This window comes from Clarias gariepinus, chromosome 3 (assembly GCF_024256425.1).
Source record: "Clarias gariepinus isolate MV-2021 ecotype Netherlands chromosome 3, CGAR_prim_01v2, whole genome shotgun sequence".
Classification (NCBI taxonomy): domain Eukaryota; kingdom Metazoa; phylum Chordata; class Actinopteri; order Siluriformes; family Clariidae; genus Clarias; species Clarias gariepinus.
In genome coordinates this window covers 39,791,722-39,927,387 of record NC_071102.1, presented here as the reverse complement: position 1 = coordinate 39,927,387, position 135,666 = coordinate 39,791,722, and the positions used below count along the sequence as shown (strand labels likewise).

General features: G+C 38.8%; 3 protein-coding genes and 1 long non-coding RNA gene across 5 annotated transcripts; all 4 read left to right on the top strand.

Moving 5' to 3' along the window:
- Nucleotides 1–54,365: 54,365 nt before the first annotated feature.
- pdpk1a (3-phosphoinositide dependent protein kinase 1a) lies at nucleotides 54,366–76,434 on the top strand. Its single transcript, XM_053492478.1, has 14 exons — nucleotides 54,366–54,456; nucleotides 62,762–62,960; nucleotides 63,096–63,138; nucleotides 63,274–63,411; nucleotides 63,550–63,694; nucleotides 64,144–64,241; nucleotides 64,619–64,694; nucleotides 65,757–65,825; nucleotides 66,516–66,612; nucleotides 66,742–66,915; nucleotides 70,564–70,781; nucleotides 71,744–71,801; nucleotides 71,935–72,087; nucleotides 72,194–76,434. Exons 2-14 carry the CDS (start codon nucleotides 62,832–62,834, stop codon nucleotides 72,305–72,307), a joined length of 1,512 nt encoding a protein of 503 aa, XP_053348453.1. The 5' UTR covers nucleotides 54,366–54,456; nucleotides 62,762–62,831; the 3' UTR covers nucleotides 72,308–76,434.
- A 4,766-nt stretch (nucleotides 76,435–81,200) lies between these two features.
- On the top strand, nucleotides 81,201–99,709 carry kctd5a (potassium channel tetramerization domain containing 5a). Its single transcript, XM_053493120.1, has 6 exons — nucleotides 81,201–81,463; nucleotides 84,647–84,755; nucleotides 84,915–85,006; nucleotides 86,002–86,097; nucleotides 92,868–92,993; nucleotides 95,709–99,709. The coding sequence occupies exons 1-6, from the start codon at nucleotides 81,242–81,244 to the stop codon at nucleotides 95,736–95,738; spliced, it is 675 nt and encodes a 224-aa protein (XP_053349095.1). The 5' UTR covers nucleotides 81,201–81,241; the 3' UTR covers nucleotides 95,739–99,709.
- Nucleotides 99,710–100,614: 905 nt separating this feature from the next.
- On the top strand, nucleotides 100,615–105,855 carry LOC128518277 (uncharacterized). The gene is made up of 4 exons (XR_008357703.1): nucleotides 100,615–100,747; nucleotides 101,861–101,909; nucleotides 102,030–102,217; nucleotides 105,808–105,855. It is a non-coding gene; the product is annotated as an uncharacterized LOC128518277 (long non-coding RNA).
- Nucleotides 105,856–108,159: 2,304 nt separating this feature from the next.
- Nucleotides 108,160–134,231, top strand: usp31 (ubiquitin specific peptidase 31). 2 transcript variants are annotated; one of them, XM_053492440.1, is made up of 16 exons: nucleotides 108,160–109,561; nucleotides 112,018–112,149; nucleotides 115,844–115,938; nucleotides 116,023–116,115; nucleotides 120,595–120,730; nucleotides 122,755–122,902; nucleotides 122,998–123,172; nucleotides 123,723–123,834; nucleotides 123,992–124,086; nucleotides 125,106–125,183; nucleotides 125,493–125,622; nucleotides 126,143–126,262; nucleotides 127,778–128,003; nucleotides 128,150–128,308; nucleotides 128,529–128,681; nucleotides 129,256–134,231. In XM_053492440.1, exons 1-16 carry the CDS (start codon nucleotides 109,043–109,045, stop codon nucleotides 130,713–130,715), a joined length of 3,831 nt encoding a protein of 1,276 aa, XP_053348415.1. In that variant the 5' UTR covers nucleotides 108,160–109,042; the 3' UTR covers nucleotides 130,716–134,231. The 2 variants fall into 2 exon arrangements, with proteins under 2 accessions (XP_053348415.1, XP_053348414.1); XM_053492439.1 differs by having other exon boundaries at nucleotides 129,253–134,231.
- The last annotated feature ends 1,435 nt before the right edge of the window (nucleotides 134,232–135,666 follow it).

The window sequence follows — 135,666 nt, the reverse complement described above, 5'->3', positions numbered from 1 at the left end:
GGAGGCAGTTCAGCTATAATAGCTGATGTTAATTGATGTTAATATGGAGTCCAGGTAGTTATTGAAGACCCAGGTAGACTTGTAAGAAGTTCCAGTCCTGAACTATCGAACTGTCAAGTCCCCAGAGAAACAGTTGCCAACACCAGTCAAGGCCAGAACCATTTTCTAGGTGGAGAGAATCATTCCCAGACACCAGACGCATCCCAGAGAGACACACGGGGCATCCATGTGACGAGATCTTCAGCCAGAAGCGGGGCACCAGGATGGGTCAGACAGGTCCGGAGGGCAGAGGGAGTCTGGATCACTGGCAGCTCAGGAACGACATGTGTAGCTCGACAGAGAGAGAGAGAAAGAGTAAAAGGGGGGGACAGGAGGAGAGAGGAAAAAGAAAGAGGGGGGGAAAGAGAAGAAGAGGAGAGATGGCAGTTAGGTATGGTCACAGTCACACAATGTATAATGTGAATGTATATTAACTGTAGAGTGCAAGCAGAGACTCCGGCAGGACTAACTATGACAGCATAACTAAAAGAGAGAGCCAGAAGGAAACACAAACATGAGGGCTTCCTGACATGTAAAGCAAGCAATCACCTCACCATCAGCAAACCTGTGTGATCAATGAGAGTGAGGAAGACAGCATCCAAACATACCAGTTCACCATAATACTCTACGTCCATGAGTCCCCCAGATCTGCTCCTTTACCTATGGCAAATCTATTTATAAAAATGCTTGGCTAAATAAATAGGTTTTTAGCCTGGACTTAAACACTGAGACTGTGTCTGAGTCCCGAACACTATTTGGAAGACTATTCCATAACTTCGGGGCTTTGTAAGAAAAATCTCTGCCCCCAGCTGTATTTTTCATAATACGCGGTACTGACAAGCAGCCTGCATCCTTTGATCGAAGTAGGCGTGGCGGATCGTAAGACACTAGCATTTCGCTCAGGTACTGCGGCGCGAGACCATTTAATGCTTTATATGTCAAGAGTAGTATTTTAAAATCAATGCGAAATTTCACAGGGAGCCAATGGAGTGAAGATAAGATAGGGGTGATGTGCTCATATCTTCTGGTTCTGGTGAGGACTCTCGCTGCTGCATTCTGGACTAGCTGAAGCTTATTTATGCATCTAGCTGAACAACCAGACAGTAAGGCATTACAATAGTCCAACCTAGAGGTGATAAAAGCATGAACTAGTTTTTCTGCGCCGTTTGGCGACAATAAATTTCTTATTCTGGCAATATTTCTGAGGTGAAAGAATGCTATTCTGGTAATATTATCTACATGTGCTTCAAATGAAAGGCTGGAATCAATAATCACACCAAGGTCTTTCACTGTTGCATTTGATGGAACAGAAAGGCCATCTAAAGTTACGGTGTGATCTAAAATTTTACTCCTAGCTGTATGCGGTCCTATGACTAGAACTTCTGTCTTATCCGGATTTAGCAGAAGGAAGTTAATTAGCATCCAATTTCTTATGTCCTGCACACATTGCTCAATTTTAGTAAGCTGTTTTTTCTCATCAGGTTTTGCTGAGACATATAACTGTGTATCGTCATATTATATATTAATATTATTGAATATTAATGTAGCTACAAAAAAGAAGGTTGTTTTTGAATTAAAAACTAAGTCAAGGTGGGTGAAAGATTTTTTCTTTACATTAACGTTACCATTATCCTTAAATTGCGCCTGCTTTTGCCAGTAACAGATGTGCAATGTTCCTGATGTATGATTTTTAATGTATTAAAATACCTTTTTAAACTTTCAATCTTCCATCTCCTTAGTGCCACTCTGGTTTAACTAATGCATATTAGCTGAAGAGCTAGAGTACTCCTGTGTTTTGAGCCCTCTTGCAAGCAAGAGCAAAGTTTTTGGTCACTTAAAATTAACCTTTTTATCTTTAAATACTCACTTTTTTTCTGTTTCTGTTGTGACAGCACAAACCTGTGGCACTCGTTGCAGTTTTGTTGATCAGGTTGTTACTTTGAGGGCTGATAACTTTTCATTTCCTTATCATTTCATTATCATAACATGTTTGTCATTTAAGGTGGCTATATTTTTCATAATTGCATTGTGTACTGTAATTATACTTGTGTGGAGGCCTCTGATTAAAAAAAAGTCATTTTGATAAGACCTGTAAGTGTGGCATTAAACAGTAATTCCAACTTATCTACAGGCCAACATATGATTTCTATATCTAGTTGTGACCCTGACGAAAAAAACAAAATAGTGACAGAGTTGCATTTATCTATTTTTACTCAATATGCATGATTATAATGTTATAATGTTTATAATAACTATGCAGACAGTAAATCTCTCTTTCTCTCTCTTTCATATATATATATATATATATATATTTTTTTTTTTTTTTTTTTTTTTTTTTTTTTTTTTTTTTTTTTTTTAAATGCATGCTCTCATATATGAAAAATGAAAATCAACCTGGAGGAAACTTTTAAACTTTTTAAATCTGCCAAAAACTGTGATTCCCATTTCAGCCTTACTTAGGTTTCTGATTTCTGATGTGGTGGCACGTTGGTGTAGTGGTTAGCACTGTCGCCTTTCACCTTCAGGGTCCGGGTTCAATTCTCGGCCAGGTCTCTCGATTTCCGTCTAGGTGTGCATGGAGTTTGTATGTTCTCCCCATGCTTGGTGAGTTTCCTTCCACAGTAGGTTAGGTTAATTGGTGTTCTCAAATTGCCTGTAGTATGAGAGTGTGTGTACAGTATGTCTGTGTGCCCTGCGATGGATTGGCCCCCTGTCCAGGGCGTACCTCGCCTCGTGCCTAAAGTCTCCTGAGACAGGCTCCAGGCCTCCCGCGACCCTGAATACAGGAGTAAGCGGTAATGATGATGATTGAGAGTGTTTCTTTAGGTTTTGTTTGTTTTGGCTGTTTTTGCATCGGCTGGCCAAGTCCTTAAAATGGACTGAGTACACACGGGAAACCCACCACGCTAACCTCTAAACCCATTACTTAAAATATACTAATATCATGATTTTTTTTTTTTTTTTTACCAATTTTTGAAATTAAACTTAAAAATAATTGCGTTAGAGTACACTTTTATTAAATGTTATAGGACGTTAAACCTTAAAAGTAAAAAAAAAATCAGTGTAATTTCTACAGCATACCTATTTATTCTTTATTTTGGTGTTTTTCATATAGACTGTCATCATGTAGGAGAAACATTCTGGATTGGTTGTTCACTTTCCCCACAGGTGGCCTTCAATGTTACCAGGAAGTTTCACAGAATTTGTTGAAATTAATGAAACAGTTAAAATGTCAACAACAGTAGCAGCAGAATGACCTTTTTTTCATGTGCATTCTTTATCCATTTTTTATATTCATCAGCTGTTCTCAGGGACTATCTGACCATTGGGATTCATACACATTCACATTTCATACAGACTTAAATAATTCGTTTAAATGTGTAAAGCTGCTTTGCGACAATGACAATTGTTAAAAGCGCTATACTAATAAAATTGAATTGTCAAGTAATAATTATTTCTATCACCTTTTTATTTATTTATTTATTTATACATAATCTGCAAGCTGGTCATGTAAAAATACTTTTCTGGATGAAAACTATTCACACAACACTGGAAGCACATGTTGAAACCCAGTTCTCTACAGCATGGTGTCCAAAACAAGAATCAGGGTTGATGCAAGATATCACGATGAGACTCAAGTAAGCTTTATTAATAATTCTGTGATCTTATATTGTGTTGTTATTTGACTCAAGCCTTATTGACTCCCGTAACTGGACATCAAGAAATTCTTCAACTTGTAACAGACATTGCAGACAAAAAAGAAAAAAAAATACAAAAAGTATGATTTGAGTAACATGGTCCTATGCCCCAAAAGAGCTTTATGTCTACTAATGCCCCATGCACAGGTACGAACAGTCATTTTCAATACGTTTACTTTTTAATTGTGTTGATTTTAATATATAAGTCAGATATTGCGGAGAAAACAAAGGGGTGCTTAAAGAGGGCTCTTTAAAAATTTTTGAAAGGAGGTAATTTGAGATTTTTGGTGTGCTTTTTCTGGCCAAAGAAGAAAATGGGCGACTAGAGAATTACATATGGTCTCATTTTTGTTTCACACAGACCTCATAGTTGTCTAGGAGACATATTTGAGAGCTTTGGGAACATAAATTTAAATTAAGGCCAGGATTTTAGTTCATGTCAAAAATGCAAGTTGAGCAAAATGAAATCTGTAAATATAAATAATAGTGTTATCTTAACTAACCACATTGTAATTATGTACTGTACATTTATGAACTTAATGTATTGAAGTAAAATTAAATCGATTTGTAAAAGCTACCTGAGGCCATATTCACGTGGAGTTAGAAGAAAATGCATCTGAAAGATCTAAAATATTTGAGCCTTGAACCATGGAAGATCTTTTTCTGTATTATTCTAACCATGTTTAGCTTGTTTATGTTTTTATGTTACTATTAGTCCCTTAATGTTATAATTAGTTATTAGTAAATATTAGTGTATTAGTACACATTATGATTATTACTCATAGCTGTAGATGATTCATGCATTTTAATGCTTTTTTATATATTTTTTTGTGCTCACAGGAAACTGTTTTGTTCATCGGTAAAGTGATTCATGTTTACCAGGGACAAATCAATTGCACCACCAATTACATGGGTCTTGTTATTCTTGGGCAAATCTGTTGCATGCTCGTTTCATTGTTGGAGTTCGAACCGGGCCACGAGCAAGAAAAGGATTTGGAACAAAAACACTCTTCAGGACTTGGATTTAAAAACTACAGCCTTCCAAATTTATTAAAACATCAACATTAATAATTTATTATTTTCCATGTTTCTGCGTTTTTGCATTCTTGCCGCATGCGTTATTCTGAGACGCCGCCCCAACCAGAGAGTTAGAGGATGTTTAGAGTCAGAGAAAACATGAGCGTGTGCGAATCAAATAATACTTTTTTATTTCAAACACATTCACATGAGGCTGTTATGGATTGTTGTGTGGCTTTAATATAATTATGAGAATGCAAAGAGGCCAGTATTGAGCTGGGTCAAAAGAAAGAATTTAACTGCAAAAAAAAATCTTTTTTTTAAGAAAGCATATTGAATATAGCCGCATATATTTAATAAGTAGATGTGCCCGCGACTTTGTTGGCATGGAATTTAATTGCACATTCATAAGCGTGTTTTAAAAAATTTACATCATCTGTTTAATTTTGAGATGAACTAAAGATTTATTTCAAGGCCGATTTTAAAAAAATGCTATAACAGTGTTTTTCATTTAAATTTCCAAGTAGCAAATCTTCTCTTACATAAAGTTTGTTTCATCGCTGATTGCAATGAAACAAATCTGATACAGTATGTTACCTCAAGCTCGATCAAATACACCTGTGAAAACTCGTTACTCACTTACTCATCTTCTGTACCGCTTTATCCTGTATTCAGGGTCGCAGGGACCTGGAGCCTATCCCAGGAGACTTAGGGCACGAGGCAGGGTACAACCTGGACAGGGTGCCAATCCATCACAGGGCACACACACACATACTGTACACACACTTATTCACACACTACAGGCAAATTGGGAATGCCAATTAGCCTGCATGTCTTTGGACTGTGGGAGGAAACCGGAGTACCCTGAGGAAACCCACCAAGCACGGAGAGAACATGTAAACTCCATGCACACAGAGACAGGAATCGAGCTTAGCAGGGGATCGAACCCGGCTAGGTGCAAGGCCACAGTGCTTACCACTACACCACCGTGGCTCCCTGAAAACTCGTTAAACTTTTAAAGTTCACTAGTTTTCACATTGATGCGTGCGCAAACAAACAGACAGACAGACAAAAACTCCCAAAATCATCTTGATGTGTTCTATTACTCATCTCACGTCCCTCCCCTAATAATTTTTTCACAAATATCTTCAAAATGTACACACACACCAACTTTACAGTTTTATTATATGTATAGAATACTATTATAAGATTACAGTAAACTAAATTTATCGTTGTTGTTACTATTTCAGCAGCTCCTGTTATTCAATTCAATTTTATTTGTATAGCACTTTTGCCATTGACATTGTCGCAAAGTAGTTTTACACAAACAAAAGAATTATTTAACTTTGTATGAGATGTAAAAGTGTATGAATCAAAATGATAAGACTGCCCTTGATGAGCAAGCCAAGGACGACGGCAACAGTGGCAAAGAAAAACTCCCTGAGATGGTAATAGAAAGAAACCTTGAGAGGAACCAGACTCAACAGGGAACCCATCCTCATCTGGGTGAAACAGAAAGCAGGGATTGATCTGCACTCATACTGTGTGAGACTGGAAGTTCAGTATAACAGGAGATGTGTTAAAGTTCAAATAGAGTCCGGTTTGTTCTTGGAGGCTCAGGTAGACTGTAGAAAACTCCAGTCCTGAACAAGCGACTGAAGTCACAAGTCCTCGAAGAACCCGTTACAGGGTTACCACAGCAGACCGTCTGATCCGCAGACAACTTGACACAGGTTTCATGTCAAATGCCCTATCCGGTAAATCCCTCTCATTTTATTTAGGCTTTGGACCAGCACTGCATCCAGTGGCTTGGATTTGGAAGTTGTATGGAGATTAAACCTAGGCCTTCTGCATGGCAGGTGAGAGACCTACAACTGAGCCATGAGTGCCCGAACCAAAAATGTGATTAATAAACATATTTCTAGACATATTTAATTTTTCTACTAATTTCAGTTTTAAATATTTTCTTTACGAAAGACATAACAGTGCTGAACTGCAGATGAGAAAGAGAAAAGTTCCCAAAAATATTTGAAATGATGTCACAGCCCACTTGCAGCTCGTTTACAGTCCACCAGTTTCCACCTACACTTCATGCAAGACTGTTTTAGCACATTATCGTTTCTACATTATCCTTACGGTGGTTAGGTGGGGGGATAGCTCAGGGGTTCAGGTGTTGGTTGGTATACTGATCAGAAAGCCTTGGATTCAAATTACAGAATTTTATTAAATTGAAGTAATTTAAATGAGCATTTGAACAATGCTCATGTGTGAGGAACTATGTTGAACAAGCCAAGGGCGACGGTGCTGAGGGAAAAACTCCCTGAGTCCCCAAAGAACAGCCGTCTGCATCAGCCAAGGTCAAGACCGTCTTCATGGTGAAGATCACCACGCGGCCTCCATGCGACGAGATCTTCAGCCAGAAGTGGGGCACAAGGATGAGTCAGACAGGTCCAGAGGGCCTTCTGCATTCTGTAAGGAATGTAAATATTCAGGCAGAACTTTATACATACTGTCTATTGTGTTTGCAATATTTACAGATGACACCTACTGTAGGCTCCATCGCGATTCCACCTGGGACAATGTGACCAGTCAGTCATGTTCATAAGTGTTTCTGTGATCGGTAGTTCATTATCTGGTTCTGCCCCTTTGAGAGATCAAACAATCTTCAAAAGGAGGAGACAAGAGATGTGAAGGTGGGGTTTCACAGAGATTTTGACACAGGATACAAAGAAGAACAAAAAACATTTGTGTCTACTTTTTCTGACAATAAATAAAAAAAAAATCTCATTTAGATTTTATTTTAAAACTTTTTTTTTTTGTTCCTGACGAAAAATTAAAAAAACACAGAACAACATTTTTTTCAGATGCTTTTTTTTTAGTTTGGCCATCAAGATTCTGATTTGGTTGATTTAGTAATTTAAGTGGGGACTAGTCTAACTGGACTTTGTGCAAATTCATTCATTCCAATTTATTACGACATAATTGAACCCAGTTTCTCCATTTAAACAGAACATTATTTTCTAAATTTAACTTTACTTGTCCAGGAAAAAGTGGCTCTTTGCGAAGATGCTATTTTAAACTGAAACACAGGCATGGTCAGCCATATGTCAGTAAAACAGAAAGCCTTAAAAATAATTATTAAAATACGATTGGATTTTTGTGGAATACTTTTAGATGAGCAGATTGATTCCGATCACACACTGTTATTTTTAACTATATAAAAAGCAAATAAAGCATTTTGCTATTCCTTTAAAACTGTGAGCATCTGCACACCAGCATGAGAATCTCCAAATTTAGATTTTTTCATTAATCATATAAATTTTAATTTACAACCAGAAAAAAACTATTATCTATAAAAATATATTAAGTATTTGAAATGACGGCAATGTGTCAGATTAGGATGTCCGGGGAAAAGAAATGCTTGTGGACTAAAAGCTACAACTGACCAGTTAAGCATTTACTGTCTCTCATAAAGACCTTCCCAGGAAAGCAAGAACAAAACTGACCTCATTTAGAGTCACTAAATGACTGACTTTATCAAAATACCCAAATAATAAAATAAATGTATACATTTCTGGCATTTGGCAGACTCCTTTATCCAGAACGAGTTACATTTTATCTATACCTCTGAGCAGTTGAGGGTTAAGGGCCTTGATCAAGGGCCCAACAGAGGTTTGAACCTGGGCCCTTCCGATCAGTTATCTAACCACTGAGATATTTAAAGCATAAAACAATATTAGAGACAAGCTGATAAATTTATAACTGTATAAATTTTACATCTCTCTAGTTAATGCTTATGGATTGATGAGGGACATAACAGAGAATGTGTTTACTGTATAAGAGAGCAGGTATTCTAATATTAAGGTAAATGCACATTTCTGTCTTTACTCCTTCTTTTTTGTGTGTTTCGCTATTATGCTGGAAAGTTTGATTCTTTATGACCTTTTTGCTCTTTAAATAATAGACTATTTTTTGTATCAGCCACAAGACTCATCTTGTGGAATTCATCAGTGAATTTACTCAAACTTCAGTTTTTTTTTTTTTCCCCAAAAAAAATTATGCTCAGTACCAACAACAATGATTGGGATGCCACGACTGCCAATTAGTCTAGTCCTTCTTATTAAATCCTTTTAAAATACACTTTACACAGGCAGGGGATTATTAAAGAAAGTCAGAAATTTGACCTTGCTGTGACCTTGTTTCTGTTTGGATCGATTTTAAAATCTAATTCCTTTATGTCTAGCTACAATGATTATTTCTTATGAATACTAAAAGACAGTCACTCCGTCCTGGTACATTGAACAAACAAGAACAAGATGGATGGATGGATGGATGGATGGATGGATGGATGGATTGATGGATGGATGGATTGATGAATGGATGTGGATGGATTGATGGATGGATGGATGGAAATCGACAGCTAGTGAATGTTCCTGGGCTTTCTGGGCCTGTACCAGCAAATAATATATCTGTAGGATAAACAGGTAGGCAGTTATTGATGAAAAACTCTTTCTGACCTTGTTGATCCTATTTGGCTCAATTGCGAAATCTAAGCAGATCCCCTGGTGGTACATTAATAATTTATATACATTCTATAAGCATTTAACTTGTTGTTCCTGAGATATCACACTGGAAGGATCTTGAAAGAATGCACAGACAGCCAACCTGAAAGCATAAAGTCTTCGCTGTCTGGTGAAAAAATAAATAAATAAATAAATAAATAAATGCTGCGAGGATGTAGCCACAGTAACGTGGTTGATAAAGGCTTTAAGTGCAGGAAGTGGGAAATTTCTTAAACCATAATCATAATGTTAATTAGACTTGTATTGTGCAACATTTCAAGAGTTTCCTTGTAGCAGGACTGTGAGTGATCAAAGACTTCCAAGGTCTTCAAAGATCCGTGTTCATTCAGGTCTAGATACATAGAGGGTTTAGTTGTTGTCGTCGTCCTCGTTGTTGTTGTTGTTCATGGTACTAGAGGATGTTAGGAGAATGAAATCTCTCACGGTGCTCTACTGAAGGTAATGATGCACAGCTTTGACCCCATGTAGCCCACATCGCGATGAAATTGCCCATGTGTCACACTGCAAGTCAGTTTGAAGCGAAATGCCAAACGCACTTTTACCTTTTGACTCCTCTTTGCCCTCTTTTCTCCGTCAATATAATGTCAGTGGAAAGAGCAAAAAAAAAAAAAAAAAACATTAGCTTAGAAATAATAAGGGCATCATATGGGAATGTGCAAGTCTACAGTACCTCCACTTACTGTACTGCGCCACTCACTGAACAATCAGAATGAGAGAGAGAAATTATAAAGCAGCAACAGGTTAGTGACAGAAATTATACATATTCTTCGATTAATCAAAGATTTGCTCTATAATTAATCAAAACAGCGTATATAAGGCCTTTAACAGGACTATAATATTACTGCAGAGATTTGTCAGCTTTTATGCTCTTTCACCTGCCTCCACTGAGTAATCTTGACATTTTCGTTCCCCGTAGTGATTGCAGTCTTGTTGGGTCCCTGCCATCAAGTGGAATGGTATTTTTAGCTTCTGACTGACGCAAAATCAAACACAGCTGACCATCTAACTACCCTGACACCCCACACAGACACGCAGATGCACGCTGCACATACTAACGAACCCGTGCACATACAAACCCACACGATGTAAATGTGAGGAGTGTGTAGCGCAGAGACACAGTGTGAGTTCACTTGGTGGTTGGCAGTGTAAGCTCCTCGCACGCTTGCTCTCGATGCAGTCTGTTCGGTCCATGCTGGCAGCCAGTGTACTTAGCCATGTAAACCATGATGCGAGGCTTTTTTTTTTTTTTTTTTTTTTTTAATGCGCTAGCTGTGTGACGTACTCTGTTAACGGTGATTCAAAGAGATAAGATAATATTAGGATTTCATGGCCTCCCACGGACATGAATGCTATTTTCAGTTGGACGTGGTGGCGTGGATGAACAGACTGACAAAACACGTAAGCGTATAGGTGTAGCGTGCAATTAAATAGGTGGAACTTGGACAAAAAAGGTCAGCTTTGTTACAATGTTACACCTATTCTTAAATAAGAGTGTAGAAAACCAAGCTATTCAATTCAAAGTCATATCTCACAGGCTTATAAAGAAAGATGATCACAATGTTGCATTATTATTTGAGTTATTTCACACTGTACTGTTGGAGACTCTCTTTTGACCTGTCCGGTGAACAGGTTAATATAAAATGATTGACAAAGATTTCTATTGTGTGTGTGTGTGTGTGTATTATACACTGGCTGGCTGTTTAAATTAATTTAATAACCATTGGATAATTACGGCAGTGATTAATGTTGTATGTTTCCGCTTCAGCAGTTTTTTTAGCACTAATTGAGCACAGTGTTGCGTTTCTAAAACAATCACGTTAGACAAGATGATACTGTGTTTCATAGAAGTCATATAACTTGGCTGCATCCTGCAAAGAAAACAACTAAGGATTTTGCTAAAATTACTGAAAATGTCAACTTCGCAGAAAAAAAATGGGGTTGGAAACAAAATCTTGAATAAGCATCTTCAGAAATCACTTAGGCCAGGGGTAGCTCAGTGGTTAAGGCATTGGACTACGGTTCGGAAGATCCCAGGTTCAAACACCACAACCACCAAGTTGCCACTGTTGGGCCCTTGAGCAAGGCCCTTAATCCTCAACTGCTCAGATGTGTAATGAGATAAAAATGTAAGTCGCTCTGGATAAGAGCGTCTGCCAAATGCCTAAATGTAAATGTACTTAAACCCTCAGTGAAGTTGCATCATAGAAATGGACAGAAGAGATCACATCTACTGTATGGTGTGAATGTAAAGAGGACGGACAGGATTAGGACTTACCAGCTCTGTGTCCATAAGAACCACTTGTTAGTGCGAAGAAAATGGCATCAGTTTGCTAGAAAGCATAAAGATTGGACTTTGGAGCCATGGAAAAAGGTCAGATTGATCCTATTCCAGAGCGATTGGCGTGTCAGGGTAAAAAGGGAAGTTATGCACCCATCATTCATAGTGTCCACTGTACAAGCCTCTGGAGACAGTGTTATGATCTGGGGTTGATCAGTCGTTCAGGTCTAGGCTCAGCAACGTTATGTGGAAATAAAATGAAGTCCACCTGAATGTACTGAACGAGCAGGAAATTGGCAATCATTGTAATGGAAATGTGCTGAAGAAGACTATATAGAGTGGTTTGTAGTTATAAATACAAAAAAATTAATGCAACTCCAGTCAGAAATAAATGTTATGACAATGCATGAAGTTGTCAAAACAATGGCATTATGGGTGCATCCGCTTAATGCGCTTCCATTTTTACCCTGACACGCATAGCGCAATCTGGACTCATCAGATCACATGACCTTTTTTCATCGCTCTTAAGTCCAATCTTTACGTGAATCTGGTGTAAACAAGTATTCGTGGAGAAAATATTTTTTCTTTCAACATTTCCCACTTGAATATGGTGTGAAAGCCAGGGTAGAGCAAAAATCTGTCACACCCAGATGATACAGAAAGCTTTTCAATAGCAAAGCAATGGACAGGAATCAAATTCTGAATCTGTCATCACTTTGGGGAACATGCTACCATTTCTGCAATTCACTATACTGTAACACACCTACATGTGGATACCATGCAATAGAAGAAAACATTATTTAACAACAACTATTCGTATCATATGAATAACAATAACTGGCCGAGTAACTACTGTAAAACACCTCTATGAAATTTCACCTAATAAATTATTTAAATAACACGTGAGTAATGCATCAGATATTACTTCCTGCCTTATAAAGCTGTGCAGGATGTCCATTGTTTAATCTCTTTTCCAACCATGGGCAAGAAAATGTAATTAAATGTTGCTAGGAGAGAATCTGTGGAACAAGTTCCTACCACCACGACCACTGAGGACTACAACCCTGAATATGCTCACACCATGTCACGTCCTGACTCTATCTGTCACAGGGGTGCAAAGTAATGTTTAGCATGCTCCTGTCTGACTTTAGCTTTCTTAAGTTTCAGAATTTTTTATTGTGGTTTTATTCATTTATTTATTTTGGTTTTGTTTTTCGGAGATATTCTGCTTGTTTACGGATTCAGATTTTTGTCTTGACCCTGCTACTGTTGTTTGCACATCGCCGGACTTGTTTTTGACCTTGCCTCAGGACTATTGTATTGGACTTGTCTGAGTTTTATGTATAATGTCTGAGCAGTGTTCATGAGTCCAGCTGGACTCAAACTCTAAAGTTTTAAATCAACACTGGAGATTTTACTGTGGCCTAATACAGTATCTTTAACATAATAATTCTTTTTCTTAGACTGGAAAAAAATCCTGGAGATTTTCTTTTAATAATTCGTGACCTTCAGTCTGCATTTTAGCAGAATAGTTCCATTGTACAAATTCTGGCTGCATCACACTGGGTTAAATATGACTTCTGGAGTCATTAACCTGCCTCAACTTATAATTAAACATTATGAATGAGATGAATCGATTTCCATTTTCTTAGAGGAGAGTTTCATTGGCGAGACGCCCAATCCTCTTACAGCGTCGTAAAAGAAAATCTGGCCACCTTACATTAGGATAGACTTGATGAAATAAGAGAATATCAATAAAAAAGACAAATCAAAACCTGAACATGGCAGAAAATGTTGAATATTTTTAAGAACAATATCAATATAACTGCCCAGCGATGGATTGACACCCTGTCCCGGGTGTCCCATGGGATAGGCTCCAGGCTCCCGCGACCCTGTATACAGAATAAAGCAGTATAGATGATGAGTGAGATGAACAGACATGGAGTTATGAGAAAACCATATGCAGTCAGAAACAGGAGTATTGGAACTCCAAGGCCAGTTTTTAAATTTTTGGATCTAGCTATTCAGATATGTGGATCTAAGATAAAAAATTGGAATATGAAACTATAGATTAGAAATTTAATATAAAGATATGTTCTGCAAGTTAGAAAGTGGCACATTTGGTGGCAAACCAAATTTTTCAGTTAGCAAAAGTTTTTAAAAAGAATTAACATTAAAGTTAAACTCTTTAACGTTTTAGTTAGAAACATTTTAGTTTAAAAAGTTTGGTTGCATGCGTCTTTCAAAAAGGGGATTAAGCTAGTGACATACTGACATCATAAAACTGCTCCATCTTTATTTTAATGATGCTTTTTTTTCCAGGCTTGTAATGCAATGTCTTTTACTTGTTGTGCATTTTGGAGGGATACAGTCTACTGATTGACTTGGTCATTAGACTGGATCTTTGTAAACTGTCAAACCGAGACTTTAAAATTCATTATGTGCCTATGCAAGCCCAAGGCATTGCACTACCACAATCTGGTTCTCCTTTTTTTTTTTTTTTTTTTTTTGCAACAAATGCAATATGCACAGGTGAAACCCAGGACTCGGACCAAGAGTAGATGTTCAGAGTTATTAATTGCTTAAATGATCACTTTAACAGGGCAGGCCTGGGCAGCAAGAAACACCTGGTAGTTGCGTTCCAATATTTATGACCCAAATATTTATTTCAATCCACCTAACACGTCTAAATAATAAAAAAAAACTGAAATCACGATCCATCATCTCAGATTCAACTTTTGAACTCAAACCCTCTAAAGTAAAAAGAGTTGGCCCTACCATTACAATACTCTACAGAAGACTTTCTACCTAATGTATCTCTTCTAATACACACGCTCTTCCTGAGCGTTAGCGTAGAAAGATCAAAGGTTATTTGATGTGCTGTTTCGCTTCTGTGCGTCAACGCTGCCGAGCAGGATGTTCTGTGAAGTAAAAAGTCAACTGAGACTTTTGTTTCCGGGAATCTATTGTTGTAGTAATCATATGCTGCATTTTATTGCGCTGTGGTGATCATTTTGATTGAAAGCAGTGTAATAACAACCTAGTCTCTCTCGGAGACATTGAGTGATGCATCAGGCTTTCTATCACAGTTACATTCTGCATCTATATTCATAGTAACATACCCTCTCACATTTTCCAAGTCCACATCTTCATAGTTTTCTTGGCAGAACGTAACCTATGCATTCATTACCACCAGTAGTGCTAAGAACATGCTAAAATATACGTGCACATTAGTGTTTAAGACGTTTGAATTTCGTGCCACTGTGACAAAAAAAAAGATATAAGTGATCTGTAGTGCTTCATGTTTATATGGATGTTTTATGATAAGTGTATTTAAGCTGATTTAGTTACGGCTTTAATTGGAAAAGCACAGCTTTATGCCAACATGCATGTTTAAAAGCAGATTAGCAGATCCCTTGGTAATGAGTGCTCCTACACAAGTTGGCTGAAGAATATTAAAGCTTTCATTCAGGCGGCATTCTGCATGTAACTGTAGTCAGCTGTGTCTGTGGGCTATAAACAACCTTGGGAAATATTTAAGAATGAAGTGTATCTGGTGAAATTTAGATCTTTTTTCATCATCTTCAAGGCACTATTAGACTAAAGGATATGAGGAATCCTCTGAGGGAAGGCTTTCATGGGCTGTGCTTTGATCACAGGAGAAAAGAGCTTTCTAATAGTAAAGACCCAAAGAACAGACCATTGTTACTGGCATGCTAATTAGTAGGGAGAAGGAATTTACACGTTACCTAAACCTGTGCTTTATCTTCACACCAGCAGAGTGTAAGGATTTACAATTTTATAAAAGGCCTTGGTGAACTTGACAACCAGATGATGGCGTTCATAGAATATACACAATTAGAGTGAAGAATTAATTCATATGTAAGAGCGACACAGTGGCCTATTAGTACTCACGCCTTGCACCTCCAGGGCATGGGTTCGCTTCATGTGCATGTTCAGCCCTGTGCTTGGTGGGTTTCCTCAAGGTTCTCTGGATTCCTCCCACAATCCAAACACATGCAGAAGTGGCGTTCCCAAATTGCCAATAGTGTGTTAGTGTGTATGTGTGATAGGTTGGCATTCCATCCAGGCTTGTACCTCGCGTCATGCCCTAGGTCTCCTGGGATAGGCTCCAGGCCCCCGTGACCTTATATACATGATATAGCAGAATAAACGATAAATGAGTGAGTAAGTAAAATTCTAAATCTTTATTGTAATGTAAGATTATAAGACGTAATTTAGGTGGAAAAGCATACTGAGTTGACTGAGCTACTAAAATATTTAGGATAAGTGGCTGGAACCCCAGTTATCCACAGTACAAAAGGTTTCTCAAACCTTCAGTTAGATTTTCCGTTTTTTGCTTAATCGGTTATATTTGAGTTGATTTTATCCAGCACTGGATTAAACTAAAGAATCATTGGCAAATTCCAACGACACAATGTCTTGGGAGATGATGTCTTCTTTCACTCCATTTGGGTTACACCAATTTGTCAGGCTTCCTTTTTTTTGTTTTGTGAAACCCCAGCTGATTATGTACCAGGCTGCAGGCTTGTTGGCTTCCTAGCCACTCGTTCTAGCCTCAGGTGACAGGGGAAACATGGTCTAGCATGGGCTGCAGATGCACTACTTATGTGATGTGCTGCAATCAAAGTGTAATTGATGCTTGACCTTGAACTGGAGAAAAGCTACAAGCCAGTGATCACCTTTTTCAGTTGTTTTGTTTTTTTGGGTTGAGATTTTAAAAGCAATAAAGGACTGCAATCCCAGAGCTCTCCTGTCTCATGCACCAGGAGAGCATCTGGTGTTAATATGTGAACAACAGGTTTTATGTCATCATCTAAGGGGAAAAATTAGAGATCATCAGCTGACCTCCCTGGCCCCGACTACAGAGAGGGCACAAATCAACAACATGGGTCGTGATTGTTATTCATGTCATGCTGTAGATTTATTCCACTGACTTTTATTTAATTACATACAAGTACCTTGGAGAGCGCCCATTCTCAGGCATTAATTCAATTGACTGCAGAGGTCTTGTGAACAGATGCTATCTCTAAAAAGGCAGTGCAAGCCTTTGTCTCAATTTCGTACTCCAGGAATTAGTATTATCTGTTTCATTCTCTTTTAAAGTCTCCTTGTGTTTTTGCACTGACAGGGTGGTTATGAACAATGTAAGCAATGATCCCTCTGCTGACTTTCTGATAAAATACCATACCTAACACACTATGCAGCTGCCATCACAGCTTCTTTGATATTTTTGAAGAACTCAGAAGGACTTTCCCCACATTCCTGAACTTGATCATGAATCTGTCAATCTTGAGATTATATAAAATTAAATGCCTTCATCAGAAAGTTCAAGCACACTCAAAAAAATCTGAATTGTATTCACAGACTGATGTACATTACATTACAGTAGCACTAAATGTATTGCATCACTAACCCACGGTCCTTAGGGAATCCCCTGACTAGATACGTATCCTGAAGTTCCACACTGCCGTCGGGTAGATTAACCATCTTCAGTTGCACATGGATAGCTATAGCATCACCTGCATTGTGTACAATGAGAAGGTCACTGCAGATGAAGAATTGGTACAACCCTTGATAGTGTTTTCTGCACTGATGAACTTGATTGGATGCCAAACAAAAATGCTAATAAAATGTGCAGGATTAACTGCACTGGTTAACTATCTGACACCTGTGTATCGCATGTGGCTGGAAGAGAGAAGAAGAGATCTTTGTGAAGAGCACTTTTTACTCATCTGCACAACATCAGACAAAATCTTTCTTTATTTATATAGAATCTGTAAGGGTTAACTCCTAGAGGGCGCCAAAGCGCCCAAAGACTCTGTTTGTTTGTTGTGTTTTGTAGTTTGTGTGAAAAGGACTTCATTTCCCATAGGGCACCTGGGTCAGGTGATGGAATCATGCACCTGATCCAGGTCAGTCATTAGTTAAGTTATAAATAGCCTGACTAAAGCTTAGTCAGGCGTGTAACATTTGTTATGGTTGTTTTGTGTTGGTTTTTTGTCCGTAAGACGTTCTATTAAAGATTTCTAAGTGCTCTTGGAAAAGAGCTTTTGTTTGGTTTGAATATATAAATAAAAGAGTTTATCTGGAAGGTCTTGTCTCAGCCTCTGCAACTATGCCACAACACCGACACAGACAGCCTACACGTGACAGAATGTTACACCATAAAAGTGGCATAGCAGAGGTGTCTCCCCTAAATGTTTTTTGGGGGGGAGCAATAACGATGGAGCCGGAGCGAGCGGACTGGCTGGGCGATATCGTGGAGCACAGAAAGGACCGAGAGCAAAGTGAGCAAAGGGCGCTGCAGAGCTGGGAAGGCTGCAGGCTTGCCATCCGGCGAACACCGTTTAAGAGCGACGCAGCTCGAGGTGACAGACTTCCCCGCACCGACCAGGAGGTACGGACCAAGCAGGTCAGGTACGGCGGTGGCGAGAGGGAAGAAGAACCTCAAACGGTGCGGCAATGGAGAGAGAGAGGAACAAGAAATCTCTGCATGTTTTGGGCGGAGCAGAATCAGGAGCGGATACTGAACCTGCGGGAGCAGGTAGAACAGCTCCAAAACCTGCTCGTCCAAATTCACGAGAGCCGCGGAACGGGCTCTGATTTTTACGGGAGCCACGCAGAGGGCTCCGATCTTCTTCCTCCTCCTTCTTCCGACAGTGAGGACGTCGCGCAGCCTCCGCTGGACAGCGAGGACTTCGCGCTTCTTCCTCCTCCGCCGCCGCTCCTCGACAGTGAGGACGTCGCGCAGCCTCCGCTGGACAGCGAGGACTTCGCGCTTCTTCCTCCTCCGCCGCCGCTCCTCGACAGTGAGGACGTCGCGCAGCCTCCGCTGGACAGCGAGGACTTCGCGCTTCTCCCTCCGCCGCCTCTCCTCGACAATGAGGACGTCGCGCATCCTCTGCTGGACAGCGAGGACTTCACACTTCTTCTTCCTCCGCCGCCAGGCTTTGAGGACGTCATGCCCAAGCCTCAGTCCAGTGCAGCGGACGTCGCTCCAGCTCCTCAGCCGCCGGACGCAGCGAGCGTCGCTCCAGCTCCTCAGCCGCCGGACGCAGCGAGCGTCGCTCCAGCTCCTCAGCCGCCGGACGCAGCGAGCGTCGCTCCAGCTCCTCAGCCGCCGGACGCAGCGAGCGTCGCTCCAGCTCCTCAGCCGCCGGACGCAGCGAGCGTCGCTCCAGCTCCTCAGCCGCCGGACGCAGCGAGCGTCGCTCCAGCTCCTCAGCCGCCGGACGCAGCGAGCGTCGCTCCAGCTCCTCAGCCGCCGGACGCAGCGAGCGTCGCTCCAGCTCCTCAGCCGCCGGACGCAGCGAGCGTCGCTCCAGCTCCTCAGCCGCCGGACGCAGCGAGCGTCTCTCCAGCTCAGCAGCCGCCGAGTCTCAAGTACGTCGCTTCAGCTCTGGAGCCGCCGAGTCTCACGTACGTCGCTTCAGCTCCGGAGCCGCCGAGTCTCACGTACGTCGCGCCCGAGTCTCAGTCCAGTATCGCGGATGTCGCTTCAGCTCCACTGCCTCCAAGTGCCTCCAAGATCGGCATGCCCGCTTTGCAGCCCGGCTCTGGGAAACCTGTCCTGCTGGCCATGCAGCCCGGCCCAAGGGACAAGGGCTACAGCCTCCGGGGCAGAAGGTCAGACTTTGAACATTGGGGAGGGAGTCCCGGGCCTCCGTTAGCGCTCCGGAGGAGCGTTTTTGAAGGGGGGGTACTGTAAGGGTTAACTCCTAGAGGGCGCCAAAGCGCCCAAAGACTCTGTTTGTTTGTTGTGTTTTGTAGTTTGTGTGAAAAGGACTTCATTTCCCATAGGGCACCTGGGTCAGGTGATGGAATCATGCACCTGATCCAGGTCAGTCATTAGTTAAGTTATAAATAGCCTGACTAAAGCTTAGTCAGGCGTGTAACATTTGTTATGGTTGTTTTGTGTTGGTTTTTTGTCCGTAAGACGTTCTATTAAAGATTTCTAAGTGCTCTTGGAAAAGAGCTTTTGTTTGGTTTGAATATATAAATAAAAGAGTTTATCTGGAAGGTCTTGTCTCAGCCTCTGCAACTATGCCACAACACCGACACAGACAGCCTACACGTGACAGAATCCTTCCTGTTACATTTCATATACAGTATTTTATGGGAAATCACAATTTGATAATAAATAAAGCTATGGTAGTTCATTATATGATATTATTGGAAAGTGAGCTATTTGTTTTTTAACACATTTTACTGCAAATTAAAACCATAGTTTGATCATAACAACATGAAACAAAATGTAAAAGATTTAAACCACCAACATCATTTACAGCATAACCTGTTGCATCATAGCAGCTCATATTCATACAGCCTGAAACCTTTTTCACTCCAGCCTTGGTCTCCAGGGCTGCTGTTTGGGAGTACTGTATATTTTTGCTATTTTAATCCATCCATTTATTAAACATAATCATAAAACATTTTCTGCACGTAATCGATAATAAACCCACCCGAGTAATGTTAGAAAATGTTAAAGAATAAAAATATTGCAATATAACGCAATTTAATAATTATACCACCGTTAGGTCCAACTGAGTAATCGAATGAGAAATTTAATACAAAACTGTGGGTCAGAAAAGGTGGTTACAATTCTACTGATACTGTTTCAGAGCAAAGTACCAGTCAAAAGTTTGGACACACCTACTAATTCAGTGTTATTTGTTTTGTGATCTATTTTCTACATTTTAGAACAATACTGGAGACTTTAAAGCTGTGAAATAACACACATGGATTTATATAATTAGGTAAAAAACAAGAACAACAAAAGTTGTTATTTTAAGACATGAAGGTCAGCTGTTCTGGAACAGGAAAGCAAGACTAAAACGTATCTCTTACAAGGAGCTCTGCCATAATCTCCAGTATGTGCACTTATAAATTTGTATCTAATACTACTCATAATTTACAGGAGTTTACACAAATACTGACTGTGTGTATTGTATTATTCTTTATTGCTCTTTATAGAAGTTTCTTTAATGTAGAAATATTTAATCACTCACTCAATCAATCAACATTTATTTATATGGCACCTTACAGCAAATGCTTCACAGCATTAAAAATGTGTCAATAAAACAGCAATAAGATAGCAAATAAAAATAACACACAAACTTAAAACATAAAGTTAAACTTAAAACGAACAAAATAAAACATAAAATTATATATAAAAAAAAAAAACATAAAATAAAAATAAAAAAGCCATGCTAAATAAGTGCATCTTAAGTTTTGCTTTAATTAGAAAAATAACCAACAGGTGTATCCAGTGGCCTGTGAGCGTATATATTCATATAAAACAGCAAAAAACAAAACAAAAAAAATGAAAATGCACAAAAGATAAAAAAAAAAAAATGTATGTAGCCATCGGATGCAGCTTTACCTGAAATTAAGAAAGAATGAAACTTGAATTAGTTTTACTTACTAATAATAGTAATTACTTTTACAATTTTTCCCAATGTTTGTGGGCATGATGGAAGGAATTATAAGAACATACATAATTAATTAATTGATTGATTGACTGATGCATTGATTGATCGATTGATTGATTGATTAATTGATTGATTCAGGTTTAGGTCACTTTAGTTTCAGATCTTATGCCGTTGTGTTACACTCTCACTATGTATTTAATACTCACATCAGTGGTTCAGCGCAATAATACAACAATTTCTTGCCGATTAAAACTTTTTTGAACACAAACCCAGTGCTACGGCAAAGTTGCATTAAAAAAAACCCTGAGTGGATCTGTCTATCTGGTGTGTACTTGAATACATGATATATTATGTAATTCCTACAATCAACAATGCCAGCTCCCATTAGTCTTATTTTGGTGATAATACATTTGGAACTAGCAGGTTGGAGAACCATCAAGACCCCTGTCATGTAAAACCCTGCTCTTATTCATTAGCAAAATGTGACATTATTTTGTTCTCTGTCATTTTTTTTACTTTTTTTCAATGCTATCCACCCTTTATATTAGCCTACCGCTGTTTTCTCCTTCTGGTATGCCAGCACTTCCTACCCTGAACATTATTATTGAGCTTTTTATAGGGCTGCATCTATGTGCTCTTAATTAACATTGTGAGTGTGATTTAGACTCCATGTCAGTCTCAGTGTCAGAGATGACTTACAACTATAAGAATACAACTTAAAATAACAATAATAATAATAATAATAATAATAATAATAATTTAAAAAAATGTGTGTGTTAGTGTCTGCATGTGTATATGTGAGACTGTATTTATGTATGTATGTATATATGTATGTATGTATGTATGATTAAACATATGTGGGTGTGTGTATATATGTACATGTGGTATTGCACATAATCAACATATTTTACATTAAATTCCACATAATGTACATTTAAATTCTATTGCACAATGCAGAGTATATTTTAGGTGTCCTTGTGCAGCAATTTCTTTAAAACAAGGTTGTAAGTGTCCAAAGGCAGCAAACATGATGTGTATTGTATTATATCTCTCAGCCTATCCATTGTAAGTTATGAATACCTATAGCCTGTTGTATAAACTGTCTTTCAGTCTTCTAGTGCCTGCAGACAGACTCCTGCACCACCTGCCAGATAGTAGCAGGAAGAAAAGCCTGCATGCAGCATGGTTGTTGTCCTGGATGGTACTGCGTGCCTTCCGCAGAAATTGTCTGTAATATATACTGTACTGTATCACGGATGGACGGGAGCGACCAAGAATGGTCATATCGTCAGCAAAAGTGTGGAGCAAATATGAACCTTGACTAGCCGCTCGAAGCACTTTATGATATCTGATGTTAGTGCCGTTGGTTGAGAATCATTGAGACAAGGGACGTTGATTTTTAGTGATAGGAACAACAGCAGATGGTATTGATTAAAACAGGTTTGTGATTTAATTGTATCAGAACAGCGGTAAGCCTTATTTTAATGTCATAAAGGCTAAATTTAATGTTGCTTGGAAATGTGGCATAGCCACAGGAAGGCGTGAATTATTTATTTATTTATTTATTTTCTGTAAATACACATAAAGACTTACAGCATTGTTGCAACCCGGAGATGACAATAATTAATGACTGTTACCCTCGTCTACTGATAAAATTAGGTCCACATCTGTCTGTCTTAATTGTAATGTGAGGTTCATGTACACTTTCCATTTAATAAAACCTTCTTTTGATGTTAATCGTGGGCTCAAACATATAAAAAAAAAATATTTTCAGTATCTGTTTTTTTTTCAGGTCTTTTGTCCACTTGTTTTACCATTTTTGCTGAGATCCTAAAAACCTATTTGTTTTGTTTTCAGAGAGAAAGAGAGAGAGAAAAAGTGCTGGAATTTCATCGAGTGATTGCTTTCTGTCTTATTCGGATTAAGACACATTATGCTGCCTGGATAATTATGTTTAGCCGCCACACGAATAAATCACACTCTACTCATTGTGTGTTCTAATTCCGAGCTAAACCCCAAAGCAGAACTGTAATGAAACACCAATGGGTCAGTCCGCAGCTTTGTAATACAGAGTTATGCAGGATTTCCAGGGTCAGTCGAGTAATCACTGCTCCTTCCACCTCCTTGTATTGTTAGTGTTTGATGACTAAACACTGTAATTCATTATCAGCCAGTCAGTTAGAAGTTTCATAATTCTGTAGTCTTTCGACATTTAAACAGAGAATAAGCTAATGATTCAAATAATAAATGTTATACATAATAAAATGTATTTATTTTATAAAAAATAAAAAAAATGGTCACACTCTTTAATATTTAATTCCCAAACCTTTAGCTTTGATTACTGCACATGAATTTCTGTCTGTTTCATGTGTTAAAATGCTCAAAGAAGAAAAACTCCATAGACGTGATAACCTGGTGAACCTTTTCTCCCTTTTTTGTAAACAGTTTACTATTAAACATTTCACGGTTTATGGCAGGAGTTTGCAGATGATCTGGCCATAACAGATGAGAGTGAATATTTGTATTTAGATGAGACGGGTTTACCTAGAGCGAAATATCTGAGTCTGAACATCTGATAATAAAAGTGTCTGTGGTTGGATGAGTGGATGTAATAGATATCTTGGTGTGACTTTTAATAAGAGTCTAATCTGGAGTCGATTACATGATCTTGTTACACGATTCCCTCCTTTATTGCTAGAGGAAGTTCGATTTATTCAAGGTTAATTCTGATATGCTGGAGATGTTTTATATGTTTTTCTGTCTACAGTGGTGGCAATAAGGACAAAAGTGAAATGTAATGTTTTAATGACCTTCTCATTTTTTTTTTAAATAATGACAATCAAGATAATTAGAAGTATTTGTTATTTTATGCGGTGAAAGTTCAATACAGCAACAAATAACAAAGAAGTCATTATTTATTCAAAAAGACTTTTTTGGCGATCAGGTGTCACTCGTTCAATCCATAACTGCTTAATTGCTTCCTGAATATCGTTTTTGTGCAAAAGGTAAAAGTCCTGCCAAATATTTGTTCCGTCCATTAACTAAACCAGCTGATTCTAATTATCACAATTAGAGATGTCAGTAACTAGAACAGCCTGATAGGCTCGAACTAATGAGTGACATCACCTGTTTTTGTGCACAGGGAGAGCTACTAATACATGGCATATGTTGTCTTAATAGTTTTGTCCACCACTTTTTGTGCAGTGTGAGAACTATTTCATCTTAGGCTGGTAAAGTACCAGTGTGTCAGACATAGCGATGGGTTTGGGATTATGGTTGAATATCTGATATGTCTAAAGGTTCAGGGCTTAAAGAACAAACATGAAATATTTTATTATGATATCACAAAAGAGTGCTTTGATATGTAGAAGCAGACGAATACCTTAAATTTATAAAACATGTAAAACATTATTTCCTTTGTTTTGTGGCTCATGTAATTAGACAATATCAGTTTAATATCAGTTAAACAGGAGGAATGTAATGATTTATCATTTACCATCCACGCAGAACTATAATTACCTTAGTAAGAAAGTGCATGTGGAAGATTTTTTTAAAAAGTTTTAAAATGTAAACCTCAAGTTGAGTCATGTCATTTCCATTCATTTGAATTAATAAAGTCTACCTCTGCCTCTAGTTTGTGCAAATTGACCATTTCCAAAGCATAATGCGAGCTCGAAGGATGCTGGATGTCCTGCCATCTGCCTGCAGCTGCCACTTTCATCACTTAGGTTTCAGTGCCAGAACATGAGGCAATGGTTCTGAAAGACTCAAGCACTAATCCAGCCTCATCCTGGGGCAGTGTATCCAGGTGTCAATCAGGGACTAAGCTTTTCGTTTTAGTTTCTCCCTTTCTGTCACTCTTCAGGGTGATGGTAGAAAACTATTGGCACTACGGAAACCATTCCAAAAATTTACAGAGTGGGAAACGAACAGAGATAAATGCATGTGCCATAATCACCATATTACGGTAGAGTAATTTGGGAGTTACTGTGAGATGCACCTCAGAGTGCATCTCGTTTCTGGATGGAAGAAAATAAAACAGGGGTGACGTTACAGTGCTGTGTGCAGAAAGGGACCAAGGACATGGTCGGACGTTGTGCGAATGGATGTTAATTGGCTTAAATGCTCCAAATGTTGTTGTTAGTCTTTCAGCTGCTCCAGTTGAGGGCAGGGAATTGAACCCAGACCTTCCACATGGCAGGAGAGAAGCCCAGTATGTTGTGTTTGTTTCATTCATTCAACCTTATCTCAAAGTCATTTTATTAAAGTCAGTCTAGCTTTTAAAAACAACATTGTCCCGACAGCGGACGTCATCACAATTTTATTACAACTGTATTACATTGCTCATGCTACGGGCAAGATTTTTTTTTTTTTTTATTGTTTGCTTGTTTGTTTGTTTGTTTGTTACTAATTGTAAGTTTGAATTTGTTTTTGTTGTGGCTTTTTTTTTTCTATTTTTTAAGAACATCCAGCTTATGTTTCGCAAGAATAACCATCTACTAAGAATCTTTTTTCCGATTTACAGTTTTTTTTGTTTGTGTTGTTGGTTTGTTGTGTTACATTGCAGGAAGATCAGAAAGTTAACGGCAGAAGATCAGAACGTTTTAAAGCACATGAGAACAGAACTCACTGTAAAGTTAGGACACACTCATTGGGAATAACGGGACCTTTAAGCTGAAATTTATTATAATTCTTATATAATGAATTGTATAATTCTTGTAAGACATTTTTTAAAGACGTGCACAAAAAAAAAAACACACACAAGATTCAGAATGTTGTTTAAAGGTAAATTATTATTTTTGGGAGACACCTACAGGGATATTCTCTCCTGTGCACAGCAGACAAATCTCGAGTATATGGAGTGATCACTCAGAAAAGCATGTTTCTTTTGTTTGTACAGATATTTTTATTTGGATCTCAGTAAGGCAGGGGGTAGGGAGGATTGAAACCTTACAGTACGTCTCCTGTGAGTATCAATTGGACTATCACAAAGTTCTATACCAAGTGATCAGGGTGCCCAGGTTCCCTGCCTGATGTCTACATACTGCGGGTATTGAACAGTTTGATTGCAAAACAAGAAAAACGTGGACTTTCACTTATTGTGGCAAATTCTTTCACTGAGGCGCACATGGTTGTCTAATAATTTTCAATATTTTTCTTGAAAATTGGTATGTTTTCTATTTTTTTTTTAAACCTTTGAACTTTTACAAACACTGGTTTTGCTCTTGTTTTTAGTATCTTGGTGTTAGTATCTCCCACAGTCCAAAGACATGCTGATAAAGCAAACTGGTGTTCCCAAATTGCTCATAATGTGTGAAAGAGTGGCTTGATTTTTGTAAAATAAATAATGTCATGGGCACAGTGGGAAAAAAAAGTCATATGTTGTTGTTTGTCTGAGGTTGTATTTGCCTAACGCTACAATCAGAAGATTTTTATAATGTTTTTACACCAAAAAAATTACATTTAATTCAAAATTGATATATCTTATAATATATAGCAATTAATTATATTTTATAAGATATAAAATTATAAATAAATAATAATTAAAACAGGGGTACTAATTTTTTAAATCGACTATTTACACTACTTGTCAAGAGTTTGTAACGGGTTTCACAAATGCACTTGACACTATTCCAGATTTAAGTAACTATTGTTGCTACTTAATACTACCATGCATGTTATTTCATAGTTTTAACAAAAATTTCAGTATTGCTTTAGAAGGTAAAAAATAGGACCAAAACAATTTTGACTTATTTTTTGCCTTTTCTGTTTTTTAACACAATTTCCGAGTAAATGATCTCATTTTGCTGTGAAACTCTTCATATATACTTTATATATACTACACATTAAAAGTGCTCAGGCTGATTTGGACAAAGCAGGAGACATTGTGACGATCATGTTTTTCATATCATGTAGCCCACGCTCTTTCGTGGGAAGATAATGAGGATATAGATGAACATTAATACAATCTCGTGGATCACTGAAGACGTCATATTCAGACCCCACTTTGTGCGCTAGTGACACTCTGGAAATGGAGTTGTCGTGATATCTTCTCCAAATATCTCAAACACACTCCCTGTCTGTGTAGTCACAGCATTTTCACGTCAGAACATATCCATCATATCCATTGTTTGAGCCCACACATTCACATTTATTTACACTTCTTTCTTTCTTTCTTTCTTTCTTTCTTTCTTTCTTTTCTTTATTTCGTTATTGTTTATTCACCTTCTTTGGCTGAAATGTTCCCTCTTAAAACGTCTCCTTGTAAGCAGTTTTTTTGTGTCCTCATCATTTTGATGTCATTTTGGCTGCTGTGATAAAAATGTCCCTCTTGGATGAATCACTTACACCAGAAGATAGAGCAAGGTGTATGGCTCAAACACAGCTGGGTCTAACAGGCATCTGTGAACTAATGAGGCACGGCTGCCGGATAATTAAGCCATTAGTTGTCCTTTCGGATTGTGGTAAGGTGTTAGTGACCCAAACCAAACACATTCTCACATTTCAATCTGTGGTCTGAACATTGAAATTAGAGAAATGGAGCTCTGGCCAGCGTTACTGGCACCCGTTTTCAAGTGACCTGGAGACTTGACTGCTTTAAAAGATCTTGAGCCCTTTTTTCTTGTTTTTGTTTTGGCCATACTGTACGACCTCATATGAGAAGACAGGCACCTCAGCCCATATTTTTGCTTAGGTCTGCTGTCCTGCAGGTGGTGTGTCTCATCAGTAGTTTATTTCACATAGACACTGAAATGGTGCATTTGGAAGAGAAGTGAAACAGGAAGGCAACTAGGAAACATGAGATATAAAAAATGCAATATCTGAGGAGTATTTCTCTCTGAGATCTGTTCTCATTAAAAAAAAAAAAATAGTACAACATGGGGCCTTTTAAAATTGACCTGGAGAGATACAGACTGACACCTTAAACTCTTACTGTAAGCCAATAATACACTGAGCAGGACTTCATGTTTGAAGACAAAGCACCCCACTGTTGAAAAAGAAGCCATGAAATGGCACGACTAATTTTTGTCCAAAAATATATCAAGAAAACCTGCAGCCCTCCTGGGGACTGATGAAATCAAAATATGGTTCTTTGGCAATCCAAATCAGTGACTTCTTTATATAAGAAAAAGAAAGCCTTGCCTACAGCTGAATATCATGGAGGTTTAATAATGTTGTTGGGCTGCTTTGCTGGCTTTAGTCCTGAAGTCAGTAAAAATATTATTTTTTATTATTATTAAGCTTATAGACAGGCATCACTAAATGGCGGACCGCAGTCTGGATCCAGACCCATGTGAAGGTTCTAACATCAGGACCCTGATGTTATTCTGATGCGATGAGAATAATGAATATAAATAAATTACCAGTAATCTAGATCTTTTCCCTCTAGGTGGTTGTGGGTAAACACCTCCCTCAACAAAGCCAATTAGCGAGATATTTTACTGTGTATAGACAGAGTGTGCAGAAGAAACAGAAATGAAAGTGTCTCAAAGCAGAAAGACTATGAAAAAAAAGTAGACTTTGAAAACTTAAACTTTAAAGATAATCGGACAGATCAATGTATGTTTACTTTTCCTGCAGGAAGTTTAAAACCAGTTTATTTGTTCTGAAAATGAATAAAGTTAATAAAATTAAGTTCATAAAAAGCAGGAATGTGAAGCGCAACTATGAGATAAAACACGAGTTGTTAGAGCAAACATACAGTATCTACAGCAGTTTGAGGTGAAATATATATAAAATACTCAAACTGGGATCCCAGTATGACAGATCAACCAAAGTCATTTTACATTTACTTACAGCCAGCAGGTTGAAAATAAAGATTCTCTGAAGACTGATTAAATATCGTTGTTTGTGTTCTAAACAAATACTAGGAAATACTTTATATACAGGCAATTTAAACTAAAATTTTAATTTATTAAAATTTAAACTATCCAGATGTTCGATGTGGTTGATAAAAATTGTCAGTAAATATTATATATAGTCACAGTGGTGTGAAAAACTATTTGCCCCCTTCCTGATTTCTTATTCTTTTGCATGTCACACAAAATGTTTCTAATCATCAAACACATTTAACTATTAGTCAAAGATAACACAAGTAAACACAAAATGCAGTTTTTATTATTTAGGGAGAAAAAAATCCAAACCTACATGGCTCTGTGTGAAAAAGTAATTGCCCCTTGAACCTAATAACTGGTTGGGCCACCCAATAACTGCAATCAAACGTTTGCGATAACTTGCAACGATGTCTTTTACAGCGCTCTGGAGGAATTTTGGCCCACTCATCTTTGCAGAATTGTTGTAATTCAGCTTTATTTGAGGGTTTTCTAGCATGAACCGCCTTTTTAAGGTCATGCCATAACATCTCAATAGGATTCAGGTCAGGACTTTGACTAGGCCACTCCAAAGTCTTCATTTTGTTTTTCTTCAGCCATTCAGAGGTGGATTTGCTGGTGTGTTTTGGGTCATTGTCCTGCTGCAGCACCCAAGATTGCTTCAGCTTGAGTTGACGAACAGATGGCCGGACATTCTCCTTTAGGATTTTTTGGTAGACAGTAGAATTCATGGTTCCATCTTTTACAGCAAGCCTTCCAGGTCCTAAAGCAGCAAAACAACCCCAGACCATCACACTACCACCACCATATTTTACTGTTGGTATGATGTTCTTTTTCTGAAATGCTGTGTTACTTTTACGCCAGATGGACATGCACCTTCCAAAAAGTTCAACTTTTGTCTTGTCGGTCCACAAGGTATTTTCCTAAAAGTCTTGGCAATCACTGAGATGTTTTTTAGCAAAATTGAGACGAGCCTTAATGTTCTTTTTGCTTAAAAGTGGTTTGCGCCTTGGAAATCTGCCATGCAGGCCGTTTTTGCCCAGTTTCTTTCTTATGGTGGAGTCGTGAACACTGACCTTAATTGAGGCAAGTAAGGCCTGCAGTTCTTTAGATGTTGTCCTGGGGTCTTTTGTGGCCTCTCGGATGAGTTGTCTCTGCGCTCTTGGGGTAATTTTGGTCGGCCGGCCACTCCTGGGAAGGTTCACCACTGTTCCATGTTTTTGCCATTTGTAGATAATGGCTCTCACTGTAGTTCGCTGGAGTCCCAAAGCTTTAGAAATTGCTTTTTAACCTTTACCAGACTTATAGATCTCAATTGCTTTTGTTCTCATTTGTTCCTGAATTTCTTTGGATCTCGCTGATACTCTTTTATCGCACAACACACCTGACACTTTTCTCCACCCATTCCAACCTGCCTGTACCCGCCTCTTCACCTCCTTTCCACACTTTCCGTTGCTCTGGACCGTTGACCCCAACCCCATCAGTAATCAATTAATTATGGCATAAAAGTGTCAGGTGTGTTGTGCGATAAAAGAGTATCAGCGAGAATGAAAGGAAAGGTGTACAGGACAGTGGTGAGACCAGCGATGCTCTACGGCTTAGAGACAGTGGCGCTGAAGAAAAGACAGGAGGCAGAGTTGGAGGTAGCAGAGTTGAAGATGTTGAGGTTCTCTGTGGGAGTGACAAGGATGGATAAGATTAAGAATGAGTTTATCAGAGGGACAACCCATGTTAGATGTTTTGGAGATAAAGTCAGAGAGGCCAGATTGAGGTGGTTTGGACATGTTCAGAGGAGAGATTGTGAATATATCGGTAGAAGGATGCTGAGGTTGGAACTGCCAGGCAGGAGGTCTAGAGGAAGACCAAAGAGGAGATTTATGGATGCAGTGAGAGAGGCCATGAAGTTAGTTGGTGTGAGAGAAGAGGATGCAGAGGATAGGGTTAGATGGAGGCAGATGATTCGCTGTGGCGACCCCTGAAAGGGAACAGCCGAAAGACAAAGAAGAATTAATTGATTACTGATGTGCACTTAGCTTTCATAATCTATTAAGATTGCTGAAACACAAATTTTGCACCATACTATTAAGACCATTTCAGGTAAATGAACATTTATCCCAAGCCACAGTGATTTTTAGAGGTTTAAATAAGATTGTATTTTTAAATAAATGTTACAAATGTTAAAATATGCTATTTTTTAGATTTTTTATTTTTATTTGAATGTGCCAGTTTTTTTTTTTTTTTTAGACTACTGTAAGAGGTTAAGAATATTAGGACTAAGTTAAAAGCTCATATAAACTCATATAGGTTCATATGCAAAGTTCATAAAAACTGATGGTAAATACCTATACGGACCATAGGGTCCAGAATGCCAAAATGCTTAAACAACATGAAAACTAGTAGTTTTTAAGTAGAAGAGAAAACATTAATGGCAAAGGAAAACACATGACTACAGTAAGATATACAGCAGAACCTCGGTAAACAAATTGAATCTGTTCCAGAGTTCTTAAGCCAAAATTTCTTATTGTGAAATGCATTTTCCCATAGGAAATAACGTAAATGCATAATCTGTTCCAGCCAGCCAAAAATATTACCAATATTACCATTTTTCAACATAATAATCATATTTAATCGGACATTTTAATTTGAAAATAAATTCTGTAAAAATCCTACAGTGTGATTTTCTGCTGCTCTCAATTTTCTGTCCCTTACTGTCTCTGTGCCAAAGGCTTTAAACAAAGTACACAGCAGTGAAAAAGACAAAGGCAGCACTGTCTCTGTTGATCTTTTTCTTGTCAGTGGTATATTCACTTTACCTAAAATTACCTCTGCACAGTGACAAATCTCGGTTCTATTACTTCACCATCCTTCAGCCTTCAATGAAAGCCCCTTGCATTAGCTGACCTTTCTGGCTTCTTCAACTCAAACAATGAATCTTGTCTGTTTTGTTGCATGAGATGGACTGAGTGGTGACACCTCCTATTCAGCACACTGCTTCCTGAGTCTATCAGTGGATCCCTGCTTTGTGACAGCTTATATTAACGTCAGGAGGCAGAGACAGATGTGTTGTCTAGCCAGGGTTAGGCACTTCCTCTCCTCAAACTGAAATGCATATCAATCAGGAAAATTCCCAAAGGAAACACCTCCTACTTTTTCTTTAACCTAAAAGTATTATTTGTTGCTAAGGCAAAGATGCGATTGGAAGTAGCCCACTGAGCCAAATCTCTCTCTGTAATAGGAGCCTAAGATTTAATTTAGCATTATGAGATCTTCTCTTCTGACAGGCATGGTGGAATTTATGTAATCCAGTTGTGGGAGGCTTTTCCTCGCTTAAATCAAAGCTTGGAGGCAGCCACATCTGAGCTCTTACCAGCGGTTTTAATTGCAAGGGATGATGAGGGTTATGGATTTTTCTTTTCTATTTGCAATCTCTTAGTGCCTATTCCAGGTTTTTTCATGTGAATTTCTTGTGTTTTTCTTTTTCTCTTTTGGTATTTAACTTGAGGTAAGGTCATGATCTGCTTTATAATGACTATAAACAAGCAATGCTGCTTTAATGGATTCCTTAGAGAACAAAAAAAACTCAGCATTTGAGAGAGTTAAAGATAAATTTGACGGTCTTCAGGGTTCTCCTTCACACAAGGTTCTGAATGCCAGAAGGAGGTACCAGACATCGCCATGGAAAGCTCCTCGCTCTGCGAGAAAATGTATTCCTTTGCCAGCCTCGACCACCAGACACAACACCAACTCATCTTCCATCTGTAGTGAAATCAGATTCGCAGTCCCAGTTTCCACTGTCTGTATCCTCCTATCCTTCTTCTTCTTCCTCTCCACTGTCTCATCCCGACTTCATACAGACATGCCCACTAGGACCCGGTGCAGCAGGAAGCTGTGCATTTCAAGGACCAATGTTCCTTTACAGAAAAGGTAACATGCCTAAGACCGCCCTTGACTGAAGTAGTACATATCATCCTTTGGTGGACTCAGGGTGTAATCAGACCCCATCCACCAGAGCTTCGTTTGATGTAGAGCACTGGCATATGCATTATTGATGAAGGTGAGGTGTGTACACTGGGAGGCTTACCAATATCTGATTTAAAGTTAAAGTAATGATTCATTCCTGGCTCATACTGTACATCCACACATTGTAGGGGGGAACTGGCTGGAGTTTGGAAAATATCATAAATGATGATAAAGGATGGGTCATGCCACAGTGCAGCAAGGTGTGCGGTGTGTGCAGCTCTGACTGGTGCAAGGAGGTGATGCAGGACCCATCAGTATCTGATGCTACATGTCTGTGTGGCTTGACGGAGATGACCTGTATCTGTAAGGTTTTCCCAGGTCCAATTGGACACGCCTTTGACCAACTAAAAGTCACTGGTGCTAAAAATAAATAAAAAATAAAAGTGTTGGATGGCATACCTTCAAATTCCCCAGGAACCCAAAATAACATAAAACTTTTTTAAGGTCTCCTTAAAAAAATCAAAGGAATAGACTTAGTGTCATTATATAAGAGTGCTCAAGGGTTAAACAGTGTTAAGCTCTGAGTGATTTGTAAGTTCATTCATGATGCTCTATGTAACTGTGATAAGTGATTTGAGCTCGTTATAAGAGGCCCCGGAAACCTCCAACTGTGCCTACATGAGTCACTGTAAAGGCAGAAACTACAGTATATGGTGTTTTTATTTGATACTAGATTCGATCAGGTGGTACTGGCAGATTCCCTTTACTCACTGTACGGGGTACATCAATTCTTCAACGGATATTTGGCTTTCCATCCTGTTTCAAGAAACTTTTAGGTGTTCCACCTTTAGTCTAAATTTCCTTGAGACAAAATGAACATCCTAAGATGTGTGCATTAGGACAGCTGGGAACACAGTAGCTGGGCCTGACATGGGACAATCGACAGGTGTGTTGGCGAATGATTGATTCTTAAAGCGGACCTGCTATTAGTGTGGGTTTTTAGCTTCAATATTATTTAATAGTTGATATAACATTATTAGGTCATCATTAGTCTATTGACTGTCCTCACTAAACAGGGCTCAGTGGATGGAGCTGAGCGAACACACTCTCTGCCAGGTAAAAGTGGTCCTGTGTTGCCCTACAGTATGTTTCATTTATATGACTTTTCTTAAAGTTACAAACAGAATCTTTCGAGTCCATAACATACCATACTCAGTGGATTTATGCAATGTTTAGGCCAGTGGTTCTCAAACATTTTCTGTCATTCCCCACTTAAGGGGGTGGGCTTAAGCCTCACTTGTCAACAAAAAAATCGTCCAAGTGTACTATTTATTGAAATATCAATTTCTAAACCAATAAGATCAAATAACACCAAGTTCAAAACAGATTAATATACACGTGTAATCGTTATGACAGGCTTAGGTCGTCACTTATCTAGAGCTTACTTTCAAAGAAGTCGAGTGGCTAATTAACGCGACTGGGGTGTGTTGTCGATAAGTGTCTTCCTACTTTGTTGGGTCTCATGCTGTCTGCTGCCAGCGGTTTAAGACACAAAACACACACGTGTCTCTCCTCTGCCCTCATCATCACCACCATGAATCCAAGCGCAACATAAGCTTCATCATAGGCTTTTTGGTTGATTGGGCTGATAGTGCTGAATCACCTGCTTTTTTGTGGTCCATGTAACAAATTTATCCATTGACGTTATTATGCTCACTACATACAGTACGCTACTGACCCGGTTTGTGTTCGCGGTAAAGTTAGTTTGATATTCGCATCTCCGAATTCAATAGCTGCGTAAATAAACCCGCAAATAAGATACCCAGATATATTTCCTCTCTACATTGTGTTCAAACTAAATCCGCCTTAAATTATACATGTTTAAAAGCATAAACACCGTTATTCTCTACGGCGCAACGAATGATTTAGGGATCATCGCAAAATGCCGCACACCAACAAAAAGCGTAGAACGATATTGATCTTCCCTTCTGTTCAGCGCCTGAAGGATCAAAAAGCAACTTTGTTGCCGCACTGGAAACTAGAAATGCCAGACTAGTACTGCCTAATAATATATTAATTTTTAACAAAAATACAGAAACATCAGCATACACATTGGAATAAATGAAACTACATATATAGTGTAATAACGAATGTTTCCTTATATATCGTTCCTCTGCAATTAACATGCCGACGTTAAACCGTTATTGTTGCACTATGGTTCCACTTTTCCTCTGATGTTATTTTAATTTACTTGTATTAATGATTCATTTTTTTTGCGTGTGATTGTTTAGTTTCGAGTGTCCTATCTTTATTGTCAATAAAGAAAAGCATAAATTAGAATAGGTACTTTCCTATTATTTTCCACTAATTCCCTCCCGTTCATTGCGCCCCACCTGTCATGTCTGTATTCCCCACTAGTGGGGCGCGCCCCACACTTTGAGAACCACGGGGTTAGGCTATGAGTGTGGGCCATCCTCAGCAGCAACAGCAATTGATTTTCAAGTGAATAAAGCTCCAGGTAGAATTACAGCCTCAGGATGAGCCAGTCAGGGCAGAAGGAGGCAAGGTCACTGGCAACTCATTGGCATCGGGAGTAATTGAGAGAAAGAGAGAGAGAGAGAGAGAATATTCCTGAGATATCTACTGGGACTTGGACAAGTGTCTCTGGTTTGATTAGATAGCAGTGATTGTGGCTTGTCTGAGACTCGGGACCAAAAAGAAGGTGAGGATGCGTCCGGCGCTGACTGGTGTTTAACACAGGTTTGTAGTTATTTATTCCAGCATGCAGAGCACCTCAATGCCTCTGTGTGTAGAGTTTGTGTGCTCTCCCCATGCTTAGTGGGTTTCCTCCAGATACCCAACGTCCAAACTGATAGTAGTTGTGTAGGTTGATCAATTTCAAAACTGCCCATAGTGTGTGATTGTTTTGGCACCCTATCCGGGCTGTAATCAGCCTTGTGCCCTGAGCTCCCTGGGATAGGCTCCAGGCCATGTGCAACCCTATACAGGATAAGAATAATAGATGGCTGGAACAGGATACAGGATAATATATACAGGATAACAGATGGCTGGAACAGGAAAATCCACAGGGACAGATTACTACAAAACTATTTCCATCAGATCTGTAATTAAAATTAATTTCATATTAAATTCAACCTCTTGGCCTTCACATTATGGTTGGATGTACATGTGCACTCCATGGGCAAAAGTATTTGGCCAAACCTGCAATGGCATTGTATCCAAATACATATACGTCAATATGGATTGCTTTTGCAGCTGTAACAGCTTCCACTCTTCTTGGAAGGCCGTCCACAAGATTTCCGAGTGTTTCTGTGGGAATTCGAGCATTGATGAGGTCAGCCGCTGATGCTGGACAAGACGGCCTGGCTCATAATCTCTGTTCGAGTTCATCCCAAAAGTGCTTTATAGTCCTTACTTTATAAGGTCCCTAGTTTACAGTCGTGTTGGAATAGAAAAGGGCCTTCTCCAAACTGTTGCTGCAAAGTTGGAAGCATAGATGTCTTGGTATGCTGAAGCATTAAGATTATTAACAGGTTTGGCCGAATACTTTTGTCCATATGGTGTATCTGAGCTATCTTCTCTCCATTGTTCTCATGGATGTGGCTCTGTTTCATTGTTCTCTCCATTCAGCAGCTCCGACATTAAGCTAGTTATTAAAACCTTGTTATGCCTCAGCGTGTAGTACAAAAGCCTGTGTTAAATGGTGATAAGCTTCTTTGCCTTATTAACATTCTGTGCTCCCAAAGTGTATGTTAATTGTGATATTTGATCCAAGAAGACTCTTGATTCTTTAACTCGAGTAGTGGCCACGTTTTAGCGTGATAGAGAGGAAGGAGACTTGCAATATCGGCAAGATATAGTTAATAAACAATACTCCTGAGCCAGTATTGATGATTAGCATTGTTACTGTTTTTTCTGTTATATTTGTTGAATAATAGCAGCGCTGTATGAAGGGGTTTGTAAAATTCATCATGCTGTGTAAATCAGTGATGATTGAGGTGAGGTCTGCTGAGAGATTAGTAGTCAACATGCATGACACGTCCCGAATATGAGTGGGTGTTTGGGACGTGTAACACCCTAGTGAGTGGACATCTTACCTTTAATGAGTCACACAGATACAGGCATTATTATGAAGACAAAATCATGTGTTGTCTTTAAAGCATTTAAAGTGTTTTTAAAATTAAAAATTATGATCAGAAACTCCTAATTCACACGAAACCTGCTACAGTACCATTAAGACTAGGTGCAGGGAGGGGTTGTCATGGTGACAGTGAAAACCAGTATGATCGCAGGGATGGAGGCCGTGTCAGGGAAGTCTATTGTGAAATGCATTTCATGACCTACATTTATAAATATAAAAAGGTTCATCTGGACCATTGGGATGAGTTTTTAATATCAATTAAATAAAAAAAATAAATAGCTATGAAATCTTGCTTTTGATTGCACTTCTCAAGTGAAGATTTCACCTAAAAAAGTGAAAGGAATTAAACCAAGCAATAGACACATTTATACGAGGCCAAATAAGGACACGGCCTGAGATATGGATTCACTTGCCTCTGGTGCTCAGTACAGTTAAATATCATGAAAAAGGTTACAGAACATTTATTTGAAAAAAAAACTATGAGAGTTAACTCTTCATTCTTCAAGTGGAGAAAACATCTTCTAGCTGTTGATTGGGATTGTCTCAGATATACTGACAATTCAACATATTTTGTTTCTTTTACACAAAGTACACACAAGCTGCCTCTAAGCATTAGGAGTGAAATACAGTCCCCTACATATGAACAAGGTTTGGTCCGAGAGCTCATTTATGAGTCGATCAAATGTTGTCTATACTAATACATTTTCTTACAGACTGCATTTGCGGAGGATGCAAGCTGCACACACGTGACAGTGTACACCGAACGTGTGACCTAACTTCAACAACTGAACATGCATGAACGCATGTTTGCATCCTTAAAAGTTCATAACTCAAATGTAGGAGACTTAGTGTAGACAGAATTGCAGAAACAGAAATGGTCATAGCCAACACTAAATTTAGGGAATAGACCTTATTGGAGTTAAAAGACAGTCTTTAGCATGTAAAAAGATTTTGTATTTGTCTACTCACGTGCATTAAAATATTGTCTTGAACGATTTGGGGCAAGTCCATTCATTGCAGGAGTGCAACATGGTGAAACAGAACATATATAAAGAGAATGAGTGTGAGATCCTCCTATTGAGTATCATATAAACTCCTGAAGTTGCAGGCTACAACTCCCACCATCTACATTTTATCCGTATCATCTGTCTGCACATTGAGAACAAACAAATCATATTAGTAACTGCTCTGTCAGTTATGAAGCATGTGTGCAGGCAGACAAGCTGAACACTGTTTAAGCTCGCGTTAAGGCTGCAGCTAACAGGGCTAACAGTGCTAGTCATGCCAACGCGCTACTCCATCATCAATTTTGCTGGACAATGAGAAGGTCTACATAGAGGAGATTAGAAGCCTAGGGAACTGGTGCCTGAGAACAACCTTCTCCTGAACATCAGCAAGACAAAAAAGCTAATAGTGACCTCAAGGCAGGTCCTCAGAGCCGCTAGTGACCAGCTAGCATGGTTGTTCATCAAGAAATTCAGTGGAAAGAGCAGACAGTTTCTAGTACCTTGGCAGTCCTGTTAGTGTTTTTATCACTTTAGTTGTTAAACTGTTCTGTGAAGTGCTTAGGAACTTTTACACCTGCACCATAAAGGAACATGTGGACCGAAAGCATCACAGCCTGGATTGGGAACAGCACCATGTAGAACAGGTGGCTCTACAGAGGGGGATTCAATCAGCTGAGCAAACCATCTCCAATGAGGTGCTTGAGCAAGGTCAGGAAGATGATGAAGGACCTCAGCCATCTGAGCAAGCGACTCTTTCCCCTGTTGTGCTCAGGGAAGCACTTATGATCCCAAAAGACCAACACAAAGAGATTGAGGAGGAGCTTCTTCTCACAGGCCCTCAACCAGATCAACTTTCATTTTCATTTTCATTCCCCTTGTTTACATTTTGGCATAAGACTGACCCTTTTATCCAGAGTGACTTGCCCATATCAGCAGTGGAAAGTTAAGGGCCTTGCTCAAGGGCCCAACAATGGTGGTGCTGGGATTTAAACCTGCAATCTTTGGAGCAGAAGCCCAATGCTTAAACCACTGAGCTCCCCCTGACCTATAATGATTGGGCAATCATACATTTCTGATATACAGTATATTTCCACTTCATGTTGTTAGTGTGTATTATAAGTAATTAAGCATTTCATTAGGTGCTTTGTATGGTGGTGCATGTGACAAAGTTTTATTTGAAAAAAAAGTAAAAATCTATTCTCTAAATTAAAACTGCTTTATGGATTCTAATTAAATAAAAATATTTAAAACACAAGAGCTGGCCTGAAAGCTGGCTTGACTGTGGTGATATGCTCAAGTGTAGCTGGAATTGTTTATGAAAAATAAGTCAAGTGGGTACTTATCTGTTACACTGACAGCTACTGTAAATAAACACCTAACACTGGCATTTATGGGACTCAGGAGTGGTGCAATGTAAACGAGTTCGCCCACTTCTCCGAGCCCTGGGTGATGCTACTGTACAGCCCTCTGAAGCCAGGAGTCTGGGGAGCAGATCGGCTGTGCTCTGGAGGAGGGGATGGGCTGCATACCTATAGCATATAGCGCTTTTTATCCTGGAGTGTTACACGGCCTGTTAACAATGTGTGAGTGGCAGTTTGAAAAGATTGGATCAGTTCTGGTGGCCTGTCCTCTCAGGGAAAGCACATGGCAGACTTGATCATCACTGGTTGGGTTCTGTCACCTTAATGGATGAGTTTTCTAAAGAGTGGTCGGGACAATGTCTAAATCAGTTAGAATAATAATAATAATAATAATAATAATAATAATAAATTTCAGGGAAAGGTAAGACTAGCAAAATTATATTTAAGGACGCTCTACTGCCAGGTTCCTCAGCAATGAGGCTGCACTCCTGATAGTCGGGACAATAATTTCATACTTTTTGGATTTTCACTACATTTTTATGTGAAAAATGTAAATAAACAAGTTTTTACAACCATTACAAAATTTTCAGATTCCATTGATTCTGATTTCATTCCATTACATGCACCCATGTGACCCACTATCACTTGGCCATGACACCTGCTAATAGGCTTCAAAGGAATACCAGTGACCCAAAACAGGTGGATTTCAATAATGAGAAAAATCCAAATGAGTCAAATTTTAAGTAAAGAATTAACGCTTGTTGCTGAAGAATTCTGTAATAGATGATTTATTCTGGTATTAGTTTATATTTCATCAGCATATAAAATGGCTAGAGTCAGATTGGTGTGCAAACATTGCGGAGAGGAAAGTGTGAGGTCTCATCTTCCTAACCTTTTTTTTTCCTCTGCAATTTTAATGTTTTTTTTTCCTTAGAAACAGAATTTCTGCACAGAACCTGGAAACGTGATTAGTTATTAAATATGCAGTGTATGACTTTGTCAATGTTGTAAGCCTACATTATTCTTTTCACATCATGATTTTGTGGATGATGACTCTGACCCTCCCTCACTCTTAACAATATAGAGGGACAAAGCTATCTGCGTTTGATCAGCACTTCAGCACTTCAAAATATGCAAATCGATCCTGGTTGTTTTGGATTTTTTTTGTTTGTTTTTTTAAAGAAACATTGCTTCATTGTCTGTCTGGCTTTTGATCTCTCTCTCCCTCTCTCTCTCTCTCTCTCTCCCTCTCTCTCTCTCCTGCTCTTGTACAGCTATAACCACTTAAATGATAATCACAATAAATTGCTTGATTTGAATAAAAATACTGCATAGATTTAAATCAACAGAAAGCATTGTTTTTATTAACAGCCACATTATTAAGATGATATATTATTATTAAAACAGGGCTCTAGTCATGTGCATTGATTTTATTATTAGTTGTATCATTCCAGGTTTTCATAATGTGTAGAAGGGTTCTTATCCCAGTTCCAGTCATTAACATTTTCCTTAGTTGTTTTCTTTGCTTGACGAAGCCCAATAACTTAACCCTTCAGAAATGGCTTTTTTTTTTTTGGCCAGTTAGTGTCTAGCGTCTAACATCGTGTCTCACATCTAGCCTCAATTGTCTAGTGTGGTCTTATACGTTATAACACCTTTATTCACCCCAACATGGGGAAATTGCTTAAAGCTGTGTACCAGGAATGGGGTTCGAACCCACAAGGACATGCATCCATTGGATCTTAAGTCCAACACCATAATGAGGACCTTTACAAGAAATAAAGGAAAGTTAAAAAAAAAAAAAAAAAAGTTAGAGTTTTTTTTGTATCATTAGGTTTAAAATATTAAATATTCTATATTTAATATTATTAAATATTTCTGATAAAGTATTTACATTTTAAAAGTAACCAAAACTAATGAAGAAAAGCCATGGGATTTAAATAACCTGACATTTATCTTAGTCTTATGTGTTTTGATCAGAGGATTTTCACATTGGGCTACAGCCTTGTTATGTTTAGGAAAGGTTGACCTAGTGACATTGTCTAATGAATCTGATATCACCATGGATATAAAAAAGAAAAAGAAACTGACCTCTCCATAATCAGCCAACTAGTTACCTGTTGCTAAGCTACAGTAATTAATCCCAGAAGTCTAAATATTCATTACTGTATACATATTTTTAAATGAACAGTTATCAAGCTCACATTTATGCACTTAAAATTGTTTGATAAAAGATCAGGACAGAAAAACTGTTTCTGTCTGATGAAGCTGGCCTAGTAGCCTAGTTCTCTTCTGTCTAAAATTATTAGATTATTGGCTCTTAATAAAGCAATACAGTCATGTGATTTCATTATGTCTTGAAACCCATAGATAGGGTCTGAGCAGTCTTTTGGATATTAATGAAGCCAGCAGCATTGAGTTAGGTCGTGTAACAATAGAAATGTTTTAATAAAGGCAGCGATCCTTAAACCTGATAGCATTTCTCAGGTTCTGTGGGACTTCACCTTATTAAAAAGCTTTTCAAAAAGCTTTGGGAACACTTTTTTTTTTTGGGACATCAAAAGTGGAGCAGGTCTGTCTTATTATTGAATACTGTCTTACGTCTGATTTAAATGGATTCATGAATCGTTTATAAGTTTCATCTCAGACATCATTTGAGAAGTAATATTCACAGCAATGACTTTTCACTGTCAGCAGGTAACTTTGCTTAAATGAATAGAACCTGCAGGTGCTTACCTGGTTCTGTCAATCATACCTGACCGTAAATTAGGAAAGGGGAAGAAATCTCCCCGGTGGCATCACATCTACATTACAGGTGAGAAATGAAAGATTGAAGAGAGATTGGGAGCGAGAAAGGGGAACCGTGGAGAAGAATCGGGAGGGCTGGATGACACGCAGGACAGGGTGCTGTCCCAAATCCCAGGCAAATATGACACAGAGGCGTCTTCGAAGTGGTGTGAAACAACCAGCTGGGTTTAGACAGTCAGAAAAGTAGAAAGGCGAATGATTATGGTGAGAAAGTACAGCACCATGTTTAACAGCATTAATACATCTGAAATATGAATTTCAATAGAAAGTTTAATATTAGGCTTTCTTTAGTGCCGTCCCTCTTAAAAGGTTAATGTATAAGGGGCATTCAGTTCGAACCGCTACTTTAAATTGTGTAGAATAGGTCTTTAATGGAAAAAACAGCCTGGTTTGATGTTCTGTATTTGTAGGACAATGCATGACCTCATACTGCACCCCAACACCAGGGGTAGCTCAGTGGTTAAGGCATTGGACTACGGTTCAGAAGATCCCAGGTTCAAACCCCACAACCACCAAGTTGCCGCTGTTGGGCCCTTGAGCACGGCCCTTAACCCTCAACTGCTCAGATGTATAATGAGATAAAATTGTAAGTCGCTCTGGATAAGAGTGTCAGCCAAATGCCTAAATGTAAATGCAATGTTACTGGGAGTCATTGACACATCTCCTGTACAGTCCTGATCTCGCTCCAAGTCATTTCCATATGTTTAAGCTATTTAAGGAGTTCCTGTGAGGCATAAATCAGCCCAGCAGTCTGATCATGGCTCTGGTGCTTTGAGAAAACTTTCTACCTTGATGCACTACCGAACACTATTATAAAGGAAGTTTTTGCTTTCATAACCCTCATGTAACAGAAATATAATGGAATAGTTGCTCTAGTTTAGCCCAACACACTCATGCTTACATCCTCATAATTTTTCATAGAATAAAAAAGCCTTAAAAAACGTTTCTGCGTCAATTTTTTTTTAAGCTCATCTGATTTGCACTCAAATGTTTCAAGGCTATGGCTCAGCTCGATCCAGAATCTTCCGTAACTGCACCTTTGTCTTTTTTTTCCAAAACAAAACGAAAACGATTATTAGATTGTAAGCCTTTCAGGTGTGTCTCCAGAGAGAGTGCTCTCCGATATCCGAGCCGAGTCACCGGCCGACCTCAGAGGGCATCTCTGGGTCACTCTGGTGTGCCAAGAAGACTCGCGCCTGGTTTGTTTTGTAATACAAATCACACCAAGAACACTGCAGCTCCCATGCACATCTATTTAGGGCTTTAAAGGGAAAAAGAAAGTTCCAGTAGAGGTTGTCTGTGATAGCATGTCATTACTGCATTTTTAGAAAAAGATTCTATCTTGTAGAACCAGAAACCAGAGTTTTACAGGTTTGTTCCTCTAAAGTTTTACACAGGATACAACTAGAAAAGCACTCTCACTGAACATGCAAACTCCACACACACCTCGAAGTGGGACTCAAACCCAGACCCTGGAGCTGCAAGGCGACAGTACCAACCACCACACCACAGCGCCGCTGCAGGGGAAACATACATCCCTTTAATTTAAACCCCGATCTTCTCCGCCTTCATCATCAGTCACACATTGTTTCTGTTTACTTTGATTTTCCAAACACCATAAAACCTTTTTTTTTCCCATTCTTGGATATTTCACTTTAGTTATAATGAGGTGGCTGCTCTTCGATCGTATTTCAAACCTCTGTGCTCCTGTCACCACCTGACAGCAGACACACACACATTCCCCATCTCTCTCCAGCATCTCCATTTATATTTCAAGTGATTTCTTGGCCCCCTTTTTTTTCCCCCTTCCAAACAGAGTTCCCCTCTGTTCAGCGTTTCACCTCACCCAGGATGTCTATTTGTTTTTCCTCCCTTTTCTACTCTGTGTAAATTTACTTTTCTCAGTCATACATCTCCTGTCTGCGGGCAATATTCCTCTGGATATTGCTCTGGTCTGGCAAGCTTGTTATACTTGCAGAAACAGCTGCCTGGATCACGGTCATAAATTCTCCTTGTGACGCAAAAAGTGCCCTTGTTTTCGCACAGTCTGTTTAAGGTCAACTCATTTCCTTTTCAGTTTAACGTCTTGGTATGCAACTACAGGTTTTGTTCGTGTGATCATTAACGAAACCCTTGAAAAGGGATGGGAGGGTATGTAAATTGCAATCGTTTCAGATTAACGAGCAAACGGTTTGTTACGGAGGTGTTTTCCCGACTCATGTGTTTTAGAGATAACTCCAGGAGAAGATGATTGAGCATGTTCCAGAGAACATTTATGGGTCCATAAAAAACATGAATTTAATGAATCCCTGAAAAACTTACTTTTCCCTGCTCCATCTATTGTTTCCATAGACGGTATAAAATAAAAAAAACTGGACAAACCATCTGCGGTGTCACTGAACGTTTTTCCAAAAAGGAGTTTTGAAGCTCAACTCAACAAGCTAGCTAGCTTAGTGGATTGACACCGGCTATACATTTGTTACTCTAATCATAGTGTCCAAACCATATCCAAAATTATGCATAATTTCCTCACTTAATGTAAGAGCATAAAAAGTTGTGATTCATCCATTCTCATTCAAGTCACATGAAACAGTATGTATGTGATCTAGGACTACGTACAAAAGTGACTCAGATACGATTAAAAAAAACAACCTGGTCGTGTTATCATGTAGCCTTTAACATGGGGGTTAGCACACTTTCGGGAAGAGCTCCCTGGGATCTTTTAAGGAATTTGGCACTTCTGTTTTGGACACATTTTTCAGAACCGGAGGTTGCCCTTGAGTTAGTGGTGGTATGGCACAAACCATACATGAATTTCAAAGCAGAGAAAAAAAGAAGTGAAAAATGAAAATTGGCTCATCGATTCAATTAATTAAATACAGCGGTACCGTAGCATACGAACACTTAACGGGAAAATCCCCCATGGATTTTCACCTTAAAAACTGCAATTATGCAAGAAATTTGCCTCGGCATACAAAGCATTTTCAGCACAAAAGCAGCCAAACCGAGCTGAACTAAACACTGGCTAAGTCGCGTGTACGTCCAGGAGCCGTTCAAAACTTGTTCGCATCAGTGGAAAGCGAAGCGAGTTTGCATTTTAGAGCTTTTTTTGTTTTGTTTTTTTGCATTTTGTGCAAGATTTAGTGAAGACATAGCACCAACGATGTTTTCAAGGACATTAGCAAGAAGAAAAGAGAGCCACTTTCAGTTTGTTTTTTAAAGCCTCCGGTGCCAAGAGGAATCATAAATTAAGGTTAACTGAGGGTTAATGTCTGTTTATTTCACATTTTAATTTATTTATATGTCCTTTCTAAATGTCTTTATATGCAAAAATATGATTTTAGTGTTGAAAATTGGTAAAATTGGTAATATTTTTGGGTGGCTGGAACACATTATTTGCATTTACATTATTTCCTATGTGAGGTGGTGTTTCACAATACGAAATTTCACCCTAAGAGCTCGCCTCCGGAACAGATTTTATTCATATGCTGAGGTACCAATATAGATCATTTAAAGAATGATTAAATGCATATTCGATTAAATGACACAGCTCCAGTCATAAGACATAAAGCAAAACACAGGCGCTGGAGTTACAGTACAGTAAAGTAGAAACACCGTAACTGATCGCTTACCAAGGAAGAATAAGAATCTCATCAACTAAACACTCTGTGGCAGCTCACACACAACACATGGTAACCAACATTGAAAATCTTCTACTGAGCGCTATGTGCTCTTTTATTCTCTTCCCCACAGCTCATAAATAAATCAGGCTTGGGAAGCTAAACCAGGGATCTCTGTTCACGTCGGAGTTCGCACCATTCCTTATTCCACTGGAGTTTAAAACATACTACACATCAGCATTTTCTTTCTTTATTTGTGGGGGAGGCTTTAAAAATACATCAAAGAGGTTCCGATCCAGTGAGACAACTCAGACAGGGTCAAAAACAGAGGGTCGAACTAGGAAAAAATAATAAACAAAGCCAGGGAAAAAAACACGGGGAATGATGTTTCTCAGCTCGGCCATGCAGCTTTTACATGTGCGTTATTTTAACACAAAAACAGACAAATCAAATCAAAGTGTCCCGAAGTATGCTGTGATGCAGCAGCTGTTTCCTTCTAAGTGCATGTTTTGAAGAGACATTTCACAGCCGTGTCCTTGTGTCATCACCAGTGCCAGAGGTCTGCCATGAAGCTGTCTGTCAAGGATTAGCTGACAAATCACTGCGTCCAGTGGAGCTCTGGAAAACTGACATGTTCGTATTGCAGCATCACACACACTGGTTTCACGTCACCGTATAGACATTTCGACACCATACAGTATAGACATGTTGCATACTATTAAGTGCTATGTTTACAGTGTGGCCATAAAAGATGGAATCCTAAGATGAGATGTATTTGAGTATGACTAAATTAAGGCGTTATTTGTGTGGAAAGAAGTCGTTTGAGAGGGTTTGGGCATCTGGTAAGGATGAGAGCAGGACGGCCTTCCAAGGGAGATGTTGTCTTTTCACTGAGGACTAGGTGGAGAGGTTATATCTCCACACTGGCCTGGGAACAGAATCGCCCAGTCAGATTTGGGTGAGGTGACTGGGGAACGGGAAGGTTTGGGGTTCCCTGCTGGAACTGCTACCCCTACAACCGGATTTTGGATAGGCGGTTAAAGATGGAGGGATAAATTACAAAAGATTCTGGGGGAAGTCTTCAGAAAATCACTATTATATTATACCATTATTATTATTATTATTATATAAAAATAAACATACGTCTCTCTGTTTGGATAATTCTGACAATAACCAGGGAAATGCCACCCCTCTCTCTCTCTCTCTCTCTCTCTATCTCTCTTTGTGTGTGTGAGTTGTTATGAATGTAATGGACCAAAAACAGGATCTAAGTGGACATTTCCTAGAAAATGCTCTATTGCTTGTAGATGAGTCAGGAATAAATGTTATACTGCCCCCTGCTGGACTTGTACCACAATGAATAAAACTATACAAATCATTCTATTCTATTATAATATTCTATTATTCTATTCTATTAATTCTATTATAAGTTGCACCAAACCAGAAAAGCATTTTTTTCTTACTCTATTACTCGTGCAATGATGATTCGCACAGTATAGGTACAGGGGTAAGGTACAGGGGTAGCTCAGTGGTTAAGGCATTGGACTACAGTTCGGAAGATCCCAGGTTCAAACCCCACAACCACCAAGTTGCCACTGTTGGGCCCTTGAGCAAGGCCCTTAACCCCCAACTGCTCAGATGTGTAATAAGATAAAAATGTAAGTCACTCTGGATAAGAGCGTCTGCCAAATGCTTAAATGTAAAATGTAATAAGATCTGTTACTAGTTATAATTTGGCAAATGCTGTAATGTAAAGAATTTAGATTATTCATTGGTGCAGCTTCCCTGACGAGACTGTACTACTGTAGTGATTCAGTCAGGGCTGTTTCAGGGGGAAATCTTTCAGTCTTTTCGTCACACACCAGTTCAGATACAACAAACATCATCATGTTATACACTCAAGACCACAAGAACCTCAGCTAGACAAGAGCAAGAGCAGACAACTAATCAGAGAACATAGGGAGTTCATGAGAGTGGAAACAAACCAACATTCTAATATTATATTTTACAATAAACGTAAATTGGATTCATATGTTATGAAACATTGTTGGTATTGTTACCCATGTATAAAGCGGCACGGTGGCTTAGTAGTTAGCAGGAGGGGGAAAAGGAAGAGAAGGTGGAGGAGAGAGAAAAGAGGGAACAGAAGATGAGAAAGTGTGAAAGTGAAAATTGAAAAGAGTGAGAAAGAGGTGTAAAGGGAAGAGTGGGATAAGTGTGTAGATGTGTTCGCCTTGTGCTTGGTGGGTTTCCTCATGGTACTCCGGTTTCCTCCCAGATTTTAAAGAAAATTCAAGATAAGATTAGGCTAACTGGCGTTTCCAAATTGTCCAAACTGGTGTTGACCGGAGGTCCTACCACAGTTGTACAAATGGGATTAAATCGAATGGTCACCACTGACCTCCACAGTCCATAGATGGACTACAGAGGTTCCTAGATGGATGGATGGACCCATGTATGAGTTTTCTTTTTATTTAAAGAATGATCACCAGCTAGTGACTTACTTTTCTAGTGTTTCTCTGTATAAATGTTAAACTCTGTTATACTGGGTGAGAGTGAGTCACGCAGGCCTTCTGCTCACCCTTGGCGTATATTTATTACTCCGTGTTTTGACTAGCATGCTAGAACTTTCTGGCTCCTGCGCAGTGTGGATGATAGGCTGGAGAACATGATGCACAGATTGCGGATAGGTCCATTAATATTGGAGCGAAGATAGTTTATTTTGTTATTTCTGTACACCACACATTGGATTTGAAATAAAACACTTGAGATGTGAGGAAAGTCAAGATTTGCAGGATTTTGACAAAAGTTTGGTGTTGGATATTCATTTCAGAAATAACATCTATTTTCATACACACCATTTGGGAGGCTCATAAATAATGAAACAAATGAACATAATTACAACCATAAGGATTACCTTTTACAGCCAATGTCCTCCTGGTGGCTGGAACACATGGACATGACTGAATGCTTAATGCAGGATTTGCCTGGCCTTTACCGCAGCTGCCTACACCATGTTTGATGGATATTGTGGTATGCTTTGGATCATGAGGGGTTTGACAAAAATGTGTCATAAAACATTTAGGAATTACAACCATTTACATTCACACACCATTTTGTGGACTTATAAATAAAGGAACAACAAGCTGACAAGCAGTTGCATAGCCAGGTCTGGCGTGTAACCTTCTCACTCCATAGCTAACTAAACAGATAAAAGGCCTGAAGGTGGCTCTGAGTGTTATATTACTGTTCATTGTGAAATTCATCCATGGAACCTCTTTCCATGGAGTCCAAAGAGGAGTCTCTGGAAGTTAATGTAACCATCATTCTTAGAATTTTAATAATTACTGGGTGAGCTCAAAACAGGAAAAGGCCTGGAAGACCACACAATTCTGTCCATGGAGAAGAACATCTAGCTTACACTCTTGAGGAGGAAGGCGTGTCATTGGCAAAGACTACAGTCAAGAGATGGTTTTATGGAGTAAATACAGATGCCTTACAACACGATGCAAACCGCTTTGAAAGCTCATAAATAGAAAAGGGCAGATTTGACTCCGCCAGAAAGCTTTGGACTGATGAAACCAAAATTAACTTATACCAGAATGATGGAATAAAAGCTGTGTGGAGAAAGAAAGGAACAGCTCATGATCCAAATCACCACATCATTTGTCAAACATGCTAAAGGCAGCTGCAGTAAAGGCCTGGCAAAGTGGCATCTCAAAGTGATGGTGTACAAAGGCCAAAGGCCAAAAACCTATCTTTGTTCTAAAATTTATGTACCCGACTGTAGATCAGATGAATGAAAGAAGTGAAAAGGAAGAGGAGGATGAGTGGGAAGATGTGAAGTAAGAAGGAGAGGAGGAGCGAGAAATAGAGAGGGGGGTTAGATGAAAAAGAAAAAAATGAAAGAAAGAAGAAAAAGAGATTCAAAGGAAGAGGGGAAAGGGTAAAGGAGGAGGAGGTGAGGATGAGGAGAAGAAACAGGGGGATGAGAGAGCAGAGAGGAAGAGGAGGAAAAGTGAGAAAATAAGATGAGGAAAAAGTGATGAAGATGAAAAAATAGGAACAGAGGAAACAAGGGGAATAGAAAGAGGGATAGGTTTGTAAAGAATGAAAAGAAGAAGCAAAAAGAGAGAGAAGGAGAAATATGGACAAGATCAGGAGCGGAAAGTGAGATGGGAAAATAAAAGGAGAAGGAGGAAGAAGAGGAGGAGGAGGAAGAGGAGGAGGAGGAGAAGGAAAATGGGATGGGAAGACAAAAAAGACAAAGAAGGGAAGGAGAAGGAATTGAGAAGAAAGTGAAGAAGAAGTAAGGGAAGATTGGACAAGGTTCTCCAGGGGCCGAGAAAGATTGAGTACTGAATGCTGTTCATCAGTTCCTCCTGAATATTCTGGGCTTCAATTACTGGGGGGATTTTCTGTCTCTTTTCCCAAGCGCAGATTTAACCGGTTGACTGTTTGTTTTCTGTGATTTTTTTTTCAATTGCTGGGACTTGTGAATACTCTTTAAAAAGTTGTTTAACTACTGAGCACTTGAAAACTGTTTAAGGAAAATTAGTTTAAATTTTATTCAATGTCTAAAAACTGAATGTGAGTCACATTTCAAGTGAGACGTACTGTAAGACCTGGGTTTTAAAAGGTGTCTAATTAAACTAAGTGCTAAAGTCGAAGTTTGTAAGGAAAAACAAAAATGTAAGGCCATGTTTGAATGTGACTAGATTGCGTTACATCTGCGCAGTGTGCATGTCTACATCCAACATAACGATGTAATATTTAAGCAATATGTGTAATCATGCATAATTGTTATAGTCTCAAGGACATCTCCAAAATTTGTTCATTTAATCGATATTTTGTACATACGAAGTAGTATCAGAAAGTTTCAAGATTAGTTTTGCAACAAGCCAACAGGTGGCAGCACAAGGCCGCACGCACACGTGTTTTATCATGTCTGCTATTAAATCATGGACAGCAAGTTAGAATAAAGAGCAAATGTAAAATTCTGTGTGAAACTGGGCAAATCTATAGCTACAGTATAGCTACAGAGACATTTGACATGGTTAGACAAGTTAGGAGATGCTGCAATGGATTGTTCGAGGTGTTTTAAGTGATATGCATGCTTTAAGAGCGGAAGAACTTCACTGGAAGACCAGGAAAGGTCAGGAAGACCTTTAACGAGCTCAACCACTGAAAATGTTGAATACAAATCACAACCTTGCTGCAATTGTCGGTGTCTCATGTTTAACAACCCAGACGATCCTCACGTGTGCTTTAAACTTGCACCATGTCAGTCAAGAACTCCATCAGCGCGTCGAGGATGATCCAAGGATCATTACCGGTGAAGAAACATTGGGTGAATGAGTATGACCCTGAGACGAAGCAAAAGTTTTCACAGTGGAAGATCCCATCATCTCCACCACCAAAAAAGGCAAGGCAGGTCCAGGGCGACCAAGTCATGCTCATGGTCTCCGTGCATTAAGAATTTTATCCCCAGCAAAATCACTGGCAGGTTTTAAGTCATCTGAAGGAGAACGTACGGCAAAGGCAACTGGAAAAGGTGGCCATGAATCTCGAAACTTTTTAAAACACACTTGTATACCCATGGTTTCTTCTGACTTTTAAATTAGACAGATGCAGTGTACTTACATCTACCCGACTTTGTGCTTTGTCCTGATCAGATTTTTAGACCTTTGATTTTGTGCTTATATGGATTCGTACAGTACTGTAAGTCTCTGAGAGCAGTATTACAATTTGCTTGTTAATATCGTATCCCATCTTCATGTACAGTAGTCATATAAAATAATGATTCATTAATCCAAGGAAACATGCTGTATTTACTGATTCTTCAGGGATTTGTTGTGACTGTGACACTGAAAATTCGGAAAATAATGGGTTACAAATAAGCTCGACCTTTTTTTTTCAGTTTTTTAGGACAGAACGTGCCTGTTAACACTAATAGGATGTACATTATTACTGCAAATGACTTCCTATGAGTTGTAGCAGCACTAGCGGTGTCGCTCCTATGACATCAGAGTGGCAGAAAACCATTACTCCTGGTGGGAATAAGGAGCATGCGGCACCGACCGACGAATTACCACCAGAACCACCACAAACGGTTCAGTACTAACATATTTAATGTGTTTCAGGAAGGAGGTTTCCTTTAAGATGAGCGTTTGACTGCATCTACTTTTGAAGCATCTTTCTCAAAGTCCTTGGCCATGTCTCTCTCTCCATCTGTACATAAGAAGCGACTGAGAATGTGTGTGGAGATGATTCAGTTCACACATTACTGCGTTCCGAGATCGAGCTGGCAACCAGCTTTGAGTCTCCCTTCTCCAATCCACCGTTTGAAATCACACATTGTTCTGGGCTGTAATTAGGACTCTCACCTCCAACAGCAACGGTGGCTTCTTTAGCAGGATTTTCACATGAGAACTCGACCGTGTTGCTTTGGCCATAGCGTAGAAAGAGACAAAGACAGACGGCAAAAATGAGCAGCTCTATTAATGACTCACATGTTTTACAGTCCTCCTATTAAATACAAGCTTTTACTTGCTTTAAAGGGGAAAAAAAATCCAACACTTGTTTTATGGAGGTGTGATGTGCCTTCACTGGCAATTAGCAAAGCCATGGGGTAATTAATTGGCGAGAAGAAAAATCTGCCCTATTTTAAGGGTGAGGGGGCGGTTTTGTTTTGTCATTTTGTTTTGTTGGTGAAAATTGGCAGAACCAAACTCCTAAAGCATAACGTGATGAATGTTTCATTCTCTGGCCTGTGGAAAGATAACTTAATCATTTTTCATTTGATGCAAAAATATAAGGATTTAACCATGTGAATGTGCACAAACGTATATCCAAGAAAAATTACAGTACTGCAAGCTTCCAGTTTCAAATTCAAATTGGTGTCATTTTGTTTAAACCATTTGTTTGATGTTTTCCTCCATGTTTCCAGGGACATGCAGATTATCAGAGCTCAAGCACTGTGACATCACCATGATGATGTCATTTTTATGATGGTGCTGATGTCATATAGTTCTGATGTCATTGTATGAGAGGGGTCCTCTTGTTGTTTAAAGGATTATTAGGGCCCAAGCACTATGACATAATATGACTATGACATAATAGATATAATTGTCATCATCATCATCGCTATGAAAATGCAGATGTCATATAGTTCTGATTCCTAAAAGTGCTGATATCTCTTGGATAGAGGGCCGAAGGGCTTTCTTGTTTTTCTAAGGATACTTTTTTCAGCATTTTCAGGGCTTTTGTTAAGTTTTTTTTTATGGCTTTCACAAGAAATTTTGCTGCATAGCTCATACACACTTGCACGTATGCACATGAAACACAGTACACATTTAGAGCTCATTAAGCCGAACAACTTTCACATTGCATGTCATGGGCTCCACTCAACAGGAAGTCAGTTATTAGGGGCAATAACACGGGGTGCTCATTGTTGTTTGCCACTATATTGTTAATTGTTTTTCCCGAAATGCTGTGCGTGAATGCTAACCGGAGGTCCTACCATGGTCGTAAAATGGGAATAAATACAATGTCACCATCCCTAGTTGCACTACAGAGGTATAAAGGAAAAACTTGTTAGAGCTGTGAGAACTGTTTAAATTGCTGTCAAAGGCAATAGTAATAAATAAGTCAAATATTGTAGTATAGTGACGTACAAGATAAGGTGCAAGAATAATGTGCGGTACTGAGTATAGTATTGCACAAGTCTAAGTCTAAGACACAGCTAAGTTTGTGCATTTCTTCAAGTTTTATCCACAGTATTTGGTCAAAAACCCAACTTTATTTTATAAATAGAACAGAATAGATTTTTAAAAGATGGTTGGAACGTGGGGAGAAGAGCAGCAGGAGTGACAGAAAGGTATCTGTAAAAATGAAAGTATGGTTTGGACAATAGACGTCACCGCGGACCAACACACAGGAAACCAGAGATATGCGAGCTGAAGATGCTGCGATTTGCTTTGGGAGTGACAAGAATGGACAGGAGTAGGAATGAGTATAATAGAGGGCGGTTTGGGGACAAATTTCCAGAGGCCAGACTGAGATGGTTTGGACATGTGCGGAGGAGGGATGAGGAGTGTATTGTGAGGAGATTGTTAAGAGACGGAGCTACAGGGCAGGAAGAGAAGAGGAAGGCCCAGAAGAGGGTTTATGGGTGTGGTGAAGGACAAGCCTGACTAAGGGAAGATGTGGAAGTCGTCACTGCTCTTATCCTCTGTACTCAGTATACAGTATACAGTAGCCTCTTAAATCTGGGAGCTGCACTTCATGCTTTTGACCACCAGATGCCACTAGAGCTCACAGTATTGATGACATTTAGCAGGAAGTTTTAGTTATATCACCGGTTTAAAAAGAAATAATAATTAACTCCTAAAACTGAAACGGAGCAGAATTTTATCTTGCACCTCTATTTTAATTCTAAGAGCCAGACCCTGGGTTGTCTGCGGGGAGTCTATGGATCTAACGCGGTTTGGGTGGACGGCGCGTGCGTGACGTCAGAGACGGAAGCCTGGGGGCGGGGCTTGGGAGAGGCGACGCAGCGCGCGCGCGCTCTCTCTATAAACATTACTAACACGCGCTGAGAGAGCGAGCGTGGAGGAGACACGCGTGGGGAGATAGTGAGTACACTGTGTGTGTGAGAGAGTGTGTGTGTGTGAGAGAACTGTTAACGTGTGAGCTGTTTCAACCCGGCTCCACGGGGAGTGGCGCTGGGGTGTTTTGGTTGTGTTTTTCGTCGCTTTAAACACGTTTCCGGTGGTGAAGTGTTAAGACGACACCGCTGAGGCACGTCTGAGGTAAACCGGGGGTTGGTATTCCAGAATAATCCAGAAAAAAACGCGTTTCTTAATGGAGTTCAGGGTTACCGTAAGTTCCATTGGTTTCTGCGCATGCGCAGTTCACTCACGCACGGCCATCAATGTTTGTTTAGAATCGTGTTAAACCCTGGAGGCGTTTTTTTTTAATGTTGTATAGTTTATACGGGAAGGTAAAATAGTTCTGTATTTTATAACTGTTGTAAGAGGATGAACATTCTATTCTAATAATGTTCACAGAGCGGCTTCATCAAAGGATTCGGTGTTTGTAAACAAAGCGCGCGCGAAGTGACGTCACCTGTTTGTCTCCAGTGTAAACACATCAGGTCATCTCATTAAAGGTTCAGTAGTGTGTGTGTTTAATCCTTATTATGTATGTAATCAGCTCATTTTTAGCTTTAACCTTATGACTATTTCTGCAAACTTTATAAAGTTTAAACAAATAGTCATAAGTTTAAACCTATACACAAACACAGTGCAGGGTGCATTTTTATATATATATATATATATATATATATATATATAGTACTAGTGCAATTACCGGTCATTGACGGTTAAAATGTTTGCAGAAATAATTAAATAATTAAAAAGTTAAATCTAAAAATGATCTGCTGATCTTTAATGTAATCAGTAATATCATTATTATTATTATTATTATTATTATTATTCCAGGTTGAAGCCCACGTACATGTCTGTCTGTTTGTACAGCAGAACTGTCTGTCTAACTTATTAATACAAAAAATCACATTCTGTAAGGTTGAGTATCTTACGCCTTGTTTACACTAAGTTGTCCTTCTTTGGTGGTCAGACAAATACACTCCCTGTTCGGTAATCAGAGAGTAAATCACAGATGAGAAATGGAAAAAGTAGATCGGATAAAGATGAAGTTTTGTCTTAAAACGACTCCAGCGTGTTAAAATTCACTTATACCAATTCAGCGCTGTCATTTCAGTCAAAGTGAAAATATGAACTAATCCCAGTAAAAATAAAAATTCAGTTTATCTTTTCTAATTAATTTTTATTGGTACAGGTGTTTGTATTGAGACAGTGGCGCATTAGTTGATTATTGTAAAGTGAATTATTAAAGCCGACACAACTGTTTATCAGATGTTCATCAACATCGCTTTTACTCACCATATTGATTTAACGTATGGTGCAGGTTAAACTTCAGGCAGATGTCTAAGTGCTGCAAACGATTCATCAAATTTTGTCCAGCCTATATTGGATATCACCAAAAGATGGACTTCTGACGAATGTACACACAAACCTTTCTTTTATATAAAATTGTTGTCATGGTAAAAGTTTTATAGACTCTCTGTATTTTTGTGTTTGTTTTCTGTGTGAACATAAGAGAGGGTGAAGGATCACAATAAGGGGATTTTTTCATTTTATGTAACTCTATAATATTGCATTCTGTCCTTATTCATCATTCTAATGTAAGTCTGGTGAATTTGGGGAATTCCTGGTTTGTTGAAGGTTAAACAAACAGTCCAGACAGCTCTGAGATGGGTGGAGAGCAGTACATATGCATGGAATGATGTTTGTGCATCACAGACAATATTTTTAAGAACTGCATTTTGTTTTTGTATTCGAATTGGTAATGATGAAACAGTCATGTACAAACTGAAGAGTGTAAGCTGAAATTAAATGAACAGCTCTGTTATTTTTTTTCACTGCTGATTACTGAAGCTGTGCACATGCTTTTTGAACAGCTTTATGGTTAGTCCCAGTCCCGCGTTACAGGATCCATTGTGTTTTTTTTTTCTTGAACTTAACAAGTAACTTGTTAAATTGAGTTACTTTAGTAAATTAAGTTGAGTATTTAATTATAACTATATTGTGAATGTTTGGGATGGAGGAGGAGGAGAAGAAAGGCCTAAGAGGAGGTCTATGGATGTTGCTAGGGAGGAGGAGGTTAGAGTGATGAGGTAGATGTGTTTAAACAGTTTGATGGAGACAAATGGTCCACTGTGGCGTCTCCTAACAAGAGCAGCCGAAATAATAAGATGATAAAAAAAAATTAAGCCTTTTGATTAGGGATGCACCGAAATTTCGGCCGCTGAAAATTTTCGGCCGAAATAGCATTATCGGTTTCGGCCGAAACGTAAGAAAGCGCCGAAAATAAAAGCCGAAATTGTCGCCACGCCTCTCCCATCCTCCCGTCTCGTTCGCGCTGTCATTAAGCATCAAACACGGAGTATGTCGGCGGTTTGCAAGCACTTCAAAGTTTCAGATGAAGACAGCAAAGTTGCAATAATTTTAATTAATTTGTAGTTTTTTTTAATACAAACAAAAAGAAAATATTTTAAACATGTTTTTTAATGAAGCCATTTTCGGTTTCGGTATCGGTTTTCGGCCAAGTGCATCCAAAAATTTCGGTTTCGTTTTCGGCCCAGAATTTTCATTTCGGTGCATCCCTACTTTTGATAAGTAATTATTTACCACATATAATGTAGGCAAATCTCTGTTAGGATCAGCATCATGTTCTGATTAGATGCAAAGATACAAGTCTTGTGTGTCACCCAGAAGCAGTATTGGAACTACCTCTGCCTTACTAAATGTCACTTATATTAAAGTTCAGTTTGGCCCGCTGCCGTAGTGGGGACGTCTCTCACCGTCCGACTGACTGCAGTGTCATCGAATGTAACAGAGATGGCATCGTCATCACGTTTTATATCATACTGTGAGGTAATAATATACCTGCTGACTCACAGGAGCAGCGTGAGGAGTGGCAGTGAGTTGACCGCACACTCTGTTTGCAGGTAATGGTTTAAGCACAGGGGCGTGTACGCAGGAGGAGCTCTCGGTTATCTCTAGTTAATTAAGTGAAAAATAATGCTTTTGCAACTTTTGTTAGCTTCTCTCTGGCCTGCTGGTGTTGCGCGTTTGGAAAAAAATTGGTTAGGAATACAGCGGTACCCCAGCATATGAACAGCCCCGACCCACAGATTTTCACCTGAAGAACTAAAAACATACGAGCGACACACCGAGCTAAATGCCGTCTAAGTCCATGCACTTCCGGGGGGCGCTCAGAACTGCGTTTGGATCTGTGGAAAGCCAAGTGAAGCGAGTTTACTAGCAAGTGTGTTTTCTTGTGGAATCATTTAGTGAAAACATAGCAACATGGTTAGTGAGAAGTTATGAAACACCTTACCGAGAAAAAAAAGAGATAGACGCTTTCAGTTTAGTTTTTAAGGCAACTGGTGCCAAGAGGAATCAGACCCAAATGTCCTCATATGGGGACGAGACATTTTCTCCCAAATTGTCTCTCTAAAACCAGTTCTTTTTACAAAGGTTGAGTGGGGGTTAATTTATTTTTGTTTGTTTTATATTTTGTGTTAATTATTTTTATATGAATATTTTTGGGTTGTTGGAGTTTTCATTATTTCTTATGAGGGGAAATGTTTTGATATACGAGTGTTTTGATATACAAGCACGCTTCCTGAACGAATTATGCTCGCAGTACAAGGTTCCACTGTGTTCTTGTACCATTCTTAAATGAGGACTGTTGGATGTAATACTTTACGAAACTTCTTTCTGGTTGAAGACATTGATTAAATTCATAGTTATCAGCTTTGAATTACTAAAAACTGTGTGTAGAATTTACGATGTCTTTACATGTCTTTTCTAAATGTTTGATAGTTTTTATATGCAAAGATATGATTGTAGTGTTGGAAATTGTAACATTGGCAATATTTTTGGGTGTCTGGAGTAGATTATCTGCATGTATAATATTTCCTAGGGAAAAATGTGTTTTGCAATACGAAATTTCACCTTAATATACACCTAATTTGTACGTCAAGGTACCGCTGTATTGTGGTTACAGAATCTAGTAAGAATAGCGTCTGCTATAGTGTAACTCATAATGTTATTTATTTAATTATTTATTTTTAAAGAAAAAAACAGCTTTCAAAAAGCTCAAAAGCAGCTTGCTGTAATTGTTAAGACTAATTGATCTTGATTTTATGTGCAGTATGTCTCTGGTGTGGAGGTGTGCAGGCCATTCATGCTTGACCACGCCCCCCTGTCACTTGACCACGCCCCTTAAACGCCACATACTTAATCTATAACTCATTGTGTGACATCATAGTGTGTCCTTTTAAGAGTGTCCTTCATAAACATCAGCACCCAGGTTGGAATGTGCTAATATTGGGACGTCTAAACGGCTAGTCCCTGGTCCACATTCGGATCTTTTTAAGCTGGACACCTTTCGTTATGTGATCACCACCAAACCGGGGCCAAGATTTTTTTTTTAAATTGCGAAGGGATTTTTGTTATATATAATTATATACTTGTGTATTATGTGATAAGAGTATTGATATTTCTTCTTTAGATGCATCTGTCTTCCTTGTGCTCCCGGGTGGCGATAGTGCAGGTGCTTGGGCCCAAGCATTGTTGTTTTGCAGCTAACAGTTACTTATACAAATTACTTAATAAATAAAAAAAACAGTTTTTGTTTATTCCTACTTTTCTTTTCTTGTTTTTTTTAGAAAGGTTGTTAAAAGACTTTTTTTAATGACATAACTATTTTATTAATAACATTAACATATAATAATAAAAAAAATGTTAGTTGCCACATGCACAAAACAATCTCAAGCTAAATTTAACAACTAATAAAGCTTTTAAAGCTTAATAAGAGCTATTAAATAACTGTGCAATTCGTAATTTGATTATTAGCAGCCCTACAGTTATTACTCAGTTTAACATGTAATCAAACATCATCGATAATCTTTATTAAGATGCATACGCTATACAAACGACAACAAATATTCCATTCATGCAGTATTTCAGCACATCATTGTTTTAGATATAATGTAAATAAGATAACTTTTAATCTTTGTCGAATCTTACATAGTTGTCCAGGTCATACACTTTTTACACGCTTCCTAACTGACTTCTATAACACATTGATTCAACTGGTTTTAATGGGAGAAACTGGCAAATTATATTCACTTGTACTTGTTTTTCTGTCCGTCCCAGTGTAAGAAAATTAAACATCTGTGTTAGAATAAAAGGGAGAATCTCAAATATGTAGTGAAAGTATTAATATAAAACCAAACAACTTCACCATGTGATGACCAAAGTGAAATATACAGATTTTTCGGTTAAGTCTAACATCTGAATAAAACTAAAAAAGTAATCTGTGCTTTCTGTTGTTGTTGTTGTTCGTGATTCTTTTAAAGCTTCCTGTGGCTCATATTACAACCTCGTCAGGTTTTTTCCCGTCACATCACGCAGACATAAACATCTTACCTTCAAATGAGTTACGCTGTATATAGAGGTATGAGTTTTATCACATAATCAACATAGGAGTATTCACCTGTAAAATCTAAAACAGACTGACTCTACACTTGGACGTCTTGTGATGAGGATAACTCGGGAAGATCAGAAATTATTTAATTCTCATCTCCAACTTTGCCGTCCCGAGTGCAACATAAAACTCAGAGCTTTGTTTCAGTTCTCAAACCTAACCCGCGAGTCCCGTCCTAACGTGGCAGCTTCAAGGAGAGAGAGTGTGTGTGTACTGAGAGTGTATCGCACTGGAATCTTGCTGCTAGCTACATGGAATCTTGCCATCTTGACATTCATTTATATTTCAGTGACTCAACTGTTGTAAAAGAGAGCGTTACTGATCATGTGAGTGTACTCATACAGCTTCTTCTGAAACAGCGCAGGCAGTTGTTTTGTTTTTGCTGTGCTGAAGACGATGGTTTTTGAGATCAGAATCCGACATAATCTGTTCCAGCCGCCCAAAAATATTACCAATATCACCGATTTCCAACTCTGTAGTCATAATTTTGAATATAAAAAGAATCAAAACATTTAGAAAAGATTTATAAATTAATTAATATTTCACTTAATTTACGATTTTTTAAAATTGTGTTTCCTCTCGGCACCGGATGCTTTAAAAACCTAACTGGAAATTATTTACTTACAAACAAGGTTTGAACGGCCACCGAGCGCACGCCAGCGTATACAGAAAATACTTTGCGTGCTGAGGTAAATTTCTTGCGAAATTTTAGTTTCTAAGGTGAAAATTCACAAGGTTGGGACGGGGTGCTCATATGCCCAGGTGCTGCTGTATTTAAGCGAGCAAAATTATTGGAACAAACAGTCTTAACGGATGTAGTGTGTATTGTTTGGTTGCGCGTGGGGGGTTCAATGATTATCGATTTTAGACCCGTTGTTCAGTCGTTCCTTAGACTGTTTTTCGCTCCCTGTGGCTTGAAATCACACTTAACACTTAACTGAACACCCCGTGTAGTGTACTTCGCAGGGTACTTCGGGCCAATCGGAACGCGCACACACACACACTGTTGTGCTGTCCCCTTTTTTCAGCTTACAGCAGCACAGCACGCTTTCACTGACACACACAAATTACTCATATTTTTCTCAGGTGTGTGTGTGAACGTTCTTTTCTCACCTAGCTCACTCTCAGGCCCTTCACACTTCACTTTGCTTGACCCCGCCCTTCACCACAGACTTAATCTCGGTTTTCTTTACATTTTAACTTAACGCTCACATCCGACAACTTTAAGCTTTAAATCAATGGTTATGTTTTAGTCCTGTTTGTTGCTTTGCTTTTCATTGGTTTTAGATTTTTTTTTTAAATCTGGAAAGTTATTTACAGGACAAATATTTTAGGGTCTTATTTTTTTTCTTTTTTGTTTGGGTGATTTTTTTTTTCTTTTTCTTTTTTTTTACAGAGTGTGTGTATTGCAGCAGTTTGTGGACACGACATTGCCACATGTTTCTGCTTGGTTGAAGCCACTTCCTCACCTCTTAACTTTGCCTAATACCAATTTACATTTCTGTACGCCCGTAGTAGCGCGAACGGCGGTGCGTAGACAAGCGACTTGCCTGTTTTTTTTTTTTTTATTGTTATCATTATTTTATTTCTGTGGGGTTTTTATTTTGTGCTACGCTAGTCGGATTGTTTACGCTCCTTTTTCACATAACATAAAAGTCAACCTGATTTAGAAACAACTCCCACCGCGTTCTCGATGTTATTGTGCATGAGTAATCGTTATCAGCTGAAGTGAACATATCTTACCATCTGTACTTTTTCTTCGAATCATTTCGAGCTCGTCAAAGTCATTCTGTACTTTCAGAGTCCTGATAGTGAATCGAATAAACAAAAATAAAATAAAATAAATAAATCATTAAATTGAAGTTGAATCCACTCAGCTCCCGCTGTTCAGTGAGAAGCTGTGGGTGTGTGTGTGTTTGTGTGTGTGTGTGTGTTTTGGTTGGGAGTTGCAGGCAAAGAAGGGGGCACAGGCCTCTCTCTCTCATATCTGTGGTTAAGTGTGTTTGGCGGGTTATTGTTGTAAAGTGGTGCTTTCTGTGGCAGGTGTCTGGAAAGTACCAGCATGTCACACCAATAACAGAACCGTGCGTTTGTGTGTGTGTGTGTGTGTGTGTGTGTGAGAGAGAGAGTTGTTTTGCTATACTAACAAACAAATGAGGACTAGTCGATCAAGTCAAATCGAGTAGGCTTTGTTGTCATCACTCTCTTATTTTAATGATTAAAAACTCTTCATGATATTTAAAGAATAAACTTTTGATAGCAATATTTGTGTGTGTGTGAGGATTTGGTGAATATAAACACAACGTTAACGTAGAGAAATTGCTTCGTCTGTATTCAGCAGGTCAGACTTAAAAAAAATTACTTTATTAAAAATCAGAAATCGGATTGATGAAGAAAATTTTGCTTTGTGTCTCTTTAATTTTTATAATTTATTGTAGCACATGCTGTGCAAAAAAAACACACACACACGGCTTGTTCCTTTTTTCCTCTTTTTCCATTCTCTGAATGACTGCAGGTCTGTTCCCGGGTCTTAGTAAACAAATAAGTTGTATAAAAGTGAGCAGAAATATGGAAAAGTGTTTGTTTGATCAGCTCGTCTCTCCTTGCTCCTTGCAGAAGAGTGTAACACCTGTAACCACACAAACACACACACACACACACACACACACACAAACCCAGCCCCTGTGCGTTCATAAGCTGCTGCTTCACTGTTCAGGACTGATTGTAAAGTTCCTGTTTGTAAGTGAGACGGCTCTCTCTTCTTTGCTCCGTCTCTCTCTGTCTGTCTCCGTCTCCCAGCGTGATGCTGCCCTCGTCCAGACCTCGACGCACCCCCGAGCTTGTCTCTCCATGATATCTAAGCGGTTAGATGAAGAAGCTCGAGGAGGTCAACGGTATGGAGGCACCTGTTTCTCAGACGCACCCTCCACAGCAGCTCAAGAAGAAACCCGAGGACTTCAAGTTTGGGAGAATCCTTGGAGAAGGCTCTTTCTCAACCGTGAGTCGAGTCCCAACTCTGCGTTTCAGCTAGAAATGGAAATGCACCAAGATATTATTAGCAAATATCCTGCTGCATGCTTGCTTTTTATTTATTTATTTTTATTTACTTTTGTTTTTCTTCTTATTATTATAGGTGGTTCTTGCAAAAGAGCAGTCTACAGGAAAGGAATATGCAAGTAATGCCTGCTTCATGTGCTCTACTTTCACACACCATCTGTGACACGTTTGCTTCTGCAATCATTTTAGTTTTTTTTCATGCTTAAACCGAAGCATGTTTTCTGTTATCTGGTTTGTTTTGTTTTTTTCTTCAGTCAAGATTCTGGAGAAGCTTCACATCAGGAAGGAAAACAAAACACACTATGTAAAAAGGGAGAGGGACATCATGTCAAACATCGATCATCCCTTTTTTGTAAAGCTCTACTTCACCTTTCAGGATGCTGAAAAATTATGTATCCTTTTTTTTTTTTAATGATTATTATTATTATTTTAAACATTGGTGTTGGGGAAATGTTTAACCACTTTCATTGTTCCCGGAACTAATCTTAATCTCATCCTATTTTAAATTTCCTGAACTTAATGACCGCCAGATTTCGGACTTAGTTACGCAAAGAACGGCGAGCTGCTCCGCTACATCCGCAAAATAGGCTCCTTCGACGAGACCTGCACACGCTTTTACGCTGCAGAGATAGTCTGCGCTCTCGAGTATCTCCATTCCATAGGAATTATTCACAGGTAACTCCTCGCCTTGCGATTTTATGTGCATTTGCAAAATCCGTCAAGCACCATAATGAAACTGGCTCTCATGAAGGCCGTCCCAGGAGGGCGAGACCAAAACCTACCTCTGCCGCAGACGAGAAGTTCATTTAGAGTTATCAGCCTGACAAATGACCAATTAACAGCACCTCAGATTAGAGGCGTTATGAAGTCTTTACAGAGCAAAAGTAGCAGAAACATCTCACCATTAACTGTTTAAAGGAGATTAATGCATTTTTTGGACGCCTTCAGCATTCCTTTACAATGTAGAAAGAAATACAAATTAGGAACGAGTTTGAAGTGACCCCAAACTTTTGAATATATATACTGTACATGTGTGCTGTATATGTGATGTTTAATTTTTTTTTTCCACGAGTAAATCTTAGACGTTGTGCTTGTTTGTTTGTTTCTTTCTTTCTTTCTTTAAGGGACCTGAAACCAGAGAACATTTTGCTCAACGAACAGATGCACATTCAAATAACAGATTTTGGGACGGCAAAGCAGTTTTCTTCAGATAGCACTCAAAGTAACCCCTTTCTCGTTTTCTTCCCTTGCATGTGTTTACGCCACTCTGTTGTGGTTAGAACTTGCCCTAACCTTTCTCTAGGTCAGCACTCTGCCTTGTGTTATGTATAGATACATTACTGTATCGCCCGCCCCTCTCTCTCCCTCTCTCTCCCTCTCTCTCTCTCTCTCTCTCTCTGAGACGAATAAGTGTAAATATGGGATTTGGGGTATTCCAGCTTTCATCAAAAAAAAAAAAAAGGGCGGTTTTGTTTTGAACTCATTTATTGTAATGCCTGCTTTTCTTTCTCTCTCTAGTGGGTTTCTCATGCATGTGGTTAGTGACTCACGAGGGGTGTGTGTTTGTGTGTGTGTGTGTTTGTGTTTTATCCTTCACAGCCAGAGCGAACTCATTTGTCGGGACCGCGCAATATGTTTCTCCAGAACTGCTGACTGAAAAATCAGCATGTAAAAGGTACTAAGCATGAATCTGAAAGGGACTTGACTCCGTTTGGCCGTTTGAACGTGTATATTATATTTTTACTTTTATATCCGTACTAGATTATTTTAACTGTGTAACGACCTGCTCAACTTTTTGGTAGAGCACATTTCCAGTCACTTTGTGTTATTGAAAAAGAACCTAAATCCATCTCTACCATTTGGTTGAGGTACGCTATGCTAAAAATATCTAGATAATGCTACGTCTTTATATATTTACTTAATAGTTAATAGTATAGTTTATACATTACATATCTTTATATAGTTTATCTTTTAAGTTGCTTTGTAGCATACCATTAGAAATACATTGAGCTTAAAGGAAAAAAATAATAATAATAATAAGATTTGTGCTGTTGCAAAAATTTTTTATTTTATTTTTCTGGTTTTTGTAAAATATCTCAAGATTTTTACCATGTAGTGACATCTCAACCGTTTGGAAGAGGCCTATACTGAGATCTTTTAAAATGATATATATAGATTTTTTTTTTATTATTATTATTATTATTGCCCCATGGATATAAAGAAACTGCAAATATTTTTTTCCTGAGTAATTAAAATATTTATTTAGTAAAAATTCTTATTTGTCGTCTTTTCAACCTTGTTCGTTTTGTTTCCAAAAGCCACAGTTAGTGACTAGGGTTTATTATTGTATTTGAGGATGAAACATGGCTGAGACTGAGCTGAAAAGAAAGCGATTCAAGCAAACTGTAACAGAAGAAACGTAAAGCAGCGCAGAATGCCTTTTTTTTTTTTTTTAAATCGAAGTATAGTTTATTTGGGACGGCGGTTTAAAAGATGCACATCACATGATTTTCGAGCTTTTTGCAGAAATTTGCAGAAATTAACCTTCAGCACTATTTCAAGTCATGAACACAAAAACTTGTGACTATTTCTGAGTTGTATTTGTATCGTACCATAACACTCTCCAAAAATTTTATGTATCTTACATCATGTGGAACCCAAAAACCTTTTTGTTATAATAATAATAAAATTCCTTAAGAACCTGAAGAGGGTTAACACTTTGTTTATATGCTTTTAGTTCTGACCTCTGGGCTCTAGGCTGTATAGTTTACCAACTGGTGGCTGGACTGCCCCCCTTCAGAGCTGCGTAAGTCCTAACCAACACCTCTTTCTACTTTTTTCTTATTCATAACAATGCTATCTTAAACTTTTTTTTTTTGCATTCAGAGTCTACCTTTTCTATAAGAAGAAAAAAATTTATATCCATGGACAGAGTTCTTTTTTGACCTTCTTAAATATTGAATGAAATGTGTACAGTATTTATTATTGACAGAACACATAAGATCTTTAGTGATTGAAGGTTGTGATTTCCAAAGATTTACCAAGGACGTGATAAACTGTACTAGACTCTGCGTGCTGACTGCAGTGTACAGAAAGGACCTTTGTTGTAATAGTTTTTAGTTAGTTTTTTTTTTTTTTAATAAAAACAAAACAAAAAAAAGCATGGTGTGAAATAACAGGAAGTAATGGCTTTGGTGTTTATGACTTGTTTGTCTAGAGAGTCTACACGCTCAATGAAAAGCCCCAACCGCTCTGTCACATGGTCCGTTTGCCTCCTGGTTAGATTTACAAATTATTTTAGATGCTCGTACAAACTTTATCACTCAGACTGTCATGGCTTGTTCCAGCTCATTAAAGTGCTTTAAAAATATCTTTTTTTTAAATCTACCTACTGATTTCTGTTCTGACTGGAGTCACGGTTTTAATTTTTGTTTGTTTGTCTGTTTTTGAACAGCTCACACTAAGTGTGTTGTTGTTCTGTCTTGTCTTTAATTAGGAATGAATACTTGATATTCCAGAAGATAATAAAACTGGAGTATGACTTTCCAGAGAAATTCTTCCCCAAAGCTAAGGATCTGGTGGAGAGGCTATTAGTGAGTTTGCTTTAACGTTATTGCTATTTATTTTTTTTAAACGTCCATGTATAGCGTCGGATGCGTTCGTGTTCTTGATCAAAAGCTTTAATATTCAGTCTTTGATTTGGTGTCGTTATGCGTTTTCAGGTTTCGGAGCCCTCCAAGCGTCTAGGTTGTGAGGAGATGGGAGGCTACAATCCCCTGAGAGCCCATGTGTTTTTTGAGAGCATCTCCTGGGAAAACCTGCACCTGCAGACTCCTCCAAAACTCAACGCGTACCTGCCGGCCATGGCCGAGGATGAGGAGGAGTTCTATGGCAATGTGAGCATCTTTTAATCCCCTGGTGTGATGATACAGTGATTCCATTACGGCATTTAGCTCTTATTTCTTAAATATTTCATTGAAGTTGTGCGTAAATGTTTGTGGAAGCCTAAACAAACTTACAGGTTGTACTTAAAGAGAGTGTATACTTGCATGCATGCAGAAATCACATTCCTGATGCAGCTGGAAGCTTGAAATGAACGATAAGGGAGAAAAAAGCTTGAAATGTAAAATAGGAAAAGGAAGTTATTTTGAGATGATGTCTACACCAAAAAAGATGTTTAATAATATATAATGTTAATTATAATAAGTGAGCTCTGTATCTTGCATCGGATGAAGAGTTTGTTTTTATGCTTTTGTCTTAATTTTATAGTGTTTGATAACTTTCTTTATTTAACATTAATAATATAAATTACTGTTTTCACGACAACCATTTTCCTCATCGGGTCCCTGTTATAGTTTACTATTATGCAGATGTTTTTCTGTTCTGTAAGTCACTCTGGATAATGGCGCTGCAAATCTATCGATGCAAAGTCGCAGTCTAGACTGAACAGTATATTGCAGCAATCCGTGCAAAATTAAGGTTTTTGTTAATTAGGCTTATATATATATATATATATATATATATACACACACATATATTAGTGCTGCACAATTAATCGCATCGCATTCGCAATCACCATTTAAACCATTTGAAATTATCTAATTAAAAAAAAAAAGAAAGAAGTCTCAGAGTCTCTAAAGTCCTAAAACTGTCCAATCAAACACCTTATTCATCGCTGCATTGTTTGTTTTAAACTAGTTCTGTGTGTGTGTGGTGCCCAGGAAAGGTTAATCTGGTGCTTTTTGTATATTGATATAAAACTAAAAAGGTACATTTTCTGAAGAATATATGAGTGGTGCTTGCTGGGGCGAAATAAGCCCGCCCTTATGTCTCTATGACGACAGTGGTTCAGTTTCAAAGTTCCTAGAGCACTTCCTGTTTCAATGAGGAGTACTTTTACCATTATATATCAATGGGGCGAATTTAAGCACCTCTTGCTGCCCAGGGGTACAACGTAAACCCTCTTGCGGGGTGTCTTCTGACACAACTTGCAAGCCTCTTCAAAGGTGATAAATTTGATTCTTGCCCTGCGCGGAATCCGTCAAAGTTGGTCTTAATGTTGAGTCTATGGGATTTTTTTGGGGCAGTTAATTTTTGGGGGCAGCAATTAACCTCCCCACCCCTTAGAAAAGTTATAGCACCCCATTCCTGAATAAGCTGCATGATTTGACACCTCTTTCATGGGTCTACGACAAAGGGTACGGGACTAATTGTATGTCTTTGGGGAATGTTAAGCCTGGGGGATTTTCTGGACTAGTTATTTCTCTTGTACAGAAGTGGGAAAAAGAAAAATTACAAGTCTGTGAGGAGATGATGATGATGATAGTAGTGGGACTTATACTAATAATTAATAAATATGATGCACTTGCAGGCATCATGCAGAATGAGAAAACATCAATAACACAAGAAAACCACAGACGCTGTCACGTGATACTTAGCGACGGCTGTGTTGTGAAAGAGGGATTTCAGAAACTAATAAACATTAGACCAGAAATATAAGCTTCCTTCATGCAACTACTTCTGGTGTCATTATTTGCCTTCCATCTATATAAATGATTTTGAGTAATAAATGGTATATTTAATAGTTAAATATCGCAGTTTAAATTACAATCGAATTTTTATTATTATTTTATTTTAATTGTGCGGTCCTTATAAATTCACGCACGCTTAGGAGTGCAAGTAAAAAGTTAACCAAACTGTCAGTCATATAAACACTTTACTAATAAATCTGTTCATTTTTTGTTTAATTTGCGTCTATAGAAATCAAAGGCTAGTGTGATATTAACTTGCTTTTTATCATAATCTATTAAAACATAAAAACTGCTATTTTTTTACTTACATTAAATTATTAAACAGCGCTGTATTTGTCCTTTATGCCGCAGTGTTTGAGAAACAGGGTGACCCAGATTAACTTTTCTCTCTAAGTATAAAACTATTACACAAACTATGACTTTTAAGTTTCTGAGTGCTATTTCTGAGTAACTAATGTGGTAACTTATCTTCTTCTCTCATCTTTTAATCATCTTTTTTTCTAGTTTAAACATCGAGCGGTCCGATGTATTCTGCAAAGTAAACCATCATAAGCAGTGTTACTCGACCTTTAGCCATAAATTCAGTTTGGTTTGATTCGGTGTCGTGGTACACACAATTCTGAACCACAAAAAAAACAAAAAACAAAAGAACACCACTGATCAAAAGGTTGGATAAGAAGACATAGTGCTGAAAATTTATTTTTAAAGCTGTCAGTAAACTCATCATATATAAAAATGTCGACTTGTGGAAATTAAATGAGCATTTGAAAAACGATCAAGTCGTGACTTTACATATAGTTAATATCTGGATACGTACTCTAGCTCAGTCTGAAGCTGAGCAGCTCTACACAGGTGCAGAGGCAAAAACGTCTCTCCGATTCCGATTTGACCGTTCTCAGGTCACATGACCGCGTTTTAGATACGTATCCGATCTACGACTGCAAACATAAGAACTAAGAAATAAAAGAATTAGCTCGGATTCCAGTCGCTTTAGGCCGGTAACATGAACACATGACCACCATGTCAGTTTTCCCTTAAACTTGTCACCCGTCAGTGTATAGAAGAGGACGTCATTTGGAATTCAGTCCTGTACTCTGTGAAAACGTCACGACATGTGGGGATAGTGGGTGTTCACATCCAAGTGATGTAGGATCTGTGTAAAAATCGCAGCAGCTGTGGTATGCGGTCTTCTCCTTCTTCTTTTTAAAGGAAGTAAAAGTGGATAATCTATTTATAGAGTGGAACCTCAGATTGTAAGTAATCCATTTTGCAAGCGTTCTGCAAGTTTAAAAAAAAATTTGACTTTATAAAATAGTGAGTCTTGATATACGAGTACCGAGTATCACGCAGCACGCATGCGCTTCTTGTTTTGACGGCGTGCGTCACATGATCACAACCGAGCCAATGGTTTTTCTCTCTTTCGCGCTGCGGAATTGTTTGTAATCGTGTCCTATGCTCTGTCTCAGTGCACATGCAGGACTCGTATAGTCGACATCCGAGCGTGCGTGTACTGTTTACTATAACACTGTGAGCACGTGTGTGTGAGTGCACGTGTAAAGATTTTATTTATTTTGTGTGAGAGAAAGTTGTCCTAAACCACTTTTGTATAAATTATTTGTATTTTTTATTTTTTTCTAATTTTGGACTTATTAGGATTTTAACACTCTCAATTTTAGATTTTAATTTTTTCCCGTAGAATTATTTTTTTTTTCCTGAAGAAGCTTTCAGTTGTCCACAATATTGATATATTTTGTTAAACAAATGTATTTTCATTAGAAAATGTACTAAACTTTTTGGTGTTCCTGATTTTCCCAGTGTGTGCTTTCTTTTTTTTAAATGATAAACCTAATAGTTGATGTGACCAAACCAAATGTTTTTACTCTAACTCTGAAGTTTATTATTATTACGATTATTTAGACTTCTGGAAATCATACACACACCCTACAGTGATCCTTGTGGTGATGTAACTTTGACTTCATGTTTATGATCTGTGTGCGTTTCCTTGTCGCGCAGTACGATGACCTCCTGAGCCAGTTCAGCAGCATGGAGGTGGTTCACTCCAGTTCCTCGCAGGCTCTCTCGGTGTCGACCACGTTGCTGCCCCAGAGATCCACCAGCAACATCGAGCAGTATATCCATGACCTGGATAACAACTCCTTCGAGCTGGACTTGCAGTTCTCTAGTGAGGAGAAACGGCTGCTGCTGCAGAAGCAGACCAACAGGAACCCCTGGTAGGTCGCACCCATCGTCAGTTTTCAGAAAACTGGTTGAATTACGTAGCATGCTACATCTGAAGTGAAGGTTACGTTTGGGAAGTTTGACTCACTGGCTTTCGCGGCACGATCTCGAGAACTTGAGGGGTTCCTAGGGGGATCATCAGGAATTTTGTCAGAGCTCAGTACGGCTTGATGGTTCAGAAAAACTCTATTTTGAGTGTGTGTAATGAGAGGGTTTGAGAAAAATTTAAATCAGAGGATTTTAACGCACAATTTTAGATTTCAATTATTTTACCTCTCAGTTGTCCACAATATTGATATATTTTGTTAAAAAAAAAGAAGAAGAAAAAAAGTTAAAAATAATTAATAGTGCTGATGGAAATACATTTGTTTATGATTATTATTTCTTACCTTTTTTAGCTTGTGCTTTTAGCATTGTTAAACTGTTTACTTTTTTCGTATTGTACGTACGAAATTGTTTCATTTGTTCAGGGTACTTAAAAAATACATTATAATATAAAAATACGAATATACCAATTTAAATGTGTTAAACGTTTAGTTTTTTAAATCACACTTGTTGCTTCTGAATTAATTTCTTTTACAGTTACTTTTGTGTTTAAACGTGTTACTCTGCGATTAATGTGACATTTTTAATAACCATACTAACCCCGTGCAGTTATAAAAGAACAAAACAACATATTGATAAATTCCAGGTTTTACACCAGATGATATAAACATGACATTAAGCATGACCTCGCTGCGTTCAGTACACACTGGTGTTAATCAGCGTTGCCTTTCTTTCTTCAGTAAGCTTTATTTATATCTTTTGCTCAGGTGAGAGTAAAAACTCCTCCTGTGTTTGTATCTTACGGTTGACATCAGTTATACATTGTCAGATTCATCAAACTGAAGCTCAGCTTATGGACTGTGTGTCCTTAACCAGTCTTTTCTCTTTCTTTGTTTCTTTCCGTTTGAAGGCACCAGTTTGTTGAAAACAATTTAATACTAAAAATGGGACCAGTCGACAAAAGAAAGGTGAGATATTTTTATCTGTAATAGAAATATCTCCAGTGATAAGAGTGTGAAATACAGTTTCAGCCTCACAGCGCCCCCTGTAGTCAGGGATTTGGAGCTGCATTAAATCCTCTCTCTCTCTCACACCACACAGGGCTTGTTTGCTCGTCGAAGGCAGCTCCTGCTGACGGAGGGGCCACATCTCTACTACGTCGATCCAGTGAATAAAGTCCTGAAAGGAGAGATCCCGTGGTCTCCTGAACTGCGACCGGAAGCCAAGAACTTCAAGACTTTCTTTGTGCACACGGTAAAACGATTCGCCTTCTGCATTCATAACACAAAGTGAAATAACGGGTGTAGATACTGCGCTTCACATGTGGAAGGTTCTGACCTCTGATTCTTTCCCCGTGTAGCCACACAGGACGTATTACCTAATGGACCCTAACGGCAATGCGGACAAGTGGTGTAAGAAGATCCAAGAAGTCTGGGGAAAGATTTACCACAATCATCAGACTACAGACATATAGAGAGAGAGAGAGAGAGAGTCTTCTCCTCAAGTCAAGGCTTGTCCTCATGAACTGAGCCTGTTATTAGCTAAAAGCACTAAAGACAAGAACAGCAGTTTAGGATTAAATAAAATGTACATTCTGTGGTAGGCTTGTGCGATATCCGATTTTCCCTGATCAGGATTTCCCACTTGAAATTTGCCCATAAACGATTTAAAGAAGAGGAGGAACGAACACTCAGCTAGGTGAAGTGATTCAATCAGCCATAACATTACAACGCAAAATATTTAACCCAGAATTGTGTAGGTTCCCCTTAAGGACGTGGCTCTGCACGGCTTCTGGGATCCCGTGTGTGCTGTGGGTTGTCCGGTGGCATGGGGTGTCTGCGGATCGGACTTGTTTGGTGTATGGTGCTAGATTGGATTGGGTTTGGATGGTTGTGACTCTTTTTCCACTGGCCCTTGGGTGTGACAGAGTGTCCTGGTGCCTTTCTATCATGGCCAGCACTGATTTTATTTTTTTATTATTTCTTTTAATTTTTTTTGTGCTGCATTCATTTTTCCAGGTGACTGGACAGGCTTTTGGTCCCGCGGGTATGCGTGAGCCTTTGGTGCCCATGATCCGGTCACCAGTTTACTAATATATAATTAATAATCAATGATAGTGTGTTAATGTTATGGCTGATCGGTGTATTATATACAGACATGCAAGAAGTAAATAGGCATCCACAGTTTTGTAATGAAATGAACATCACCATTATGTGTCACGTGAACATGTGACGATTAGCTGTTAAACCATCTCTAATGCTTTGTTGACTTTCCTCAAGCATCTTTAATCCTATAATTCTATTCCTAGACGTGTTGTTGCTCTTAATGATGGAAAGATGGATAGAAATGACACCTAGGAATGGAAAGAGAGGATTGTTCTCAACAGATCACGAGGCCCAGGTTGACCAGGTCATGCCTCTGTTTTACTCTGATTTATATTTTAAATCGAATTATAATTTTGTTAACACTAGAAAGAGGGATTTGAAGATCCTCTGGGACAATCCATCCTCAGATTGACCAGCAGTCCTGTGTGCCTCTGTGAAAATCAGACATTCGGTTTTGAACGCAGGCTTAAATACGGGTTTATTTCAATATGCAAAGAAGGAACCAAATAGTAGCTTTGGTAACAGTAATTTTGGGTGTATGTACAGTTTATCATAAAACTATAGTTGTCTGCTTCTTGCATGTTTGTACGTATAAACATCACATTTACATGTTGTTTACAAAGTGTTTGATTCTATGCGTTATTTTTATTCACAAATTTACTTTTTATTTAAATTTTTTTTAATGACACCCCTTATATCCTAAATATACTCCAGTGATGTGATCATTGTTATACAGCGGTACCTCGGCAAATGGAATTAAATTCTTGCCAGAGGCGAGTTCTTAAGGTGGAATTTCGTATTGCAAAATGCATTTTCTCATAGAAAATAATCCGTTCCAGCCACCCAAAAATATTATCAATGTTACCGATTTCCAACACTATAATCATACCTTTTGTATAAAAAAAGTCAATATAAGAAATAAATAGTCATTAAACATCACTTAACCTTAATTTATGATTCCTCTTGGCACTGGCTGGTTTAAAAATCAAGCTAAAAGCGTCTCCCTTTTTTTCTTGCTATCATTTTTGTTACCCGTGGTGCTATCGCTTTACTAAAGCTCACACAAAATGCAACAAAAAAAATATGTAAACTCGCTTTGCTTGACTTTTTCCTTTCGTCCAAGTTTTGAACAGCAAAATTTCAGTTCTAAAGGCCAAAATTTGCAAGGCGGGACGTTCATATGCCGAGGTACCTCTGTATACTTTTGTAATATAGTCCTATAAAGCCCTAGTTGGACAGGATTATATTTACATGGGTTTTGGGATACTTTCCTATTTTACAGCTCCTTTGTGATTTTATCCCTATGCTAATTGCCCATGTTTTTTTTTTTTTTTGTTTTTGTTTTTTTTTGTTTTTTTTTGTCCAAGCTCTTTTGAGGAAATTACAGACGTCCAGTTTTTCACCAAACCTCTCGCATCACATCTAAAGAAACTTTTGATCTTTGACTACATCACTAAATTGAAGCGTTTTGATATAAATATATATATTTTTTTCAAATTTGGTTTGTCCTAAAGTGAAATAAGGGACGCAGATCTTCTGTACGGCAGTAACTCTTTTACTGTTTTGAGCCAGGCGTGATCATGTGACTGCGTGACATGAACATCCAGGTTTGTAGAAAATCCAACTGGTTTGAGACTTGATCACATGGCCATTGGTGTTCGGACGTGAGCTTTTTATCTAAAAGACATTAATATCTTTCTGATAAACTAATCCAGTTCCAGTAAGGCTTTTTTTTAATAGTTCATATTAGCAAACTCAAAATATTCTCCGTTTAACGTGACGTGTATGAGATGGAGGAAGTGGGCAGGGCTTTTCGAACACTTGAGCAGAACAGTTCTGAGTCTGATATCAGTTGTCGCATCAATCTATCTCTTGATGAGTGGTAATACATAACATCAGGTCTGATAATAAAATGTAATATTCTTCAATTAAATTTATTCAATTTAATTGGCTGGATTAAATGGCAAATTCATATCACATACGGATTGCACAAGCCTGAAAAATCCACAGATGTTCTTCTCAGTCTCTGTGCTCATGAGTGTGCCGTAGCACTTTGCTCTGTCGTGTTATAGATTCATAATCTAACTTTAATTTAATAAGAATAAGCCCTGGTGTACTGCTAGTTATACATCTGCATATAGCTAAAAGCTCCACCGGCCTCGGCGTGTGTTCCCTTTAAAGGCGGCAATCAAGTTTAAGCCGGCCGTCTGGCTGTCGTTTACTAGAATACAAGTAGACAGGTACTCGAATCGCTTTAAGAGTCCGTGGAGGAAGAGAGGCTCCAGACGATTGCATTTTGCACTGAACTGTACATAAAAGCAGTATGAGCGTATTTATGAATTTATGAGCGCTGTAGACGTTTCTGTTGCACCTTCCTCAAAGTTCGAGGACTTTTTCAGCAGGAAATCCAGTGCCTGTTTTTTTTTTTTTATTTTGTTTGTGTTTAATTTATTCAAGTTTGAGTATACAGGGAGTATACTTTACAACCTGTGCCTCTCTGGTGTATGTCGTTGTTTATAAGTTTAGGACAGTGTTTAAGTCGGAGTGTGCGATCAGGAGAGACTACAAAATGAGACGCGTGGGTTTCCATGCCACAAAAATGAGAAAAAAAAATGACTACTGTTTGCAATGAAAAAATAAGTTGCAGAAATAATTGCATGCTGTTTATGCGGAATGGTATCGTTCCTGCATTTTAGTGGCATTTTATCCATACTTTTGTGGTTGATGGGGGTTTTTTGTTTGTTTATTTGTTAGTTTGTTTGTTTTTTGGTTTACAAATCAAATTCAGATTTGTACTCATTCTTAAAATTCAGATAAAGGTACACTTTATTTGCTCCACATTCCTTTTTTTCATAGACTTTGATGGATTTTTAAACAAACATTTTTTTGTGAAAGTTTTCCTGGCTTTAATGGAATGCTCTTTAGCTGTAAATAAAATCTCTAAATGCAATCCTAAACACACATTGAACTGCTGTATCTGTCGAAATGAACACGTGGACCCGGATGTGGATTTCTCCTGATGGATTTTCTTTGTACGTTTGAGATTCTACCTGCTCTGTGGCCGAATACAACTGTGATGTAAAGATATTCAGGAAGTAACTTAATGTTACAGAGATACTGCTTTTATATTTTTATTCTTCTATAAGATTATTTGCTGACCGTGGTTCAGCTCGCTGTTGTTTATGCTTTATTTAAAGTCTAATATATGAACCGTGCTGTCGGAGATCACCTTCAGGGGCTGTGATATGTGTCCTGAGATGTAAAAAAATTAATGTGGAGAAGAAAAAAAAAATACTTGTAAGCTATTATCTTTTGCTACCTTTTCATTTCATTGTACAACTTTCTGTTTGGTTATTAAATTAATGATGTCGAATTTAAATGCTTTCTTTTTCTGGGGTTTGTGTGTTTATTTAAAGATATTTTAACTATTTCTCCATAGAATGCCTCGTGTGATCACATGACGGCGCCTGTAATAAAAGCATGTATGTTTTTATTATTTCTGTTTCTTTGTTATTTAACCTTATTTAAAGCAAGGATTTTCCTAGAAAGTTCTTTCGTGATTATTGTCTTGAACATTTCCTTAAAAACTTTACTTTTTACTGATCGTCCTTAGTGCCAGGGCTTGAACCCACAACCTTCTCATCAGTAACTTAAAACCTTTTAAGCTAGCACTTCCTCAAGTAAATTAAGCTCTGCTTTTGAGGTGTGCAATTATAGTACTTTAAAATATCTTAATTAGTGAGTGAAACCTGTTAAGGGGTAATTCAACACTAAACACCACATTTTAATAGAATATGGCAAAAGTCAAAACGAAACAAAACGAGGACAAGTTTGATAGGAACTTTTTTTTCCAGATACACGTGTGGGCGGGCTACACGGTCCAAAAAAAACATTTTTGTGATGTATACCAGTGAATAAGGAGAAGAAAAAAAAATCTTCGCTTTACACCTTATTTTTCATAGGATATTATTATTCTCGTAGGTGGGGAAACAAATTAAAAAGGTGACGACGAGTCATTTTGCAATTGATCCAAAAAGAGTCACGTTTTGGATTTGTATTCAAGTAATACCTATTGGACAAGTCTCGCGGTTTCCTTTGTGGTCAATATTTTATTCGTCATGTACACGACCATATACAATATGATATGCAATGAAACACTTATGAGACTGTTCATGACCTAAAAATGGAAAGATAACACCGTAGGATTTTACTGCAGTAAAAAAAAAAATTGTAAAACAAGAGCAATGTAAAATGAAAACAAAATTTTAAAATAATGTACAATCTACAAATCTACATCCTTACAAATTTACAATATAATTCAAATATTATACAGAATGTGCAATGTTCAAGGGTATAAATGGGTAAAGATATGGTGTACTGGTTTAACAGCAGCAGTACAAGTGAAACATGAAGTATGAACTGAAATGACGTGTACAGTTTATCAGCAGCAGTGTTATTGCCCGTTTTTTGCAGAGCCAGTCAGTGCAGTAAAGCTTGTGCATGTGATTTGTGTTGCTATGGATATCATGCCGGCCATTCGCGCATCTACAGTAGGGCCGCCAGCTCGCTTATTCCTTTGTGCTGGGTGCCAATATTTCTGCTTTATCCCGAAGGGAATCCACACGACACGGCCAGAACACAAACAGGCTTTATGGTATTCTTAGATCCTAAAATGTCTGTAATCGCACCAGCGTAGGAGTTTGTGAAGCAAAACCAGGGAGTGGGCGAGTTTCTAATTTTTCCTATCGCACGTAAAAACCCGATCGCAATCTATAAATAAAGTCAACTAGAATCTGATGACCAGCATGAGCAGAAATCTGCAATAAGATAGATAGAGATAGATACTTTATTCATCCTCATGGGACAATTCACAAGATCCAGCAGTCCACAGATAGTTACATCTAGAAAATAAGAAAAATAAGGTAAAAACAATCCTATAAACAAACAAAAACAAAAAAGGTAAAAGCTCCTGTGCAAATTATTGTGAAAGTCAGATAATTGTTTAGCTAAAGCATTACTTTTATAACAGTTTTTTTTTTTTTTAGATCCCCAGTCTGTATAAAAGGTCCCTGTTTGCTGATTGCTACACGTCCTCCTGTAGACACGTCCTCCTGAAACAGTAAAACAGTGTACTAAGTGAACTTCCTGCAGTTAACAATGCAGGAGCGTTTGTGTTGATGCTTGATGAAGGTTTGATTTTGCGAGGCCGATTGCGTCCCGTTATCTTGGATCACGGTGGGACGTTCAGAGACTGAGGAGCTGCTGCGCCATTTCAAAGTAAGTATTGTTGTTCTTTTTGTTAATGGAATTGTATTTGGATCAGTTACGGATCCACTCTTCCGCAGAAATCTCAGATTTGAGACTTGAGACGACTTAATAGATTCAACATCTAGTGGATTGGGCCTTTGTTAATTCAATTTTGAAATATCTGTAAATAAATTTAAATGTTAAAGCTGTCTCGAGAGCCGTTTCTAATTCAATTCAATTCAATTTTATTTGTATAGCGCTTTTAACAATTGGCATTGTCCCAAAGCAGCTTTACACAATCAAAAGAATTATTTAAGTTTGTATGGAATTTGAATGTGTATGAATTAAAAATTCAGTTACACAGTCACACAGTCATTGAATAACTTGGAGTAAACTGGGGACGGGATCGGGGGCACACACGGGTCATCTATCCCTGTGGGAACCAAAGGTCGGGTCCGTCTGGTCCGATCTCACAGAAAGGTCAATGCTGGTTACGATAGAAAGGTATCAGAGCACTCAGCCATGGGACAAACAAGTCGGAAACCTGGAGGCACAAGGGGAACCCAAAACCTAGGCCCTGTGAACGTTATTGCTAATAGGTGTGTGTGTGTGTGTGTGTGTGTTTTTTTCTCAAAATTACCATGCAGGTTTCATCTTTAACTGGGTAAATAAATAAATTATATTATTAATAAATTAATAAATAGCTTAAAGAGGGGGTGGATTTTCTGTTTTAAAACTCAAAATTTAAAACTCAAATTTAAAATTGAGAAAAGTCCCAAAAAGCGAGTACTGGCTGCTGTATCTTTGCTTTTGTTGCCTATGGCTGCTGCAGAGCCACAATTAGGTGACAATCTCATTAATTATCCAATGCTGCCACCTAGTATCGAATAAGTGTCACTGTAGAAGATTTAGGGTGGGTTTTCTCAGTCATGATCGAACACACATTTAAAAAGAATTTGAGAACAACACAGCATCCAGCACCCAAACCCCAGCCATTGGATGCAGTGCCAGTCCCACGCCCAGATAAAATGGGAGGGTTGGGTCAGGAAACGCATACGGCGTAGATCCTGTGACACGTTGGGTGTGGATCAGATGTTCAGCCGTGGCGATCCCTCGATGGACGGAGCCACAAACAAGGCAGCTGCAGTAAACGTCTGGAAAATTATCCTGAAGAGAGGAAACTCAGCATTTGGTCATGGGTTCAATTGTTTTCATCCAAATATTAAAGTCAATCCTTATGTTTGCAATTATGTTTGTTTGTTCCATTATTTACGTGATTGTGTGTCTCAACTAATATAATATTCATATAATATTAAATTATGTGAATAAGGACAAAGGGGGAAGTTCTGTTCCTTAAAGGTAAATTGTTAATGCAATAAAATCAATGTTACCTTTTAATAGTGTTTAAATAAACACGGTTTCCAAAATTAAGGCAAATGAATATTTGAAAATTATTAAATGTCATTAAAATGTGTTTTGGTCAGTCTGAATATAAAAAAAAAGAAATTTCCCAACATGATGAATAAAGGTTAAATGTTAAACATTGATATTGTTTGATGTAACTATGGATCAATTAAATTTATTAGCAAATATTAACGTAATCTTGTGATAAAGTATCTTGTGGCCACAACATAGTAAGTATCCCGTTCCCATAATTCGTGGACACAACATAGTCTTGGGATTAGCCATGAGATACTATGTTATGACCAGGAGATAGTATGTTATGACCAGGAATTACTAAATCGTGGGAATGAGACACTATGTTTTGGCTACGACTTACTAAAACATGGGAACAAGATACTAATGTGTGAGAATGAGATAATATGTTATGACCACGAGATAGTAAGTTGTGACCATAATTTACGAAGGTGTGGGAACGAGATATTATGTCATGGCAAGTACATAGTATCCCTTGGCCACAACATAGTATCTCACGGTTACAACATATTATCTTGTTTCCATGCATTAATAATTATTAGCATTAAAATATGGGGTCCCACAAGGGTCAGTTTTAGGACATCTGCTGTTCTCAATATACATGCTTCCCTTGGGTAACATCATTAGAAGACATGGGATTAGTTTCCATTGTTATGCTGATGATACCCAATTATATATCTCAACAAAACCAGACAAAATACCTAAATTGTCTAGATTAACCGAGTGTGTCCAGGACATAAAAAATTGGATGACCAATAACTTTCTTTTACTAAACTCAGACAAGATATTGTCGATATCTACGATATTACTCATCGGCCCAAAAAATAAGCACACAACAGCTTTATCAATTCAGCCTGCGTTTAGAAGGATGTACTGTTTCTACTAGCTCAACAGTAAAAGACCTGGGCGTAATATTAGACAGTAACTTGTCTTTTGACAATCATATTTCCAATATCACAAAAAAAAATTGTGATATTGGAAGGATATTGGATATTTTTTCATGGAGTTTTTCCTTGCCACTGTCGCCGTCACCCTTCGGTTGCTCACCGATCAGAGAAATTTCATTCATTCATCTCATTATTATCTAGACACATTTTTCTCACACATACACAATTTATTATTATTATTATTATTATTTTATTTTTATTATTTATTATTATTATTATTATTTTTTAATTATTTTTAAATTATTTCTTTCATTTTTGTGAAGCTGCTTTGAGACAATGACCATTGTGAAAAAAAGCTATATAAACAAAATTTAATTGAATTTAACAATTGAATAATTCATCAGAGGGACTCTGGTGTAAGTAAAGTTCTCCGTTCCCAGAATTGCGTTAGTAAAACCAATAAAATAAAAATAAATCGTGTTGAATTATGTGAGGAAGTTGTTTATTAAACTCTTTACAGATCATTTCCTCAGCAGCAGCAGCAGCACTGCACTGCGCTACCACAACGTGGCACGTGGCGAGTTCTCAAAACCTGGCAACTCTGCTCTGTTTGGTGGGCGTGGCGTTTGGCTGGATCGAGGCGGGTCATTTCCGGTTTTGTTTGAGCTCAGTTCCTGTGGAGCCGAGCAGAGCAGAGCGGAGAGGAGAGAAGAGAAGAGAAGCAGAGGCGGCATGGCGGAGAAGAGCCCTGACCCGAGCGGCTCTGTGGCCCGGAGGTGTCCCGCCCTGTCTGCGTCTGACCGAATACACTCAGCCACAAGTGCTTCGTCCAAGTGGGTTCGCCTTAACGTCGGCGGCACGTACTTCCTGACCACCAGGCAGACCCTGTGCAGGGACCCCAAGTCGTTCCTGTACCGCTTGTGCCAGGCCGACCCCGACCTCGACTCCGACAAGGCGAGTTAGCGGCTAGCGCTCCGGACTTCCACCGCCCGTGCGAGGGAGAGAGAACAAATACACTCTTTATCGGGGTTTAACCGCCAGCCAACAGTAGCCGCGCGTTATAGGAAATATAATCCGGCATAAATAATAAAAGTCAAAGCCTCCTGTCTGGTGTGTGTTAGCGGTGTTAGCTAGCGGCTAAACTCCATCACTAACCGCTGAGCTAAAGAGCTGTTTAGTTTAATAACAACACTTCCTCATTAAACTAATTACACACACACACACTCACACACAGACTTTATGTTCCTAAACTCTGGTGTTAAAGTGACAAAACAGAGATACAGACAACGTAATAAATAAATAAACAGGTAAACAAACACAATAGATAAACAAACAAACTCCAGGAGTTAGTATTAAACTTAATAACATTTAAATATGTTAAACCTGGTGTATTTAAAATCTGGACTTGAATTAAAACTCGAAAAAAAGTCAGTATTGTTTATATATACTTTGATTATATATACATTCACCTGTAAGGTGTCATTAGTTTTGTTTTTATCTACATTGTTTACTTAAAAAATAAAGAAAAAAGAGAGAAATTTTGGATGGAATAAAATAGACCAGGTTTCATCTGTGATCTGAGAGAAAAGTCTTAATTGTAGCGCTGAGAGAGAAACTGTCTGTTAAACGACTTCCGGTCAGTTCCGGAATAAATGTTTGTGTCTGGATGAGTCTCCTGTCAATCATTTTATAGGGGCTGTCCTCTGATGGAATATGGGTGGAGATTAATCCAATGTAAATTCTGCTTAAGTAGATAATTTAATGGAAATAATAAGCATAATAATGTATACTTGTTTGTACATTTTTTTATGTCTGTTTTAAAAAAATTCAGTCGTCTCGCCTTAGGGTTATAGAGGATTAAAGAGGAACTGGCACAAATTATCACGACAAATGAAAACGTGTGTGTGTATATATATATATATATATATATATATACACGCACACACACACAAGTTAAAAATGTTATTTTAAAACATGTATTTCAGGGTCAGTACGATAAAATGTAAACTGCCAAAAGAATCATCAAACAGATTTTTTTTCCCCTTCTGATGTCTGCAAATCTATCTCTGCTTTTGAACATCGTTCCAGCTCGTGTGTACATTGGAGACAGGAACAATGCGGATACTGAACAGACGTGAATGACGCCTTGTAGGAGCAGGTCTTTACTTAACTAAAGAAAGCTGTGACGTGATTAGAAATTTTAAACCCCAGTGCAGACTTCATGTCTAATCTATACACGACACTTACTACTACTTTTATCGCCGCGGCACCTCGGCATACAAATCTTGTGAAGTTTCGGCTTAAGAACTGAAGTTTTGTAAGAATTTTTCCTCGAAAACAAACCATACACCGACTGCATCCGGGGGCCGTTCAAAACTTGTTTGCGTCAGTGGAAGGCCAAGAAAGTTTATTTTTTGTAAGATTTAGTGAAGACCTTGCACCATGAGTAACAAGAATGTTATCAAGGACGGTAGCAGGATGAAAAGGGAGTCGCTTTCAGTTTGGTTTTTAAAGCAGCTGGTGCCAAGAGGAATCCTAAATTAAGGTTAAGAAAGGTTTAATGTCTATTCATTTCATATTTTACTTCAGGATTGTTTTTATTTTTTTTTTAGGTATGGTTTAAAATTATACGTTTAATATTTCTTCTTTGTTTTATATGCAAAGATATAATTATAGTGTTAGAAATTGGTAATATCAAGTTTTTTTTGCGATTTAAAGTTTTTGTTTATCGACAGTTGATGTTTTGCCACACAATATTTTAAATCATTAAATCATCAATATTTTAAATTATAAATGTTTGCATATGACATTTTCATTTGTTGCAGTTCCTCTATTATCCTGTAGTGCTCTCAAAACTGTTGACTAAGTTTGTTTAGAATTGTAACTAAAAAAAAAACAAAAACAATTCGGAACACGGAATTGCAGTACAGATTGAATCGTCACGAAAGTATCGGGTAATATCGAATCTGGACTTCCATAGAGAGACCCTTCCCTGGAGTCTAGTAAAGCTCGAGACAAGGAACAGATGTGACTGAACAAATTTGCATTGTAAGCATTATTATTATTAGCTTAAAATTTAAAAGTAATTACATTTTTCTAAAAAAAAATTACATTATTGTTTTGCATAAATCAATAAACCTCCAGACAAAGGATTTGACAGAAAAAACGTCTGAAAAGCTGGACAGAACGTCTCTTTTAAATAGATGGATTATTTCCTGAACGCTTGCTAATCCAAGACAGACTAACGTGTAGAAGGATTCCTCACGCATTACACACTTTTTCAGATCGGGTGCTGACTGAAACGGCTCAGCGTAGGAAACGATTGACCTTTTAATCAATTTCCTGTTACCGTCCTTTGCTTTGGCATTTTGCATAACTTGACAACAGGTGCTTGTACAGAGTTGGTTTAGTTGCCAGGAAAGAAGCACGTTGACTGGAACGAACGGTTTGAGAGACGATGAAGTGTTAGTGTTTGTGACGCGTATAGCTTTGTCTCACCAATCTGTACCTGATTAAGTTGTAGCGATAATAGTACAGAATCTTTATTTTGACTGTTACTTTATTTTGTACTATTATCGCTACAACTTAATCATATACACAGGGTTTAATTCCTGAATCCCTCTCTTACTTGTCCCTCAGGTCTATGAGGAAGTGTTGGTGGAAAGTAATGTGATTTGAAGTTCAGTACGCGGCACGTCAGAAAGGAAAACAAGTCATACTCTTAAAAACATAGATCTCTCTCTTTTTTTAGTTAGAAAACTCAACTCAGACCTTACACTCAAAAGTATTTTTAAATCCAGGAAATGCAAAGGCTGGAACGTGTAACGGAGAGACGACTCAGACGCCGTCTGTAATTGGAAACCTAGTTGCTGTTTGTGCTGAGTAACGGTCCGGACTCGTGCGATCTAAGACACACAGCCCTCGTTTTTTTTTATCGGACGGAGATGGACATAGCGTATTACTGCAACAAAATGTCTCACACACTCCATCCTTTATATTTCTAATATTTAATATCAAAATAAATGTATGAAACGAAAGTTCTTGTAAAAAGCCCTGAGGTAAACCTCGGAGCTTCATACCGTCTTAGCATCTCCGATCGTTATAACGTCTCCTGATCCTCTTCGTCTTGTCTTTCAGGATGAAACGGGTGCGTACCTGATCGACCGAGACCCAACGTACTTCGGTCCAGTCCTCAATTATCTGAGACACGGAAAGCTGGTGCTCAACCGAGGCCTCGCAGAAGAAGGTATGCCGGGAATGCGCTCGTGCTTGGACACGCCAGTGTATTGTTTATTTATTTTTTATTTTCCAGTTCTTAGTAATGGCTTTCTGTGTAATTCTTGATTCAGAGTTTATTGGTTACTATAATTATTTATATTATTTATAATTTTTTTGTGCTGACCAGGTGTTCTGGAAGAGGCCGAGTTTTATAACATCACCTCGCTGATAAAACTAGTGAAAGACAAAATCAGGGAGCGCGACTGCAAAACGTCTCAGGTGAGTATCCTGGTGTACATTTCTCCTGTTTAGGGCAGTTACCTCACCTTCAGTCCATTCCAGATGTATCTCTTCAGATATTTATTATGAAAAATTTTCTTTATAGGTTGCGGTGAGTTAAATTATGTGTTTAATTTGACTCGGAAATAGGAACTTGGAATTACGCAGGTCCGAGCGTAACTAGTCCCGTACCGTTTGTTGTAGACCCATGAAGGAGGTGGCAAATCATGCGGTTTAATTGTGAATGGGGTGCTATTACTTTTCTAAAGGATTGGGGGTAAATTGGGGGCAATTTCCCTCCAAAATCTCATAGACTTAACATTTAAATTTTAATATACAATTTACCACATTTGAAGAGGCTTTGAACACACGGGGTATAAGTTGTACTCCTGATTGATATAATGGTGAAGGTACTCCCCGCTGAAACAGCTGCATTCTTTGCTTCAATAGAAGCTTTAAAATTGAACCTAACTGGATCCCGTTGTCATAGAGATGTGGAGGCGGGCTCATTTACTCAGGCAACCAATCAGTCTCTGAGGATCATTGTGAAGTTGGATTTTTTTTTTTTTTTTTATCGTGTAATTTTTTTATTAAAGACTTCTGTGTTATTTTTATGGATAGAGTCTCCAGTGTCAGTGTATATTTATATACAGACATGAAAGTTGTTTCATAGTTTCGCAGTTACACACAGGAACAATCTCATTCCTCAGTCCCCCCTGGACTGCGCTCAGTCTAGTTATCTGCCAGCGGTTCAGATCTTATCGGTCACTTGGCGGCGGCGCTCATGCCGCTCTGTTGAGGTCAGCGGTCATCATGGGCCGGCCACCAAATTTAGCTTCCTGTAGAAGCAGCGCTGGAATGCTAACGCGCCTACTGGACCGGAGGGAACGGTTTTAGCACGGTCTGTCCGCCAAACACCACGGCTGTGATTTTGGCCTGGATGTGCCATCGATTTGTTTTGTAGAGACTAACGCCGCCTCTGTTTTCTTTCCCAGCTTCCTGTTAAGCACGTTTACAGAGTCCTGCAGTGCCAGGAGGAGGAGCTCACGCAGATGGTCTCCACCATGTCTGACGGCTGGAAGTTTGAACAGGCAAGTGTAGGCAGAGCAATAATAACATTTAAACAATGTTATTATTATTAATAATAGTAATAATAATAATAATAATGTCAGTCACAAGAAATATTCAACTTAAAATTCTAAATCATACATTTAATTAAAAGAAGAAAAAAGAATCCTGAGCCTAAAGTAAGTAGATCTAGTTTTTAAAAAAGTATTTAATGAAGTCTGGCATAAAAATATCAAAAGGTAATTTATTTTGATGTCATTAGATTAAATTTTTTGTGCTGTTTAAAGCTCATGGCTTTGTTTTATTAGTTTTTAATATTTGATGACACAAAAAGATGAGAATATTTAATCACAAAATTTTAAGGTAATTTAAAACTTAACAAAAAGCACTTAAGAACTTTTTATAAAGTCACTGTACGGCCTTTTGCAGTGAACCTGCAGGACCTCCACGCTGGCTTAAACCCTGAGAAACACTAGTTTAAACAGAAGTTTAAGTTAAATCACAGGCAGTGCTTTGTTGTGTATGTTTCTGAAAAACAGTAAATTAAGTGTTTACTCAGTTATTCACTGTGCGATTGTGTGTTAGAAAAGGAAAAAATTAAGTTTACGTCACACAGTGAAGTAATAGCAGGTACAAAAGGAAGGAAACAATATTAAAGGGTCAAATTATTGTCCTGGAAGAAGTAACAAACAACATTGAGAGTTTGGATATGGGTTAAGAGCCGTCTCAACACGTTATTAAAACCTGTAAGTGTTATGATCTGGGGTTAATCAGTTGCTCAGGTCTAAACTCGTTATGGGGCAATAAAATGAGTTCAGCTGACCACCTGAATGTACTAAACAACCAGGTTTTCACATCTATTGAGGACCCAGTTTTCACCCTGCGCCGTCATCAAAGCTAAATGTAGTCGATGAAAACGTGAACTTTTTTATATAGTGTATATAGTGCACAGATCAAATAACGGAGGTGCAAACAAATGTTAACGAAGACTAAAGCACAAAAACAAGCTCAGATATAGGACAGTTTTTGATCCTGGCACAGATACACACAAAAAGAACAATGGATGTTTTTTTTTTGTTTGTTTGTTTTCTTTTACTACTTCTTTCGGAGAAAGTTAAATTGGGCCCAGGTATGTGATGGCAGTCGATGTTGGCGTCTCGTCTCTTGTGTGAGTTTCTAAACTGCCCCGTCTCTTAGGGTGTGGTATTTCTTTAGGCAGTGTGAAGTAAAGGAGAGCGAGACAGCAGGCCAAGAGAAAGGAAGACATGGAAGCAGCCCTTTGCAGTGGAATCCTCCGGCATCAGTGTTTTTTGTACGTTATGTTAAATCGTTTATTTTTTTGTTGGGCGGGTGTGTCTCAGATCAACAGTACAGTCACGTGTCTGCTTTTTTTCCTCGGCTTTAGACGAGGAGTTTTGTTAGAGAAAGGCCAGACTGTGTTTCAGCAAAGGAGCAGCACAGCGGTACAAAGCAGTACAGTCCAGGATGAATAGAAATATATTAGATCAGATCAGATCAGACTCCTAAAACACAGTGTCGGTGCAGGTTTAAAAATAAATATATATATATAAATATATATATATATATATATATATATATATATATATATATATATATATATTATACATATAATGCAGAAAATGTGTGTGGGCCAAAGACGCTACTTTAGAAGTTTATACAAAATTAAAGTGACCAGTCTCGCTTCCCTAAAAATGTCAAATTGCTAATTTCAGCTGTACTGGAGAGATGATTTTATATGTGGGCCCCAAAAGTGGCCATTTTTCAGCGTTATACTGACTCGCTTTAAACAATAATCATTTAAAACGCAATTTATTAACGCAATTATTTTTTCCTCCAAAAAATCTGTATTGTCCGTAATCATGTCAAATTCATATCTTAACAATTTTACATTTTAGAATAATACACTTTTTCAGTTTTCTGTCTCTTCATGTGAAATCTAAATAGGCCAAGTTTCATCTGAATCACGGTTAAGATTGTTTAAATTAAAAAAAAAAGTTACGGACACCTCACCTAGGTGAGACGTTGAAGGATACGAGAGTACATTATAAAGGCAGCGAAATGTAGTAAATGTTTAGCTCTTTGTTAAACAGTAAGGGTTATAATTACTGTTATAGTTACAGTAAGTGTTAGTGCAGGATGGCTGATAGTTAAACAGTAAAACAATAAATGATCCATCAACAAAAAATTTTTTTTTTTTTGGATTCATGATCCCAACAATCAGCTTTGCTAGACAAATTAATGACATCATGAAATCTGTGAATAGTTAATGAAGTTTACCCATCGCAGGGTGACTTCGGGCTCCATGTGAGAACTCTAATCTCTACCTAGATGGTTTTTGCTGCGTCAGGTTAAGATGTTAGCAGTGCGTCCTTCTAAGCTTATGGTTCTTAGGTTCCTGAATGATACAGGATCGTTTTTAACTCCGGATATGTATATCCTCCTGGATTACGCTATTTCTCTTAAGACAGGAAGAACACGACCCATACGAACATCCTCGTGTATCACTTTTCTCACCAGGGCTTCACTTGAGGTTTTCAGATTAGCTTCCCGATCGGACGATATCATAAGAGCGGCCGAATGTCTGTGGCATATTTATAGCCTTATCCTCAAAACCAGCTGATGAGCCGATCAAACAAGGTCAAAGCAAGGTCAAACGTCTGAAACGGAGCCCTTTCTGTCATGTGACTTACAATCAAAAAATTCACTGAGCTGTCACCCGCCATGGATACCGCCAGTGTTCTTTTGTGCGGTGATTCTCGCATCACCACAATGACTCCAAATTCAATAATAATAAAAAAAAATATTTCTACATTTATAATAGAGATAAACCGGTCAATCAGACAGTGAGCAGAATTACCTGGTTTTCAGTTTGATTGGCCATAAACCGGTGTGTTAAACTTCCGATCTGCCTTTTTCTCCAAACTCCGTGAGCCAATTAGTCTCAAACCCGCTCATTACACACACTTAGGCCTTGTTCACACGGGCGTTAAAATCGAGCGTTTTTTTTGCGTTTGTAGCGTCCGGTGAGCGCAGATCAAGCGGCGAGTGTTTTCTACACATAGGAGTCAATGAGAGTGTTCACACGGGCTTTGGTGACGTGCGTTTGTCCGGCTGCACGTTTATACGGCATTAAAAAAACGTTGCATGCAGCTTTTTCTTGGCGTTCAAAACCCAACGAACGCAAGAAAACCGCTTCTAGTTCGTTTTCTGCGCGTTCATTTTACGCTTCGGAGGACCGGATATATCCCATGATCCTACATGCTATACATAGGGAAATGCGGAAAAGTGCAAAATAAAAAAAATTCATTGTTAAAAAACTTACGCGGAGATTTTCATTTCTTCATAAACCACAAAAAAGACTTCCTTAAATCCGGCGTTGTGCAGTCAGAGAGTGAACCCGGTAGCGGCGGACTTTCATATCCAGTTCCCGACACGCTGCCCCCACAGGTTAACACACAAACTACAATTTGGGCTGCAGGCTGACGTTAGACAGAGACAAACGAACGCCAGTGTAGAAGTCAATCAAGCGTCACTACAAAATGCAACATAAACGTCTAGGACGTTCAGAGCACGTTCGTTTATCCAAAAACTTAACGTCCGTGTGAACAAGGCCTTACACCAGTCTAAAAACACTGTGGGTGCTTTTTAGTCGCTCACAGCCACACAATGAGACTTTAGAGGCCGTAAAACGTCATCATTTCTTTATGATCCTACAGGAAAACTATTTGCAAGTTTTCATTAGATGTGGTAGGAGTGGATTATTGGCTAAGTTTGAATTATTATTATTGGAAATAATAATTATGGTGGATGACGGAGATACGCGCTTCTCAGTTAAATGTTAAATTCTTTTATTTAAAGTTAGTTTGTGTTTTTTAATTATAATAGTAATAATGCATTGTATTTTTAAAGGCGCCATTCTGGTCAACCAAGGTCACTTTCCAGATCAAACCAAGGATGAATTAAAAGATAAAACAAGATATTAACAACAGAGATAACGTTTAGTATGGAGTGAACAAAACAATATAAAATGCAACATGAGACAGTGTCGTATTTTAGTACAAAAAAAAAAAAAATTAAGTCGCTCTGGATAAGAGCGTCTGCCAAATGTCTAAATGTAAATTTAGAAAATAAAGATTTAAATGGAAAATTGAGTGTAGCTTTACCTCGTATAGGATAAACACTTCTAAATAAACTGGTCTTAAGTTGAGATTTGTAGTGTTTAAATGCTGTGCTTGGTTTAAAACTAATGTTATAAGGAACGTTACCACTAACTGCTCATTAAACTTTGTGTAAAGGTTTAAAATTGTAATAAAGTCGGATGAAGAGGTCATATCGGATCAGGATATTTATAAAATCATAATTTTAATCGAATCAGCACCCAAGAATCAGGAGGTAAATAATGAGTGCAGGCACAGCAGGGATGTGTATCATGAGTGTGTTTAGACGTTTTTTAAATTAAAAACAATTTAAATCATAACATTTGGGGGGAAAAAACTGATTAATTTAAGATTTGAGAAATCAACGATTTAACATTAAAAACATAAATATTAACTGAGTACAGCGACAAGCTAAATACCAGACGTATTAGATAATAATTAACTAGTTAATTAACCCCTAATTAACCCCTGCACTTAGTCTAAACAAGCAAACGTAACACAAGCACATCATGTATTTTGGATGTTTTTTGTGTTAAATTTACTGAACCTGTACTTCCTCATAAGGCCCCAGTGATGAGTCTCATCACCGACCTCGTCTCCCTGCAGGACCCGTAATAATAACCGCAGACACCTCTTCACTTCTCATCTCAGAGCGAAATCGATCAGCTTTTTGACCTTGTACAGGTGCCGTGACATCGCAGACAAAACGGAGGCTGGTTGTTTGGGTTTTAACATAAGAGCTGTGTAGACGTGAAGCCGTATGCAGTTATCTGAAGTACAGCACAGATAAACAAACACGTCACTGCTGCTGTGTGGGATTTCTGTTTATTTATTTATTTATTTTTCTAAAGAACCTGATCTGTTCTCTCTGGGCATAAATAGAAAAATCATGCTATCTGACGCTCAGTTTGCACTTAACACTGTGTGTGTGTGCGTGTGTGTGTGTGTCATTTCCTGTCAGTACTGCAGGCTAAAATCCTCGACTTGTATCTGGACTGCTCTGGATTTGCATTTTAACACACACACACAGATTTGTATGGAGATATTATGCAGTGCTCACAAGCAAACTCGTAAGCATTGCTGTTGTGATCTCTCTAGCGAATCAGCAAGGGACGTTCCTGTGTTTAATACACAATTAAAATAAATAAATGAACAAAGTCGTGTCAGATTTCACATGAAAAGACATAAACCTGTGTATTATTCTAAAATGCAAAGTTGAGATATTGCAACATAAATTGAATACAATTTTTTTTTTCTTTAAAGATCCACAATTTTGCACAGAATGCCCTAATTTAAGCATTAATTTTTCCCAGTAATATGCTTCTAGGAGCTTACATTAATTTTATTATAAATACTCATAAAGAAATTGAAATAATTTGCATTTTAAATTATTATTGTTCTAATGCCATTTTTGCAGCACACAATCATTTCAACTTAAAATTTTAAGGGAAGCAAGATTGTTCACTTCTATGTTGCATAAACTTCAGAAGTAGCTTCTTTTGGCCCACACACATTTTATGTATTATATATAAATACAGTGGAACCTTGGATTACAAGCATAATTCATTACAGAAGAGGGCTCATATTTCAAAATGTATGAGTAAATCAAAGCGAATTGTCCCATAAGAAATAATGGAAACTTAAATTATTCGTTCCACAGCATGAAAAATAAATGAATAAAAAATAACAGAGAGAGTAAAAGAAAATGGATTTTTAGCTTCTTTAATAAGGTTAAAATTTACTTTTGCTTAATTAAACAGCAATGTAAAATATATAAGAGAAACAAATTAATTGGTTTTCTTTTTAGAAAAATCAACTTATATTTTTTAAATGCATACAGCATATTTATCAAAAATAAACATTGTCATTATTCACAATAAAAGGAATAAAAGGATGAGTTAAGTGCATTACATTTCTTAGATGCAAAAACCAAAAAAATTTATTTCACATGACTTTAAGTATCAAAAAAAACTAAGGCTCATATTAAATTAAATAATTATACAAAAACATTACTTTGTAACTACATTAACTTTCAGAACTAAAAGTTTCTAAATTTAAAGCTCAGGCATAACATATAAGTCTTTATTGACAATTTCTATCGTTTTCTCTTGCTGCTTCCTTCATCTCTTGGCTCTCTGATATTTTAATCGCTCTTTTTCATTTTGCAGCCGCAACAGAACGCTTTCGCTTTTTTGGGTGACGTAAGCGCTTCTTCTTCGTCGGTGTTTAGTGGCGGCTTGCATCCGGAAGTGCGCTGTGTCACGCCAAACAAATAATTGCGCAGAAACATACCGCAAGCATTTAAAATGAATTATAATAGAAGCTACGAGGCAGAAGATTTTGCCTCGATCATTTTTTGTTATCGAATTACACACACAATTAACTCAAGTTAATTGAGGAATCGTTTCAGCCCTAATATATATATATATATATTATATATAATATAATATATATATATAAAACTAAAAAATATATATTTTTAAATAAATCTGCACCAATACTGTGTTTTGACCGAAAAGTATTCAGTCGGGTGGTTAAACGTTCCTGTCTTTCGCTCTTGTTTGTTTGTTTGTTTATTTATACTTATGCATGTTTATTTCCTGTTCGTCCTGCAGCTTGTCAGCATCGGCTCGTCATACAATTACGGGAACGAAGACCAGGCGGAGTTCCTGTGTGTCGTGTCCAAGGAGCTGCACAATCAGTCGTACGGCACAAACAGCGAGCAAACCGACAAGGCTAAGGTGAGCGCGACACTCTGCAATACAGCGCTATACACACCACTACACCTTAATCTGCTCGATTTATATTTTATTTTCCTCGAGATGCAGAGAGGGGGATCATGGATAAGCGTGATGAGGCGTGTCTGAGTGCACACACGTTAACAGATTAATGAGACAGTCGAAATCTGAGCGCTCAAAGCACTTCTGAAGTTTAAACTACCATTTTATTTTCTTCGTCACATCCCTTACTTTCAATAGCTTTTTTTTTTTTGTAATTTTGGTGATATTTTTGGGTGACTGGAACAGATCTTCTACATTCACGCTACTCCTTATGAAAGACTTCTTGTATAACACTAGGAATTTTTCGCCTCATGAACTCGCCCCGGAAACATATTAAATGCATTTAAAACCCATCACATCATGCGATGAAGCTGCGTCGCGTCGCAGGAAGGGTGCACCGAGACTCGCCTCTGCTGCGGTGTCCTGTTATATCTCACAGCCTCTAAAATCAACATTTTAAGCATCTCAGAGTAGTAGCAGATCCTCTCACTGGCCACTTCATTAGGTATATCTTGCTAGTACTGGGTTGGACTTGTGGTTTTATTTATTTTTAAATTTTTTTCCTTAAATAACGGATTTAAAAAGGTTTTGGAAACATTCCTTAGAGATTTTGCTTCATTTTGACATGACAGCATCACACAGCTACCACAAATCCGTGACATGAATCTCCTGATTCAAAACGTCTCACAAGGTGCTCTAACAGACCGAGGTCATGTTCAAGAAACATCAATAAAGCCGAGAGACCTGCAGCTCACAAAACGTTTTAACTTTCTCAGTATTTAGTGTCTTTTGAAAAACCCTCGAGATGGTTGTGTGTGAAATCTCAATAGATCAGACAGTGTTACACTGTGGTGTCCAATTCGTGTGTGAAAATGATTCCGCGTGCTCCCAGTGACACACTCTCACAATCTGAATCCTGGAGTATGACCGTGTTCCATCAGGAAAGAGACCCCCCATAGATGTGATAATCTGGTGATTCAGTACACTCAGGTGGTCAGCTGACTTGATTCAGTGTTATGATCAACCCCAGATCATAACATTGTCTCCAGAGGCTTGTACAGTGGACACTATGCATGATGGGTGCATCACTTTATGCTCTTCCCTTCTTACCCTGACACGCCCATCACTCTGAAAAAGGGGCAGTCTGGACTCATCAGGTCACATGACCTCATTTTTCATCACTCCAAAGACCAATATTTACGCTCCCTCGTAAATTCAAGCCTTTTTTCCTGACAAGTCTCACTAATAAGTGGCTTTCTTACGGACGCACAGCTGATTGTGGAAATGCTCTTACTTTCACTATTAAACGCATCTCTGGTTTTTAAAATGCGTGTGTAATTCAGTGATTCTTGGCAACCAAGCAGTTCATGTCGGTGCAAGTTTAAAAGTCCTCTCCCAGATCCTAATCGTCCCTCGTGGGACTGTGTGTGATAGGATTGATAACGAGGGCATTTTGCACACAATCTCACCAAGCCTGCTCATATTGCGCTCACAAGGCTGTGGGTTTGTTTTTCAGAGACGTTTTATACTCTGCAAATGGAGATCTGCGATTCATAATCCATTCGAAGCATTAATCCAAGTGTTAATTAACTGGATCGTACCGGCAGATTAAAGAGCAACACATTCAGGCGTTTATTTACAAATAAAGTGATGACTACTATAAATATATTGCTAACAAAAGAAAAATTAAAAACACTCAGTCTTAGAACTTTTAAACAGTGTAGTGTATGTGAACTTGCTGATGTACGCCTGGTTAATGGTTAAAGAGTTTGTGGAAATAGGTTAAAAGGTTAAAACTAAAAATAATCTGATCAGCTTTAATGTAATCAGTGATATTATTGCACAAAATGTACTGAGTTCATTGGCAAGAATTTGAATCTCCTGTCATTTCATCTCATTACAATCAATGGGAAAGAGAGGATAGAGAAAAGTTTGTTTGTGCCTTGTTTACATTAAGTTGTACTTCTTTCATCGTCTGGTAATCAGAGTGAATCACAGATGAGAAATCGAAAAAGTAGATCGGATAAAGATTTGTCTTAAAACCCATGTTTAAACTCATATATACCACTTCAGCAGTGAAAATATGGACAGCCACAAGATGGTATTGGTAATAAAAAGTCACTACCTAGGTCTCACCTACGTTCAGATCGGATCATATGACACCATTTTTCATAAAACTTAATACTTCTTATCTCCCGATCCATGCTTAGTTGTTTGTGAATACACTTTTTACACAATTTATATTTTTATCAGATAAAAAAGAAACAAATTTGTTAAATACAGTTTCATACCCTTTCATGTCTATGGTGTCTGTTACTTTTTTAAATTCAAATCTTTCAACGGTCTTAACTGTCATTCAGATGAAACTTGACCGATTTAGATTTTACATGAAAAGACATAAACCTGAAAGTGTATTTTTTTTTACACTAATGATATGCAGTATAATAATATGCTTAATCGTTTACGATATTGCAACATGAATTTGACATGGTTACGGACACTACAGATTTTTTTTTGTTTTACCCCCAAGAAAAATCGAAACAAAAATGTTTACAGGTCAAATGCCTTTAAATACCTAAACCAATTTTAGTATTAATACTCAATAAAATGAGTATCATTTTTAATCTGTCATTAATGCTTTCATTATTATTATTTGTTCCCATCTTCTTTAAACAGATCCTTCAAGAACAAGGCTCTCGGATGTGAGAGTGAAGTCGCTGCGCTCCAGGTTCTACACAACGCGACAACGTCATCGTCAGAGCGAGAAAAATCGATCGGCACAACACAAGCCGGGCTGTTCATATCACAGCTTTTTCTTTTATTATTATTATTTTTTACAAGTAGTCATTTATTCGTTTTCATACAAAAAAACCTAAACAAAGCAGGAATATGCAGGTCAGTTTCAAACAAAAGTAAGAAAAAAAAAAGGGCAGCGTTTATATCACGGTCCGGTTTACTCAGGGTCTCAGCTCGACATTCAGAATACGACTCGTCACATTTTTTCACTTTAGTTAAAAAAAAAATAAAAAATGTGTATAGTATGGAAATCGTCACCTTTTATAAATCCGGACCGTCTGGTTACAGCGTTCCGCATCGCAGGTGTTACCAAGGCGACTGGTGACGCGTCAGAGTCGACCCCAGGTGTTCTCGTCATACGGATTATTATTTCTTTTTCTTTAACACGTACAAACACAGACTTCTGTATTCGAGCATGTCACAGCGATCGAACCTCTCCGACCCGACTAGTGTTAACCTTCATCACCGTTCGTTTCAAGGTTGCGGTAACAACCGACTTTTTACCTTTTTTTTTTTTTTGCTGAAAAATGAAAAAAAAATTATGTAGATATCATATGTAAGGCGGTGCTGAACTTCGTCTTCCAGCATTGGATTCATTCCAAACGGTTTGCAGGTTGTTGTTGTTTTTTTTTGTTTTTTTTAACTTTATAATCTTTAGGAGAGATCTTGGGCTCTCAGAGCTGAGTCACTTTTTTCCAGAACTGCAAACTCTCTCGTTTAGTATGATGTTATTTTTAATTAACTTATTTACCTGTTTTTTTTGTTTTGTTTTTTTGCCTTTGCTGTTTAAAAAAAAAAAAACAGCTTATTATTATTATTATTGACATGACAGCGACTGTTATTAAGTAGAAATATCTTTCTTTTTACTGACAGATACACAGATCAGCCACAGCATTAACACCACCGCCCGGTGAATTAAATAACACTGATTATCAGTTTTATACAGTAAGCTATACACACACACACACACACACACACACAGTCATTGCCAGCCAATCCGTTCCCACAGAAAAGCCAATTTTGCACATATTGCTAAAAAAGAATTTGATTCAAAGATTTGAAATGCACCTGATAAACAACTGATCTGTGGTGACCCATACCCAACACCACCCCCAAGCACACAAAGGATCCGGAACCGCCCCGATCCGCTCCTCTGCTTAACACTTCCAGGGTTTTAATGTTGTGGCTGATCGGTGGAAAGGAAAGAGACACTTTGTGTAATTGTCTCTAAAGCATGATCACACTAGGGGTGTATGCAGTGTGTCCCAAAACTCTCTAAATTAACCTTCGTTTTTTTTTAATACTTAGTTCCTATATTATTTTTATATATATATTTTTTGCTTCAGATATTCTTTAAAAACCCTTAGACAAATGGAAGTGCAATTACGTGCACCAGATGTGTTTACGAGTTCATCCTGAGTGCAAGAGACGACTTCATGTGTGTTTACAAACAAATAGCAATCGTGTAGAGGAGTTACAAAAAAAAGTGTTAATTTGACGTGTGTGTGAAGATGTTTGGGACGCCCTGTAGATACAGAGTCCGATACGGCACTGAGAACTGTTCTGTAGAGTGTGTTCAGTTGACGTCACGCGGCTTGGCCTTGATCCACTATTCAATCTTATCACTGAAGCCGTGTCTATAAAACCATAAACGCTGGAGAAGTAAGGACGTTCCCAGCGAAGGAACGGAGCGGGACGGAAAGGCTTTGCTTTTATTAGATTTGTCCAGAATATCTGCATCAATTGGAAATGATCAGACCTCTTCAGCTTGAGTATACAGCGGTACCTCAGCACACGAACGCCCCACCTCTACACAAATTGTCACCTCAAGAATTTTGAAAGAAATTTGCCTACAAAGCATTTTCAGCGTACGAATGAACAGGCAGAGCCGAAGTTGCGTGTACGTCTGAGACCCGATCAAAACTTGTCTGAAACATCATAGATAAAGATAATAGAAAGTCAAGAAAAGCGAGTTTACATATTTCTTTTGTAGGTTTAGTGATTTAGTGAAGACGCAGCACCACGGGTCCCAAGAATGTTAGCAAGAAAAAAAGGGAGCCGCTTTCAGTTTGGTTTTTAAAGCAGTTGGTGCCAAGAGAAATCATTAATTAATATTTTACTTCATTTACACGTCTTTCAATTATATTTTTATGCTTAAATATAATTTAGTGTTGAAAATTAAGAACATTAATAATATTTTTGCTAATATGCCTGCCTTCTCAACTGCATCTCCACACAAGTTTCGGTTATTTAAAGGTCCCGTTTAAATAAGGTATCAGATCTGTGAGATACTGCTGAGCCACACAGGAGGACAGGAGAAGGGTGTTGTCTTATATGAGGTCACATTAGGGGAAAATTTATTCAGCTTGTTTTAAGTAAGCCCTGGACAATAAAAGAAAAAAGAAAGAAAGAAAAGGATAAAAAGCAGGGGTCGTTTTTGTTCTGGTTAGTTTCAGACCTGTCTGGATGTATACTCTGCCTTCTTTATATTGTAAGTTCGCTTCTAATTGCATTACGGCTTTTACTTATTAAGAGCAATATTTAGACGACAGTAAGACTGGGGATCCCGCGGTCTAGTTTTAAACAGGTTTTATTTTGGACGCCGCTCGAGCCACATGACTGCACACACTCTATAAGAACATTAAACTCCTAATATGTTCATTTTGTTGATGCTGAAACACATTAGATTTGGTGTTATACAGTCACTTGTTTTTTAAGTGGTATCCATACACCCCTGAACGGTGCCGCGGTGTAGTTTACCGTATCGTACGGAGTCGTACCTAAAACTGTAGCAGTATGCAATCAAGTAGAAGTAAAGCTCAGAGAACGCTTCTCAATCCTTTGCTTCAGTCTCTTTTTTTTTTTTTAATAATAGTTTTAATATTCATATGAATAATTTTTTTCTTATTTTTATGACGTTGCCTTTATGTAACGACCAACAAAATGTGGTCAGGGACACACAAACACACACACACACACAAAACAAGTGGACCGCTTCACCGGGCTACAAGCATATCTGTGGAACACTGTACATAGACATCACTAGTGCACGCGCTCAGATTCTCCCTACGTCTATCTTTCACACGCAAAGGGCTTATAAATAAATAAATAAATAAGAGGTATAACTCTCGCAGAGGTTTCTATCCAGCCTGATCAAGGCTATGTTTACATGGCTAGTGTTTTCTAATCTGTTTTGTTGTGTTTTTCCCGCGTTTACAAACACGGACCCTCGCACCGCAGTTTGGCTGGTTTTCAATACTTTACATGTTTACATATCGCACACCTTTTTTTTTCTCAAACTAGTTACTGTCCAGCCTGTGTCTTAGCAATCGAAAGGACGTTCTGTTCCTCACCAGTGGAGCGGCGCTGACGAGCTCCACGCACCAGTATCTTGTCAAATACGCCGCATTTGTTCCTCCCACCGAGGCTAAAGAGCAGGGCGTCTGCCGTCTCGTCGCCGTTCTCTCTCTCTCTCTCCCGGACTTAAAGGGAGGGTGTAGCCTTCTTCGTATGTGCACTCAGACGCCTCGACCCCCCCACACACGTCCGCCTATTTCCAGTGGTCCCCCGTTTCCTCTTTATTACTAGTTTTTGTTTGGGGGGGATGTATAGAATTCTTTTTTTTGTGCAATGTGTTTTTTTTTGGGGGGGGGGGTTTGTATAAGCAAAAACAAGCAGGCCTACAACGGCATCTGCTCCACTTTCACTGCTGTTCCTATATTCCTATCCTATAAAATGTATTTTTTTTTTTTGTATTGATATTTTTATGCTTCAGATTGTGTACACACGATATTATATGTACTTGCAAGTTAACAACTGGGGAAAAATGTATATGATGGTTATGCTAGATCCAGGTCTACCTTAATAAAAACCTTGTTGAATTGCAATCCTTTGGATGTGTTTTGATTTATTTTATTTTTTTTATAAACTTGCACAAAACTAGATGTCACGTGAAATTTAACTGCACACTCATAAGCGTGTTTTTGAAAAGATTTTCAGCTCCACCTGTTGGATTTTTTGTTTTTTTATTTACATTTCGAAGTAGCATATCTTCTCTTCCCGTGAGTTGATCACGATTAAAACAAAGCCTGTATGTTACCTCAAGCTCGGCCAAATAAACCTCTCAAAACCCTATCAAAATCCATTCAGTAGTTTGTTCGCAGACAGATGGACAGCAGAAATTTTTAAAAACATCTGGATGTGTTCTGTTACTTGTCTTATGTCCCCACAAATTATTTCCTCACAAATATCTTCAACATGCACATGCGCCAACATCTATCATATATATATATTTATTTATTTTTTTTTTTCAGTAAAGTGCACATGAAGTAAAAAACTGTGCTTAAAACTCACGTCTGGTCTAAGCAGAAAAGAAGGAAACCACCAGTAGTCGTAAAAACGTTTAACAAATTACGGCGCACACCTTACATCATGAAACTGGAGGGTGCGTTTACTTCTGACATGTCAGTGTAAGGATCAGGCGAGTCATCATGTCAGTACAGCTCACCATAATGACCATGCTCCTTTTCCCTCCTTGGATCAGGGATCTGTTTAAAACAGCAGAGGGCATGCTTAGGTCACTTTTACACTCCTGGCGCTGTGGGACTGGATCACTGCAGCGCTTCCCAGATCAGTTTAAAGGTTTTCATGGCTCCCTCATTATGTGTTTCTACAGAACTTATCAGATGGAGTTTTCATCACTAAACACAACACAACCTCACACCAGTCTGCAGTGTGTCACAGATATGAAGAGAACACCACACACACACACACACACACACACACACACACACATACCAGGTCACTTATTTCCAGCATGAACAGTCTGTCTCTCAAGGACCCAGACGGGTTCAGCAATGGGAAGGAAGGAAGGAAGGAAGTGAGCACGGCGTAGTTAGCGGTGTAATAAATGTTTTGAGGTAAGTGGGCGTTGGTTTGTTTGTGCTCTTCTAGGCGAGCATCAGTCTTTTACATCTGAAGCAGGAAGTCAGTGGAGGGAGTGTAGCTGCGCTAAATTTAGTTAACGGGACACGAGTACAGCCAGGGGGGGGGGGGGGGGGGCAAAAGTTTTGAGAATGACACTAATGTTCATTTTTACAAAGTCTGCTGCTTCAGTGTTCTTAGATCTTAACATCAGATGTTACTCTGGTATACTGAAGTATAAGTAATAAGCATTTCATAAGTGTTAAGGGATTTGATTGACAATGACATTAATAAGAGTCAGTATTTGCAGTGTTGACTCTTTTTCTTTTTGGGCCACACCCTGACTGATGGCGCAGCCCATTCTTACATAATCAGTTTGTCACAATTTGTGAGTTTTTGTTTGTCCACTAGGGGCAGCGGTGGGTCAGAGATCTAAAGCACTGAGTTGGTGATTGGAAAAGTCGGTGGTTCGAGCCCCAGCTCCACCAGGTTGCCATTGTTGGGCCCTTAACCCTGTCTGCTCCATGGCAGCTATGTTGGGATTTGAGAAGAAAGAATCTTGAGTTGAGGTAGTGGGAGAAACATTAATGTAAGTGAGACAAATAAAGGCTTAATTTTAAAAACTTTAACTCCTGGTTCTCAATGGGATTAAGGTCTGGGGAGTTTCCTGTCCATGGACCAGTACTGCCAGTATAACGAGGAGCTCCATCATGCTGGTAAAAGCCATTGTTCAACACCAAGCTGGGTGGTTGGGAGAGGTTGCTTTTAAAAGATGTTGTCGTTCTTTATTCATGGCTGTGTTCTTAGTCAAAATTGTGAGTGAGCCCCACGACCATGGCTGAGAAGCGACACCACACATGAACGGTCTCAGGATGCTTTACTCTTGGCATGACACGGGACCGATGGTAGCGCTCGGCTTTATACATTTCAAGAAGGGCAGCAAACGTAAGAAACGGCTGCACCATCAGTCCACGATGTGGACGAGAAATTGACTGACAGCCTGCCAGGGTGGAAAAAATATTACTGACTCTTTGGATAAACTTAAAAACGTAGTTGTTAATAAAATCCTTTTGGGTCTTTGAGTCTTGAGCAGTAACAGTGTGTTTCAGTGGACGACACGATGCTATTGACCTCCAGCTTGGCTTGGAAGACTTTCAGGTCTGAGTTTTTTCCATAATTGCCTCTGGCTCATGCATTATGGATATAACATACAATATATCTGGCATTTACTTAAACATTTAATTAGGGAAAATTTTGTATTTTTCTTTTTTATTTCAGACCCTGGATGGTTTCGAAACTAACAATAGAAGATGGAACAGAACCAGAACTAACATGACTGCTTCCTTCTCAGCAGTCTATCAGAACAATTGCTGCACTAAAAGAAGAAATCATCTTTGCCTGGAACAACGTTGGTTCTGATCCATTGGGAAATGTTCAACATCAGCGTATGCACAAGACACACACATGTCAGTTTGATTTTTGCAATTTATACGAGTTTTTGCCGATGGCTCTAAACTTTTCTAATAACAATCCTAGCTCTGGCTGTTTTTGATCATTGTGGTGTCGAAGGTGAACCTCTTCCCCATTTTGAGGTCATTGGTTAAACCTTTCCTGCCGTCTCTATGCCTGAAAAACATCCCTAGAGCAAAATGCATGACTACTGCCTGTGTCTGGTTTCCTGCTCGTCATTCAGATCGAAAGGGCAACATTTTATTTCCATCAGAGCATAAAGTCTTGTTTAGAGCATAAACTGGGAACTTCGATTGTGCAGAATAACAGAAACCCTCTTCAACTCTCTATATAATCCCCTGCTACACTAATGCACTTATCCCAGTGTTTCATTAGTGCTTGGACACCATCAAGGGGAGAAGGTTTTCTCGGTACGTCAGAGCCTTGATCAGACCGCCTGCAATAGCCAAAGATTTAAAATGTAGTGAAGTACAATAACTAACAATCTAACAAAACATACGTAAGTAAAAGTTAAATTACAGATTTTAAAAGCTACTTTAATACTTGTCATTAGAATTTATCATCTTATATATTATTTAATGACACAGTACTTTTAGCCAGTGTTTAAGGCACATCTTAAGTGCAGGTAATAAACCTCGGCATCGCTGCTACCAGCATGAAGGACAGTGAGTATGGATGGATGAAATTCAAACGCGCGGTATCTATTGAATGTACTTTGGCCAAACAAACTCAGTTAAATCAGTTTGCCTCAAAACCACACAATCAAAGTCTCCATTTCCTTTTGACGTATTCAATTATTGTTTGAGACACAAATCTGAGGAGGACACTGAGACGTTTCTGCAGCATCTTACTTAAACGATCGAGATTCAGGGTTACTGAGACGATGACATAGAAGGGTTTTATTTAATCAGACCGACAACCTGAAAAATCCCTAAAAGAGCCCTAAAGGTTCTAAAGAAGAACATTTTCTGCTGGAGTCCAGTCCAGGAAAAGGCACATGACCACTCACTTGGAGGACCTTCAAGCCACAAGACTTTATTATCTGATGTAAACAAAATTGTGACAAATAAAAATGACGAAAAGGACATCTTCAGGGAACCACTGCTTATCACCTGGCTATGTCCATCCGTGTGGTCATGCGTCATGCCGTGGGGACGTTTTTCAGGCATAGAGAGGACAGGGAAGGTTGAACAAATGACTTCAGGGTGGAGCAGAAGTTCACCTTCCAACACTACAAAGATCAGACACATGCACAACCAAAGATTGTTTTTTATTAGAAATGTTAATAGAATCTGGAGCCTATCGCAGAAGACTTAGACAACACACTGGACAGGGTGCCAATCCATCGCAGGGCACACACACATACACACACTTTAGGAACACCAATTAGCCTATCCTGCATGTCTTTGGACTGTGGGAGGAAACCGGAGTACCCGGAGGAAACCCATCAAGCACGGGAGAACTTGCAAACTTCATGCACACAGAGACGAGAACCGAGTCTGGCCAGGGACTGAACCCGGACCCTGGAGTGCAAGGCGACAGTGCTAACCACTACACCACCGTGCCGCTAAAAACTGCACCTCTAAGGCTCGTGATTATTTTAATTGCTCCCCTGTATTTTCCCCATATTATGATTTATTGCATTGCAGGGCTTGAAATTACGTTTCTATTTAGTTTACTTATCTGTCATGTCTATACGAGGGGTGTTTATGTCTGGAATAACAGAACACAGTTATGAGAGTAAAAACGCCCTTTATTTCTCTATATAATCTCCTGCTACGCTAATGCACTTATCCCAGCGTTTCACTAGTGCTTGGACACCATCAAGGTAGAAAGTTTTCTCAGTTCGGCATGAGCGAGTCATGTTCGGATTGCCCGCTTCATGTCTAAAACACTGGCCTCCCAGGAACTCCTTTAATGGATTTTCCAAACATGTGAAAATGTCTTGCTGTAAGGTCAGGACAAGGGACGTGGTAATAACTCCCAGCTACCCACAAATCCCAGTTTAACTGGACCGCCCATTGTATTTAAAATCCTCCTTCAACTTTTTTAGAGATAACTTTATTAAAATGCAAATGTGCCACATTGGGATCTCCTTGTATCTGCCCCACCCAGGCAATTTCCCACGAGCCTTAAACCTGCCATGACCTGTTTGTTTGTTGCTGTGCAGACTTTCAGGGAGTTTCTGCACTTTAGGCAATAGCAGCAGACCAGCCCATCTAGCCAAGAGCTCATTATGCTATTAGCGACAAAGACTCCGGGTTTGAATTGAGAGGAGTAGCAGTTGGCAGAGATACAGCGAGGAAGCTTCCTAATGAAAGAAGAGACACCATGACGTCTTAGCTTTATCTCAGCACCAGATGCCAGGCCGACCGTAACAGGTTATATTGTTACTTCCATTGAAAGTGCTCCTGAGATGGATTCAAGGTTTATGTGATAACAATACAGTACTACAGGCTTTCAACACTTTGCATACAAACTGCCAGCTGGATGTCACGAGGTGTCTTTAGAGTTCAATACATTTTATACAACATTTAGTTCTGGTTCACTAAACTGATTGGACTAATGGTGTTTAAAAAAGCGCTTATACGAGGGACGTCCGAGTCAAACTGTGAGTAAAAGCGATTGACATTTACAGAAGACTTCAAGCACAGTACGGTGATGAGACTCGTCATACTGTACGTTCTGCAGTCGTTCCCGTGAACACTCAGTGAGTGGAACACCTGATCCTTGAAAAAAATCGATGGATGACTTCATCTGTGTGTGTGAACTGCACACACAATCATTCACCAACACCACTTGCATGTTACAGGAACTCGGCTGGGAGTTATTACCCGAGTCCCCATACAGTCCTGACCTCACTCCAAGACATTTACACATGTTTGGGTTATTAAAGGAGTTCCTGGGAGGCCAGTGTTTTAGATGTGGATCAGACAGGCAGTCCGATCATGGCTCCGGTGAACTGAAAAAAACCTGCCAAGCACTAGTGAAACACTGGGATAAGTGCATTAATGTAGCAGGAGATTATATAGAGAAATAAAGGGAGTTTTGACTCTCAGAATGGTGTTCTGTTTTTCTGCACAAATCAAAAGTCCTGGTTTGACTTGAACACCCCTCGTATTTAGTATGAATGCACTGGGATGCTTCGTTGTTTGTAAAAATTCTAGCCCACTCTAGCTACACTTAAATCTTATAAATATAATGAAACTTTAATGTACAGTACAAATCATCCAGAGCTCGCTAAAGGCTTGCGGGTGAACGCGGCTTCTTCTGGAGCTTCTGTAGAGACTACCTGGCTTACCATGCCTAGATATACTGTATGATTTTTCGACTGTATAAAGACGTGAAAGTGATACACGTGTCTTAAAAGGATTAGATTAGATGTTTTATTCGATTTTTTTTATTTTTTTATTATTATTTCATAGCACAATGGAGTATCATACTCTTTCATATTGTGGAATATTGTGTGCTAAGCTCAATAAATTAGGTGTACAGTTTTTCATGCATTTATTTTTTTTTTTTACTTTTTGACAATATTTTAAATTTGTGATGTTTCTTTTTTCTTTTTCTTTTCTTTTTTTCCCAGGACAGAACCACATTATAAGTCGAGGAGCATCTCTGTTTTTAATAGTGGAGCCAAAATAAATGAAACGTTTGTCCCTATTGTGTGTGAAATCTCCGTTACTTGATATTGATTTCTTGTTTACTGAACTATTGTATAAAAGCGATATCACTCTCACAGTTGTGTGGTTGTAATGAGCATCGATTACTTCGGGGCAAGCTGATATTTAGTAAAGTGCACTCTTGCTTGAGCGATGTTGTGTTCATCTTTCACACATTGCAGTTCCTCTGTATTTAAAGCTTGAGAGATGCTAATGTCACACTTGCACATTTGTAGAAGTGACACAGGAACTGCAGCCTATCTGGCATCTCTGATTACGCTCATGTCCTTGCATCTCGATCAATTCTGTTGTCCTTGATGCTGGGCCAGATGAGTTTTTTTTTCTGTCGTGTGTGCACACCGGTGCAATCAATTTTCTCTTCCACCTGCTTTAAAACAGCATATTATGTAATGGATGTACAGTACAGCAGCTCAAATGCAATTGGGCATTCATACTGTATGATTTAAGATGCTTTGGCTTTGAAAGGAAATGTTGATTATGAGTAAGTGGAGAGCACCAGCTCCATTTCTATGGTATTGGGTGACAATAATCAAAAATGCTCATTCATAAAGCCTATCCCAGGAGACTTAGGGCAGGGTGCCAATCCATAGCTGGGAACACACACAATTTGACAATTAACATAAGCTGCAGGTCTTTGGACTGTGGAAGGAAACCAGAGCACCAGGAGAAAACCCAAACCCTTCCTGGCGCAACCCTCCCATTCTATCCGGCTCTGGGACCGGAACTGCCTCCAGTCACTGGGGTTTGGACATTAGGTGGGACTTGAACCCTGGCCTTTTTATGTGACCAAAAATTTGTGCACCCCTTACCATCACTCCTGGCACACATTTTCTCACTTTAATGTTCAATATTTTTAATTGAAGCATTTTCTTTTTTTAAAAAGGCCAAGTTCAAGGAAATCTTTTTTTTTTCAGAAAATAAATCTGATTCATCATAACATCAATATCTTATAAAATAAGTGAAACACTAAAATCATAAAACAATATTTGATTATAATTGATAATGTGAAATAAATATCAGTCACCCCAAACTATGTTATTGGTGTAATTGTTTTTGAATTTGAAATTGTTCCTTCATTAGAGGTCACTAGATGACTGGGCAAATGCAAAAGCCGTGTCGCAATTATTTGTTTAGAAATGTCCGTCATTGGTGACACTTATTTTATAATTAGAACCGTCAAAAATCGGACATAAAAACTGATTATACTGTATCTTATGATTAACAGAGTAGAAATTTTGACATATAGAAAACCATGCAATCTTACACAATTTGGTAAATAGTTTTCTTTTCCCAATTGTTATTAGTCAATTGACCAGGACGAGAAGTAACACCTGTTATCATATGTATAAAGAAAAAACAATAAAATTCATGAAGCTCTAAATAAGTTAAAGACGTCTTCGGTGTGAAAGAAGAAAGACATTTCAGGAGATTTTTATCACCAGGATTTTCTGTAGAATGACCCACAACTGGTGCACAGGAATCCCTTCCACAGGAAAGCTTTGATGATAAATGATGCACCATGTGTGAGATGGTCAGGGCGCACAAACCTTTCACTGCATGTAGGAGAACCCCATCAGTCAGGAAACACTGGCTTTACCTGCTCAGAGTCACCCTGCCGTGTGTGTGTGTGTGTGTGTGTGTGCAAGTGCAATGTCGGGCCGGGGACGTGACGTCATAAACCTCAACGCCCCAATGCAGTGTCAGTGATTTAACCGGAGGAGAGCGACAAGAGCGCGAGCGGGCGCGCAAGACAACCTGCATCACGGACTCGCGCCGGAAAACAACAACAACAACAACAACAACAACGTCAACAACAACAACAAACAACCCTGGCGTGTCTCTGCGGCTGTAGGGGATGTCTGGGACGCGCTGCCGGGGGGAATCGAAGTCGCGGGTCTGCGCTGACTGCACCGAGCCGTCGGCTAGCGCCTAGCATTAGCATCAGCGTTAGCTCTGTGTTAGCGTTAGCATCAGAGTTAGCTCCGCGTTAGCATCAGCGCTAGCTCTGTGTTAGCGTTAGCATCAGAGTTAGCTCTGTGTTAGCATTAGCATCAAACGTAGCTCTGTGTTAGCGTTAGCATTAGCATCAGAGTTAGCATTAGCAGTGGACTGACGGTGCAGGGCTCTGCAGCTTAATAAGTAACAACACACACGCTTTCTTTTTCTCTTCAACATACAAACACACACACACACACACACATATATATATATATATATTTTTTTTTTCCCCCTTTTTTCACACAGTCATATTGTTTTGGCTGGTTTGTTATGATTTAGCTCGGTATTTTTCAGCTTTTGCCCGGGTGCGGTTTCAGTGCAGTGATGCAGGGATGCTAGGTGGCTAACGCTAAGTGAAGGATAAAGTGTGCATTGGGATGTAAAGTGTCCCTTAAAGCAAGGACAGGACATTTAGTCCTGGCATTTGGTCCCAGCTTGCATTTGCAACCTTCCTGCCTGTAACTTTATTACTGTTTATTCTTTAACCTTAGAGACAGTGTGTGTGTGTGTGTTTTGATGAGGATGTGATCAGACTCAGAGTGATGGCCTCTTCATCATGCTCTAGCGAGCTAAACATCTCAGCAACTTAGTGCAGTTTTGGGACCAAACTCCTCCAGTGATGAGCTGAACATGGACATATGTCCTGGCTGAGACAGAGCTGACACTCAGTCTGGGCTGCTTTACTCACTCACTCACTCACTCACACACACATAAACACACACTGCTCTGTCACTAAAGGTACATAATTTTTTCTTTTTGCATACTAAATTTCTTCTTTGTACAAATAAGACTTGTAGGACACGATGAAGTGAATAAAGGTGCTCTGAAAATCTGTTTTAAAAACTGACATCCGTTCCGTGACGCTTCTTTTTTCGTTGTACACGCCTCCTGACATACGTGATTGGAATACTAAACATGATCAGGAATCGTCCGACTGTCGAGCCTACTTAAACCGCTTTAAAGTCTTCACAAAAGTCTTGGACAAACCGATCTGACAGAATGTACCTTTAAGTCGATGTCATAAACGGTACAATAATCGATCAGCTGAGCTATTATGGCAGCTCACAGACACGACTGACAAAATAGTTTTCTGTGATTATTTTTTTTCTAAGCTGCCTGAGCGTTATAAAGTCAGCCGCCATGTCGAGCAAAGTCTCGAGCAAAGAGAAAAAGTCCAGCCTCGGTAAGAAGCTGTTCCGGCGCGGCTCGGTGAGATCCGTGGGCAGTTTTATGAGCCGGGTGCTCAAGACCCTGTCCACTCTGTCGCATTTCGGATCTGAGCTTCAGCCGCCCGAAGGAGAAAAGGATGACGGAGGATTCGCTGCGTTTAAAAACGAAGGCAAGGGATCGGTGGCTTCGGACGACAGCGACTGCGGCGGCTTCCTCAGTAGGGACAAAGTGCCCGGAGTGGCCGGTCTGAAGAACCACGGCAACACATGCTTCATGAACGCCGTCCTGCAGTGTCTAAGCAACACGGAGCTCTTCGCGGAGTATTTAGCACTTGAACAGTTTCGTGGGCAAGAAGAGGAGGAAGATAAACCCAAAGCCAACGGAGTTCCACCCAGGAAGGAGAAAGGAGAAGTGACCGAGCAGCTGGCGGGACTCGTCCGAGCTCTGTGGACGTTCGAGTACACTCCTCAGCAGAGCCGAGAGTTCAAGGTGAGCCGCAGGGTCGGGGTTGAGTCCTGGTTAGGGGTGCGCATACTTTTGGCTATCAGGTGTAACAAGGCTAAAGGGTACAATCGAGACCTAAATCATTATCATCACTGATATTTTGGAAAGTTGTTGTAGTGTAGCTAACTCTTTTCTGGGAAAAGTATCTAATAATCCCAGAGTATTCATCTCATCGCCATAAAAGCTGAGGTTTTTAGGCGTTAAAGCGTTCTCCCTATAGTCCTTGGCTTGAATTTACAAAGCGTCTCAGAATTACAATTAGTTGCGCCTTAAAGTTCATTTAGGACTGAAAATATTCCTAGCTTAGAGTAGGACATAAAACTTAGAAATGTATGTATATGTGAATGATTTGTGGTGCTGTGAGATTAAAGTTTGATTTAGTATTTCCAAAGTTGTGACTTATGACAAACTCAAAATAAAAAAAAAACATAAAAGTAGCTTTTACCTGCAGAGATGGCGTATGAACTGTTTGTTAATGGACCAGTTACTGCATGTGATGTGTTACGAAAAGTATTAAATTTTCTTTCCAATTGTAAAAATAAAAATTTCTTTTATGAGCTCCATGTTATACAGTGTTACTAAAATTTTTGAATGAATGCCATTTCCTGTCTTATCAAGGGTTGGGTATCGTTTGGGTTCTTTTTGATATCAGTGCCAAATCTATACTTTTAAAACGGTACCGATGCCAAAACTGTGCCTGAACCGATACATTTTTATTGAATGTTTTAAATTGAACAATATATTAAAAGTTTAAAGAATATATGAATATATAAGTAAATACAAAAAAAACAACAAAACATAAGCCACCTAACCCAACTACAATAACTGAACCACTTAAAATTTTAGCAATTCTTTTGCAGAAATTTCACCATATTTGCCTGTTCTGGCAAAATACGACACCTTTCCTGACTTACTGCATGCCCTGCACAGGACATGCATAGTCTTGTTTGCAATGGTAAATGGCGTCACTGTTGTAGTACTACTAGTACTAGCTGAAAAGACATAATTATAAACAGAATCCATGTTTTACAAATACTAATGTAATCGTTTGACCATGTGTTAGCATGAATGCAAGATTTGCAACATTACATTAGCCTACGACTAACCTGCGGAAAGCCTGCTGTTGTCATTGTAACCTGTGACTCCTTTTTGCTACGGTTGGTATGACTGGGGCTGGGGTTCACCCACACCGATAGTATCAGCTGTTGTCCGCAAGCTGTCAAACACGGTGCATCCCTCTGCTTTTAAGTTTATTTTGTGTATCCTCAATTGTTTCATTAGATTTGACGTGTTTCCCCCTTTACGCGCAACTGCTGTAAAACATTTGCTGCACGTGGTGTCGGAATCCTTTCTTGTGAAATATGGCCGAACTTTCGACCGTTTAGTTTTTGGCATTTTAACGAAAGTTTCATTTAACAAGCTAAGATAGCGGTAGACCGCCTGCTGCCGTCAGAGCAAGTGTAACGCTAGCTGCTGCATTTACGCGCATCTCGGATGGTCTCTCATTTCCTGATAATTCATACTTTTAATTTTTTTATTTAATCTAAAAAATTATTCATCTACAAAAAATATAAATTCAAGGAACAAATATTTCAATCGACATTTTAGCATTTAAGTGGCACCGAAATGACGCACCGAAATTCGCGTTCTGTTTTGGTCTGGTACATACGAGTTATATTATAGTATTGGCACCAGTTTTCGGTACCCAACCCTAGTCTAATCCTAACCAGTTAGGACACCTCAGGAGCTCTCTTACATTTTGGCGGACGTAGGAGTGATTTCCTATAGCTCGTACTCCTAAAAGTAGGACCAAACATAATGCCTTTCTGAGAGTTTTTGGCCACTTAGGAGCGATTTCCTAAGTACTACTTTGAAAACTCATTGGTTGGTTCCCTGAAAGTAGGCTTACGAGGTTGGAGATTCAGTTAAACAGCCGAAAACTTTTTTTAATGAGGGAATATGAAAGCCTGTTGACAGATAGACAAAGTGCATTTAAAAACAAGGAGATTATGTTGAAAAATTATGCATTTGTCTTTTTTAAAGTTGCTGTACAAATCAGTGATTGGTTGTTGGGGGAACAGTGATCAGTAATTGGTTGATTGGAAAAATACTGATCAGTGATTGGTGCTCATTCCTATTAATTAAACCAATTAAAATAATTCAGATCTCTCAGACGTCATATAAAATAATTCAGACGTCACTCTCCTGAGACAGTTTTTTTTTTAAAGCTCCTGTACAGCTGTAGTGTCTGTGTGAAGCGTCTGCTGTACAAGTCCTGCTGTTTGAGCTCTTACTGTAAAAGCGATTATGTGCGGTTATCCAGACATCACACACACACCCATGTCCAATCAGATTAGAGAATCCTCGCGTACCTCAGCAATGAACATTAAATTATCGCAGTCAGGCCTGACTCGGTAACTCTCAGCTTTTCCCCTGTACAGAACGCTGTGTCGAAGCGCGCCATGCAGTACAGAGGAAACGCTCAGCACGATGCTCAGGAGTTTCTTCTCTGGCTGCTGGACCGTGTGCATGAAGACCTGAACAACATGGGCCTCAACAGACCTTCTGTAAAGGTACGTATGCTGTGCTGAGATTAAACTCCTTGTCCCCCTGCACTTGCTCTATGCTCGACAGGGTTGCCAGATCACACTGAGAAAACCCCGCTTTGGCAGTGTGCTATAACCCCACCCACTCCAATTAATAAAAACAGCTAAAATATTATTAGCACTAGAAGTAACTCTGTGTGTACATAAAGCTTTACTAAAATCAGCCTAAGAAAATGAAAAGTCTCCTAATTATTTATTTAAAAATTTATTTATTTTTAATTCTCTTGAGTTAAAAGACGGGTCACTGCACTCTTCATTTGAACAACTATTGCAAATGGAAAGATAAGAAAAATTGAGAAATGCCCTGTATTACACTTTCATTTAACAGTTAAATACTGAATACTTTATTTTACACATACCGAATGTTGTTTTTGTAAAGTGTAAAAGAAAATATTGTCACCCCCCCCCAATTTATTAAACTATCTGAAACTGAAAAACCAAAAACTCCAAAAAGCATGATCTGATTTATTACATTCCTATTAAATAGAGTTTTAATTAAAACTCTAAAAAAATGGAATAAAAAAATTACTCTCTCAAAAAATTAACTCTTAATTATTCTCAGTAATGAATGAGAGTTAATTTTTTTCCCTTAAATGCGGCTCTTAAACTAGTCATCTCTGTCATTCGTCATTTTATTCGGTTGGAAAATAATTCACTTGCGAACAGCCCCACCTGTTCGAGTATAAAGAGATGATGATGTTTTACCGCCTCAAACACCTCAAAATTCTCAAAACTCAACTTCAGAGTGAGCGCGCGGACTGAGCGGCTGCGAGCGCGCGGACCATGCAGCTTCTAACACGGGCGCTGTGATGTTTTCTAGCGCATGCTGTTTGCAACTAATTAGCTCTCGTGGTGTTTGATGAGTGGGTTTGAGACTATTTCAGTCGTGGAGTTTGGAGAAAAAGGCAGATCGGTGGCTTTTAATGCTTGTGGTTTTCCATAATGTGATGTGAATCACCACACAAACAAATCACAAGTTCATAGCAGAATCAAATTTCCCCCTCATCTCTAATACGCACACACACACACTGTGCTTAAAAATTAATTACTTTGTGAAATCAGGCAGATAGTCGATCTTCAGTGCCGACTTTAGCAAAGGAGCAAGGTGTAAAAGAGTGTACCTTAAACACACACACATGCAAATAAACAGTAACGTATCTCCAAGTGCATGCAAAAAGATTTGACTAAGAGTGTGTGCAGCAGTCGAGTTGTTTTCGCTGTTTAGCAAACTTTAATAACAGCAGTCCGGTTTACCCGAAGTCACTTTAACAGGATGTTACAGGAGATCTATCGCTGGAATGGCAGACGATGTTCCAGACATCTTACAGGACCGCCATGTCGGATTCTGGGGTCAGAAGGAGTCGAAGGCTTTTATTCATACAAAAAAACAATAGTTTAGCTGTAAAATGAACAATACCAAGTTGCCCAGGTGTGTGAGATCCTTGCGGTGGTGGCCAGCGGGATGTGATTAACAGAGATGGTGCTGAGGGTCAGAGCAAGTAGCTTTAACGACACTGAGCATTTCAGCCGTTTTCTGACCGAGGAGAATTTTTTTTTTTTTTAAACAAATAGCTTAGATTCATGAGATCACGTGTTTTTATGGGTGTTTTAGGTTGTGAAATGACCCAAAATAAATAAATTGGTTTATAGATTAATTATAATAATAATACGAGCATACGTGAATATGTTTTGTTTGTGTCTAACCGTACTAATCATTAATCGATCAAAGTTTATAAACTGATAGGGTCGGGAATCACCAGGGATACGATAATATCATAATACCAAGGTGCCAATTCGATTTATATTGTGATTTTATAAATATCGCGATTTAATTTTGTCTTTTTTTTTCCCTGTTAAGATTTTTTTACAGTTCAGACCAAACCGAGCGAATAATTCCCTCTAGTGATCACCTCAGTTCAGGATGCCGTCCCGCCTGCCAGTGTGTGAATAGTTTAGAGCAGGATTATAGCGGAATGGTGTTGATGTGTTATAGAGAGATGTGTTAATCGATTCTCTCCTTCTCATCCACCCAATAAGTAATTTGACGTTAGCGTAGCTGCACGTACTAGCCAGGATCCTCACGGACGCGCTAATGCCTCATGTGAAGGGTTCAGTTTCTGTCATCCTCCTCGTGAACCCCTGATTGAGTCGGCCTGCGTACGGGTCATAAACTTCCTCTTCCGCCATCTTTTACAGTTTACACCAAACCAAATTAGTCAAATTCTCTCTCTCTCTCTCTCTCTCTCTCTCTCTCACACACACACACTTGGATTGGGAGTAAAACAGATCATTTTACAGCATTCTTTAGAAATACTGAGAAAATGAACCCGTGTAACCTCTAATGCTTCTTGACTCCACACGAAAAGGAAAAAGAAAAAATTTAGCACTTATGACCAGTCAAAAGTTTGTACACCCCTTATTCTAACTCTTTGGTCTTTCCTGATGTTTATTTATTTCTACATTCTTTGTTAAACAATGCTGAAGGATTTTTTTTCTTAAAATACACAATAATCTAGTTTTAGTTAAATAATCTGGAACAGTTAATATTGAGATATATCTGCTACCTTTGCTCTGTAAAGCTTCATAACGGCTCTCATCTGAGGTGCTGTTTGTTAGTTGGTGATTTCTGAGGCTGGTGACTCCAAAGTAACTTCTCTTGCTTTCATGGGAAGGTCTTTATGAGAGACAGTTTCATCATGTGATGGGTTTTGTAAATACTGTTCTTGCTAGAACTGCTCCAGAACAGCTGACCTTCATGTCCTAAAATAACAACTAACTGTTACTGTTGTTACTTAATTCTCTGATGCCGCATGTGTGATTTAAAAAAATATCCAGTTTTTTTCTAAAATGTAGAAAATTATATTCAAATGTTTGACTGGTACTTTATATAAATATGTTATACTAAATTCATAGTTAAACATTAACATTCTATCACTCTTTTTCTTTTTCTTTTTCCTCTTGTATATTTCTGTAAAGTGAATGACATTACACACTTCCTTCCTCTTGTTTTCTCATTATCGTTTTTATTTTTTTTTCCTTCAAAGCAGAACATCAGGTTTCCTGTAATTACGTCAGGGCTGCCAGCGTTAATCCGGTGCTGTGATGAATCGAGAGCGTAATACACACCGTGTGTATGTCTGGTGAAGACGCTCAATATTTGCATTGATTTCACAGCCTGAGATCTCAATCAGCTGAGTATTTGGCAGACGAGTCTGATTTACAGTCCAGCTTGCGCGGCAGTGACGCTCGTGAAAAACAGAGCCGCGTGCCAAAACCCGGACCGAACAGCGAGGAGGCGGCGCTCAGTTCGCGCTGCGTATTAACACTGATCTTAGACACAGTGTCCACGTCAGATCACGATGATCAGGCCACGTTACATTTACACACCAATCCCTGATGTTCTCTACCAACTGGTTCGACGATAAAGGAAAGACTTCGTCTGTGATGGAGACCCAGTCGAGTAGAACAAGTAGTTACAATCTGAACAACCTATACGACCGCTCAAAAGTTTGGGATCACTTTTCAAAAAAAAAAGAAAAAAGAAACACATTTTCCATGCAATTAAACCCAGATATAACCTTGATCTCTCAGTTGTGAATTTATAAGAACTAGTTAGGACACAGTAAATGAAATGAGTTCTCTACCCTTCTCCCTGTCACAGCCGCCCTTAGAGGAAGACGACGGAGCGCTTGAGGGACCTTCGCCCCCGCTCTCAGCCGGCTCTTTTGTCCAAGAGCTGTTTCAGGCACAATACAGGTACAGTACTGTTTATTCATTTGTTTTGTTTTAGATTCTGTAGAAAGCATTAATTTGTTTCTTCTCCTTGTCTTGAACACACAGATCCTCACTCACATGTCCACACTGCCAGAAGCAGAGCAACACTTTTGATCCTTTCCTTTGCATCTCTCTTCCCATCCCGTTACCTCACACTCGGTAAGTACACGCCTTCACTCTTTTACTTCCTGTATAGTAAAAAGGAAAAAAAAAGGGCCGGTACTGAGCTGTGTGCAGCGCGTATCTCTGTCATCTGCCAGAATTATTATTTCTAAACAAACTTAATTTAAATTAAATTAATTAATTAGTTATTAATTAAATCACTCCTACCATGTAGGGATAGTTCAGAGAGCACCACCTGTAGGATTATAAAGAAACAACAAAGTTTAACTCCCCAAGTCCCTCCAAATTCTTAAAACTTAACTTGACAGTAAGCGCGGGTCAGTCGACTTCTATCACGAACATGCAGGGTTTCTAATATGACTAATCGGCGCTCGCTGTGTTGTGAGACTGGTTTCAGTGGGTGTAATACAGAAGTGTGTTTGAGACTAATTCCTTCATGGCTATAACAGTTCATCTCCGTTATAAATGTAGAAATAGTTTAAAGAGATGGATTTTGGAGTCCAGTGTGTGGATACGTGAATCACCACACAAAAAGAATCGCCATTCAAAATTGAATCAGATTTTCCCCCCCATCTCTCTGGAATCTACAAAAACAGCAGAACCCAAACCAAATAATAAAAAAAGAAAAGCACAATAATCTGTTTGTCTAAGAACTGACGTAAAGGTCAGGATCACGTTTCATCCTCATACACTTTGTGAGCAACATCACAAGCCTTTACAGTAAACAGTGTGACCTCACGTTAGACGGCGTGTCTGTATCCGTTTGTATCGTCGCCCACTTTTGAAGCGTCCTACACTGTGGTGTGTGAGATTGTGAAGCTAGCCGTGATTTATTCGTCGTTTGTTGTGCGTTGATAATGCGACTACAATAAGGTGCTTATGTTTGGGGGAAGAATTCAGGAAGCAGGAAGTCTTGTCTTGTAGACGGTTTTGTATTAGGACCTGTTTTTTCTGTCTTCACGCTGCCGACAAACAGGTTTTTGCTACAAGATGGTTTCTCACGCGTGATTAAAGCTGATTCTTTTGTGATAAGCTACCCTGAGACGTTAGGTGAGCCTCATTCATGCTAATGCTCACTGATTAGCATGTAGTGTTACTACAAAGGTTTTAGTGCTCTGGAAGTGATTAAGCCGGTTGTACTACTTCCGCATGAAATGTTTAGGGATTTATTGTTGTTGTTGTTAAAGGAAGCCTCCGTCCTTTATTTCTGAAAAACAAAGAGAGCGTTACTACGAAGTTTCAATGAACGAACCTCAAATAAAAGCTTTAATCTTAGCTTCTTATTCTCTTAGAGACAACAAATGATGGAACTCAACCAGCTTTGTGATGTAGATACTGAGTTTATGGTACAATCCTCTGAGATAGTTATCGATCTATCAGATAAGGAATAAACTCATCTGAGAAGTTTACTTATCAGGAATGGAAGCAAATTCTGCTTTCAGGAAACTCGTCATGTGACCTGATGTTACCCCCACATGGGGCAAACATGCACACAAAGCAAATACGTATTTTAGCAAGAGAGAGACAATCAGATCTAATCTAATTAAGTCATTAGATGGCTACTATTTACCTGTGGAATGGAAAATTCATACCATGATTCATTGTTTTTCCTATTTGACGATAAATTCCATTATTAGTGGAATATTTTGGTATGCTGACTTAAGTCTCACTCTTATGAACAAGTTCCTTTCCAGGAGCATGTTCATAAGTCGGATTTGTTCTTAAGTCAGGCAAATTGTCTAAGCCGCGCCTAAGAAAACATAGTCTCAAATGTCAAATGTAACAATGTTTTCTCTAGGACTCCCCAGGGGAGGGGATTCCCAGATGTCACTTGATCTCGGAGCTGTTTTTCACTTTCTTAGACTGTAAACTCTGTTTTGTTGAGGATTTTTTAAAATTAGGATTATTCAAAAGTTTACAGGACAGACATTTTCTATCATTGTGCTCTTGGACTGATTCATTGAAACTGGTGAGACCGATTCATTTCTTCTGGTGTTGTTGGAAGTTATTAGGTCATGCATTGTCCTGCAAAAACAGAATGTCTCTAAAGAGGCTGTATTTTTTTAATTAATTAAAAAAAAAAAAAAAAAAAGAAATACCATTAATGGAGTTCCTGGGAGGCCAGAGTTTCAGATGTGAAGCAGGCAAGCCAAATAATGGCCCCGAAAACTTTCTACCTTGATGTATAGAAATGGTAATGGTGTCTAAGCACTAGTTTAACACTGGGATAAGTGCATTAGTGTAGCATTGGATTATATAGAGAAATAAAGGGATTTTGACTCCTATAACTGTGTTCTGCACAATCAAAAGTCCTGGTTTGACTCAAACGCCTCTTGTACTTTCTGTACGAACGCTTTAGATCAATCAACATGAAGAAAGAAGACTCGGACAAAAAAAAAGATCCTGGACTGCCGTAAAAATCTTATTAATTATAAAGATTAATTCTAATAGTCATGAAGGATGGATTTTTATTTTTATTTCTTGGACTGCTGGCGTGTGTGTGGCGAGGTTTTACTAACATTTAAGTTACACTCTACAGAGTTAGAAGAAGTTTCTCTACATGACGCACACTCTATTTTTACATTTTCTAATTTTATTACTGTGCATTAATGATTAAAGATGTCGCTTTCACTTTTAGGGAAGTGATTAGTGATTTAGTACAGATTACGCCTGCAGTACAATACAGCCGAGCCATTACAGCTAAATCATGATCAGACACAAGGTACAGCTGCATAATTGGAAATGATCCTGATAAAGGTTCTCATGCTGTGAGCCACATACTTTAAGTGATGGCGGTGAGAAATACACAGGTACGGAGAATTTAACCCGCAAGGCTCTCGTTTTCGGCGTGAAGTGCAGAAAGAGACACGTTAGACATTTTATTACTTCTGGACCTTTTGCTGCAATAAAAGCGACTTGACTTGACTTGCTGATGTTTTTTCTCTTTTACTCTTGGAAGCGGTGGTATTTTTTTATGGTCACACGTCATTTGTATGAATGTGTGCTTCTGAAGCGGGGCAGCTCGCCGATGGTGGTTTGAAGGTCTGGATACGCACACGGAAAAATTATCTCAGCACTAGACTGCAGTAATCTCTCAAAACTTACTTGAGCAACTCTGCGAAATCAGCTCATGCAGCTCAGTCAGTCCAGTCAGTGGGTTTCTATCGAAATACCAACGCATCACCTTTCACTGGCTTACACAACCCCTTACAGGATCTTTGCCGAAAATAAAAGAACATGCCTCCTAAAAAAATGTAAAAAATTAATAGAAACTTGGAAAACTGGAAATTTGTCTCATGCACACTTTTTTTTTTTTTTTTTACATAAAATGTCGTTTTATATTATGTTTTCTAAAGAAAACAAGGAAGTAAAGTGTGCATCCATCTCATGATAACTTAAAAAAAAAGCTCCATGTACTTTTCTTTCAGAACAAAATGCGTATCTCATACGTGTGGACATTTGTCTTTCTCTGTTTTAATAGCCGAGTGGTTTATCCATTATTGAAACGAATGAGCGACTATTCAAATTATTAATCATTAAATCAATTAGGAATCATAACTCAATGACTCTTTTTATTTTTTTTTCTTCAGTTTTTTAAATGGAATAACTTTGTTTTGAAAGCATCTGCTAACAGTAAATAAAATAAAGGGGAATACTTTGTTCTGAAATATGTTTAATGTTTGTTTGAACTTTACTGCTCATACAAAAGATAATCACAAATCTAAAAAAGCAGATTTTTCCTCAGTACCTAGCTAATAATAATAATAAAACCCCCACAATCTCTCAGAAACAGCAAATATCCTCCGCTTTTTTTTATGACGATATATAATTTTTTTTGTATGCGTTTTAACGTTAAACTGTTAAGAACAATATAAGGTACTAATTTTGCAACATAACTATTAATTTAAATTTAGCTAAATTTCTATATAAAATAAAGCGACTGTAAATGAAATAAACTTGGCTTGTGATGGTGATTATTACTGTTTCTACCCTACAGTACTGATACTAAAGAAACTGACAGCTTACTAAAGAAACTACTAAAAAAAACTAAAGAAAACCACTAAAGTACTAAAGAAAACATGCTCACATGAATTACAGTACATATACTGTAGGGTTAACATCTGTATTTTAAATTCATGCACTGCAGACGCAGCTGGACAGTATACGGGTTTACCTTAAAATTCTTCTTCTTTTTTTCTTTTTTTTTTAAAGAATAATGTATTAAGCTGAGTTTGAAATTAAATTAAAGTTTTATCGAGGCATGTTTAGGGTTTAAACTATAAAAATAGCTTTGATTCATAGGCATTTTTTGGGCCACATCCAAAATGTAGACTGTCATCGTTCTTATGGATGTTCCACCAGAGGAGCTAAAGTGAAATGTGAATGAAGAACACGAGTAGACGTTTTTGACGTTCCTGTTGTCACAGCTATACTTGTCGTCAGTAAGGTCAACCTTTGTGTTATCGTTCCAGCCCTGTCATGATTTGACTGTAGTGCCTCGTCTGCCCCCCTCAGACCCCTGTACGTGACGGTGGTGTATCAGGGCAAGTACTCTCACTGCATGAGGATCGGCGTGGCCGTGCCGCTCAACAGCACCGTCTCCAGGCTCAGAGAAGCGGTTTCACGTGAGACGAAGATTCCTCCAGACCAGGTGTCCATTCACAGTCCTGTGGGACAGATTCTTATTTATTTAATTTACCTGCTGAACATTTTTATAAAATGCCTTTTCTTTACTGCTTATTATTCAAACAAATAAACACAGCAGTGGTGGAGTTTGAATTATAGATCAGTGATAAATTTACGTACTGACTGGGCTGGCCACATTGACCAGCGGCCCACCGGGACAACCCCCTTGCTCCAGACGACCAGTCCGCCACTGCCTAGCACGTTATTGCTAGCTGTAGCGGCGGTCCGCGGAGCAGGTGTTTAGGGAAACTAATCAATGTTAAAGGATCAGCCAATAGGCACGCAGGTCCAACCCACTGGTGCTGATTGACAGAACGTCTCATTCTGCTAAAAAGTCGCATTATGAAATAAATAGGTGAAAAACGGGATTTTAAAATAAAAACTGACTTTGAAAAAATGACAATTTGAAATAAAAACAGCATGAGTTAAATAAAATGCCTCTGCAATAATCCCTGTTATTGGGGAAAATAATAATCATAATTTATCTGTGACTTATTTAATCATAGAGCGATTTATTTCATCATGTCCTATTTATTTATTTAACTTTGAACACTTCGAAGTTCCATAGTGAACGGCTCTCTTGAGGTCATTCCACAGCATCTTCTCCACAGGGTTACGTTTTGGAGTGACTGGACTGCTTCAAAAGAGGCTTTTTTTATGTTTATTTTTCTGAATGCGTTCTGTGGTGGATTTACTTCAGTGCTTAGGGTCATTATCGTGCAGGATGTTTTGGTAAACTTGGGATTTAAATTTCCCCTCGATGATTGGTAAGTGGTCCAGACCCTGAGGCAGTTAAGCAAGTTGAAATCATGATGCTAGTGAGTATTCATTCCCAATAATTCAACTTTTGTTTCATTAGTCCACAAAACATTTTCCCAGTCGCAGTGCAGATCGCCATGAAGTTCTTTGGCGAACTTTAGGCGTGCAGCAGTTTTTTTTTTTTTTTTTTTTTTTTTGAGAGAAGATGTTTCCTTCGTGGTGTTCTGCCATGAATACTCTGCCTGTTCAGTGACTAATGTATGGTAGATTCATGAACAGAGATGTTTGCCAGCTCCAGCCTTCAGCTGTTACTTCTTTACCTCATTGAGGATTCAACCTGAGGGCGTCCAACGTTTAGGAAGAGAAGCCACAGTACTACACTGTCTCCATTTACAGACAATTTTCCGAACTGTTTTAAACTTTAACTTTTCGTCCAACTGTCGACTGATGGGAAACACTTCGCCTCCCTTCCTCCTGATTGTACTGTGTGTCTTCGGGGAGATCTCCTTAATGCTTCTTCATGAATCCCTCCCTCCACGTCAACTGCTACTTACTGTATGAACAGCAAACCTAAAATATTTGAGTGTTTTTTTTTTTTATCCTTCACCTCCAAACTCACTGCATTAATTGGACCCAGTGTGTGTGAACTACTGACTGCAGTTATCTTTTGTTGATGTAACGAACCCGTGAGTGTGTAATGGGTGTGGTCAGGAAAGACACAAGAAATTATAATTGTTTTGTTCGTTATCAGCATAAGTACATTGTTTAGGTCTATTGTTGTGACTTAAATCACGTTAATGCTGAAAACCTGTTTATTTCAAGGGGTTCACAAACTTTTTCCTGCCACTGTACATAGCACTGAGTAATTTTATGTTAAAAAAAACAACAACGCCACCATTTGGGTTTAAATAAGCAAATACTTAAGAACTTTTGATTGCTGATGATAGAGTTTCAGCTGCAACAATTATTTTGTCTTTAACTGAAGCGGTGGGAATACGGTCGTGTAGTTTCTCATAGTCACTAAAGATTTGATGAAACTAAGAGTAACTGTTTTCATAACTTTTAAACTTTTACTTTAATAAGAAAGTGTTTTTCAGTATGTCTGATCATATAATTGCTGGTGTCGGGTCATTTAGATAACATTTTAATTATTTAAAAAAAATTGTAATCTAATTAAGAGCGGATGTACGTATTTATTTCCTGTAACACCTGTCGCTCTCACCTCTGCAGTTCGTCCTGACCGAAATGTACTACGATGGTTTCCACCGCTCCTTCTGCGACGACGACGACGATCTCGACATCATTCAAGAAAGCGATTCAATCTTTGCGTTCGAAACCCCGGAGACGTTCAAATTAGAAAGCCTCCGCTCCAAAAGAGGTAATCTAACCCCCCAGACGCCTTAGTCGTTTACAGTACTGATGATAAATTGAAGGTAAGACGCTTAAGACTTTTGCACCTGTATATTTTCACAGGGAGTCTCCTCGCGAACCTTAACCAGAACAATCTGAAATTCGGCACCGACAGCAGTCGCACCCCGTCGTTCATGCAAGGGGCGGTGAACCCGGCATCGCCCAACAAAAACGCAGGCGGTGACAAGATGATCCTGCTGATCTGCAACAGAGCGTGCATCGGACACCAAGGGCGGAGGTAGGCACATGAACATGCATGAAAAAAAACTAAACAGGAACTGAATTATATGCGTTATATATTAGAGACGCACTGATCAAAAAATATTAAACAGGGATTTCAAACAAAACTTTATTTAATTTTTGTAAATGATCTCTTGCTTCTTGCGTGCAGTACCTTCACAGCCCTCTAGGGGGTCTACACTTTGAGAAACACGGAAATAAATCATCATAACCAGAATTACTAAAGAGTAGGAAAATAAACTGACTGAATTAAACAGCAATTATTTCCTCATGACTGTTAGAGTGCGGAGAGATCAGTCAAGTAAAGAGATGATGACTTCCCCTCAAGTGTTGCTGTTTATCACAGTGGTAACTCGTTAGGGTGAGAACTTTAAATGCCGTCGTCTCACTTCTCTTTAAAATGCTGTACCTTCATTCGCAGTAGAGAAACATAGACGGGTGTGATCTTTATTGATCCCGAAGCAAGTTCCAGTACTAATTAAGTTTTTTTTTAGTATGTTAGATCATGTGACCGTTAAATATTAAAGCTGTTACGTGCTGTATTTCAGGTTTGGCCTTCCGTTTGTGCTATACATGGAGCGCACTGTAACCTGGGACGTTCTTCAGAAGGCCATTCTCGAGAAGATGCATCATCTGCTAAGACAAGGCGTGTACATCCAGGTCGGTGTATAACCATACTCAGATGATGTGTGTAAACATAGAGAAGTGTATTATTATTATTATTATTATTATTATTATTATTATTATTACAACAATAGCCTGTTTTGTCTTTTCTTCTTCTTCTCATTATTGATGTGTGTGTTTGGTTTTGTTTTAGGTGGGGCCCTTCAGTCTGCGCGTGGTCGGTGTGGTGGGGATCACATACTTGTTACCACAGGAGGAATTTCCCTTGTGTCACCCCACTGTAGAGAGGTTGGGCTTTGAGCTTGGAACTAATTTACAGACCAGATTTTAGCTGTTTAAGTAAAACTGCATGAATCCGTCTGAGTCTTTTCTATTTTAGATATTGTTTATATTCTGATGATAATTCTAAAACCATGAAGGTCACAAAATTCTGATACCTGTCCTGTCTGTCTGTCTGTCTGTCTGCCTATTTACCTGTCTGTCGACCATTCAGGCTATAATATCTATCTGTTAATTTACATATATCAACTTGTTTATCCACTGTCTGTCTGTCTACCTGTCTGTCTGTCTGTCTGTCTGTCTGTTGACCTGTCTACCTACAGATCTGTCTCTCTGTCTCTCTATCTACCTGTCTGTCAATCCGGGCAAGCTACAGTACCTGTCTGTCTACCTGTCTATCTATCTATCTATCTATCTATCTATCTATCTATCTATCTATCTATCTATCTATCTATTGACCTGTCTGTCCATCTATTTATATATTTGTCTGTCTCATTACCTATCTATTTATTTATCTTTCTATCGATCTGCTTGTCTGCCAGTCCATATATATAAATTATCTTTTTAAAGTATCTTAAGAAGCAAATTCACAGTTTAATCCCATCCCAAAATCACCTACATAATAATAAAATACAGAGAGTAAATTAACTTAAAAATGGACCAAAGGAAAAATGTCAAGTCTCTGTATATGTGAAGGTTTTCCAGTTATAAGAAAAAGACGATGCAAGTTCCATTTGCTAAAGGATCTCATTCCCAGTGTTTTTTCCCTTCCCCCCAATCTCCAATCTTATACTATAGACTATTAAATAAAATTTAATTTGTATAGCGCTTTTAACAATTGTCATTGTCGCAAAGCAGCTTTAAACAATCAAAAGAATTATTTAAGTCTGTATGGAATGTAAGTGTGCATGACTACTATTGCAGACACTATTTCTTCTTCTTCTTCAATGAGTTAAATTTTAAATCATGAAGTCACGTAGGAACCTCGAGTCAAATCGTGTTCCTGATGTAATGTGTGTATCTTGCAGGGCGTATAAGTCGTGTGGCGCAGGGGGCCCTCCTCACGTCAAGATCGTAGTGGAGTGGGACAAGGAGACCAAGGATTAGTAAGTGTTTCGCTTGAAAGATTGTTCCCGCTCGCCTGCAGCTTTTTGATGTACTCCATGCTTATGTAGCGTGCTCAGATATAGCCCTTAGAGAACCGAAGCGACGTGTTCCGGCATGCGGAATAAGGATAAATGTTCCACCATGTCAGAGAAAAATATGTGCGGAATATCTGTGTAATCGCCACAGGAATTCTCGCAGCCGCACTAAAATTACAGTTCTCTAGGAGACAGAATGGAACCTAATCAGCGCGTGCCAGTAAACACCGAGCAGAGTCTGAAGGTTTTGTGTAATGCTCGTTTCTAATGCAGTTTGTTTGGCCACACGGAGGAGGAGTACATCCCCGATGCTGAGAGCGTGTACCTGCACCGCGAGCAGCACCATCAGCCCCAGGCGTGTACCCTCGCTCAGTGCTTCCAGCTCTACACCAAAGAGGAGCAGGTAATGACTCGGCCCCTCACTCTGCCATGCCAGAAAAGCTGTAAAAAAAATTATAAAATAAAGAAAAAGCAAAAAAGCTGCCTTAAACCCACTTTTTTTCCTTTGCATATTTTTATTCCATCTGCTTCAAACCAGATTCGCTCAAACAGATCTTGAACTAACGTTTCTGCTGTCTTTGCTGTTTTTATAAATCGCTCCATTCCTCAGAGATGGCTTTAGCGTTGGAACGATGCCACACGCTGTGTATGAAGCCTTGTGGTTAGCCTGTTCTGCGCCTGCTGGAGCGCGGTTTGAAGCCTGTACTGCTCAGAGTGGAACGAAGGCACGCTTGTGTTTGTGTTTGAGGGAGCCTTGAGAAGCTCGACAGCACGAGTGTGTTTGTGGGCGTGTGTTTTTGATTATTTATGGTTGTTTCCTGTCGTGTCGTGTCGTGTCGTGTCGTGTGTGTGTGTGTGTGTGTGTGTGTGTGTGTGTGTGTGTGTGTGTGTGTGTGTGTGTGTGTGGGGGGGGGGCGTTCCAGCTGGCACCAGACGACGCATGGCGCTGTCCGCACTGTAAGCAGCTGCAGCAGGGTCGTATCAAGCTCAGCCTCTGGACCCTCCCTGATGTCCTCATCCTGCATCTCAAGAGGTTCAGACAGGTACGTCCCCGAGCCCAGGTTCTCCGACGGCAGCAGAACTCGTCAATACACCACAACAGTACGGAATGTTCAATCCTGATTGGTCAGAAAGTTTTTACTTTCTATAACAGCACAGCTCTGTAACAACTCTTACACAGGAAGCACATGATCTATTCCCTAAATATAAAATGAAAAAGAGATGTTTGTTTAACTTTCACTGTAGGAGTTTGTAAATCTGTAACTTTACTGAGAAACCAGAAACCGTTTCTTTTTAAAGATGCGTTTCCCGTGTCAGAAAGTGTAAAGTGACAAACTGCGTTTTTTTCCTCTTTTATTGAGGTCAAAATAAGAGCAGCCAGTCATTGTGAACTATTTATAACTGCTTTAACTAATAACTCAGTTCCTCTTCTAACAGAACTTCCTATCATTACACCAGAAGTTCAGCGAGGGGGACTAACAGCACTTCCTGTTGTGTTTTATTCTTTATTTGGTCTGTAAGGTTAAGAGGTTGCCTGGGTCAGGGGTGACTTTGGGATACCTGGGCTAAAGTTTGATTTATTAAATGTTTTGGGCCTCTGATTTTTGTTTTAAAATGTGCAGCGTTTGTTGCAGAACTGAAAGCAGAGCCAAAGATTTGAAAAATGTTTTCATTTTAATCGCATCGAAATCACATGATCAGTTAAATATATTATTATTGTATTATGTAATATGATAATATTATGATGAGCCCTAATGATGATTACCTTTGGAAATGTTCAAATATTCAAGAACAATTTGCTTATTAATGCAAAATATAATGCACTTTCTTTGCGTAGAGTGTCATACAAATCGTTATATTTGTATTTTATATTGTATAATACTAAATTACCTCAGCCTACAAATTTAATTTGCTCTGGAGGTAAAGTTTCCAACACTCTAATCATATTTTTCTGCATATAAAAACATTTAGAAAAGACGTGTAAATGAAGTAAAATGTGAAATAAATACACATTAAACCTCACTTAACCTTAATTCATGATTTCTCTTGGCACCGGCTGCTTTAAAACCCAAACTGAAATCCGCTTCTTTTTGTCCTTGCTAACATTCTTGGGACCTTCATGGTGCCATGTCTTCACTAAATCTTAAATCACCAAAAAAAAAACAAACAAAAAAAAAAAACGGAAATATGTAAACTTGCTTCGTTTGGCTTTCCAATGATGCAAAGTTTTGAACGGTTCCGGGATGTTTGGTGCAACTTAACTGGCGTTTGGTTCAGATGTATTCAAATGCTTCGCACGCTGAGGCAAACTTCTTGTAAAATATCAGGTCACACGAGGCGGGGTACACCTTGCATGGGGTACCAGTCCATCACAGGACACAAGAAAAGAAAAATTATAATCCAGTCAGAATAGGGCTGATTTTTCCATTATTACTCCCCTCACTCTACTGCTGCTGTTTGATTTCCATGGCTCATGTGAGAACCTCACACACTGTTACTTACTGGTGGTGATGTCAGAAGGACATATTTGTGAAATCCGGTGTGTTTGGATCCTGCAGGAGGGAGATAGGCGGGTGAAAATGCAGAACATGGTGCACTTCCCGCTGATCGGCATGGACATGGCCCCCCACATGGTGAAGAGGAGCCAGAGCAGCTGGAGCCTCCCCTCGCACTGGTCGCCATGGAGACGGCCTTACGGCCTGGGCCGTAACTCGGAAGACTACCTGTACGACTTGTACGCCGTATGCAATCACCATGGAAACATGCACGGGGGGCACTACACAGGTAACATCTCGCAGAAGGCTTGGTCATTATGTATGCATAAAATTAATTCTTATTCACAATACGGTCGATGTAGCGCTGCTGTTATATTTCATGCATTGGCATTAGAAGGAGGTTTTGTACAACCTGGACTATTTGCCCCTTTACAGCATATTGTAAGAACTCCATAGATGGCCTGTGGTACTGTTTTGACGACAGCGACGTCCAGGCCATGGCTGACGAGGAAGTGTGCCAGCAAACCGCCTACATTCTGTTTTACCAAAGGAGGGCGACGATTCCTTCGTGGTCGGCTAACAGTTCTGTGGCTGGTGAGGACTTTTTTTTTAATTTTTAATTTTTTTATACTCATGAGGATTATTTCTAGATGAACTGTTGCACAAACTGATATTTTGAAGCCAGTGACGCATTAGTAACATATAAGTGTTCTTCGGACTCCTTGATAATAATAATAATAATATATATCATTGATGATAGTTTTGTGTAAATGCACTTGCTGATGATTACGACGTGTTGCGTTGTTCTGGTCAGGCTCTACCAGTTCCTCTCTGTGTGAGCACTGGATTAACCGGCTTCCTGGGAGCAAGCCTCCCAGCCTGGCCTCGGGTGCCTCCTCGCGACGGACATCGCTAGCTTCTCTGGCTGAGTCCATGGAGTTCCCCGGAGATCGCAGCGAAGACGACGGTGAGGAGCACGTTCATGGCGCTTACTGTTCTGCACGATTCTATATATTATTTCTTGTACTATTATTATTATAATAATTATTATTATTATTATGTGTACGTAATGGACTTTTCACAGTGTTTCTTTGTCATTTCGGGAGAGGGTGAAACTTTTACAGTTGAAGTTTTGTGCTCTTGTGATTGTTTAATTTCTTCATTTTGGCAAGTCGATGTCAATTACAGTTACATACGCTAAATTAAGACTATTGGTTTTCAATACGTAACTCTATTTGGCTTCTGTTTAATTCCAGTTATCAAGCCATTGAGGGGGGGAGAACCCTAAAACTCCTGGAATGTTAAGGAAGCATTGTGAACATATTTTCACTCTAAACTAATAAGTCTAATAATAATAAGTCTTCAAATATAAGCACTTGTCTCTGTGATGACTCTGTGTACTTTCCCTCCTCCAGCTTTCTAGCACTAACACAGGAATCTTTCGCCTCGCTCAGTTAAGACAAAACGCATGCCCGCTGCTCTTTCCGCTCTTTCTTGTATCAGCGCATTAGTTTAAATCTTTTTCCCCTTTCATTAAGGAGGATTCTCCACCCGACCCTTTGTAAGAAGCATTCAGCGTCAGAGCTTGTCTTCCAGATCCTCCATAACTAGCCCTCTGGCTTTCAGCGAGAACGGGATGAAGCCGTCCTGGTCGTTGTCTGCCAAGCTGCAGATAAGGTCCAACTCGCCCTCGCGCTTCTCTTTAGACTCGCGCTCGTCACCACCACTGGAGAGGATCGGAGAGGCCTGCGACGACAAGGTGTCCACGTCGTGCTTCGGGAGCTACAGCAGGCACGAACGCCAAACCGGCAACAAAGCCCCTCTCGCCATGATGGAAGGAAACAGCAGCGATGATGGCAGCGGTAAAAGAAACACGGATGAGGTCTACTCCAGGGCTCCCTCAGTGGCTGACAAGAAAAGCTCCAAAGGAGATCCATTGGACAACAACAACCAGATCACTGCCGTGGACCAAAACGTGCACGGGACTCCTTCCAAGGAACCGAAGCACAAGAGCTCAGGAGGCACGGTGTCAAAGGCAGAGGTGTCTGCTGCCAAAAAGACCTCAACCAAGACGAAGGGGGATCAAGAGAAGGCATCCAAGAAGCGCCAGAGCACTGCTTCTGCCCAAAAGTCTCCTTCTTCTCAAGTGTCTTCCGGCTCTCAAGGGAAAGGTGCCAAAGTAACCAATTTGAAAGAGAAAAGTGACTCTGCCAAGACCAGAAGTGTCTCATCTGGAACCCCGACAAAGAAGAAGGAGACTTCCCTGTCCCAAGAGGCGGCACCAACATCCGGAGCCGCAAAAACAAAGCAGCGTCTGACCCCCACCCCCCAGTCCTCCGCTTCCCCATCTCCGACTGCAAAGAAGAGCTCTTCAGCTGTGGACAGGAGCTCCAGCTTATCATCCAGCAAAAAGAAACTAGCCGAGAGGACCTCTAGCCGAGATTTGAGTCACGCCAGTCCTCTGACAGACAAACCCCGGGTGCCGCTAAAGGGTGCGGAAGGAGGCCGGCCTGAGCGGAAGCCAGTTAGGAGCTCGAGCAGCAGCTCATCTTTGACCAGCCTGCGCTCACCCAGCATCTCCTCTAAAGATCTGCGGCGAGCCAGCAAGTCCGAGGACAAGGGACTCTCCTTTTTCAAGAGCGCTCTGAGGCAAAAAGAGACGCGCCGCTCAGCCGACCTGGGCAAGAGCGCCATACTTTCTAAGAAGGTGGCCGAGAGGACAGCCAAGCCTAGCAGCCAAACCAAGCTCGGTGCGGAGGACGTCGAAGGTGACGGGAATTCTTCTCCCGCCTCGCTCTCTAGCATGGCTCCGAGCGAAGACAAAGAGACGCCCAAAACATCCACCCCTCTCAAACGTTCACTGTTAACCGTAGGCAAGTCCAAGTCTTCCAGTTCTGACGCCATTGTCCAGTCCCCCGTCAACGGGAAGAGGCCTCTTGAAAAGACAGCCTCATCCCGAAAGCTCTCCTGCAGCATGCAATCCGGGCAACAGAGACGCTAATATGCTAATATTTAAAAGAAGTAGTTTTGTTATTTTCCTGCAATGCAGCTATTTTTTGATGTGCCTAAGAGATGTGTATACACTCTCACACGTAATGTGTGTGTTTGTGTGAGTTAACGAACGAACGAACGAATGAATGAATTGTGAGTTAAAATACTCATATACTTTTTACTTTTCTCAAAGAAAAAGTGTAAATTATCAAAAGCGCCTTTCTACCCTGCCATGGAGCCGATTCGATGGCAAGGTGCGGTGTACGAATTTACTACTGTATAAACTCTGAATAGGATTGTTCTGACTTAGCACTTTGTACATATTTCTTTTCTGTTTCAAACCAGATATACTCGAGAGACTATGTGTAATACCTTTTTTTCCCCTTTTTTTAATTTTTATTTTTTTACGGTTTTCTTTAGAGAAAGCCCAGTCGGTTCTTCGTACTCCTCGCCGGTCACGCAACAAAATCGCTTCACTTCTACTCTCGGTGCTATTTTAAGGGCAACGTTTCTGTGGTGCAGGTCGGAAATCGTAGTCGAAGCTCGACGTGCTAACCTGGCTCTCATGTGCACGTACGGTAGAACTCGTCATAAACAATAGGCACCTATCACAAACACTGACTGTAAGTAGCCCATAATAATAATAATAATATAGGGAATAATCGATTAGTGTTCCAGTAGCGGCCGCTGCCCTTAGAAGTCAGTGTACGTACAGTACGCAGCATTGACAGTCATAGACCAATAGCCAATTCGTAGGAATGAGCGATCTTTTTAACAGTAATTAGACAATCTTGTTTTTTGTTTGTTTGTTTTTTCCCCCACTGTTTGTTTGTTTACCCTTGAGATGCTGCGTGTGCTTGGTTGTCCATCTCTTGTAGTAAAGAGGTCAAGGCAATGTAGCGCTGCATGTTTGTTTTATTAAGAGAACCAGTCATATTTGAGCCATTTCCCAATTTTTTTTATTTTTTATTAATTAATCTTTTTTTTTTTTTTTTTGCCATGTTTGCCAAACCAAATGCCAGCACCATTCATTAGTCTTAGCTTCGCTAGCTTTAAACCAGGGCCAAACCGTCTTTGTGTCCATTACTGCGTGGATTACCAGTGCAATAGTTTGCAGAACTTTCTAGATGGAAATAAGTAATAATAATACAAAATATATATAAATATATCTATATATTTACTCCTGTATTTAAGAACTATAACTTTGAACATAATGTGTTTTCTCAACAATGATTTTAACGATCAATATTTTATGTATGCAATAGAGAAGAAGTGAGTTTGTTTAATAAGAGGGATATTAAAATACTGGAATGCTGTGCCATGTCAGTTCATGGAATGCTTGTGCTTTAGAGTATAAGAGCGATTAAATAGAGTATGTTTGTTTTTATTTTTTTTTTGTTTTTGTTTTTTTCTTTGATTAGTTTGAGATCACTTAAACAAATGCAGGAACCGGTCTGAGTTAACAGTGCCTGCGTTTGGTCTCTCAAACGAACCAGTCCTCGCAATAGTTTCATCAAGAGTCATCATCACTATTTTCACCCAGCACAGATTTTTCTAATTATTATTACTATTATATATGTATATATAAAGTAGGTGCAACACTTTTTCCCTTTACATCAGTACTAAAGACAGACTTTAACCACCAGGACCAAAATCATTCGACACAACTTGCTAGGGTAATGATCATTTCTAAACACTAACTGTACTGCTTTTATTGGTGCTTTACTTATTAACAAGTGACATTTTAAAGAACTGTAGATGGAAAGGAAAAAAAAAAGGAAATTCGCATTAATATTAAGCTTATTTATACCACAGTGGAATGATACAAATACGGTATATTGGTTTGCATTAGGTGTAGCTTGATGTTTCTAAATGCAGTGTTTTTTGTTTTGTTTTTTAAATAGGGTTTTATATCCATTATTTCAGTCACTGTGGGAAAAAAATCTCTATAAATATATATTAAACCTGCATCAATACATAACTAAAGCCAGTTTGCGTCTGACGCAAATCCGGCATACCTCATATGGTACTATGGGTTCGTCTCTTTCGCTAATTATTTACCAATAATAAAAGCTTAGGTGCAGCTTTATTTTATAGTTCCATTATTTTATTATTATTTTTTTTTTAAAGAGCACCCATTTTGTCTAATCTGTGCACTGACGATACCTTTTGAAGAATTACAGCAAGCAGTATTGCATGATGATGATGATGATGATGATGATACTGATGCATGCACATAACTATGCAAGTGAATGTTGCTTAAAAAAGAAAAAAAAACAATACTGGTTACCGATGTGTCTGTGTTTCTAAATGTCAGTAGTGGAAAGCATGAATTGCTTTTTATTTTGCACACTTTTGTTGTTTCCTGAAAGGTGATGACAAATTAGGAAATTAGGATTCAGCCCACGTTCTTTCAGATATCGGAAATTCATGATGATGAACAGATAAATCTCTGTTATTTCTCTCTAGATATTTTTGACTCATTTTCGAGTTATTTTTTTTCCTTCCCTTTAAGTATTTTTTCTACACGTGTATAAACTAGCTCATATTTTGTTGTATGTTGAATGTTGTACCACTAAAATACAAATTCGTTACACACACTCGTTACTCGTGACGCTCTCGTCATCTCCATGTTGTACCACAAGTCCTGCGGCCGCGCGTTATAAAAGCCACTTGCCACGAAGCGCTTCAGCTGTCCGAGCTTCAGCAAATGGATCGGACACTTTAAATTGTATTAGAAACATCCCAGGTGCGAATAGCGTGCTTGTAATCTTTTTCTTAGACTCATTTCTAATCAGATATTGTTTATGATTATGATTAGGGCTGGATGATGTGAGAGAAACATCAGTTTCATGATGGTCGAAGTCATTTCTATGAGAAACAGACAAGAACAAAACAATTCTAAACTCTAATTGATTTTAAGAATTACTTTTAGTCCGTTTACTTAGTAATGAAAACGAGATCTGTAAAGGTGTTACAATACTGATGGAAAACGGTATCGTGATATTAAACATTACGATATCGGTATATTTATCAGCCAGCCCTATTTATAATTATTAACTTTTATGAATATTATTGTATGAAGTTCTCACTCCTGGTGTAGACACTGGACTTGAGTTGTTAACCGAAAAGGCTTCGAACAGCGTCTTCATGTAATCTACACTACTTTTTTGGGTGGGGTTTGTTTTTGGCTGTAAGTACCTCATTTTTTATTTTAAGTTTTTATGTCTTCTTAAACGTTGACCAAAAGAGATCAATTATAATATTTGGTAAGAAAAAAAAAACAAAAACATGTTACTGTTTAGTTGCATGAGAATGGCTCAGTGGCTTCGTTAATTTATTTGTACATTGTGTTAAACCTGTATGCACTTTTGTCGAAGATTTAAAAAAAAAATTTTGTTGGTTTGTTTTTTAAAAAAGGACATTTGTTTCAGGAAATCATTTGTATTCATGACATTGGTTTGCCAATGTAAGAGAAACATAATTAAAAGACAGGCCCATGTTAAGAGGTCTGAGATCAAACAGGTCTTTGATCATTTGTGATTTATTTTGTATATATTTATATATGAATTCAAATCCTCAGATGTCTGTTTTACATTTGCGTGATCCAAAGATGTCCAGCAGAGGGAGCTTCTCACCCGTACTGTTTCAGGCAGGATGAAACGGTGCCATTTTCAAGCGTTTACTCTTAAATCAGGCTTAAAAAAAAACCGCACAGTGCCACGATGTCAGCATGACGCGATCAAACGAATGTGTCTATAAATCGATGGTGTCCGTAATGGATTGTTTTTTCCCTCAGAAATTACATATCCGGTGATACGTTGAACCTGATGTACAGAGTCATTTAAATGTTTTTATTTTACTTGGAATATTTCCAGCTGATCTGTTTTTCCTAAGCACTGATTTTAATTAAGTTCTGTTTGACTCCTCGGTTATAAAGAGACATCATAAGAGCAGCCTGTTTTTTTTTAATTTTTTATCACCTTTACAGATTTCTGACATTTATATACGTGTGTGTGTGTGTGTGTGTGTGTGTGTGTGTGTGTGGAGGCTGGAGGTTATCATTAGCAGGTTTTTTTTTATGACTTCAAGGTGTCTCAGTGCTTGAGAGAGAGTGAAGAAGTTTCTGTGTTAATGTGAGCTGACAGGATATAAGGGAAGAGGGAAGTCGTGGGTTCTCTGTAATGTCTGTTAAAAGTAGCACTTGGCACTTTTTCCTTTTGCACTTTGGTGCATGAAGTTGTTTCACAAGCAGCGCAGCCTCCAGTCCTGTACACGGTGTGCACACATGGATATCACAGCGCGGGGCCAGGGGTAGCTCAGTGGTTAAGGCATTGGACTACTTGGTTCGGAAGATCCCAGGTTTAAACCCCACAACCACCAAGTTGCCGCTGTTGGGCCCTTGAGCAAGGCCCTTAACCCTCAACTGCTCAGATGTATAATGAGATAAAAATGTAAGTCGCTCTGGATAAGAGCGTCTGCCAAATGCCTAAATGTAAATGCACACCAGTGTCACTTCTCGGCTCTCCTGAACTCTAACAGTTGCTTCCAGTGTACTAATCCTCACAGCCAGTAGCCAGTACGACCCCCCCCCCCACCCAGTCTCTCTTTTCTCTCCACCTAATCATCCCTGAATTCTGCCATTAGCCCCATTCAGCCTCAATGTGTACAGCAGATTGATGATGTCGGTGATCAGGCTGGAGTCCCTCAGAAACCATTACATTTTATCCCAGCATGATCTCTCTCTCTCTCTCCTTCTCTCCGCTGTGACTCCACTCATCTTCCTCAATGCTGCTTCAGAAAGCCCCTTGGTAAATGACAGCATCTCTTGCTTCTTTAAACACTTTAACTGGAATGGATGCACTCACGTCTGTCCATCGGTGTTTGTGGACACCTGACCATCACACCCATATCACCCTTCCTGAACATCACATTCCAGATCCAGATTCTCTCTCATAATG

Coding starts and splice junctions, on each gene's coding strand:
- usp31 (XM_053492439.1), top strand. CDS start 109,043: ATGTCGAGCAAAGTCTCGAGCAAAGAGAAAAAGTCCAGCCTCGGTAAG. Junction 109,562..112,017: donor AGCAGAGCCGAGAGTTCAAG/GTGAGCCGCAGG, acceptor TCCCCTGTACAG/AACGCTGTGTCGAAGCGCGC. Junction 125,623..126,142: donor TCTACACCAAAGAGGAGCAG/GTAATGACTCGG, acceptor GGGGCGTTCCAG/CTGGCACCAGACGACGCATG.
- pdpk1a (XM_053492478.1), top strand. CDS start 62,832: ATGAAGAAGCTCGAGGAGGTCAACGGTATGGAGGCACCTGTTTCTCAG. Junction 62,961..63,095: donor GAGAAGGCTCTTTCTCAACC/GTGAGTCGAGTC, acceptor TTATTATTATAG/GTGGTTCTTGCAAAAGAGCA. Junction 64,695..65,756: donor GAAAAATCAGCATGTAAAAG/GTACTAAGCATG, acceptor ATATGCTTTTAG/TTCTGACCTCTGGGCTCTAG.
- kctd5a (XM_053493120.1), top strand. CDS start 81,242: ATGGCGGAGAAGAGCCCTGACCCGAGCGGCTCTGTGGCCCGGAGGTGT. Junction 86,098..92,867: donor ACGGCTGGAAGTTTGAACAG/GCAAGTGTAGGC, acceptor TTCGTCCTGCAG/CTTGTCAGCATCGGCTCGTC. Junction 92,994..95,708: donor AGCAAACCGACAAGGCTAAG/GTGAGCGCGACA, acceptor TTCTTTAAACAG/ATCCTTCAAGAACAAGGCTC.